This window comes from Phaenicophaeus curvirostris, chromosome 2 (assembly GCF_032191515.1).
Source record: "Phaenicophaeus curvirostris isolate KB17595 chromosome 2, BPBGC_Pcur_1.0, whole genome shotgun sequence".
Classification (NCBI taxonomy): domain Eukaryota; kingdom Metazoa; phylum Chordata; class Aves; order Cuculiformes; family Cuculidae; genus Phaenicophaeus; species Phaenicophaeus curvirostris.
The window spans coordinates 14,385,534-14,529,712 of record NC_091393.1 but is presented as its reverse complement, the minus strand read 5'-3'; the positions used below and the strand labels follow the sequence as shown (position 1 = coordinate 14,529,712).

The 144,179-nt window shown below is 39.4% G+C and overlaps 2 protein-coding genes across 7 annotated transcripts in view; both read right to left on the bottom strand.

The window, feature by feature from the left end:
• Positions 1-23,930: 23,930 nt before the first annotated feature.
• Positions 23,931-124,564, bottom strand: COL12A1 (collagen type XII alpha 1 chain). 6 transcript variants are annotated; one of them, XM_069851335.1, is made up of 66 exons: positions 124,242-124,563; positions 121,075-121,182; positions 112,979-113,095; positions 112,077-112,220; positions 111,129-111,185; positions 110,206-110,469; positions 109,931-110,095; positions 108,483-108,656; positions 107,464-107,754; positions 106,636-107,238; positions 104,983-105,255; positions 102,444-102,716; positions 101,268-101,540; positions 90,352-90,621; positions 87,756-88,022; positions 85,313-85,505; positions 84,477-84,598; positions 81,708-81,857; positions 81,501-81,620; positions 80,824-80,988; positions 80,486-80,632; positions 79,744-79,883; positions 78,418-78,547; positions 77,220-77,365; positions 76,812-76,941; positions 75,869-76,008; positions 74,974-75,103; positions 73,464-73,603; positions 73,039-73,171; positions 72,910-72,936; positions 72,464-72,606; positions 70,952-71,081; positions 69,586-69,725; positions 68,393-68,522; positions 67,558-67,700; positions 66,450-66,579; positions 66,007-66,149; positions 64,687-64,816; positions 64,378-64,497; positions 63,622-63,768; positions 62,688-62,804; positions 62,108-62,254; positions 61,847-61,921; positions 61,162-61,301; positions 60,081-60,204; positions 59,452-59,595; positions 57,137-57,301; positions 56,245-56,283; positions 56,021-56,159; positions 53,798-53,940; positions 52,718-52,827; positions 46,781-46,930; positions 45,526-45,603; positions 44,808-44,894; positions 43,941-43,994; positions 43,323-43,418; positions 42,263-42,316; positions 41,014-41,067; positions 39,679-39,732; positions 38,487-38,558; positions 31,045-31,080; positions 30,869-30,935; positions 29,728-29,916; positions 28,591-28,659; positions 27,357-27,527; positions 23,931-24,994 (listed from the first exon to the last, which is right to left on the bottom strand). In XM_069851335.1, the coding sequence occupies exons 2-66, from the start codon at positions 121,145-121,147 to the stop codon at positions 24,813-24,815; spliced, it is 9,369 nt and encodes a 3,122-aa protein (XP_069707436.1). In that variant the 5' UTR covers positions 121,148-121,182; positions 124,242-124,563; the 3' UTR covers positions 23,931-24,812. The 6 variants fall into 6 exon arrangements, with proteins under 6 accessions (XP_069707436.1, XP_069707437.1, XP_069707440.1 ...); XM_069851336.1 differs by having other exon boundaries at positions 124,353-124,563; XM_069851338.1 differs by having other exon boundaries at positions 24,852-26,987; positions 124,242-124,564.
• A 16,594-nt stretch (positions 124,565-141,158) lies between these two features.
• The window catches only part of COX7A2 (cytochrome c oxidase subunit 7A2), a 4,941-nt gene continuing 1,920 nt past the window's right edge, over positions 141,159-144,179 (bottom strand). Inside the window, exons 2-4 of the mRNA XM_069851334.1 lie at positions 143,755-143,844; positions 142,228-142,312; positions 141,159-141,376 (exon numbers count right to left, since the gene is read on the bottom strand). Coding sequence (XP_069707435.1) covers positions 141,318-141,376; positions 142,228-142,312; positions 143,755-143,844 — 234 coding nt within the window. The 3' untranslated portion in view covers positions 141,159-141,317. The remainder of the gene's footprint in view (positions 141,377-142,227; positions 142,313-143,754; positions 143,845-144,179) is intronic.

Genomic DNA, 144,179 nt, shown 5'->3' with positions numbered 1-144,179 from the left:
ACCATGATGACTTGTAGTGTACAGTTTAGAGCTGACATCCTGGCAATAGGTAGATCATACAACTACCTCTCAGTGCAGTTGGAGAGAAAACAGAAAATAATACATGCAGAAGCATTCTAAATGAGAAGCCAGGATATTTGGAATGCCGTGTTTAGGCCAGGTGTTATAATACTGTAACATGTTAATATGAAGTCAAGCTGAAATCAAAAAGGAGGAAGTCTAACTCTTTTCCATATCCCACCACCTATGATAAGTAATGGTCCTATACATCATAAATTTCTGTTAAGAAAAAGGTTTAGTCAATGGATGCCTTCTTCCAACTTACGTGACTTCACAACTACGTGTACCTCCTCCAAGAGCTGACAGACCACTGCTGATGGCCAATAGAGAGAGACAAGAGGTAGCAGGACCTGAGGAGTGACTGGTGGGTCGTTCTGCTCCCAAGGACACCAGTGCACTGCTTAGTTGCACCCAGGGGTGGCAGTTCTTCAGAAATGTTTGCCCTAGCTGGAGAGTTGGAGGGCTTTTGCAGCAGACAGGACAGTCAAAAAAATACAGTTGAGAAAACTGTGGAGAAGTGCCTGGAGCCAGGCTGAGGTCTGAGTCCTGGCTCACCCCCTTGCAGAGAAGAAGTGTTGTTGCAAGCTAAGGAGGAACCTCTGATGAGGTCTTACAAACCAGTGCAACAAACTTCAAAGTAGATCCATGGAAGTGATAGTCTGCAGCTGTCCGCAGTATTTAAAAAACACTGATGTACAAACTCAAGCAGAATTTTGAAACTAAGCCTCAGGGTCTGTAATTAGTGGCTCTTATTTAAGGCTTATATTAAAAATGGGGAGGAAAAAACTATAAGCCTTCACTATGCTTTGTCTGTATTCTTATATGCTAAAAGTAGCGATAAGGTTGTGTTTGATATGACCCAGATTTGCCAAGAATAGCAGCCCTATCTATTCCTTTATTTTCAGGTAGCAAAAAAGGAGATGCAGGAAACTATCAAATAGTAAGTACCTGCTCTGTGCGCATTAGTGTTTTGGAATGTAAAAAGAAAATCCTGGTGCCAAAACAGAGATACGCTAAACCTTAGAATTGCTGGTTTGTATACACATTCTAAGACTTTATGACTATATGGTCCTGACTACGCTTCCAGTTGCTGGCAGGAGAAAATGGAAATCCTTAAATTGCCTACACAACAGATTAAACAGTCTGATTTCACAGCAGCATTAAGAAACTTTCTTGCAGACCTTGAGATCACAAGGCTGAGCGGGAAAGCAGGACTTTGCTTGCATTATATCATCATTAAATATGTACAGTGGTACTGACAAAAGCCAGACATCCAAAGATTGCCTACATTTCCTTCTGGCAATCCACTCCAGATGCCATCAAGCGACTTCTAGCAGTGTCCTGCTTGGAAAGAGGGATTAGCTGGATGATCTCTGTAAGGATCCTAATTCATTCCAACATTAAAAATGTCACAAGGACAATATATAATAATTATTTCCATTTCAAACATATCTTATACTACGTGGTTCCAGAAATTGAGAAATATAGTTGGGAAAACTCTGTTAGTGATGATGAGATTTGATCAGAAAACTATTGTTGTACAGAAGGAAGGAATTATTGAAAATGCTGCCGTGCATATAAAGATTTGTCTCTACTGACTAAGTGGTTTTTACTTGTTGCTCTGTCTCCAGAGAGCTTCCAAAAAAAAATTAAATTAGGTTTAAAATATATGCTTTTGATTATACTCCTGTAACTAAAGGTTCTGGAGGTGGTATGTCTGGAAAAAGAAATTTAAAATCTGACTATTAAGCATGACAGGTTTTGCAAGGAACTTATAGTCCAAATTGACTTAGTAGTAAATTTAAAAGCCAAATATCCTTAATTTCGAAATATCATTGTAATTTTAGGCAATTCCAGTTGCAAAAAGATAGGCAATTGCATGACTGGGCATAATAAGAGAAAAATCTCCCCATGGTTTGGGGGTAGTTGAAGCTAATGATCCAGACACCTTGTCTTCCTTCTGTTCTGATTTTCCCAAAATTAGGAACCCGGGAGCATCAATGTTTCAAAGAAAGGATAATGCCACATGGAATAAGGAAAAATATGGGTTTTTTTCCCTAAATTGACATCTATTTGTCTACAGCTCCAGCACATGAAGTAGTAGAAGTGTAGGTCACGTGGCAGGAGGTGCTGATACCTGTAGAGAATTCAAAGAGAGTGAGAGAATTACTGGTAGGAGTAAACTAGTGTATGCCTTTTCTCTATTCCATAGCCAGTGTCTCATGAATCAGCTGTGCTGTTCTCTCCTTCCCTCTCCCTACACATGACCCCGGCTGCACTAAACACTTCTTTCACCACAGCTAGACAACAGGAGTGCAGAGATCAGATAATTTAGAAGCTTCCTCCTGTCCCTAAAGCTGAGGATAAATTCAAATTAGATCCACACAGAAAAAAAAAGGATAGGGGGAATTTTGCAGAATGGAGCATGGAGAGAAAGGAGAAATAACCCCAAGAAAATCAGTGGCAGTGAATAGAATCAAGTCAGGAAGTATATCAAGAGATGACCAGTAAAAGTAAAATGAGTGTAGCCTTTTTACGAAGCAGATTTTCTGTGGATCCAATAAAGGCACACAAAGAACAGGAAGAGGAAAGCCAAAGGGAGGATGAAGGCAAGCCTGATTTTCTCTACCAGGAATGCCAATGTGTTTCAGGTCTAGCTGGAGCAACACCATCACCAACATCCTGGCCTATGTAGAAAAAATTTTCACAAGAGCTGTGCTCAAGGAGATCAAAAATTTTAATCTGGTGATTCCGTACAGAAGGAATCATCCTCCAGCAATAAAGAAGCTCTTCTGAGTAAAAACATAAAAGGACTCTGCTGAGGGACTGCAGCATACATCTGAGGACTGTGTTGGGCTGCAGAATGAGAAATGTCACATAGCTGATCTCTGGATAGCTGTTTTGTCCCAACTTGACTACAAGGAAAGAGATTTACTTAAGAGTTTGGAGTTTAGCTTTAGCTCCATTAGTCAGTGTCCCGTTAAACTCTTCTAATTCTGTATGATACATGGGAGGAAAATCATTACTCCAAGGGACTACCTTGACTGGAAGTCAAGATCCAAGGCTAGAACAGTTCAGTTAATAGTTTGTATAGACTCCGTCTACCTGGACCATGCAATTGTGCCTACTAGGAATGGTTGGACTCGATGATCCGGTGGGTCTCTTCCAACCTGGTTATTCTATGATTCTATGATTATATGGGCACAACCTGAGCATGGGTGGCAGCCTTTCTGATGAGAGGAAGACAGCTGTTTCTCTGCTTCTGTTCTCCCAGGACTTATGATGTCCTAAACTGACTCTGAAAAGAGCACAAGCTCCTGTTTCCCACTCTTTCTTCACACTAAAAAGAACTCTTAGACCTCAGTCCAGTACAATTGGGCTCATTTTGAACTATAACTTTAAGGCTTATTTGAAGATTCATGTGGTTAGGGTTTATGCATGGGAAAAAAAGCTGTTTCTCACCCCTGCATTCATTCGATGCTCACATATATTCCAAACCATCCATAAAAGGTCTGCAACATAATCATTACACTGGTCAAATATGAAAGGCAGTCTTGCAAAATGTTATTCACCCACACTGCCTGTGTGAGTCACCTTTTATTTTAACCAGTATGCAAAGCATTTTTTGACGGTTGTCATTGCTGATGGAAGAAGGGATGAATAGATTTTCTGTGACTGTAAGACATATTCTACTTCAGTGCTACTTTTCTCATGGCATTTTCACCAGTCTGAAATCAAAGTGTTTCATTCTCATCTTGTTTGATTGGGCTTTCTCAAAATCTGGATGCTTGCTTGTCATGAAGAACACCCAGTGAAAATACAAAACCTCATAATTTATTTTATCTGCAATTTTACTTTTCAGGACTAGATCAAGTACTGTTGATAGCCACTTCTGGAGAATTCTCCATGAGTTCCCTGAACAATGAATAATTATCAAAGAGATTTGCCCTTTGCGGTGTGTCCAGCTCTTGTTACACAATGTCTAGTGCTCCTCTCAGCAGCAATGGACACACTGGTAAAAACCTGAGCTTAAAACTCTTTGTTGTATTTGGAAAGGTGCAGTAAAGCTGGAAAATGTTTCTCTATTCCTGAAGCTGAGATTGATAAATGAGGTCAGATCATAGGACTTCCTTTGAAGAAAGTACTTGTTTATAGTTTTCAGGACATTTACAGGCAAGGAGCAACATTATTATTATTTTCCTAGCTAACATGAGTAAGAGGTTACAGATGCTTAATGCAGTTTGCATCCTATTTAATTATGCCATTGATTACACTCACCAGGAGTTGTAAATGATTTCTTCTCAGGATTACTCATGGAGAACTAATTTCAAGTATAGCAAACAGCTGTCCCTTAGTTCCTCTAGACTACCATCTCTCAAGAAAAGGTCAACAAATTCTTAATTCTTTTGGTTATTATTTATGCAATGATTCCTGCAAGCCCTTTTGTGCATGAAAGGCTCTCTGCAAACATTTTACCAATAGTTTCATTTACTCCAGTGAACAGAAATCTTCAGGTCCCCCTTTTTTTTCTTTCTTCTTTCTTTTAATGGGGAGATGGAAATTCAAATTCAAAGCACTCAATATCTCTTAAATAGTATGCATAAAATCAACACGAAACATAACCTTTAATTCAAGGCCCACACTAGCTCTTCAGTGCAGTATTACATGTTGCACTTGACTAGATTATTTCAGTAGCTGACGCAGTGCACGTAGAGATCATAGAATCATAGAATCACCAGGTTGGAAGAGACCCATCTAATCATCGAGTCCAACCATTCCTATCAAACACTAAACCATGCCCCTTAGCACCTCGTCCACCCGTGCCTTAAACACCTCCAGGGAAGGTGAATCAACCACCTCCCTGGGCAGCCTGTTCCAGTGCCCAATGACCCTTTCTGTGAAGATTTTTTTCCTAGTGTCCAGCCTAAATCTCCCCTGGCACAACTTGAGGCCATTCCCTCTTGTCCTGTCCCCTGTCACTTGGGAGAAGAGGCCAGCACCCTCCTCTCTACAACCTCCTTTCAGGTAGTTGTAGAGAGCAATGAGGTCTCCCCTCAGCCTCCTCTTCTCCAGGCTGAACAACCCCAGCTCTCTCAGCTGCTCCTCGTAAGACTTGTTCTCCAGCCCCTTCACCAGCTTTGTTTTGCAGCTCACTCACTACCTGCATACTTAGCAATATTCAATGTATTTATCATACTACATATATTCCTTGAGCCTTGTCCCTGAAATGGCAGTCACTGTACCATGTAATCCCTTCCTAAGACACTCCCCAGCTGCTGACTTTGCCAGGATCAGAATGCTCTCATAAGATTCCCCTTCCTACACTTGCCAATCTTCTTCTCAATACTCGGTGTATTTGTGGGTTTACTTACTTTCAGAAAGTCATTGTATTCCTGATTTCCAGCCCAACTATATTTATGACTGTTTTCAGAGTGGTTGTTCCCCTTCTCTGAGTTCCTGTCCAATATACTTCTAGCCAGCAAAGTTCTTGTTACTTTTTTAATAGCTGAAGAGTTGGATCACAGGGAAACTCAGTACTCTGGAGGACTGCAGTATGTTGGTTAATGGCATCTCTCTTTTTGTCTGTGTGACTTGGATTTGAAAAAGCTGAAGCTTTGAACTCTGGCCCATTCCCTGCATTTCCTCATAACTACAAGAGACACGGACCATTTGTGAACAGCTCAGACCTTTGGACGCCACTTATATACATAAGACTTGATCCAAAATCCAATATATTCAATGGAAAGACTTCTGGTTGACTTCCGTTCTCTCTGGATCTGAAATACTTCATGGGTCTAGAACATACATAGTGTCTTTTGCTGTTTTTTTCTCCACGTAGTAGCACATACATATTGCTTCTGCGAATCTTTTCCAATTAATCGTCCAAAATAAAGACACAGTGCTTTAGCACAAAGTTTCCTGCTTCACAGCAAACTTCCACAGCAGCATAGACAGCAACTGTGAGTCACCACACCCAATACGACAAACCAGTAAGCAGCAAACGTTCAGTAAATATAATACAGGATCTATAATGTGCAGCAAAACAAACAAAAGCTTAGAAACCATATTCTCACTATGATGTCAGTTTGTAGAAATGCTGATCCATGTATGGAACTGCAGCAATCAGAATTGCCAGGGAAATTAACTGGAGAATGATGTGAGGCTTTATGCCAGAAGCCACAGATGCGATATTTTTTTTGTATGTAAAAAAAAAAATTTATTTATGCCAATCTGTAGTGGGAGTCATTGATTGTTTTCACTGATAAAATTTCTTGTTAGATTGCCAAAATTGTAAAATAATCTCGGGATGTTTCATTAAACGTAACAATTGAACTGAACTCCTGTAAGAATGAGAGAATTTGGCAGAATGCAAACCTCTGGCTCTTTGCGCAGCCTGTGAGCCAAAGGCGATTTTTCACTGCAAGTTGTTAGGAAAGGATCTCAATATGTTTGAAAGAGAGAAGAGCCTGGTGGAGCTGGACTAGTACCTTTTGGAGAGTGGCAGTCTCGGAGCCTCTGGACACATGGAATAACTTGCACCGCTGCAGTGTTAGTGCTGTAAAGAGCAGCAGTGGTCTGGCTATGTTCACATCCCAAAAAACAACAGAAATTTTACTGAGATGGTATATATCTCAGTATTGTACATCCAGAGCCACTTAAGCAGCACATGGAATAATTAGGGTTTTTTAATAGTAATAAAACAGCCAGCACAGATAGAATCTCCAAACAGCACCCTGGGCATCAGGACCAGAGGATATGAGCCCCCTTCCCTGCATCCCTGGCCATGTGAACACTTAGTAGCCCTGGGAGCTGGGCTCTTGTCATGCAGCCATTAGTACTGCCTCATCCCAGTGCTGCTTCCCACCAAGGAAGACCTGGCTCTTGCTGCAGGAATAGGGTGTGAAAGCCACATCTGCAGTTATTCAGGGCAAGGATGAATGTCTCAGCTAATCAGCTCAGGTAAGATGCAAATTGAATAGATCCTACTGTGAAAGAAAGGGGTGTGGGTGTGTGTGCACATGTGTGTGCACATGTGTATGTGCACATGCATGTGTGGGAGTTCTTTAAGTCTGTGATGTGCTGGCCCCTCTTTGCTTTGGTTATGCATGACCTGGCCAAGCTCTGGCTAACCTTACCGTGCTTCATAAGCAAATTTTCAGCCCAGATTTGTTTCCATGTTACCCTCTCTGGACTGACCCTGAACAGTATTACTGTTGATGTCCTTGAGCAACAGAGGTCATAAAAAAGATGTGACTTAATACAGTGACTTTGTGCGAGTAAGGCCAAGGCACTCTTCAAGCAGACTCAGAAGCACACATCTATCTCACCTAACCAAATTAGGGAAAAGCAACAGTGAGGAATAATAACTGAACTGCAAACTGATATCCACACACACATCAAAATCCTCCCTCGATAAGAATGCCCGAAGTCTTTCTCCAGCTCAAGGTGGTGCCATGAAAACAGCCTGTTTATTGTGTCCTTCCCATTATGAGGCTGCTGCTGGGTTTGAAGGTCAGGCAAAGTCTTTCAGTTCATGAATTTCCAAGCACATGATCTGAAGTAGCATCCCAAAATCACATTTTTTAAACCACCCATATTTGCAATCAAAGACTTCATCATAAATCTGAACACATTCAAAACAAAGTTTCTGAACTCTTTGGGGATGCAAAAATAAGAACAGGACAGGAAAACAAAAGAATCAACCTGCTTTTCCAATTGCAATTACAACGCTGAGCAATCCAGACCATTAACCAACCTAGAGCAATACTGGATTAGTGCCAAGGAGAATTATGATATCACATCAGAAAAGTTAAAATGATAAATAAAAGATCAAAAGAGAAGACGTCTACAGATACAAAAGATAATGTTTGTTTTTCTTTTCAAATGTCTTAGGAACCCAACACTCTGCAAGAACAGATTGTACCAGCATGGGCAAACAAAAAGCAATTGGAAAACACAGTAAGTCCATTTTCAACCACATAAACAAACTTGTCTCTAGGCATGACATCACAGCTCATAAAAGCCTTCAGTCCTAGGGTTGCATTCTGCTTTAAGAACTTCATGAACATTTATTTTAGACTTGGCTTGTTGAATGACCTCAGGGGAAAAAATGAAAACAAGGAATCGGGACTCTGTTGTACTCATCAAAGATCTGAAGGCAGTGTTTCCCACCAGCTAACACAACATATTCAGCCTTTTCCCTGAAAAGCATCATAGCTAGAAAGAGCTATGGGGAATGGATAGTCCTCTGTGCAGTGGTGGAACTGCTGGTTTAACTTCTGAAGTATCAGATGCTTATGTTTGTTGATAGCACATTGAATAAAGCAGAACCAAGGGGGTCCATTCAGATAAAGAGGTATAACTCATCCCTCCCTGGAGATTTGTGGTTGCGTTTATGATAAAATCCTATCAATAAACCAAGATCTGGCTGAAAGTCTTGAATCTACCTCTCCAGAAAGAACAATTTTGAGATAATGTTAAAGTAGTATTTTACATGTAAACAATAATCTGTCAAAGAGTGATAAATAAATGAAATTTGTCACCTGTCAGAGATCCTCCCTGGACCTTTTTCATTGAGAGGATACTCCTCTAGCAAGCACTTCTTTTAGTAGATAAGAAGTTTCCCTCTTGACTCATTCACTGGTGTTGCAGTTAGTGCCGGGTTTCATGCCTCACAGCTTTCACTGGGTGGCAGAAATTATTAATTCAAAAGCAGAGGATTTCAGGGAGGGAGAAACCCTTGGCACGGTCCCCCACAACATCCTTCTCTGTAAGTGGAGAGATATGGATTTGATGGGTGGACTGTTCGGTGGATAAGAAATTGGTTGGATGGTCATATTCAGAGAGTAGTGACCAACAACTCGAAGTCCAGATGGAGATCTGTGACAAGTGGTGTCCCTCAGGGGTCTGTATTGGGACCAGTGCTGTTTAATACCTTCATCAATAATATAGACAATGAGATCAACTGCTCCCTCAGCAAGTTTGCAGATGACACCAAGCTGAGTGATGCAATTACCACAGTGGAAGTACAGGACATCATCCAGAGGGACCTGGACAGGCTGAAGAAGTGGGGCTCTGCGAACATTATGAATTTCAACAAGGCCAAGTGCAAGGTCCCACATCTGAGTCAGGGTAATCCACGATTTCAGTGAAGGATGGGGGATGATGTGATTGGGAGCTGCCCTGCAGAGAAGGACTTGAGGGGGCTGATAGATGAAAAGCTCGACATGACCCAGCAACGTGTGCTCATCGCCCAGTAGGCCAACTGTATCCTGGGCTGCATCAAAAGAAGCATGGCCAGCAGGTCGAGAGAGGTGATTCTGCCCCTCTATTCCTCTCTTGTGAGACCTCATCTGGACTTCTGTGTCCAGTTCTGGAATCCTAAGCATCAGAAGGATATGGAGCTGTTGGAATTGGCCCAGAGGAGGGCTACAAAGATGATCAGAGGACTGAAGCACCTCCCATATGAGGACAGGCTGAGAGAGTTGGGCTTGTTCAGCCTGGAGAAGAGAAGACTCCGAGGAGACCTTATAGCAACCTTCCATTTCCTGAAGGAGGCTACAAGAAAGATGGGGAAGGATTTTTTACAAAGGCTTGTAGTGACAGGACTAGGGGCAATGGGTATAATCTGGAGAGGGGCAGATTTAGACTAAACATAAGAAGGAATTTCTTCACCATGAGAGTGGCGAGGCACTGGCACAGGTTGCCAAGGAAAGTTGTGGCTGCCCCATCGCTGGAGATGTTCAAGGCCAGATTGGATGGGGCCTTGGGCAGCTTGATTTAGTGGGAAGGGCTGGAATTAGATGATCTTTATGGTCCCTTCCAACACAAATCATTCTATGATTCTAAGGCCAGTTCTCCATTGCTTTTTAGTCCCTTATAATAAGGGAGGAGAAAAAAATGGGACAGAAAGAGCTGAATTCATTATTGTCTTGCTTTTTTAGTCTAAAAAAAGGTCTTGCTAATATCTGGCTTACTAAGCTGGCTACAATTATTTATTTTACAGGGTGCTGGGAGAGAATTAACAGCAAGAATCAGATAGATATAGTCAGAAATTGTCTATTTTATGACCTTTCCATTTCATTGCCCTCATGAGTCCCAGGATGTCTAACTTGCAAGTAGAATTTTCCCTCTAAGACAAAGCACATAGTTCTGCTGTATGTGGGATCAGAGCTATGAAGAGCTGGATGACCTGGGGTGGGAAATTATGCTGACCCTGGAACACCACTAAGTCGTGGTCAGAAGCCACCTCTGCACACATCAGGCTCACATTCTCTTCCAAAACTGCAGCCACTATTTAGTGCTCTGTCACTTGTTTACACAAAAATGTCCTCTCTTAGGGTTCACTTCTGAAAATAAGCCTCTGTTTTAAATGCTTTGACAGTGACTGCATAAATTTACATGACTCATGTCACAATACTTGGAAACTTGCTATACTATGATGGATACTCAACATTTCTTTGAGATAAGTTTGCAGTGGGAGCTGCGGGGGAAGGCTTGACTGGCAAGACCTCAAAATCTGAGGAGATCATAAAACACTGCTAATAGCATCTTCCTGCTTTATCTCAAGAACTGTTTTTATGGTATGGGAAATTGTGACAGAAATTCAAATTACATTCATTTTATTACACTTGCCCAAGTGTTTCGCATGCCGGTATGATCCACTTCACATTGAAGGAATTAAGAGCCAATTACTGAATCACAGAATCACAGAATCACAGAATAACTAGGTTGGAAGAGACCCACCGGATCATCGAGTCCAACCGTTCCTATCAAACACTAAACCATATCCCTCAGCACCTCGTCCACCCGTGCCTTAAACACCTCCAGGGAAGGTGACTCAACCACCTCCCTGGGCAGCCTGTTCCAGTGCCCAAGGACCCTTTCTGCGAAAAATTTTTTCCCAACGTCCAGCCTAAACCTCCCCTGGCGGAGCTTGAGGCCATTCCCTATTGTCCTGTCCCCTGTCACTTGGGAGAAGAGGCCAGCACCCTCCTCTCCACAACCTCCTTTCAGGTAGTTATAGAGAGCAATGAGGTCTCCCCTCAGCCTCCTCTTCTCCAGGATAAACAACCCCAGCTCTCTCAGCCGCTCCTCATAAGGCCTGTTCTCCAGCCCCTTCACCAGCTTTGTTGCTCTTCTCTGGACTCGCTCCAGAGCCTCCACATCCTTCTTGTGGTGAGGGGCCCAGAATTGAACACAGTACTCGAGGAGCGGTCTCACCAGGGCTGAGTACAGAGGGAGAATAACCTCCCTGGACCTGCTGGTCACGCCGTTTCTGATACAAGCCAAGATGCCATTGGCCTTCTTGGCCACCTGGGCCACTGCTGGCTCATATTCAGTAGGTTGTCAACCAACACACCCAGGTCCCTCTCCTCCAGGCAGCTTTCTAGACAGACTTCTCCTAGTCTGTAGCACTGCATAGGGTTGTTGTGCCCCAAGTGCAGGACCTGGCATTTGGCCTTGTTAAACCTCATGCCGTTGGACTCAGCCCAGCGGTCCAGCCTGTCCAGATCCCTTTGCAGAGCTTCTCTACCCTCCAGCAGATCGACACTTCCACCCAGCTTTGTGTCATCTGCCAACTTGCTAAGGGTGCACTCGATGCCTTCATCCAGGTCATTGATGAAGACATTGAACAGGGCTGGACCCAGCACTGAGCCCCGGGGAACCCCACTTGTCACTGGCCTCCAGCTGGATTTCACACCATTTACCACCACTCTCTGGGCCCGGCCATCCAACCAATTTTCCACCCAGGAGAGTGTGCGCCTGTCCAGACCAGAGGTGCGCCTGTCCAGGCCATGAAACTCTTGAGGCTGGAAGGGACCTCGAGCTCATCTTTTCCAACCTCCCTGCTCCATTAGGGCCACCTAGACCCAGTTGCCCAGGAGTATGTCCAGACACATTTTGAATATATCTGCAAGACTCTACAGCCTCTCTGGACAACCTGTCCCAGTGCTCAGTCACCGTCCTAGTGAAAAAGCTTTTCCTAATGCTCAGAAGAAGACTTCTATGCTGTAGTTTATTACCATTGTCTCTGGTTCTGTCACTGGTCACCACGGAAAAGACCCCAGCCCATTCTTCTTTACTTCTTCCGTCAGGTATTTATACACATTGATGAGATCCACCCTGAGCCTTCTCTTCTCTTCTCTTCTCTTCTCTTCTCTTCTCTTCTCTTCTCTTCTCTTCTCTTCTCTTCTCTTCTCTTCTCTTCTCTTCTCTTCTCTTCTCTTCTCTTCTCTTCTCTTCTCTTCTCTTCTTTCTCTTCTCTTCTCTTCTCTTCTCTTCTCTAGGCTGAATAGTCCCAACTCTCTCGGATTCTGCTTTCAGAAGAGATGCTTTGGTACATTAATGATTTTAGTGACCCTCTACTGGAATTTCTCCTCTCTCTTGTTCTGGGGAGCTCAGAACAGTACACAATACTCCAGCTGTGGCCACACCTGTACTTAATAAAGGGAAGGGATAACTTTCCTTGATCTGATGGCAACAGTCCTTCTAATGCAACCCAGGATGCCACTAGTCTTCTTTGCTGCAGGACACATTGCTGACTAACGTTCAACTTGATTTTCTCCACGACCTCCAGGACCTTTTCTGCAAAGCTTCTTTCCAGTTGGGTGTCCCTTGGCACATACTGGCACGTGAAGTTGCTCCTCCTCAGGCACACGTCTTGTAACAACATCAGCCTGCTCGCACAGCACTCATTATCCCATCAAGGCTCATGAACTTATGTATGATCAGTTTGTTTAAGTATTCCTGACCTGAGTATCCTACAACAATGGTGTGTCTTTCTTGCTCCAGACTTTCCCTCTGCTCTCTGAGATCTGGGATTTCTGAAGGCCAATCTTGCTAGAAAAGACTGAAGTAAAGAAGGTTTTCAGGACCTCATTCTTTTCCATGTTCTGTGTCATCAGGGTCCCTGTGTCATTCAGCAGCAGGCCCACAATTTCCCTGCAATATTTCTGCTTATTGAAGTCCTTGCTTTCTTTGACATCCCTGGTCAGATTCAAATCCATGTGGGCTTTGGCTTTCCTACTGCATCTCTGCATGTTCAAACAGTGTTTCTATATCCCTCCCAGGTTACCTGTCCCTGCTTGTGCCTTCTGTATATACCCCTTTTTATGCCTGAGTTTTGACAAAAGCCATCTTATGGTCCCTGTGGCTAAAGGTGCATTTGACATTCACATCCCACCTAAACCCTTCCTTAATTGTAACAGTGAGATCCAGCAAAGCATGTCTCCTTGTTGGCTCCTCGATCATTTGGGTCAGGATGTTATCAATACAATTCAGAAATATTTCGTATTGCTTATGTCCTGCTTTGTTGTCCTTCCAGAAGTTATCTCAGTGGTTAAAGTTGCCATGAGGATGAGGGCCTGCAAACATGAGACTACTTCTAGGTGCATGTAGAAGACCTCATAGAATTGTTCTTCCCATTCAGACAGCTTCTAGCAGGCACCCACTACAATGTCAACCACACCGTTCTACCCCAGCAAAATGTGGAGGTGAAGGGTGAGTGAAAAATGTTCAACTTCTAATAAGCTGACTGAGAACACCACTTAGATTTGTCTCATTTTTCAGTACCTATGAAGTCATGACTGGATAGGAGGAAACCTATGAAAATGTAAAGGTTTTTAAAGAGCAAGGAAAAGCAGACAGAAATAGTTCTTTGTGGCTTTTTTAATTTGTCCTTGTACAACTTCCTAAATTTCCTTTAAATATAAGTGATAACAGAGGCTTGCAAAAACTACAGAATTAATTTCATTTGTTTTCATCATTTGTTAAAACAATTAGGCTTTTATATAACCTAGATCGTATGCTTCTGGTCAGTGGCAGATATTTTTAGCAGATGTGGTTTTTGTGTATCCAACCTACTAGAAGAGATGGATGGATGGATTTTTTAATACAGGAAACATAATTATTTTCTCTACTTCGAGCATTTTCTAGTTTCTACACTAAAAATAGCCCACAAGAAAATAATTCTTCATTTTACTTTTATATGATATTAGAAGCATACTTAGTTGAGAGATCCAATTTCATGCACCCAAAGATGTTATTTTCCTAGTCTGGTGAAGTTCAACATACAAGTAAGTCCCATAACCCAAAACAATCAAGGAATGACACCCCTGTCACGGCAAACTTGTCTTGTAGTCTTCTCCTAAATGGCCTGTTCAGCTAACCAGTGAAGAAAATTTTTTAGCAAAATATTTTGAACTTTTAATCTTGACTGTCAACCTTTCTGTAAGCACTTACTGCTTCCTCATGGAAAGTATTGGGTCACTTAGTAATATAAGCCCATAAATGAAAGTGAACAAGTTTATTTTATCTCTGAATGGCAACCTGCAGACCTTCATTGGTTTATTCTATAGGGATTCCCAGGGTGCATTATAGCTGAGTAGTATATGAGAGCAGCATTAAGAGCAACTCTGGTTTTCTTTCTGTTTTCTCCTTCCTCTCCCAGCTCCTGGAAATGCCATCCCATTGCCCCCTTGAGCCACCATCCTAGACTAATTCCATCCCCTCATTTGGCCCTTGGTCTATGCAGTATGGGTGCCAAGGACACTTGCTAACCAATTTTTTTAACACTGTCTTCTATACTCACATTCACTAAAGCCAGACAATGAATTCTTACATACTAGACATTCCTGACAATATGACTATTTCATTTAGATTAAGGCTGTGTGTCACTTCAAGACAGGCACATGTAAAGCCTATCAGCATTTTAAGATGGGTCATTATAAATCGTTTCAGCTCAGGAGCTGTGTAGACGTGATACTTTGGCATTGAACCTCAGCAAAAAGCGTATCCTCTCAGCAGATCTTGCTAGCTTGCGCTCAGCACTTTAGACGTGTGGCTAACCAGCCTCCTATAAAAAGCTGGTTCACGTCTGAATTCAGAGTGTAACTAGACTCAGTGCCTAAACAGAAGCTGAACTTTCTGGAAAAAAAAACCCAACAACCTAGGCTTAATTCAGATTACTCAGACTTATTGAAAATCTGGCCACAACTCACAAAATTCCATACTGATTCCTCTCTAAAGAGCTTATAAAAGGCAAAACAGATTTGGTTTGGAAGGAACTATTTCTTCCTCAGTGGAATTTCCACACAGCAATGCGGCTTTCCCCAGAGTACAATGCACAATGCTACTCATGTTACAGGACAACCATAGTCTAATATGATATGCCAAAAGACTGCAAATTAAGAAAGTGAGAAATGCTGGTTTCAAATTTTGACTGCCAAAGCTGAAGTGATTTATGCAGCTTTCAAAATATGTATAATTTTGCAGCATTTTCTGTAGGTGATGATTCTAGAGAAGGAAACTCAAGAATGAACTCAGATGTAGCAGATAAAGCTGGATTTTAGACTCGAACAAAATGTCATACACTATTGGTATTAAAGCAAGAACTCAGATTTTGTAGCTGGAGCCATTCTTAAAACTGCAGTTAAATAAAGGAAAGCTGTATCACACCAAGACATTCTTATGAATCACAAAACATATATTATCATCATGTACCTCATTCTATTCACTCTATTTACACAGAATGCAAAGCAGGAAAAATAAAATGTCATACTACCTTGGAAACACAAGCTATTTTGATCTATTGGAGTTCTGAAAGAACAGTCAATTGTACTGTGTCAACTGTTCACATAGCACAGTATCTGAGTATCCTAGGAACCTTTTTTCACACTGAAAATATTTTTTATGAAACTTTTGGTGCTCTAAGTTGCCATAAAACTAATGTGCTATGTTCTGACTTACATATATTTGTGAAGCATTACAGTATATTTACAATGTCTAATAAAGACTCTCAGCAGGTAGTAAAAATGAGGGACCTCTGTCTTTACTGAGTTCTGTGGGCTAAGATCCATACATTGATCTGAAATTAAACTGTCCTTCTGTGTTCCCCCCAGATACTTTTTCTTTTCTATGATTTATAACTTAATATTGAATCCTACTACATTTTATGAGGTCATCTTAGAAGTACTTCTAAGAAGGGATAGATAATATATTTTTATTTGAGATATCTTTTACTTTCATATGCAAGATGGATCTGTGAAAAACACACAATATTACTATGCAGAGAACAGGAAAAGTTGCTTTTGTGATATCTAGCCATAGCTGGCTTTAATATTAAGCATTCAGCTTTGAGGACAGAAAATGAAATAGAAATGTTAAGGGAGAATTTTTTCATTTAAGGTAGGAATTTTAAATTGCAACTTGAAAATCTGAGTAATGCAGATAAAGTTGAGACACATCACAGATTAACTGAGTCCGAGTCACACAACTGATTGAATTCTCTCATGCAGAATTTTTCAAGAAATCTTTCTTTCAGGAAATCTGTAATACTGTCTTTGACAAAACCAGTCCTGAGCTGAAAGAATATTGTCTGTGTCTCCTTTTAACATCTTTTGATCTAGAGCTAAATTCTAAAGAGAATTACCTATAATGTCTTTTTTTATAAATAACTGGCTGTAGCTCTTATTCATTCTACATTTCTAGCTAACATTTTCATATTGCAGTGCATAAAGCAGGATACAGCAATGATTACTCATTTTTGAGCATTCTCTATTTTGGAAAAAAAAAGACAACCATCTCCTGCTTCAAACGACTGTGTTCTTAGAATATGCAGGGACCGTACCTGTGCCTCTTCTGCCAGAATCTGCAGAAAGACGCTGTGTTTTAAAGGAATTGGGTAAAGACAAAGCTCAAGTGAGCTGGATATGGCCTTTAGATAGTCTTTTTCTTCAAATTCCTTATTGTCTTTGCTCACTGATAATGCACTTGGGGCATTGATTATAGATCACTGTTTGGGCCCATGCTAATTAATCATTGCATTGAAGAAACTGTTGGGAACCTCATTAGTGCTGCTTTCCCCTTCATGTCTTTTTAATCACCTCTAATATGTCAGATTCAGGAAGAAAGGGGAGCAACCTGTGACCTTGTGGTAGTACATGTTTCTTGTGTAAGACAGTCCCTCTGCCTGACTTTCTTGACCAGTGGATGGGAATTTACATCGGGCCAGCACTGTTCTGAATCATGGAAACACTTTAATTTCATGCCATTCCCTAAAGTGAAGCTTTTAATCTTTACTATACATTTAAAACTTTAATCTTCAAATTTCTGAAAGCTTCAGCTATCTCAGTAGCAAATTTCTTAGCTCTTTTTTTTTTTTTTCTGAGAAGTGCCATAGAGGGCACAACTTTCAGACATATCTTTAAGAAATGGGGCAGATACATTAAATGATTAGTGCTGTTTTGACTTCTCTTGCTCCTGAAAAAAAGATCATCTAAGGAGACTGAGAAATATAACCTCAGGATAGTACCTTGGAGGATGCACTGGCTGGGATTCCACATACAGGCGCATTCTGTCAGATATACTGTACACAAGGGGATTGCCAAATAACAACAGAGAGTATTCATGGTATTCTGAGGAACTGCCAAAGAAAACAAGACTGCAGATTACCCTTTATTTGATGTTGTGCTGACATTTCTCACATCAACAGTGTTTCTAGAACTGAAAACTTAAGGACAAACATCTAAGAATGGATACCAGGCCAGGATACTGGCTTTTTAGGGACATATCCTAAATCAGACAAAATTCAGTCATTAAGAAAAAAAACAACTGGGCTTTGAATTTAAAAAAAAATCCTTTATATGTATATGGGTGTGTATCCACATGACATATTTATATCATTTTTAAGATTGTTTTTCTTTCTGTTTCAAACCTTGGTTATATAGTTTTAGGTATTGACACATAATGTAAGTTAAAGATAAAATTAAAAGCTATTGCAGTTAAAGGGGTATTTTTTCACTGTCTTCCAGAGCACAAAAAAAAGTACTCATTTTATTTCTTGTAGTAATGTAGAAGAAAAAAATCTGGGATAAAAACATTTCTTAGAACATCTCACCTGGTCATTGACTCCTGTAGCTACATATAAGAAGAAAATAATAAAATCTACCCAGGCAATTTCTTGCTTGTTAATCTATTCCAACAGTAGTGTAAAAGCAGGGAAAGGACTAACAGTTCAAAAAGATGCAAGGAGACTTGGAACAGACAATATATATACAAATGTCAACAATAAGGAAGCCTAAAGCTCCTGTCCTAAAACCCTATGCTACATTTTTGGTCGCAAGACAGGCAGTAACAAGTCAGATAGAGTCCACGACCCAGGAATCCTGGGAACTTCATTGGTCTTTCATTTGCATACAGCCATCAAAATAAAAAGAAAACAAGGTTTCAGAATAGCGGGAAGGCAAAGGGATTTGAAGACAGCAGAGGGATCGCTCCTGGTCAGACTTTTCTTTGCCAGGATGAACAAACTCAACACTTGCAAACACCAGCTGCTCCAGCCCCTGGACCACCTTGGTGATCCTCAGCTGGGCTTACTCCAACTTGTCCTTGTCCCTGGGGAGGCTGGAGCTGCGCAGGCAGGAGGGCTGAATGTAAGGGAATAGCATATAAGCTTCAGGAAGAAAAAAGAGGGCATGAAAGAAAGAAAGGAAGGAAGAGTGTGCAGGGCATGACATGTTGTCATAGCTGATAGAAAACTCTTACCATACAGTGTACAGTAATTTTAATTTCTTCTGTTCATTGTCATGAACAGAGCTCAAAGCTGCAAACATTAAATAAAGTGTTGCAACTTTCCAGTGGTGGTTGCTATGAGACATAAACAGCAGGCCATTATAACTGATAAACGTCTCACATTTGCTTCATTTTGGCAGCTCTAAAAGCAGCATTAATCTAGGTGTTAGTCGGTTTTATATATTTAGTCTTACCCAGATAGGAACGCTTTCGTCCTGATCAACATTAGAGTTCTGGTAACTTACTTGCAAATGGCTTCGTTTTGCTCAGAAACCAGTAATTCTGCTGAAGTTTATGGCAGAAGCCTTTGGATAGGCTCTAATGGAAAAAGATACAGCTTTTGTTTTCTCCTTTCTGGTATTTCCTCAGCATCTGAAGCTTTTCTATTTTTGCTATAGCAAAAGAAGAAAATCCATCTCCTTCAGTATTTTTAACTTAGGGACTTTGCTGGGATAACATGCTATGAAACGGAGAGAGGGAAGATATCTTTTTCTTCTCTGGCCTACTTTTATTGTTTTGTTCAATACTTAATATTAGAAAAATAATCATGACAGTAACTTAGAAGATAACTCAAGTCTGGTTAAAGAGATCAAGTTATCAGAGGCACATTGCCTTCCGACATAAAGAGATTGATGAGCATCTCAAAGTGAGCATCCGGAGATGTCATGCACCCAAATCTTTAACAATTCTTGAAAATCCAGTGAGTATCTTGCATCTCTCAGGGGAGGAATAAACATGGGTTGCATAAAGAAAAGGTACAGTGGTAATGAACTAAACCTTCAAGACATCCTGGACTGTTTATACAGGAATGAAAACAGTGGAAACCAAACTGGGCACTATTCTGTAAGAACAGCTCAGAAACAAGCTGCAGTTTTCAAGGATGAAGAAATTCAGAACAACAAAGCTGATCCAGAAATGAAACTGAGAGCAGCATCCAGGTGACAGCTGAAATGGTCTTGCTGCAGTTCCTCATTAAAGAAAAAAAACCCAAACAATAATGTATTACTGTTTTCTACACCTCCAAGCTTATGGAACAGGTTTGTTGAATGAAGGCAAGACTATAAATTCAACATCACTAAATTTAGTGGCAAAATATAGATGATCTTATAGCAGGCAGGAGTTCACTTTGGATCTCAGAATCACTCTCTGAGGTGTAGTTTGTCACAAATAGATAACAATCTCAAGCACAACACAGAAAAATAACCCCCACAAACAATGAAAAGGAAGCATATTAAACAGCACAGGAAAATAAGTCAATGAAAATGCAACTGAGCATTTTCTGGGCACTAAAATCCCTGTTTGGGTCTATTCTTTTTAATGGAATTTCATCTAACGAATGTTTAGATGCAGCAGCGCTTTCAAGAGGTTTTGCTTTCATTCCCATCTCTTTTTCTAAAGCATGAAAGTAACGGCTGCGCACCTTTTAACAAGCTGCTCAAGGGAGGAGTTTAAGGTCTTCTGCAGAATATTGAAGGAAGAAAAGCCTTTATGAGGAACTGGGTTTTCTTGATGGCTACAAGATGGTCTATTTTTTGACTCTGCTATATTCATATCAATGTTCGATGGGACATCTAGCACAAGAGGTACTCATCCTTATATTAAAAAGCTGACATGAAAATAATTTCTGTTTTCACAGTACAACATCTTCCCAAAATGTTTTACCATTTGTTCCTTTGGTCTGAGTTGCAGTTAAAAAATATCAGTGTATTATTTCACAGAATCACAGAATCACAGAATAACCAGGTTGGAAGAGACCCACCGGATCGAGTCCAACCGTTCCCATCAAACACTAAACCATGCCCCTCAGTACCTCATCCACCCGTGCCTTAAACACCTCCAGGGAAGGGGACTCAACCACCTCCCTGGGCAGCCTGTTCCAGTGCCCAATGACCCTTTCTGTAAAGAATTTTTTCCTAACGTCTAGCCTAAACCTCCCCTGGCGGAGCTTGAGGCCATTCCCTCTTGTCGTGTCCCCTGTCACTTGGGAGAAGAGGCCAGAGAACAATCTCAAGGTCTATGTGACTCCTTTAATGTGTTTTCTACAGTGGAATTTATTTTGAAACTTTCTAATATGAATTATAGTCCTTAAGCTCTGTACAGATTGATCAAATTGTCACTAATGTACCTTTATACTTTATACTCTTCTCCCAAGTGACAGGGGACAGGACAAGAGGGAATGGCCACAAGCTCCGCCAGGGGAGGTTTAGGCTGGACACTAGGAAAAAATTCTTCACAGAAAGGGTCCTTGGGCACTGGCACAGGCTGCCCAGGGAGGTGGTTGAGTCACCTTCCCTGGAGGTGTTTAAGGCACGGGTGGATGAGGTACTGAGGGGCATGGTTTAGTGTTTGATAGAAATGGTTGGACTCGATGATCCGGTGGGTCTCTTCCAACCTGGTTATTCTATGATTCTATGATTCTATCTCAAAAGTGTCTTTCATGGTAAAAAATATCAACTGCTTACGTGTTGTTTGAAACTCTTTATGTCTGGCAAAATTAGTCACTGTCCCTTTATCTACTTCTTTTATAAGCATTTCTGTGCAGCTAGTGCTAGGGCATTCAAAAGACTATTGCAAAACCACAACAGAAAGAAAAATGAGGGAAGGAGTCTTTCAAAGAAAGCCCTTTACGTGCTGTCCTTCACTCCATTTCTGCCTGTTATTGCATGGAAGTCTCAGTGGTGACGGGTTACCATAATTTTTAGCCTTCATGAAACAGTAAAACTATGAAGGCATTTGTGTAGTTTTCCTATCCATGCTACCAGGAATGGAAAGAACTTGGTCTCTGAGCAAATGTTTGCAAGATATAGATAATTGTCTTCATTAATGTCCTCTCTAATGCTCAGCCCTAATTTCAAACAAGTAACAGCCCTTTCCTACGTGCTTGTTGATATCCACAACAAAATGAGAGAAAACTTGTATCGTTAAAATTAAGCTTTTAAACAATTTTCTTCTTTAAAACTGCTAGACTATTTAAACTGCTTAGTAGTGCATGAGATATTCAGGAGCTCAGAATTGTTTGTATTTACTTGGCTCAGCTTTGCAACAAATTTCCCAGAAGTATCATCAGTACCTCCCAGCCCCCTAAGAGTCGTTGTCCTGAGAATTCCTAGAAATTAGTTATTTTTCCTTGTCAGCCCCCAGCAGTAAATAATCATTGATATACTGTCCAAACATTTCAAGTATTATCTCCATATTTTGGATGAGCCGGTGAAAGTTCTTTTTACTTCAAAACTCACTGCCAAGGGGACACTTCTGTGAAACATTGCAGCACAGGTGAAAGGAGCATTAACCAGGTTTGGATATTAGGCGGGGAGGGGGGTATGAGATACAAATGCTTATCAGCACTTATCTCAGTTTTAGAGATGGTTGTGACTCATATTTAATAATTCTGTGCCTGTTGGAAAGTACACATCCCAGTGCTGTTATCCATCCTGCAGAGCCGTCAGCAGAATTTTGTTGTTAAGAGTACCGACTGCTAATAAGCTTAGGTTTTATGGAATGTTTAAATATTTCAGGCCCTGGGATAATCGAATAGTAGCACCTCTTTTAACACTGACTGAAAGAACACAAAAAATACAAGGCATGGTTGGCAGGCACTGGGCATATTTTGTAAAGAAATAGAAGAATAATTTAAAATATATGCTTTAAATAGGGTAAAATTTTCTGTTTGGAGGATGGAAGAAAACCTTTTTATGAAGATATGGGCATCTGGCTAAGTTTGTCCTAGGAACACTCTTAATGCCTGAAAAAGACAGATGTAACATCAGTGCAAGATGTAATTCTTTTTAAATACAGTTCATGGAAACATTTTAATCACTTCTCCAAACTTCTACCAGCATCTTTTTTTCTGCCAGACACATGCATTTCTTTTTCGCACGTCAAGCTGCCGGACATATTTTTGATACTTAACTCTCCACAATTAAAAGAAAACATAAAGGATCAATGGCTTTGGTTCTCCTTTCAGTGTTCCTCAGTTCAACCCACAATTATTCTCATGTGTCTAAAAGGCACATGGCTGCAATCAGGATCACTCTTTGAAATGCCGCTTGTTTGGATTTCATTCCACCGATAACCCACCAGGCAGTCTATGGAGTCGTTGTATTACTTCCATTTGTGGACAGTGTCATACAGCTTCCAGTGCAGGGTAAATTTCAGTGATCAGGAAGCCAGCCTGCACATCTAGCTTCCCTTCTGGGGCTGACGTCTTGCATGAAATGGCATTCCAGATTTCCCAACGAAGTCAAAAGGCTTTGCTCCAGGTCCTATGCTGAAAGCTATTTCTGCTTCGAAGGGAGACTTCAGTTAAGATAACATAGTTCCCCTAGATCGACATCAGTCTACGCTCTCTCCTTCTCAGTTAGCAAGTGGTTGTTTTCTTGTTCCTGTAAATTTTGTTGTTCTTTTCCAAATCACTCCTCACCCGTTCTGGGTAAAGCTACTCTCTACAGCCATCACTGTGACCACAGTGTGTGCTGACAGATACGATCTCTAAAAAGACAATAGCCACTCATGTACAGTCCCAGCAGGACGTAGCTTAGCCAACAGCAAACATCAACTTCCTCAAACAAGCTATTTGCAAATACTGAACCCACTGCTACCATCACTACAACATTCACAGCACATGAGGAATTACAAGTTTGTGTGGCTGTAGGGACTCACTGCACTTCAAGCAGTTCCTCAGGTGGAAAGAGACTCTCTCTCTGCAACAGTCACCCATCAGAAAGCCCAAGACAGACTGTGATTGAAGCTCAGAGCCTCTCTTTCATCTTTACCAAATGCCTTGCAGACTGAATTTGTTAGAAGCCCCATTCATACCTCAGCCAGTGGAAGACTGCTGCTTACATCCACCCACCTCTAATTCATAGAATCATAGAGTCATAGAATAGTTTGGGCTGGAAGGGACCTTAAAGATCATCCAGTTCCAACCCCCTCCAACACCTCCCACTAGATCAGGCTGCCCAAAGCCCCATTCAACCTGTCTTTGAACACCTCCAGGGATGGGGAAGCCACAGCTTCCCTGAGAAACCTGTGCCAGGGCCTCACCACCCTCAGCATGAAGAAATTCCTCCTTATGTCTAGTCTAAATCTGCCCCTCTACAGTTTATACCCACTGCCCCTAGTCCTATCACTACTAGCCTATCACCACAGCCAAATACCTATTTTCTGACTGTTCTCATTTCAGACAATTTTTGGTACCTGTCATTTCCAAATGATTGAGTAAATAACTCTGATAGAATTAATGCACATCAGTCTCATCATGTCTTTCAAAAATAAGTAGACACATATGATTTTTCAGTAGTTTTATTGAAAAATGCCTCTTTCATTTCAGAAATAAATAATATAAGGCAGTGAAATTCACAATTTGCAGTTAAAATATAAAAGCAGCAATTCTATATCAATAGTCTTGCAAACAATTTCCAACTGCTTTAGATAACTAAGAAATATTTTATTCTGAAAAAAAATTCCATACTAAATATACAACATAAACATGCAATTCCATCTCTGCAGGATTGTCTGCAATTTGGCATAAATGTTACTGTGTCTACAAACAAGAAGATTTCAGGCATTACTAAACTGTATCCAGTTGATACAATGATTTCAGCTAGTTAATGTTTGTGGTGTTGAAAGGAGATGTATAAGAGCAATACATGCTCTGTGAAGTGTAACTAAGAAGAAAATGTCAATGAGTTTGGAAGGAGAGAGTATTTCTGTTTCTTTTTTAACTAGATAACATAGACCTGTGATCTGACTGAACTGCGAACATGCATTTGAAAAAGAAGAAAAACATAGAGCTAAAGCAGACGGTCCTTAGAAAATTTGCAGCAGCTCTGTGGTTATTTTTGTTTTGGTTTTTTGGTTTTCTTTTTTTATTTATTTGTTTTTACATTATTTTAATGAAAAGGTAGCACTGGTATAACTGAATGCACATATTAACCTGTACGCAGCCATTATATGCAAAAATATTTTACAAGCATTTCCAGAGCAACATGAAGCCTCTAGGTACACACATTGCTATCCCCACATAAGCAAGATACAAAACAGGGGGGCGTCTGATATGAAAAGACCGGAAATTTATATTGCAAAATAAATGATGCACTCTCCCTGTGTGTATTTGCAAATGGAAGTATAGCAAGAACAAAAGCCACCAACCAAAAAAACCAAAACAAGACACAGATCTCTTATGGTTTTGTTTTTGCTTTTCTTGACAGCGATCTTTTCCAGCGCATGTGCTCAGGGTATTCTGGTGAATGCATTTCAACTCCATAGTCCTCATACTCGTCATCTCTCCTTTCTGACTCCATAGGAACTATAAAGGGTTCACCTTCAGGCTGATAGGGTCCATTTTCAGGCACGTATGGTTCTGGTTGAAAATAGTTGTCCAATTGAACATAATAGTTATCACATGTCTTTGAATCCACAAATACAATGAGAGTTAATCTACATAATGTTAGTCCAATCTTATTTTCATATAATAAATATATAAATTAATAGTTCACTGGGGGTATTTTTCAGCTTTGTCCATGAATACTTTTTGACAATAAAATAATAAAAAGTTTAAAATTAATTTTGAACAGCTTTGTATTTATAATACAGAAAATATTGCAGAAAGTCTTAAATTATGCAAGGGACCAATTATTGTAAAAGAAAAAAAGCAAAACAAATAAAGAAAATATTTTATAGCTACTTCAGTAAATCAAATAACTGGACTTGTTTTTAGTCTGTGTAATTAGTAGAAGACATGGAGCCAGTAAAATGAACAGGTGGGTTTGGCATATACTAGTTTTCTCTGAAAATGGGAAAGTAAGTTTACATAACTATCACCAGCAGCAATATACAGTACATGTCATTTTCTCATGCTGTTCCTCGTAACAAACCGAGTTACAGCTGGTGCTTCAGGAACACCAAAAACTACAGCAAAACAGAAGAAAAATAATTATAAGACTTTGGTATTTATAACTGCAGTTACAGAATCCAACAAGATTACATATGAAGAAAGGCACATGCCCTGACTCAGACATGTTGGTAACAAGCAACAGACAGGTAGGTTTCATAAGTTGTCAAAGATGTTATTCTGGCATATAGCAAGCAGCAGCAGGCTTTTATGCAAAAGCATCATGTCGAGTTGTTAACAGATTTTAGTGGATACGGTCCCATACAAATAATTTACAAGCCACAATTAGTTTACTATTTACATAATTAATTTCTCATTTACCAGGTTAAATCTATCTCTTCTAATGGCATTACCTTTGCTGGTTAGTAGTTTTATAAGCCTCCTTCACCACTGAGGCCTTTGATGGTCTGGATCATTTTATAAAAAAAAGAAAGACTGTTTATTTTATTATTGAAATGCAACAGGCTTAAGGAATTCACATCACTGTCCTTTATCTCATTCACAAGTTGTGTTAGTAAAAAGAATCTCCCCATTCTATGAGGTCAACATGGTTCAAAAACCATATCCGTGGTGAAATATCCATACGGACTCATTTTCTAATAAGCACGTGCGCAAACATCTCAGAAACAGGATTTTCATGTATTCAAACTGTAAGCAGCACTGGCGACTTAGAAAATGTGTTAGCCGAAACCTGAAACAGGTCAAAGATGATGTTAGTCTTTTAAAAAGTCCATCTGATGTGCAAAAACATACTTTCATCCAACTAAATACGTAACAGTTAAGTCATAGGCATATATTTATATATGTATACATAGCTGCTTACTAGAAAGGAGAACACTTCTGAATCACAGGTACAGTTTGATTTCTTTTGCATTTAAATAAGAATTTTGTGCGAGATCTGCAAAACAACTTGGCTTTTTAACCAGCAGCACTGAGTCTGCAAGTGTGTACATATATATATATATCTTTTTTTTTCCTTTTCATGGGTACATGCACAACAGACTAACAGCAAACCATATCCAATAGCAGTATCAGATACACTAATTTTGAGATGTTGCAATGCATACATATTAATTTGTTAACAATACTGTGGTCCTGCAGGATCCCCATGTTAAAATATATCAGAATCTTTCCAGTCAGAAATTGATAGTCACTGTAACCCTTTATTTTGATTCCAGAAGCAGTCTAATGCTTCAAGCTACGTCACAGAGTGGAAGATTGATATGACCCAGGGCTACTTAGAGACTCCATGGTGCTTAACTCGATTGAAATTGCAGGACAGTGGTGGTTTTCAGTTGTCTGTACTGTATCACTGAATGGATTTCCTTTGTGGAAAATTTTTATTTCAGACATCAATTTTGTATAAAAAATCCTGACTTTGCTCAAAAAGAGACACACGGAAATTGCCAACCACAGCGTTCTTTTTATTTTTCAAGAGAAATATGGAGAATTCAACCTTGTTCTGAAGACGATTGGAAGGGGTGAGGACGGAGGGGGAAAAAAGAAGAAGAAGAAAATGGTCACTTAAATCCTATGAGAAACATTATCAACTGCTAACCATCTACGTTCAGATAAAAAAAAAGACTAAAATATTTAGCTACTACTTTCTTTTCAAAGCAAATCACACATAACATCAAGAATATGTGAATCAAAGTCCGAGTGACTGCTCATATACCTGCACATTACCACAAGGCAGGCCTGCTCATTGCAACCATTTCCACCTGATTCAGTATTGTCCAAGTTAGCAGCACTGTCTCACGTAAAGCAACTCAATATGAACAGCTATATCTATGAAGGCTATTTGAGGCAAGTTAAGTAGCTCATAACCTACCTGGGAATCCTTGGCCATTGTATGGGATGCTAGCACACTGGGAAGAATCACAATATCCTGGTGGCCCTGGGGGGCCCCGAATACCCGCATTTCCAGGACGACCTGGTGGCCCTGGTGGTCCTCGTGATCCTGTGGAGCCTGGTGGGCCAGTTCTAGATTCTCCTTGTGGACCTAATTTTAGAATTGAAAAGTGGTGGTGAGGGGGGGTGTTTTCTTTAAAAGCCAGCTTGATAAAGCAGTTAACATTACTGATGTCTAGACTACACAAACTAGACTATGTATTTGGTGAGAAAACACTTGCACTTTGTTACTATATGGGGGTCAACAGAAAGAAAAACAAAGGAAAACTAGAAATGTGACTCATCATTAGTTGTTTCCCCGTGTGTGGCTTATTTAAGGATTTATTCACAGAAACTGATTTAGTAAGGTTTAAGCCAAGTAAGAAATATCAATGACTTCTCTGGTTTATTTCCCCTCCATGTAAGTTACAAAGATCTCAAGGGAAACTACTAGATTAGACAAGCACACTGGATTTCAATTAGAATAGAAGAGTACATTAATTCTACTACCCTGTAGCCCCAGGATAGATGAGGTAATGTTTTCTTTGGAAACGGTCTTATTATGGTTAGCAGAAAAGTAAAGCTTCAAGTAACTGGGGCTACAATTTGCTGCAAGCATCTTATGGGTCCTGTAATGGAAAACCATGTTTGGCCTAGTAAACTACAAGCAGAAATGAATGATACAGCTGATTTCTGCCAAGGCGTCAGTGAACAAAATTGCATGATACGAAGAGCAAAACCAATGGTCAAATAATATGACTCTACCATCTGCTAACTTTGTGTGTGGGAGTATTTTGTAGTCCAGAGACAATTTGTAGTTCTGTAAAAACAAGCGAAAAATGGAACTAGATACAGCAGAAGTATTGTCTGATAATGCTTATGAAAATATCTGGCAAATATGTGGACAATGCAGTTCAGGTAATACATTTTCACACAGGCAAGCATGCCAGACAAGCAAATTACAAGATAAAGATAGATACCCATTAGCCACATTCAAAAATCTTTCTAAAGTGCCTTTTTTGCAGGGGTTTCCAGTAAACCCTAATACATGTCAAAAACATGAAGTAGATAAAGTAAAGCTTGTTCATTCACCGTATGTAATCTGGCTCCCTATAAAGAACTTTTTTCTTTTTTCTCCTACTTTTCTGCAATCTGATAAAATAAGAAATATTTACCAGGTGGTCCCGGCAAACCTCGTGGTCCTTGGGTTCCAGTCCCTCTTTCGCCTTTCTCTCCAGGCAATCCTACAGAATAATAATTTTCAAAAAGCAATAAAAAACAAATTAAGGAAACCACATCAATAAATACTTCTTCATCCTCTCTTATTGGTATTAATATCTAGTTCTTATCATTTACTGTAACAAGGCTGGCCAAACCTTATTTTGTACAGGTGTCCAAATGTGCACTTGGGAAAATAATCTGAAAATAAATATGCTAACCTAAAACTGAAGTAGGATGCAGAGTGAGAACAAATAAACTTTCTCAAATATATGAAAGTCTTAGAGATACTTAAAAAACACCACAGAACCTTACTGATGTAAGCCACAAACAGTAAGGCTATAAAGGATGCTTTACACTTTCTTATAAAGAGTTATAATCAAATAAGTTTAAGAAAGAGCAGAATTCAGAATTTCATGCTTCCTTGATTTTCTTCTAAACTTTTCTTAAAAGTTATACTAAAATATATGTTAGAAAACACATTACTGAGTCTATGCTACGGTACAGCAGCTGGAATAAGGAAAGGTAACAACACAGTACAGTACAGACACGCAATGCCATTGCAGTGATCCAAGGTGGCCACAAAGGGTTTACCCATAAACTCAGACTCAGTCCAGAGTTGCTTCCCTCTCTGAGAGTACTGCAAATAACCAAGGATACAGACCTAATTCTTTCAACTCCTACTTTTTATGCTTGGTAATGACTCATTTTCTCTCTTAATCAGAGTTCTGTTCTGCAAAGTTGTGTTACTCCAAACAGCCTTTCAAGACATAGCTGTTTGGTGCCAAAAGAGTTATGAGAACATTCATTTTCCTGGGATATCCTGTGGAAGCCTGAGACAGCAGCAAAAATATTACACCAGTTTGTGTTTCATGAAACACGAGCTAGGGAAAGACGGAAAAAAGCACTGATGTAACTAACCTTGTCCTCCAAAATAACAGTGTCCCTCAGGCAATCCAATTGGCCTAACTGACTGCTGCTAAGTGTGGGCTTCTTAGTCTGACATGGTAAAGGTAAAGTGATCAGACTGTTCCTCTGGTAGCCTCTGCGCTATGTCCACTGTGAAATATACAGCTGCCTTGGAATTTACTCACCTCTTTCACCGGGTGGTCCTTGGACTCCAGGAGGTCCTGGGAATCCTGGTCGTCCTCCAGGTCCAGGCTCTCCTCTTGTCCCAGCAGCTCCTGGGGGACCAGGTGGTCCTGGTGGCCCTGGCTGGTTACGGTTTGAATAATAATCATTCGGGATTTGATTCAGCATTTGATTGAACCGGCTCATTTGACCTTCAAAAGGAAAGAAAAATGGTTCAATAAACCATGTGAAACTATTGAATGCCTTTTTATCAGATTGGGAAGGAATAACAAATTATCCATCTTTTTTAAATCCTATCCTTGTTCCCACTAAATAAATTAGTGAACTGGTACAAATTAATTAGGAAGACTTGATACACTTCAAAAGGTGGAGTATCACATTTCTTCGTACTTTCAGAACTCTAAAGCTACCACAGACACAGTATAAATTATTCACGGATAAAGCTGTACACAAGCACTCTTAATGAACCTCAAGGTAGGTCTGTTTACCTCCATCAGCACTTGCACTTGTTATAAAAATAATATTAAGAACAGTTTATGGGCACGTTTGTCTCTGTCTTCCTCAGCAGGTCCTCTGATAGCAAAAGCACTGCCTCAGGAACAGAAAGAAAGCTCTGTAGCTTATATCGGTTGCAAAGCTGCACTGTGTGGCAGTAGAGGATTGAAATTCACTGTGGAGTCTTTATGCAAGTAAACATAATTTTTACTTTCACAGCACAGCTGATTCTGGGTATAGTATTTCCCCAACACCCAATCTTTTCCTGCTAGCAAAGTACCTGCAGAGAGGTACTTCTTCTCACCAATTCTCTCCTCCTGAGGATGACATGATTAATGAGAAAATGTATACTGATTTATGATTAAGATAAAGTAATTTCAGATCAGACTGGCAAAAGGAAAGTCATCAGAGTATTAGACTTGCACGGGTATTTCCAAAGGTCACAGATTAGTTCATGAGCAAGTAAGCCATTTGGATCTGGCAAAAATTTAGCGCTACATTTTTATTCCAACAAGTCATTGGCATTGGACAGCTATTGGATCACTCAAGCTCTTGTTCTGCTCTGTAGCCAGTACCCATCACCTTAAACTGAAACAAGCAAAGTAATAAATTACTAGTATGATAAACAAAGCAAGCATTTCTGTTTACCATTTATCAGTTGTTCACAAACTTGTCTTGCAACTGCTCGCATCATGTTCTGAGAAGCAATGTCACCCTAAATAATCAAAACCAAAACAAGTGTTTCATTAGCAAGTGTCTGTGCTTTTAAAGACATAGCTTTTAGTTAAAAAATCAAAGGAAACTGGAATTTAAAGGAGACTTACTCTGTCACCTTTTTCTCCCTTCATTCCAGGTGTACCCTGAAACAAATACAGAAAAAATAAAACAACTGAAGGATGTTATTCTACTTCACCTATAGGTCTGAGACATGTAATTTTAGAAAACTGGACTCCTTCAAGAAAAAAGACTTAGTCCTCCTTGAACCCTGCCTTTCAGAGAGGCTAAATCAGCAAAGACTGGACAAGCAATGATTTTTTGTGTATTATCACACACATTGACAGATGCAGAAGAAAAATATCTGAAGGAAAAATTCAAACCAGGGCCAAAGAAACCAACGCATTTTGACACTGGGACCATATCAGCAATTTGAAAATTGAATTTCTAGCATCACATTTCTGTAAATGGTGAACAGTCTTGTATGAGTTATATATGACTTTAAGTCTTAAGCTGATTCATCTTTAAAGAAGGTAAGCTAGGGAGCATATCTAAGGAGGGTAGCTGTCTCCCAGAACCCACAAGAAACAGACCTTGTGTTAAGCGAAAAAGTGATTTGCCAAAGTGGCATGCGAGAGGGAGAGACATGCCACTAAGTTCTATTTATATATATTTATATTTATTCTATTTATAACAACAGCTTCCCTGCCACTTCTCAACCACTTATATTCTTCCAATAGTCTCATAGAAGTCTAAGCCTGAGCTGCTTTATAATTATTGAGATTTGCCAAGAGCTAACTCCTGTCTATCAGCAATTTCCATTTGTCTTTGAACACTTTAGTGGCCACTGCAGGGTTTTTGGTTTTCAAGAATACTGTGTAAGAAGCCAGCCAGAGGACCAGAGGTCTGGATTCTACTTTTTATATATGCATGTGTTTATGGCTGGAAAAACATCAGGTATGCTCTAAAGATGTTTTTAAATGCTGAACTGGAGACAGGCATGCACAATCTACTCTGCAAACATAATTTTGTGTGTGCATCTCTCACACAAAGCTTTGAGATTTCAGCCTTATGTTTGCATCCCACTGCTAGCGAAGAAAAGCATTGAGAGAGTAAACCAGACTTTCCAAAGAAAATGCAATTACAATGCCTGCTATGATCGATTTTTAAAGATTTTCAAAGTAGATAGCAATGATCTCAGAAGGATTGCTTTGGTCTATTTGACACGATTTTTGCCATAGTAAAAATTGCAGATGACCAGTTAAAGTAAGTAGAAAAATAGATTCGAAGCCATTTGGTTTAGCCATTAAGTCGGCCTTTGAAAAATCTAAAAATCTGAAAAATGTTTTAAAACTATTCTTCTAATTTTGACATCAAAATGCAGAAGAAAAAAGAAAATACAACTGCATTTACTGCAAGACAGACCTGCTTAGGAAGGTGTCATGAATAGCCCTCCCAATGCTCTTGAATACTCACTGCCATAAATATCACGTGTGCCAAGTTCCAAGGCAGTACAAACAAAACTTCGCCCTAAACTGTGCCTTCTGAAGTGGTCATTGTGAGTTTTAAAGGCAACTTCAGTGCATGCAGTTAGGCCCCAGCTGAGTCCTTCTAAAAATCAATTGTAAATTCACTTGCCAGAATGTCTGCAAACAGCACTGGAGCTTTGTTAGTCACGCCAAAAGGGGTTGGTATAGACTCAAATAGATTTTCACTTGTAGCCTAAACTACTATTTGAAAGTAAGGCATATTTCAAAGCTGAAAAAACAGTTGGATCAACTGCTGCTCTGCGTGTTCTTCACATTCTTACACATACACCCTAAGTATTACTGCTTTTTACACTGCAGTATTTCTTTAAGGAGCCTGTTTACCACCATTAACAAAGCAAAGGCAAAGTGTGGGCCACAGCTGTTTTTCATAACATTCCTACAGTACCCGCAATTAATTTCAACAACACAAGATGACAAACCATTCCACTGAGGTCACAGCAGATACAATTTAAATGCAGTGGCACTTTTTCATAGACTTCGAACAAGGTTTTGGGCAAACAAATTCCCATGGGAACTTAGTGCACTACCTGAGCTTCTCTGCAGCAGGGTTGATACAGGTACCCCATGACATGTCACAGAAAATATTAGGCAGCTCATCCATCAGTAAAGTAAGTAGTTGGTACATGGTGCACTTGCATCATGCATGACAGATTGTTCATGCAAAATTAATTGTACAGAATCAAATTAAAGATTTAGAATGGCAACACCACAAATGTGCCACTGGAATAAATTATGTGACCAATGAGACAGTTACTAACATGTAAACAATAAATCCATCGAACTGATGAATATTCTTTCCTTTCCGTTCTTCACTCTTTAATCTACAGTTTTCTTACTCTGTGAAGTCCACAGGGAAAAGACCTGTCTTAGTTTTTAGTTTAGAACAGCCACATCCTGAAACAGATTGTGGACTTCTAAACGGCATAACATAAATAACAATTAAAACCATCAAGAAAATATGACACTTCTATCTGTCATTCTGTAATAATTAACGCTGTGGTAAATGCTGATGTATTGAAGCTCTAAAAGAGATGTAAATTGTCTCTGAATTCAACTCATACTAACATCTCAGCCAGAAACTGAAATCACATTTATCTGAAATATCCATTGAATAGAATTGCAGTTTTTCACTTATATTAGTTTATAACATGAAAGGAGGGGGGGATTATTCAAATTATTTGGTGCTTTTCTTTCTGTTTTAAACTTGGTAACTTTTTACATTTTCTGAAAGAGTATTCATTTGAAATTATTTGCTGAGTACATATTTATAATGCCTGCTCATTGTATTCTCATTCTTCTAAAGCCTTTCATGGTATAACATTGTGTTGTTTTGACTGGAAGCAAACAATGCAGTATGTCTTCTTTTTTATTCACTAGATAAGCGCAAGCATTAGAAATCAGACTTCTGGTCTACTATCCCAGTAATAGTCTAATAATTACTTTGAGTGCCTTCTTTCAAAGAATTCACTAAATAGAGCGTTCATATATAAGAACCATACACACAACAGGAAAAATATGAAGCAAACTTGACGTGTTCAAATCCTATATATGATTTCTGGAAATATTTTTGCTGACCAGTCAAGAAAAGTTTTTCAGGCAGTCTTCAACCACAAGCCATGTTGGTAGACAGGAAGGTGCTCTGGTAACAAAAGCACAACATTGCTCCAAAGCACTATCGACAAAGGTTTCGCAGCTAGAAAAATGCTAAGATCATCACTTAATTTTAAGTGATACACAGTCAATTTTACACTTCATTGAAACCAAATGAGCCTAATTCATCAATGTGTGACCTTGCAAAAATAAACTGATTCAGCTGTTCTGTGCTCGCAGCCCAGAAGGCCAACTGTATCCTGGGCTGCATTAAAACAAGCGTGACCAGCAGGTCAAGGGAAGTGATTCTGCTCCTCTATTCCTCTCTTGTGAGATCTCATCTGGAGTGCCATGTCCAGTTCTGGAATCCTCAGCATAAGGAGGATAAGGAGCTGTTGCAATGGGTCCAGAGGAGGGCTGCAAAGATGATCAGAGGGCTGGAGCACCTTCCCTACGAGGACAGGCTGAGAGAGTTGGGGTTGTTCAGCCTGGAGAACAGAAGGCTCAGAGGAGACCTTGCAGCGACCTTCCAGTACTTGAAAGGAGCCTACAAGAAAGCTGGAGAGGAACTATTCATAAAGGCTTGTGGTGATAGGATGAGGGTGAACGGGTATAAACTAGAGACGGGCAGATTTAGACTAGACATTAGGAAGAATTTCTTCACAATGAGAGTGATGAGACAACTGGAACAGGTTGCCCAGGGAAGCTGTGGATGCCCCATCCCTGGAGGTGTTCAAGGCCAGGCTGGATGGGGCCTTGGGCAGCCTGATATAGTGGGATGTCTGGGCCCATGGCAGGGGGGTTGGAACTAGATGATCTTTAAGGTCCTTTCCAACCCAAACTATTCTATGATTCTATATGAGTGGAGACCTATAGGTTATTCCAAACTAATTTTGAAGTTTGAAGGTCAGAGGCAGATTAGCTGTGTTAACAAAAAAGTTCTTTTTCCACCTGGATATTTTAGAAATATTATTTCCAAAAGACAATTACAACTGCAGTTACTGAGTTTGCATCTTCCTCCTGCTTGGTTATATTCTTCTTAAATTTCAGTTCATTTTCTTTTAACAGATAAAAGCATGCAGTTTAGCCAATTGCTTGCCAGCATCTTGAGAAGCAGCAGCTGCTGTTGACATTCTGTTTTGTTGATATCCTGTGATGAGGGAGTTACTTGGGGTCAGTGTGAGGAAAAGCTAGTTTATGCTGCATGTGGGATTTTTCTGAGCTGTGGGATGAAGGCTGGAGCTGCAGCAAAATTCTGCGGCTGAAGGAGGACAAAACAAAGGACGTTTTGCTATTTGTACTTAAAAAGATAATGCTCTCAGTTGTTTTCCCCAAAAAGAATGTTTGGTCCCTACAAGAACCACCAGTAGCATCTTTTTGAGACCTCATTTAGGACTCCAGCATAGATGGACATAAGATCAGTGAACACATGGCAGCAGAGAACAGAAAATACTCAAAGCCTGCTCCTAACACACAACAAACTTCTCTCTTATGTGCTTGGAATTACCTTCTAAAGGTTTCCACAGGCTGCCTTGTCCTGGTGGCATCAGCCTAATAGCACCTTAAAAACAAACATAAATGTCTTGCACTCTTTCCTGGGGACTTTCTAGATCAACAGTCAGACCCTGTTGTCACAGTCTGATTTATAAACAAAATAGCTCAACCTGAAGATGACATAGTCTACCTACCCATGCATTACCATTTTCATTCCCACAGCTATAAAATAACAGTACTGGAATTTCCTTCTCTAACAATCCAAGTTCTTCTATTTCCTGATACATTTATTCCATGAAAACGTATATTCATTTCCTCAAGAGTCAATATCCTCTTCTAGCTGAATTCTTTCTTATTCTTGCTGTTTGCTACCCTAAAATATATGTACAGACTACTACTAAATTCTCACTCTCTGCTTGACCAGACAGAGAACACATAAGTTAATTTCCTTTAGGATAGCCAGTGCTCAGTTCTAAATGGATTTACTGACTCACTTGTGTTCTTACTGCTCCTTTCTTAGTTTTGTTACTACACTGAAAAAAACATAAAAGTTTCTCCAGAAAGTACTTACAAGCAGATTATAAAGTTAAATTTCCTATTTCCATGAAAATTCAGTTAGCACTTCAAGTAACAACTTGTTTTAGCATAAGTACACTTTGAGACAGAGAAATATTTACAACTACGTTTGTGATGTCGTCTGCCTCAGTTTAGCACATTAGTGGTATTTAACACATCAGGGAAGCGCTCCAATTGATTGCATTCACTGGAAATGTCTCTGCGGCACCAAGGATCCTCATAATTTGCATGTAATTCTATCTTTTGCCTGAAATGTAATGCTCCTTGCTTTACAGGGGCCTGTTAACTGATTTGTGCTGCATATTACCAACACTACAGATTGCTCAGGTAGAAATAAAAATATCAGGATCTAGCTGAAAATTATTTACTCTTTCTATTTACCAGAGGCAAGCCTCATTATTTTTCTTCAGGACAGGGAGTTATAGATTCAGAAAGGCCTGAACTATGATTCAGGACACTGGAAGTTGCATTTGGCCATTAGACTGCACCTTTGGCAATTCTAATACTGCTCACAAAAGAAAGCGCTGAAATTCTGTCCACCAGGACTCTGATAAAACATCTGTGCAAGGTGCAAGCCAGAATTCCTGCTGGGATCTGTTCTAGAAACATAAGAAATAGTAAATATAATGCACCGTGTCCCATTACAAGAAAGTGCAATAATTGGAAAAAAATGTATTTCTAACTAAAAGGAACTCTTAAGATTAAAGTGTAGAAGAACTTACATGTGGTGCTTGGACAGGAGTTGACTGCTTTGACTTGCAAAAGCACTGAAACTGGGCTTGTAGTCAAATTTCCTTCTATGCACATTATTTACCTGCAGAAGATCTTTGCTGCTGAACTAGGTCAGTTATCTAGTATTCCAGGCAAAGGAAAACTCAGAATACATCCAGTAGTTTGAATCATAGAATCACCAGGCTGGAAGAGACCCACCGGATCATCGAGTCCAACCATTCCTATCAAACACTAAACCATGCCCCTCAGTACCTCATCCACCCGCACCTTAAACACCTCCAGGGAAGGTGAATCAACCACCTCCCTGGGCAGCCTGTTCCATTGCCCAATGACCCTTTCTGTGAAGAATTTTTTCCTTATGTCGAGCCTGAACCTCCCCTGGTGCAGCTTGAGACCATTCCCCCTTGTCCTGTCCCCTGTCACTTGGGAGAAGAGGCCAGCTCCCTCCTCTCCACAACCTCCTTTCAGGTAGTTGTAGAGAGCAATGAGGTCTCCCCTCAGCCTCCTCTTCTCCAGGCTAAACACCCCCAGCTCTCTCAGTCGCTCCTCGTAAGGCCTATTCTCCAGCCCCTTCACCAGCTTAGTCGCTCTTCTCTCTTGACCCTCACTTGTGAATAAATCACAGCCCCTTGTGCATCAGCTATGTCTATCAAGCATCTGACACAGCGGGAATATCGCATTAGCAATGTATGATTAAAGGCTTTAGTGTTTTCCTAAGCCATTCAGTGTCCTCTACTGCGAGGAGAAATGGGATTTATGGGCTGGCAAATGCAAACTGAATTCAGCCTATGAATAAGAAGATGGCCAAGCTTCCAGGTGCTCCTGGGAACTTCCCCTTCATAACCACCAAGCTGCCCAGCCTACTACATATTCTTCCAAATTATCCAGCTGTCATATACACAATGATACTGAAACAAGATGGAAAATTCTGGCTGATTGCCAGACATTAAGTTATAGGTAATGAATGACTTCCTGTTGCAATTTCTGTCTCCACTCCTGACTCATGCATAATTTCTCAAAGATCCTATGAATTAACCAATTTCTCCTGAAAACAAGATTTCTCCTGAAACTGCTGGTAGGAGGCAGCACCTCCCGCTCTTTCTCCCTATTCAGGATGTACTTTAACTTTAAAGGTTTGAATAGAACCCACAGAAACCATGTCCAAATGATTTCAATATCATGTTGTAAAAACACTAAACATTAGCAAAACAGAAGTGATTATTTAACATCATGAAAGACTGTCCACCTTCAGCAGTGTACCACTTTTTTACTACACACACACACACTAAAATATAAAGACTTTCCAACCATTTTGCTGACCCAATTCTTCATGCTTATGCAGTAAAGGAATATATATCTTGGCATAAAATAGCCTATAATCTTTTTTAGTGGAAACCAGAGACCACAATTTCCAGCCTCAGCTATTAAACTCAGCAAAATGACATACTGTAAAAATAAAATTGTTTGAAAAAAAGGCTTGTGGTCTTAGGTCAGCTCCACTGTATTAACCACTGTCATAAGTGCAAGGCAAGTATTTAAAGCAAGAAGTCTCATATTCATCAACAAATTGTAATTTTAAGTTTGATATTATAAATGTATCATTATCTTACTGGTGTCCCACGATCTCCTGGCTTCCCTGGCTTTCCACTTGGTCCAGCAACTCCTGGAACTCCTGGGGCACCCTACGGCAGAAGACATGTAAAACAAATTGTGGAAATCTACAACAGCCTAAGTGCTAACAAGAAACGTGTTATTACACTAGTGCAAAGCAGAACTGAAAATGGCTCCTATCAGGTTGTTGGGTTTGGATTTTTTTCTGTTAGGTACATATCAGCCTTGAAAACTTTTCTCCAGAAAAAAATTTAGTTTCTTTCTTCATGGAAATGTGTCCTTTTACATAATACCACAGTTTAACAGGAATTTCTGAATCTAAAAATGCAGATAGTGTCTATGTTTTTGGTATCACTCTTAATAACTCCTAAAGGAGTACAAGACAGTTTGGCCTTCTAACTTATCTAGCAAGTTCGTGATCCATGTTAAAGTCCACAACAAAAAGTCCATAAAAGTCATTTGACTGATACTAGATAAACCTGAACAAATAAAAAAATGTATTAAATTATGTGATAAAGCTCATCTGCATCCCCACAAAGGAGCACCAGAAAGACAATTGTGGGGTAGCGGGGACATCTGAAATACTATCCTGCCCTAATAACTCCTCTCTATATAAATATACATGGCATAAATATGTGTTCTGTGTATCTGTGTCTACTGAGAATACATCTTCCACCTCGTTATTGGTTGGACCACATAAGATGGAGTTGCAGAAATCAAGTTGACTCATCCAGTGTGATAGGGTTGTTTTACTCTAACAATCAGCACCTTTTCTAACATGGTCTCACAAAACACAATGCAGTAGCTTTTGTAGCAAAAATTAATCCTCAAATACTGCCATGGAAAACTTTTATTAACAGCACTTGTTTTCACCAGAATACAAGCAATAAGCTGATTTGTTTCAACTGCTTTACTTATGCAATTAAAGATCATGCCTAAAGAATAAGGTAAATTGGTTCTTCCTTTTTTCAAACTGGCAGAAATCTGTTTTGAAACCTCTCTTATAAATGTTTGTGAAGACTTGCTTTATCCTACTTTCTGCTCAACTTTTAACAAGAATTTCCTAGATCCATTTAGGATATTAAACAAAGGATCCATTTCACATTTCACAGAAAATGGATATGTCAACGTGGCACTCTCCTGGCTGAGATCTCTTATTTCAATATATATCAAAGACAAAATTATATTTACCGCTGGTCCTGGTGGGCCTCTGGGACCTGTGGGACCATCTTTTCCTGTGAAACCCTATTTGAAAACAAAAGCATGATTAGAGATCAACCTAAGACTCTAGCCTGATTAGAATGGCCTTTAATATTACAGAATCACAGAATGGTCAGGGTTCAAAGAGACCGCTGAAGATCATCTAGTCCAACCCCTAGTATTATGTAATTGCAATACTGATTACTACTAGCATGTATTTTAAAACCTATCCGCAATGTAAGTTATAAAAATAACTATCATGATTAATGCTGGAGAAGGTTATGGAACAATGAGTTTCATCCAGTTTAGATATTCAGCTGCTGTTGATTAACTGGAGATGGGATGAGTCTCTCTCAACATTTCTAAGAAAATGAATCGTTCTATCCCAAAGATTTCCCTTTTTGCTGTTCTCTCACTACAGATTAGCTGGCAAATCTGAGGCTTATACTTAAATGAAGAACAATCTCCCTCTCAGACCCTTTTCCTCTGAGAAGAGACACTGAGAAATCCTATTTCAATACTCTGCCATAGCATTCACAAATTACCACTGATAGTCCATGGCCCACTAAACACCCATCAATCCCATGGTATGTCCTTTGGCAACTGGTATCACACGGTAACCTGTTTTCATTTCCAGCTATCAGCTCCCACTAAAGAATAACTATAAATGCATATATCAACTGTTAATTGAGGCTGTAAAGGTAAGTCATTGCTTCAGTCATCTCAAGGGTGATATGCCGCTGTGAAGACAAAAGAAATTTGCTTAGCTGACCTCAATCCCCGAAACTGCACAATTAAATACTTGCGCCTTTCGTTCTGAAGACATTTCAGAACCCCCCACCCAAAGAAAAGTTCATGGCTGTACACAGTCAAAGTATAAGAAGCAAGCTTGACCTTCACAGTGAGAATGGCACAGACAGATTCTTTACAGATATGACATCTCCCAGAAATTGAAACAAGGAGAGTTTCAAAGGGATCACCTGCAGCACAACAGTGTGTGGAAAACAGCAGAGTTATGTACCTCAGCAAAGCCCTCCTAAGCGCACATGCTGCTCTGTGGGTGCAGGCATCTGAGAATCTAGTTAGGAGAGCAAGCAGTGCAATTTTTACAGAAACTATCTGGCTATCTAATGACTATCGGCGAGAGTTTCACCCCTAGGTTTTTCCAGTTCTTCCACTTTTATGTCTCCACATCAGATACTGATAAAAGGACTGCTTTTGAAAAAGCATTTGAAAATAGAAAGATTTGAAAAAGAAGAGGGGAGGGGGAGGAGAGAACCTAACTATTACTCCGTCTTTTCAGAAGATAGACTGAGGAAATCTCACCCTTTCTCCTGGAGGTCCTACTGGGCCAGGTGGACCAGGCAAACCTGGGGTTCCCTAGAAGAAACAGAAATAATTAACTGTCTCCTTGACAGAACAAACAACGTAACTATGCTAATCATCCCAGTATACACACATTGACATATTTAACTGCATTCAACATTGCTTTTTGGTATTTACAAAAAAAACCCCAAACCTTTAAAAGAAACCATTTATTTCATATACATGACAAGGAGTCTCCACCTCACTCTACTTTTCACTTCCATTTCCTTACCAGTCCATAATTCAATCTAAAAAATGGTTTTGGTCCATGACTGGCCTTATCTGATATATGAAACTAAACCCGCAACACCATTTAAGTATCTCTCATGCAGCCTTCAAAACCTCAGTAAAATCAAGGACAAAATAGTAACCAAGGCACAGAAGTTCTATCACCATATGTGCAGATCAATGACCTAAGATTATTCAAAAAAAATCCCTTACTTTCTCTCCTTGAAATTTAATCCTAGTTTGCAATATAGATGCCTGCAAGTAAGTGAAATTTCATACTGCTTTCTTCTTTCAGCAAGTATACAATTAATGTCCCAAGACCATGTGACTTGCAAAATTAGAAAGCAATGAGACAATATTGCTGAAGATGGGTTCAGCAAAGGTTCTACAATGTTTATCTTAGGAAGACATTTAACTGCAGGTGGTCAGAAGATGAGGGACCTTCCCGTGAAGTTATCAGTGTACTTTTCCTAATCCAGTGGCCCATCTGTCCCTGTGCATTCACAACTGTCCAGATGGACATTTGGCTTGACTCAGTACAGCTATTCTTTCACTCTTGCTGTTTTGAATGGTTTGCTATTTCCTGTATTTCAAATTCCTAAGTGTAAGATAATTATGCTTCCAAAACTATTGCTTAGGAAAATATGAGAATCATAGAATAACCAGGTTGGAAGAGACTCACCGGATCATCGAGTCCAACCATTCCTATCAAACACTAAACCATGCCCCTTAGCACCTCAAGAAGAATCACAGAATCACAGAATAACCAGGTTGGAAGAGACCCACCGGATCATCGAGTCCAACCGCTCCTATCAAACACTAAACCATATCCCTCAGCACCTTGTCCACCCGTGCCTTAAACACCTAAGAGGTGCTAGAGAAGAACCTATGACTCCTAGTTATGCTAAAGACAGCTGCTCAGCAGCCAACTTGCATCAGGAATAGTGTAAAATGACATTATCTTGTCTAAGCGTTGACTTACCGATCGCCCTGGTAGCCCAGGTTGGCCAGCATCACCTTTCATTCCTTGACGACCCTGTAATTTTCATAAACGAATTTTAGAGATTCTGAATCACAGAGTAGATCAGCTATATCTAAATGGACACAAAAGATTTTCTGCAAGATACATAAATTAAGGAACCCACAAACCAACTGTGTATTACAGAATAAACCAAGATATATATACCTCTTAACTGAAGCAATACTCATACATTTGCAAATGCAGGATGACCAATTCTAATACTTTTTTTCATGAACTTTATGTTCTAATCAGAGAATTCATACAAAAGCTCCTGATTATGCTAAAATTCAAGCCATTGATAAATGGGAAACATTGAAATGACATTCCTATGTTTGGGGTGCTTACCTATTAAAATATTGCAAAAGCAGTCTTAATACATTCAGAATGTAGACAAAGGTTTGCTTATCTGTTCTAAAAGGCTAGATCTGGTGAAAATTCATCAATGCTAATAGAGTTACTCGGGCTCTGAAAACATGTACATGAAATCAGAAGTAGCCCTGTGTAAAATATGCATCTTGTCGTCAAGGAATCCCCCTAAGACAAAGGGCTATTTTGTATGTCTAGATATAGGCTTCCCATTGCCACTCTGAACTTTCAGCTGCTGATTTAGCTCAGCAAATAGAAGTTGGGCATGTAAATCTGTGAGAAAGGCTTCAGAATAATATTGCATGCTTAATTTTTCTGCTCCACAGTTCGACAGTTTTGAGTCCTAGAACTTGAAAGCCTAGCAACTCTACAGAAAAGCATGTAAGAGAAAAAATTGAGTACATTCAAGGCACATTGCAATGCTCAGACGCTGTCCTTTCACAGACATCCCATAAGCACATATAACATTCAGGACAGAATTCAGTTCTATTGGAAGAGACTGGTTTCAGAAAGAGATTTGTTTCATAATACTACTGCATTGCAGGAAAAAAACAAATGTGAGGATAAAGATGCCACCCTCTTCCCAAGGTTACCACCCCCATGGACAGCTCTGACTCCACACACACTGCCACCCACACTCAGAATGGCCACTTACCGGTTCTCCTGGAATTGATAGCCCATTGGGACCCTGTGGGCCTGGGGGACCTTGAGGGCCAGGAGGACCTGTCTCACCACGAGGCCCAGGTGGGCCCTGAAAGCAGAAAATTAAAACAAGACTGTAAATGGCAACCCTTTCTTAGATAAGTAACTGCAAAATCCTTTGGGTTAGACACTTAAGGGAAGTCATGAGCCTAGAGACATATTTAATACTTCAGAATCACGGAAACAGTTATCCAAGTGACATATCCTTTTATCAGCTATTCTGTGATTCATGTTGGCAGTCTCAGGATAATACATGCCTTCTGGCACTGTTAATTAGAAGTATAGATGTCTCCTCTACACAGAAGAAAGGACAATGATGTTGCAGAGTGAGTATTAACACCCTGATACATGTCCTCTAGTTTCCTAATGTGTAGTCAATGCCTTTGAGGCTACATATATATTTAAGCTGTGCATAGCCTCACATAGGTAGACTGAACGTAAATAACATATAGGCATATTTCTAATTAAATTTTATATCTCCATTCTTACTTCAGCATAGAACTAAACTTACAAATTTTCATACAGGTAACCATGCAGCAACACTATAGATGCATTCCAGAAATATACTTACAGCAGATCCAGCCAAACCCCTTTCACCTCTGGGACCTTTTGCGCCTGGGCCACCCTAAATTGGATATTCAGAATAAAAATGTGTTTTCACAAATCAACCTCTCATTTGAAAGCTAGACATTTTGAAGCATATAGATCACACTCTAAAAAGAGTGCTAACATAAGAGATGCACCAGAAACTCAGGTAAACCACAGCAGTTTCAGCCTTGCCAATTTAGCCCATGAAAAATTATTGTCATTATTGTCTCTGCAGATATAAACTTCTTCAATTTATATTCATCAAAATCCCTACATAACTCTCTAGTAGACCGCCAGACAACTTAACTGGGCTTCAGATTCCTCATGAAGCATTTTTGATAGTTTCGAAGTAGGGCTACTGGACTAAGTATAACTCCCTTATATTTAAAGCAGTCGGAATGAGTACATCCATTCCATAGATAACTATCTCTCCACATAAAAAAAAAGAGAGTAACTAATTTATTTCCCTGACAGAGTAAAGAATCTTTCCTTGGAATGAAATCTTGACTCTGTATTTAGGAAAAATATTTGCACAGTCCATTAAAAATATCCTGTACATGAAGTGCAAGATGGTTGACATTGGGCCAGATTCTTTCAGCCTATTATATTAAACAATGAGGAGCTATTCACAGGGATCACACAAGAAATATGAGAAAATGATTGTTATATAAACAAGTAGAGGTGGTAGGAGTTGCCCAGCTGTGGTTTAAACTAACATGAAAGGAGAACAGATTATCATGATGTTATGGACAACTCTCTGACCGACCTTTGTTTCACAAAACCACAGACCAACATAAAACTACTTCCATAAATTTAAAAATCAGAAAATCTACTGCAAATAGTTCCTTACAGCTGGTCCAGGGGGTCCTGGAGGTCCCACGCTGTCCTGGGTACATGTACAAGCATTTGGAAGAGCTGGGCATTTTGCTTCATCTCTCTGAAAATTCAATCACAACTATTATTGTCCTTTTAAAGAAAAGCAGCAGCGTACTTTCTACAATGTAGCAGCAAGACTCTCTATTATCCTGTTTTCAAGTGCACATAGAACTCACTAAACTAATGTTTCAAATGTTTCTACAAGACCTTTCATATTATTAGCAACTTTTGTCTGTGAGCTACACAAGACATTAACAAGAGTCACAGGCAAAATCAAATTCATATGCAATTTCTGTTGTTCTAATATTTATATGCATTAGACAATCAGATTCCATTGACAAAGAATAAACTAGTCACTTCTTGATTGTCAGTCTAAGAACAGATTAAATAAACAATATAGCTATTCCATTCATAATACCCAGGATCTTAAATATCACCGAAATACAAAATATAACTGACTTTTTTTCCACCATTCCTAAGAGACTCAATTCTAGCACATTACAATCTCTCTCAGAGACAAAATCTCTCCTCAGAGACAAAATATCGAAACAGAGTGTTGTTCACTGGTTGTTCTGACAACTGCAGTTTAGATGTGTTGTCAGTAGGAGGTATAATACAAGGCTAATATTGATATTGTTACACTTGCTATTAATAACAATTTTCTGAATAATCTGCAGTTCATTTATACTTACCATAGAAGGAAGATCGCAGCATCTGTCTCTACTGGTCCAAACTGGACTGCATACAATGTCAAAATTCTGTATTTCTAACTATAAAAGAAAGAAGGACTCTTGAAATATATGAGAGATACTATTTATTAAATCTAGTAGCATTATCATTAAAAATTACTCCTCAAAAACTGACCTCTGATGTAGTTATCAACATTCAGACTTTCACTTCTTTTTTTTGATACTGACAAAAAATTATTTAAAAATAATAGGAAATTTTAAACCAAGCCTACATAAGACTACAAGAACTTCAAGCACTGATGTGTGCTCTTGTTCAGGGGCAAAAGGTAACTAAATAAAGTGACTCAAGAAACATTTTGCAATACTTAATGAATATGACAGGTGAATTTCTACATCAGCTGAGTGTCTATGCGCTTCAACACAAAATCTGGCTGAAAAACTTTTGGACCAGCTCTAAGGACTGCAGTCCTTGGCTCGTGTTTTAATTCAGATTAAAGTATCGAACTTTCTACCCACATTAGTGGGGAAAGGTTCTGCAGGAAGGCTGAGTGAGGACCATAGGCAGACTATAAGGTCAAAGCAGTTTCCTCTCATTTTTTCACCCCAAAAGCTACGGTCCTGTAGTTTCATACATATAAACATTTCGTGGTCAGTACCAAGATCTTCTGGAGTTGTTTTGGTTTGCACACGTGGGTCAGATTGCAGACTTATATATTGAATACGAAGCCCAGGTAATAGCACTGATTACATATTAATCCTTCAAGATAATTGATGTGCCCTTCATAGCAGCAGCCACTTTTTCATTACAGGTTTATAGATCATAAAGCCAGTAAGGGTAATTCTGAGTACCCAGTACGAGACAGAACATAGGACTTGCCAGAATTAGAACTTGTTCATTAGACTATGTCTTTTAAAAAAACAAAGCAAACTTCATTTAAAGATTTCCAATGGTAGAGGATCCACAGTAAACGGTTCGAATAACTAACTAGTCTTCCTATTAAAAGAAAACCATTTCTGTTCTTGTTTGAATTTATGTAACTGCAACTTTCAGCTATTAGGCATTTTGTGCTTGCAATTCTGCTAGAATGAGAAGCTATCAAGACCAGACTTCTCAATTAAGTATATTGGGTCTTGCAGTACAGGCACTTGAGAGCTTTGGGTGTTTTACTGATTTCTCAGCAATCCTTAATCTCTAATCTGTTTCCTCAGATAATTTGAAAGGCTTGCATTAATGAATGGTTTAATGTTTATTGCTTACTGTTGCTGATCTCCGATCGCCTTTCAGAAGTTTCCCAAGGATTTCATAGCCATCAGTTGTGATGTTCCCAGCCTCCTTAATTGGTTTTTCCAGTATTTCACTGCAGTCAATGTAAATCTTAACATTTGATGAAGTTACAACAATATGGACCTGAAAAAAGTTCAGCGTAATATTTAGAAAAAGCACATAGGCATATTTACTTTAAACAATATTTCACTGTTTAGGTAACACTGTTTTAAATTTTCTTCCTAGTAATCCTGCTTTATTTTCAACTAGTGGAAAACACAAGGAAAGTCTATTGCATTAGTAGCCTCTTTAAAATCTGTTGAAGGTCAATACGACAAATATTTGAGCACAGCTAAGAAGTACTATTTAGTATAAACGTTGAACTACGATGATCTATTTAAAAAAGCTTGCCTGAAAATCACTTTAAGAAGGCATTAAAAAAAAAAAATTATAGAGAGGAAGTGAATATAAGCTCTCTCGTCCTCTTCTGATGGCTAGGACCACCCAAGAAGTTTATGAGTCTGTGACTTCCCACTGGCTAATAGACTCTGTCTGTAGTTCAGAGAGTAGATTGTTCTAGATCCAAAGATCCAGAGTTCAGTTTCCCCAGATGACTCAACTAGAGGCATTAGTTGCATTGAGATACAGGAAGCGAGCATAGAAGCCTGCCCAGAAAAAAAAGACAAAATAACGGAAGGAGCAAGAGAGAAGTTTCCATGACAGGAATTTCACAACAAAACATATTGTAAAATAAAGGGAAACAGGGAAGAAGAGGAAGAGATTAATTATCGGAAAAAAGGAAACTTAGGATGGAGAAAAGAATGAATGCAACAAAGGGAAAGTAAGTTCACCACGAGAACAGAAATAAGACACAGTAAAACAGATGAACAAACAACATTGAAGCAAAGGTTACCATTCCAAAAGTTTATAGCAAGTATGGTGAATATTAAGAGAGTGAATTTCCTACATGTCTATGAAAACAGACAACATGTAACAGTCTCCAAGAAAGAAATAAGGGTCTGTTCATGGCCAGACTGGATGAGCCTTTGAGAAACTTGATCTAGTGGAAGGTGTCCCTGCCTACAGCAGGGGAGTTGGAACTGGATGATCTTTAAGTTCCCTTCCAACACAAACCATTCTACGATTCCATGATTTTAGTAAATCTAATACGCAGTTGATGGAAGAACACCCTAAGACAACAAAAAGATTTCTGTGGCTTTATATACCTTACATTCTGCATATAATTTATATACAATGCTATAACTTCTATGTAATTGTTTAAGTATCAACATACTAAGCTCAGCAGTAAAGAATCCTTTAAGTATGCATTTACACTTTAAAGCTTCCATTATCACAGTACATAACCCTTCAGAAACATATTGCTGTTTGAAGACTGCTTAAAAAATTGGCATAAAGTTGAAACAGAGATTCCCTTAAATGTCCTGAGTCAACAAGTGCCTGAACAATCTCCTGAGAACTTGATCTTTTTTTCCATATTAAATATTTTCCCATGTGGAGTTCTCTCCAAGGCATCAGCATAGCTTTTCTAAAACTCTTTCAACATTATATGCTTATGCTTTATAAAACTGGAATCAGGATTTTTGAAACTGCCCTTATTTTTGACATCTGAAATTCAGTTGGCATCACAGTTTAATTTTCAGTGGAGTGTATACAAGTAATTTTTTAATTAACACCCACAACATTGTTCACTGATCAAATAAAAAAACAGTGGAAAGATAACTGTGTCCAAAAATATTTTGGCACTACATACTGAGATTTCCACAAAATAAAATAAGCATCATTTCAAAACTTCAAATTCATTAATTTATTCAATATTTGATTATATGACTCAGTCATATAATCAGTCATTTGATTATATGACTAAATATAGTCATTTGATTATATGACAAAATTTCACAGGTTAACTAAAGCATCGAACAGTTTAAAACTCATTACAGGTGTAATTTACTGACTCTGAAATGTACTTAAAGTGAAAGGCCTTCTACTGGAATGTAGTATTTGTCACAAAATAAACTAAATGACATCTGCATAGTGAATGCATATTACTCCACTTTCATTTGCACAGAAAACCTAGAAGAGGTAAATTTATGTCAGAATGCTGAATGGGATCATTAATTTGAAAACATTCAAACAGCAATGACTGTTGAGCATCATTAGTCTATGAAAAGAAGAAGCGAACCCAGCAGTCAGAAATAAGCACGGGTCCCCCAAGCTACTGACTCAGCTCACTGCTGATTTAATGCCAGCTCTGTATTCCAGCCTGAATCTCATGGCCCAAGCAAAAATCCAATAAAAGTATGCATCTAGTGTTTAAAGTAAATAAACCATCTCTGTGTTCAATCCTCCTACATTTTGTTTTCAACAAAAATTTTTCATAGCCATCAGTTACGGTGTTCCCCGACTCCTTAATTGGCTTTTCCAGTATTCCACTTCAGTCAATAGAAATGTTAACATTTAATGAAGTTACAACAATATGGACTTGAAAAAATTTTCAACAAAATGTTAACAAAAACATTCTCTTCTTTTTTGAACACACCAACATAAAGCATCACTTCTGATCATTTCCAGTGCCAGAAGGCACTGAGATTTTAAGAAAGGAAACATACTTTAATTTTTTTCTCTAGACACCTTCTAAGATGAAGTTTGATAGTGTTCTGATCTACTGCCAAATGAACCACACCAATAAGCTAAGCAAACTATTATCCCATATGTACATCAGCAGAGAGACATACATTCATTATCAAACTTCCTCTGGCTAACTACTGCAAAACTGCAATCTAAAAGGAAGTCTAGCATGCTAAGAATAAGAATGTAGAAGTTGTCTGTCTGTCCAAAACATTCAGTTATAAATTTAATGACTGTCTCGGGCAGTCAAGATTTTTCCCTATGGGACTTGCCAGATTCAGCAGCTTTCACCATAACTATGCTACGCAAAGTGTTCAAGTGTGCCAAAGTAAATTTCCCTGCACAGTTAGGTGTGTTAACTGTGCTTCACTGGAAGAGCCAGTAAGTCATTGAATGAAAACCACAAAAATGTTTGATACTTTGGAAAACATCTTCTCGTGTTTTAAACAGCTGTCATTTCTTTGAAACTGGACAGCAGTAAAAATTGCAAAAGTACCTTCTGAAATGTGTTAATCTTACTTTCCTTCCTTCATCCAGTTGAAACTACTGCTACCCTTTATTAGGAGCTAATCAACAGGGCTGATACCTAAGGGGTTTCCAGCACATGAGCTGGGGAATCCCATGATGCTACCAATAAGAACGTGACTCATATAGCAGCAATCTCTCAGCAATCATCCTGGAGAGAATCCAGAGAAACCAGCTTAGTTACATGGTGAAAAATTCCAAAAAAAGCTCTTTAAATCAAAGCTACTCCAGTTACTTTAAATACTATCAAAAACTGAACTTTTATTTCCTTTCTAAGGAAAAAATAAAGGGAATGAGACACGGGACTAAATGACTGACATATGGTTCATTTTTGCTTAAGCAATAGTCTCATAAGCAAGAATTCATAGTGCCAAAGCTTTAACATGATTAGCAACTCACTGTTACTCCTGCGCATTGTTTGGCCTCTTAGAATTGCTTTCTGTTCATACGTAAGAGCGTGTTTTACTATTAAAATAATAAAAAATGTTGTATTTTTATTTCCTCTGGAATTTTTTTTCACCAGCAGGTATAAAAAACAGTTGTATGCAACTGCTATTGTTGCTGGGCTTGTTGGTTGTTCCCCATTTGCTCTGATAAATTAGCAGGGCTTCACTACCGTCAAATAATTCTGCTCAGCTCTACCACATTTAAAGGAACACCAAGGGATAATATGACTCTGAGTGTCAATTAAAGTAGCAGCAGACACTTCAAATAGACTGCTGGCAGTACAGCATGTAAAGAGCCTCAGACCACAGACCTGGAGAGGGGAAGTCTCGATTCTCACACTGATATCTAAAATGAGGCGTGCTACGTGCTGTTTTGATAGTAGTTAGAATCATAGAATCATGGAATAGCTCCGTTTGGAAGGGACCTTAAAGATCATCTAGTTCCAACTCCACTGCCATGGGCAGGGACATCCCACTAGCTCAGGCTGCCAAGGCCCCATCCAACCTGGCTTTGAACACCTCCAGGGATGGGAAAGCCACAGCTTCCCTGGGCAACCTGTGCCAGTGCCTCACCACTCTCATCATGAGGAAATTCATCCTTATGTTTAGTCTAAATCTGCCCCATTCCAGCTTATACCCATTGCCCCTAGGTCTATCACTACAAGCCTTTGTAAACAGTCCCTCATCAACTATTTCATGGTGATGACTCAGTTTTTGCACTAAAACAATATCTACCCTAGCCTTCACTAACAGTTTTTCTCACACCAGTAGATTAATACATTGTCTTAAAATCCAGTTTTCCTCGTAGGCTGTCAAAAAAAAAAGAAAGGCAAAAGGCCAAATGTCAGGGACAAAACAGAGGCTGTCTAATGCAGGTGTGATCCAAAACTACTTGTAAGAAACAGTCACAAAGTTAGTGACATAAAAACTTCTTCATATATGCAAAATTAATTAGCCATTAAATAAATTTTAAACACGATGATTGGATATGACATAGAAGCAGTTTGGGAAACTGTCATCTATCGAATTCAGAGGAAAACAATAGCTTTTGCAGTACTGTGTGATGACCATAGTTATCCAGGTTTTAAACAGATAAAGTCAGAAAACATAATGCTGGCTCCAGCTAGTTTTCCCTGCTTTTAGCATAGCAAAGCCAGGTTGACAATGTGGCCTCCAGTATCAGCAAGCTGACAGAGGCAACCTCTTATCTGTATCCTCAAAGGAATGCTGGTAGTGACTAGTCATGCAGGACAGGGCATCATGAAGAAAACAAATCTTATACTCCAGCCATATATAGTCATTAAGGAAACTAAACTAAACAGAAGGGAGATAAATTAAAACATAAGAATGTGCATTTCAGCTGACCAAAAATGTTGCAAATGCAACTTACCTTCTTGCCCTCAAAATATATGATTAACAGCTGGAAATTATTTTTCAAATTGTATTTTAGACATTTAGTCAAACACCTCCTGATGACTAGAGATAAAGAAGCCGAGCAGGATCATGTTTTCATAATTCAGTGCATAAAATTACGACAGTAGTCACAAAACCATCTCAACTGAAGGCAGATCCAGTAACATATAAGGATTTCACTAGCCATTTTGACAACTCCAAAATCATGAGTTTCATTCTAAATTGCAAATAGTTTATATGATCTCTTATGGGCTCTCTGTCATTATTATTGCTTCCTTACCTACTACTCCTTTTGGATACATTGGAATATTTTAGGCCCATTGAAATTAAGCAAAAAATACACCAACCTACATGCATACACACAAAATATATACATGGACAATGTTTGTTAAACTTACGAATTTTAATTAGTACACTATTTACGTCACAAAATTGATTTCCTGTCTTTTTCTGGAAGACAATAGCTACTTATTTTCTATTGCTACACCTCCTTCTTCTCTGAATGATTCCAAATCACTACACTCCCCCACCAGTCTTTTCTTATCACAACTTTCTTTCCTTTTTTTTTATTCCTGTTTCTCTTTTATTCTTCTTTCATGTGCCAGGAATCAGGCTATGATGTCTTTTTCAGATATTGCCCTCCACTTACATACAAAATCTTGATAAATTTTTTCCAAGATCTTGACAAGTCCCTTAGAGTGGTTCAAAGCATGCCTTTAACTCAAAAAAAAAAAAAAATAGAAGAGCTATAGCTCTTGTTTTATAATGACCTGTAAATCCCTATGTCAACTTATAGAACTATACAAAGACTGGATATAACTGACAGTCACTTCTGCCCACTTGTCTTTTGTTTCGAAGAACAGCACTTCAGAAAGCAACATTCATAATTTCAATCCTTTACCTTGTGGAAGCTTCCATAAAAGATTTTCCTTATTTCTTCATTATCAAAAGTTACAGTTTGCACTTCTCCCCTTGTATCCTTGTTAAAGAATGACAGCACTTTGCTGGCAGCTGCAATAAATGAAAATAATACATTTTATTTTATATGTACTACTGAAACTGTGGGGTTGCAACAGTGTGCCTCCTTCACCTCCCTTGGGAGGTGGGGAATGGCCTTCCCACATTTCTGCTTTCTCATCTAAAGTTTTGGTCCTTCATCTGTACTTTGGACCTTAGATCTATGTTGTTCCCTGCAATCTTGATCAGTTTTGACATGTCTCGGGCCCTAACACAGTACTTGGCTTACTAAGTTTATTGGTGACCTGTCAGACCAGTAGCCAGTGCAGGCAGGACCCTGAGGTCTCCAAGAATAGAAGGTACCAAGACCTTGTAGCAACCTTCCAGTACCTGAAAGGAGCCTACAAGAAAGCTGGGGAGGGACTGTTCACAAAGGTTTGTAGTGATGGGACATGGGCCAATGGGTATAGACTGGAGAGGGGCAGATTTAGACTAGACATAAGACATTTCTTCACCATAACAGTGGTGAGACACTGAAACAGGTTGCCCAGGGAAGTTGTGGCTACCCCATCCCTGGAGGTGTTTAAGGCTGGGTTGGGTGGGGCCTTGGGTAGCCTGATCTAGTGGGAGGTGTCCCTGGCCACGGCAGGGGGGTTAGAACTGGATGATCTTTAAGGTCCCTTCCAACCCAAACTATTCTATGATTCCAAGATACACTTATGGATAAAATGCAGTAAAAAGGGTAAACATAGATTACAGACGGTCTTACTGACCCATAAGTATGTAGATGTATATTCCTTTCTTTTTAGAAGCAATACCAAAGTTGAAATGTAGCTTAGTTGAATTATTCTTAGTTGAAGAAAATAATTTATGTACAAAGTAAAAGAAAAAAATCTTCTAAAACTAAAAATGTATAACCCTTTCACTATATAAGAACGCTTTGGGTTTGGAAATACTTGGGAAGAATGCATGCAAAGTAATGTAATATGTCAATTTTCTACATAATATGCAAAATCATCCTTACGATCAAGCACAACTCCAACTTGTGGTTTGTAATCTCTGTCTGTAATCTGCCAAATTGCAAAAGGCTCACTGGGGGATTCAGGCAGAAGACGGAATAACAGAATGATAGTGTACGCCTGTGGCAATCCCTCTGGGTGAATCTCCCTGTTAAGAAAATATGAGGACATTTTTTCACACAGAAACACATGAAGTAAATAAGATCATCATTTGCTCTTTTTTAAATAAAAGACATGAGAGGAACAGGGAAACCACAGTGTTTAAAAGAACTGGGAATTTTAACTACACTCTCACATAGAAAAAGCTTTGTGATAAAATTCATTGTGTGATTTGTTAAGATGAACTCACAGCCTGTCTCCAACTGATCCAGACACCATGGTTATAGAGGAAGACAGAATATGACCAAGAACTCTTGCAGATGTATTCCTGTGGCAAGATTCTGCATAAACTATACATATTTTAAATTCCTTCATGATAAGTACAGAAATATAGCTTTATTCTGTTTTCATCTGGCCTCGTTTAGACAGGCAGCTGAAAACAGCACTTAACTATTGCTGCCTTCACACACAGACACAATGAAGGATGCATTTAATGTATTCCCTGCAATTGGTGATGTATTTGGGCTCCAGCTCATTCACTCATCAGTGGCTGAGGTTTAGATTTGTGATCTTCAGACTCTTAGATATAAAAAAACCCCAGAAAGCCACAGTAAATAAAAACATTCACTGAATGGCCTCCAGCATTTTCTGAAGGGGGAGGGAGGGAAAGTAGCAAGGGATCTGCAATAAAGGAGGTAGCTTCTGCTACCATTGTAATGGAACTGAGAGGGGATTTGGCCTCATGAACATAAACACAGAAACCTTAAAATGAAGAAAGAAGCTGCTCCGTATTCTAGGCAAACCTTATGTACCCACACAATTATGGACGCTGCAATAACAGAACAATCACTAAGCCAACAACACCACAGAGCACAGTGCCAGACAGAAAAATTAAAGTAGATTAAGCAACACTGTTTATAACCTGGATACCAAGTAATCTCAGCTATGCCACCAGGAAGAGGATGCTTTTACTGCTTTGCTGACTCGGTATAAAATGAGTTCATTTTCTGGCTTCTCATGAAAAATAAGTGCCCAGAATACTCTAGCAAGTCCACTCCACCACTAACAGCAAACAACGGGCTATGTATCACAACGTTCTAAAAAAAAAAAAAGAAATGGAAGTCTGCTTTTTATCATCTTATCCTGCAAGCTTAATATAAGAAAGTTGCAAAACAAGATCCCAGTGCCTGAGTTTGTCTGTACTCCCTTAGATAATAAAAAGCCAGGCTGTCAGATATCAATCCCCCCATAGCTATAACGACAGGTCAATAAAATAAAAAGTTCCTCACGTCCTCCACTTTTAAAGTTGTGAACCGAGAAGGCTGGCAAAAAGAAATTATTTCTTCATTCTCCTCAGCTCCCGGACCTGTGATCTTTACCCAGTCTGGCAGGATTGCAGAAGATTTCAAAAGCTTGTATGAAAAGAAGTCAAATTTCCTTAAATTTAATAGGAACAATGGGCTATCTTTAGGCATCCCTTTTGACTCAGAATGACTGCTTTACAACTTGCTTAAATAGACAGGAGAGGAACAAATGTAAAAACAAAGGGAGGTACTGCTCTCTTAGTAAAACTAACTGCTAAGTTTAAGTGTGAACGTGTGTGTTTGTGTGTGTGTGAAAAAAACGCTGGGAAGGCCACGCAGCATCCCTCCATAACCACGCTCTAAGACCATAGGCTCTTGAAAATTCACTCCATTTGCCAAATATGACAACTTAATTAGAGGAGAAACTACCCTAAGTCAATGACATCAATGTGCTACCTACTGCAGTATGAATTATACCCCTGTAAAAACTGGGGCCGATCCCTCCATAGTGAAACCATTTCCCTCTGGCAACAAGGAGCTCATAGTACTAAGAAAGCCGTTCTTCAACTGCCTAAGGACAAACTGTGGATTTTACGCAACTCAAATAGTTAAGAAGCATAATCTTAAGGAAAAAAAGGAACAATAAGCAACTGGATTAATAGCAAACAGATCACAATTGAATGGATTAGTATTTAAGGAGAATGGATGTTTTCTGGAGTTCAGTAAAGAAAACATCAAATAAATGCATCTTCCATATCTATCTATAAACTTTATCAATCTTCATCACCTTCTTGCCCTGAGTATGAGTCTTCCAGGTTTACTTACCGTATTGGCTGGCTGATGAAAGCATTTTTGTGGAGTCTATATGATACATAGCTTGGGAAAGAGCCTGATTCCAGTGATACGCCTTGTACAGAAGCAAAATGCTTCTCTGTTAGATTATACGACTCCAGCATCTTGAAACCTTTAAATTCAGAAAAAAAATGAAAAAATAAAAACACTGTACAGTGTAAAAGACATGAACCTATGCCAAAATAGTGGTTACTTACCAGGAGAAGTGTATCCCTCCAGGTAAATAAGAGGACAAGCTAAAAGACATGAAACAAATATAGTTCAAAACTCTAAAACTTAACAAGATACGAACATGTATATACTCCAAAGTTTTATTAGCATAAAAAGCTGTATGATTATTAATTATTATCCAACTTTTGTTACATTTGTCATTCTGTGTTCTGTTCTCAGGTATAAGTACTGCAAAAATCCTTACTCGTTACTTTCAGTAGCATATTTCTCTTGCGACAACATGGAATAACAAATGAACCCCCAAAATATTTTAAGAGTCTTATTCATAAGAAGAAAGGAGCACAATGACACAGTCTTTCCATGAATATTTAAGGCATGAGTAAGGCTGCTTAGTAGCTGTCAGATTCACAAGGAAAAACTGCAGATTTATATGGCTCCTCAGGAGCCAGCGGATGAGGCAGTTAGGGAGTACACAGTTGCACATGACAGGCCTGAGAATTTTTCGGTTTTGCCATAGAAGGATTTCACTTGAGTAAACATCTGACTGTAGATAATTTTAAACTAGTATTCCACACTATAGCTGCATCTCGTTAGCATCCCTAGATCGGTTGTGTCCCCCTGTTCACAACAGGCATCATCCTACTCTACTTCCTTTAAAGAGCAGTAGATCTCACTGAGTGTTACTCTCTATTTTTATACCAGTACCTTTGAAATGTGAGACAAGATTATATAAAATGTATTACCTACTTTAAAATTCTAGAAAAGTAACTTGCTCCTTTAAACTCTGTCCAGTCTTTATGAAACCTAACTCTTATGTATGAACACTTCTTTGATGTACTTTAAATGGCATGGAAACTGTAGCAGTATATAAGCAAATGTGTTAATTTGGGAAAAGGGAAAATACTGTTTTCTACTCACTTGAGGTAGCTGTCTCACACACAAAGGTGACGAGGTTATCTTGAATCTTTTCAAAGGCATCAAAGTCATCAACGATAAATACATGACGCTCGCTGGGCTTGCTGGCAATCTTGGCCAGCTCATTGTAATCTACATCAGCTACACCAACCACAAAGACACTGAAGCCTGTAAAAATCACACTTGTTACTTGCAATGTAGTAAACATATGTTAACATTTTTCAAGCAAATCTTTCTCTACCACTGATTTGTCATCCTCTACCTAGACTTTTATTTGGCCTTCTTCACGAGCATACATTCTAGACATCCTTTCACCCCATCAAAGCTCAGGAAGGATTAAACTGATTTTTGCATCTTTCTTTCAAAACTTTCTCCTCCTTCCTTCATTGATTTTTGTGGGGCATTATCCAATCTCACACAACCATGGCTACACAGTCCCCTCACTCTTTCACACAAAATATATGATCCCCTCAATTGTACAGTATCTTCAATCTGTTCTTTCTGCAAAACCACTGTGCACACTACTAGTTATCCAGTTTTCTGTCTGCTGCCATCTCCTGCATTTCACGCTTCTTAGTTCCCATTTTACTTTCTTAGGGTGGTACTCATCTCATCAGTTTTTGCTTTTCAAGATAGCAACAAGACTAAGCTAGTTGTCCAGTCTTTCTCTATAATCAACAGAAAAACATGGACAGATTCAGAATGCAATTTATCTCACCACCCTAGGATGCTACCTGCAAGACAGAAGTGTGGTCTGTGAGTGCCTATCCATTTCTTTCTTCACTAGCCATAAAAGGACCCTACATGATGACCTTAGATTAGGCATTTAGTTGTTAGATGGCTTAAGTCAAATAAGAAGAACCCAGATCCCAGAATTTAATCAAATTACAAGGTGTAAAGACATATTCTTGAACTTTGTCAGGGGGATCTTCCTCTTCAAATCCTTAAACTAGCATCTCCTTCCATCTATGTCGTTTTTGTTTCCTGCTATATTCTAGCCTTTACAGAATTCTGTCTCTGACTCCAACTCCTTTCCCTTCTCCCACCTAAGCCTCCACATAATTTCATCTCTGTTTTTTATACCAAACAAAAAAGGAAAAATAGTCACCGCACAGTTCAGCACTGTATGGTAAAAAAAATCTCCCACATAATGTAATTGACAAGAAACTACATAGAGATTGGAAGTACTAGACGAAGGCTGAAAGCAGAATTAACCTTTCTCTCAAATGCTAATGCTATCTTTATTTAAACTTTTAATTTTTCAGAAAGAAACCAGAGCTAATTATTCCTCTGTGGCCAATTAGGGTTAAGCTGAATTACTCTGTCCAGCTCTGAGCACAACATTTAAGATGCAAAGAAACCAAAGTAAGTAGAGGGAAGAGCAAAAATGATATGGGGTTTGAAACCATGATCTACAGGAAGCTGAAGAAAATGAGTTTGTTTAGCCAAGAAAAAAGATAGCAAGAGGAAATGACAACAGGCTTCAAATAAGAAGGCCCGCTACAGTGGACAGTGATCTATTGCTTTCCTGGTTAACTATGCAAATTAAAAGAAGACAATAGTTTCTTTTGCCTGAAGTAAAACTAAGGTGAAAATGTGAGGCAAAGCTTTCCAGCTATTAAGGTGGTTAAGCACTGAAGCAAATTATGTAGAGAAACCATAGAGATTTTTATGAATAGGTTAGCCAAGCACTGAATACTTCAGATCACAGATACAGAAAAGATGACCACTTGTGGTTTACATGACAGTGATTTCCATCAGGAAGTGCAACACATCCTTAATCAGAGAACATGACTGCAGGTGGTTCCTGCACTGAAATGCAAAACTGATGGTTGCAGGGACATGAATAGATTATTAGATTCACATAGGTGCTTCAGCAATAGCAGTTATTTTAACTAGCAGTTACTTTAACTTCCACTGGTTAATACTGGGTAAAACATAAAGCTCAAAAAGCTACTCCTATTACATCAAAGCACTAGAATAGAGTATACTTCACAATGATGCCTGGGGTCCACACAGCAAGGAGAAAAAGAAGTAAACCAAAAGTCATGCCCGTGAAAGAATATGCATGAGGAATTACTTGAAAGCCTTCGGAAGCCACATTCCTTCTCAGAAAGAAGGCTAGAGAAAGAAAAATTTAGACTGGTCCAGAGAGTCCAAATTCTTTGAATAGTTTTATGTTTTTCCCAGAAGCTCAGAATAGGTTTCTGAGACCATAAATGATGAGTAAAGGATTCGCAGATAACTGAAGCACCACTTATAATCCCATTGCTTAACCCATAAGGAAATGAAATGGCCAGGTACTGTGAATCGCTTACCAGAGTGCTGTATGACTGTTGCTGCTTTCCTCACCTCATCCTGAGATCGACCATCTGTGACAACAACAAGTACCTTGGGAACACCTCGCCTCATGCCACTCTCCCAAGTCAAAACCTTTTCCTTGATAAAAGTTAGGGCTTTGCCTGCAAAGTGGACAATGAACAAGGAGTCAGCCATATTATCCACAAGAGAAGAAATCTCTAAATTTGAAAGAGCAACTGCCATACAACTGAAACAGAAAAACACAAATACTTAGTTCTTCAGCCATGCAATATTAGGGTAATGAGGAAGTTTCTGAAAACGCTTCATTTTAAAGAATCACAGAATCACAGAATAACCAGGTTGGAAGAGACCCACCGGATCATCGAGTCCAACCGTTCCTATCAAACACTAAACCATATCCCTCAGCACCTCGTCCACCCGTGCCTTAAACACCTCCAGGGAAGGTGACTCAACCACCTCCCTGGGCAGCCTATTCCAGTGCCCAATGACCCTTTCTGTAAAGAATTTTTTCCTAACGTCTAGCCTAAACCTCCCCTGGCGGAGCTTGAGGCCATTCCCTCTTGTCCTGTCCCCTGTCACTTGGGAAAAGTGACAAGAAAGAAATATAATTGCTGCTCAGAAGTACCTGTCTTTGTGTTTCCTCCTCTATACTGGATATTTTGAAGAGCACCCAGGGCCTGGGCTTTGTCATCAAATGTATTCAGTTTAAATTCAGATTTTGCCTCATCACTGTACTGCACAAACGAAACCTGAAATGGAATATATCACAGTGTTCAGTCTCATACCTCCAGACCAACTCTCTCCATTGAAATATGTCTTGTGGCATATTAGTAAGGATTAAATAATTGAAAAAATCTTTTCTGTGTGTATATGCATACACATACATATTTACAAAGACAGATGTCATCACAGCAATGTACATGCAACACTTTTTTTTCTCTTTTGTCTATGAAATTTGACGTGACCCTAAATACATATGATGAAATCATTGCTGTCACTATGATGCGGTATATAGGTAGCACCTATTCTCTGCTTCTGAGCAGGTGTACAGTATCTAGAAAACTTGGCAGCAGAACATCAGTCAGTAAATTCTTTTATATACAAAATTAGGTACTCTTTTGCCTTAAATACTGGAATATAGCACTGAATGCCTATCCTGAAATCATCTTTAAATGTAAATATTAGTTATTATTGATTAGTCATTAAAGATGTATTAATTTCAGAGGACTAAATTTTCACCTTTTGATATTTTTCACTGTGCCTGCTGTGGAGTGGACCCATGTTATCTGTCTTTAGCATGGGATGAAAAGACCTCTGGAAAGGCCTCTCTTAGGGGATTCTAACTACTAACTTACTGCAGTGGGATTCTAGGCAAGTCAAACAGACAAGGCTAATGGGAAGACAGCTGGACTCTTTACATGCACTGTCATGCACAGAGTTCCCACACACTACAACTTTTGCCTTTTAGAGCAGTAACCTCTCAGGACAGACTGGATTCCCTTTGTACTTACAAAATGCACGATATATTTCATAATACATTTCATCATAACCATACAAGCACACATATATTCTTGCTTTGTACAATAATCTAATGCATAAAAAAAGACAGCATTCAGAACAAAAGGAAAAATCAGATATAACTTTAGTAATTCAGCTCCATTTTCAGTTTCCCTCCAAAAGGCACACAGTGGAAATAACAAATTTACCTGGATTCCAGCAGGATTGATCAAGTCAAAAGCTCCTACTGTATTAAAAACAAATTTCACTACTTTGTTGAAGTTATCATCACCAATACTCCAGGAAGCATCAGTCAAGAACACTATGTCTGCTTTGGCACCTCTGCATACTGAAAGACCAAGAGAAGGAACACTTAAAACACGTTATTCACAGCACTGTTAAGTAAAGAGCATTACTTCAAAATCTGAAAATTCAAGAATGACAAACATTCATCAAACTTCTATTACCACACAGTCAACTTGGCAGATGGCTTATGCTCAACACAAAATTTATTTATTAAAACTTTCAAGGAAAAGTGCAAGAAATGAGGAAAACCTCCAGAATCAAATCCAAATGTTTTAAATCACATATTTTTTCTGAGCAGCTACTATAAGTCGTCTGCTGAGAGCTGGGCTCACAGACTTGCTGCAGAACTACAGAATATCATGATTTTTTTTCCCCAAATGTATGTATCTTGCTGTCCTAATCCAGGAAATTTTTGAGTCCAGTTAAGCTCAACAGCAAATGGATGGCATTAGGAAATTGGTCTCAAATGATTTCCCTAAAGTGCTGTGCTATTTTTAAATAAATCTAAACTTATGAAAAATAGAATTAAATCCTGAAACCAGGCAGCAACTATGTAAAAATGCTGAATAAATCTACAAATAAACCTACCATCTCGAGCTGGAGGGATTGTAGGAGGTGGAGGAGGTGTAGGTGGTGGAGTTGGAGCTTCTGTAGGTTTAAGAACTAAAATAAAAAAAAAAAGTTACTCCATATAAATTATTTAATTCAAGAAAAAACTCCAGATTACGTATTATATTACCATGCAGAAGATAATTTAAAAGAGATATTGAAAGCCATTTAGGAGCAAGGCAGCTTAAACAAGACAAGTTCTACAGCCAAAACTTAAGGTTCACAGTATCTATCACCTACCTGTATGCTCTCTTATAGAGACTGGAGGCCCCTCAAGGTTAGGAGTCTGAACAAAAACAGTAGCATTGTATTCTGTGTCTGGTGAGAGGCCAGTAAAACAATGGCTTGTTTCTGATCCACGTACTGTGATTTCCTGTCCTCTGGAACCTGTCAAATCAAAGCCCAATGGAAAGAAAGTTAGAGCCCACTATTCCCTTTTAATACACGTGCATATAAGTGTAGAAATTAGAGACCTGTTGCAAGGAGGTTGGAGTAGATAGGACAGCGGTCTCATTCTTTTTTCATAAAAGCTTTTCTAGACCAAGATTATGTGGTGATTATGCATCCTGAAATATACTGGAGAGTACCTACGTTTCAGTTTAAATGTGAAGTCAAGGTAACTAGCAGATTCCCACCAATGAAAGTTAACTTAACAATAAGCAGCAGTCCCCCTTTGCAGCTTTCTCACCACTCTGAAAACAGAATACGTTCAGAGCTTTAAAGCTCAACCAGATGCAACATGGCTTCTGGTGGAAGTTGGCCATCATCCCAAATAGGTGGTGCTGTCACCAGAAAGTGCAAGAAAATAAAATTCACTTGCCATCAGCTGGGTTTAGCTTCAGTCTGTATGAAGTTGCTGACCGGTGAGCCGACCACCGGATACAGAAAGTATCCCAACCCACTTTGTAAGTTGTTAGGTCAGTGACATTCAAGTATACTGTGAATAGAGAAAGAGATAAATTCCTCTCTTGAAAATAACTTATAATGGATGTTAAATTAAACACATCTAAATAAAAATTATACTAGCAGCACTGGTTGAGAGCTCGATTTTTGTAAAATACTCCCAGAAGGAAAGAGCAGTTCTAGTCAGATCTCTTCACTTTCTATTATGCCCTAGAGATCCCAGCTTCACTATTTACAAAGGCCCAAAGCCTGATAGCTCTCCCAAATTGGATAACGGCCCATTTTATGAGTTTTCACATGAAGTAAGGCGAGTTCTTCATAAAATAACAAATTTCCAAAAATAGGAACCTGAATCACATGTGTGGCAGCATGAAAATAATGTACTGAGTCAACAAAACTCAGGATATTTGATTCATCTTAGCTAAGCTTTTAGACGTTATTTAGCTGAGGCCATGAACAAAATAACCTTCTTCCAAAGAGCTGAAGCTTCAAACACTGGACATTCCTGTGAGATAAAGGCAGAGTACCAAAAAGCCTAGATCTGCTCAGTATGGTTAGATTCTGTAGTATTCTCAAGAAAGTCAGAGATTGACTCCAACTATAGCTGGATAAAATTTTAGGAAGCAGACTAGAAATTGTAATATCATTAAATTGTTGCTTACAATTGCATTTTCACTACTGTTCCCAAGCTTAGTGCTTTTAAGATCAACATAACAGACAGATTATAAGGATTATTCCTGACAGGATAGTCACACTTTCAACAACCAGCCTTAAAAATCCTCTCTTAATCAACCTTATCTCAGATCAGCATATGTATCTAGCATGACTACAAGAAAATTAGTTTTACTTACATGTAGTGCCTTGATCTGTCAAGGGTATGCTCATTCCAGAATCATACTGGGCATAAACATTCACATCATAAGTAGTACTGGGAGAGAGATTATGCAAGGTGTAGGAAGTCACTTCTCCAACGAAGACCTCCATAGGCTCATTTGAACCTTGAAATGAAAGGAAGCATCAAGAAAGTACAGAGAGAAAGATTCATGATTAGCTGAGCTACAAAACTATTTGCCATCTTTTACATGCAAGTAATTGTTAACCCCAGTTTTTTGAAAACAAAACACATCAATTTCTTAAATTTTAGTATATTAGACTGTTGCAAACAGAATGTGCACATAGTTTTACAAGTGCTTAACTTAACTTAAAGAAAGGGATGTATATTGTTTCACTGTCATATAAATCAAAGCTTGTGAAGGACATTAGCACCTAAATACTTGTCCAATACTCATCCCACATACACCAGTTTATACCCTTAGAAGAACAAGAGGACCAGGTGTGGTCCCAGACTTTATCTAGTCACTATAGTAAATTTTAACTATAAAATTCAGTCCCCCTAATTGAATGCATGAAACACCATATTTAGTAGCTTGTGCTTCTTATAAAATATTGATAACAAGACTTAAGCTTCTATCAAAATCATTAAACAAAGAAAATAAATTAATCCTCTAACATAAATGCTTTTTAATATCTACGATTTCTACTCTGATCTTCCATTAGCCACTTACTATTCTGAAAGTGCTATACTCAGAATGATAAGGTTTTCTTACCCACAGGTTTGTATACAATTTTATAGCCAAGAACCGGGGATGGTGAAGGATCCCAGGAAACTCTGAATCGTGTATACCATTCATCAGTTATATACATATTTTGAGGAGGAAGCAGGCCAACTAAAAAGAAACAAAAAACATTCTAATTAGACTAGTGACTGTTTTTCAACATCAAATCTTGTGTGTGACTGTCAGGTAACAATCACATCAAAGACTTAATTAAAAAAAAGAAACCCTAACAGTGTTAGAGTGCTCAAGCAATACGTGTCTTAAATTTAAGAAAGAATATACAGTATTAGAACTAATTACCAGTTCTGCCATTTCCAGTCAGTTGTCCACCATCTCCATCTTCATACACAGCCACAACCGTTATCTTATATGGTGTATCTGATTGTAGCGGTTGTAGTATCACATTATTTCTTATCCCAGGAACTGTTGTCTAGGACAGAAAAGAAGAAGATGTTAACAAACTCGCAGTCCTGTACCTGATCGATAATGGCAGTAACTAGAACTAAAAATTTGCTTTGACACTTGGCACTCTTTTTTTATGTCCACTGTAGATAAAGTCACTTGGGATGTTTTAAGACTTCTAGCCTATAAACAATTATTACCATTTGTTACTTTAACTTATAAAACACTGTGGTCAGTGAAAAGGTAGGTATAATCAAAAGAAAAATTACACTGCTCAATTAAATGTCCATAAAGCACTGAAACTACAGAAAATAACTTGAGGTATCTATCTCAGAAGCACATCCCAGGCAACATTTTCCATTATTACATGATAAAAATTTCCAATTACTTGAGACATTTTTGAGATGTCCAATAATTTCTGCAAAGAAGATATGTTGAAAATTATGTGTGCCCTGATTAACAGGTCTGGTAGGGATTTTTTAACCTCTGAACATTTGACATGCCCTGCACAATAATAAATAAGCAGTAATAGCATTCAAATAGCACTCTCTGCATGTTACATTTTGACTGGTGACAGTCAGCATTAATTTTGCTATTGACCTCTACAGGATGTGAGTCTGGTCTTGCTATAAAAACTCAGAGAATTTTATAAGCTTCAGATTAACTTGTGCTATCATTAAGCTGCAGGAAATTAAACACAAACAATTATAATTCACACTGAATCTTACAAAAGAAAGTTAGATGCTGAATCAAAGTTATTATAGCTTTCTTATTAAACTCTGCCAACTCTCTACAATTCATAAAATGCAGACTTATGTTTATTTTGTATCTTGGCACACTGACTTCATAAGGAATAGAACATGAAGTAATAAATGGTTATTCACTACAGCACAATGTTTGAATCAAAGTGTCAGGAAGCAGATTCTGCTCAGTATCTTCTGATTAACATGACTCACATATTTAACATTATTTTACACATAAGTTGGTTCACTAAACTACATATATTCTGCAATTTGGGGAAGAAAAATGCCCCCAAACAATAAAACACCTTAAACACCTTTCATACAAACCGTGGCTTCTTAGCATTGACAACAATGACCAAAGAACCCATAGAGCATGCAAAGCATACTACATGTAGGATAGGTGTCTTTGTTTTTCTGTAGCCTAAAGAATCAACTGAGAACAGCTAAGTGCTTAATAAGGAATTATACAACTTACATATTCATCAATAGGGTCTCCCACAGTGGGTGAATAAATGATTCTGTACTGCTGGACTGGCCCATCAGCATGGTCCCATTGTACAGAAAGGCTGTTTGTGGTCTCATCAAACACCCTCACATTCCTTGGACCACTGCGAGGCACTAAAAAAGAGAAAATACAGAAGTTTGTATGGATCACAAATCTTCCAGTACAGTGTCAGGCTCACTGATTCAAACACTGCCCTGAAGCCAAAGCTAAGAGCCCTCCTTGAAATCATGAGTAAGTATATACAGGTAGACTTAGTCAACGATAATACAGCAGTAACTGAAGGTATTAAACAGAATTGACCTCAGAGTTGCACTGAATAGCTTACACTATTTGTGGTTATAACCAATTTAATAAATCCTTCATGCACAGATTTTGACACATATTTCATAAAGCAAGTACTCATTGCCTCTTACATGTTCTTCCCTGTGCTTGGCTTGGATTTCCTTCTCCATCTGCATACAGAGCTACAACATTTATTGAATAAGCAGTATCAGGAGTCAAGCGCTCCAGCATCACATCGCGAGTGTTGCCTGGTACCACAATCTAAAACACAAACAAAAGGCACTTACGTTAAAAAAAAACCCTTCCATTTATACCATGTCTTGTTACAATGAAAAATTTGGATGAATACAGAAAAATTGGGAACATGACCAAGCTGCACATTTTCAAAAAAAAAAAAAAAGCAAGTTTAAAAGAACCAAAGAATAATGATAAAAATTAAACTCAATTGTTCTCATTCTGCAAATGTAATTGCTAGTTTTTACAATTTAAATGAAAATATTTCAGAAAAAAAAAAAAAGAAACATTCTGGAAGAGTCATGGTTGACTGATAAAGAAAGGACATTTTCTAACAGGTACTAGTAGGCAGGTTCCTCCTTGTGTGAAATAATAAGCAGTTTCATTTTACAGATGGAAATGAGTCATCAAAAATTCTTGCACTTCCTTACATAAAAACATATTCATCTGTATGTGTATTACATGAATGTACAGTTTGAGTAACTACATTCACAGGCTTATCTTTACACCTGCACCTATTTCTAAACAAATCCAGGAACTCTTACTTCACATCTGGCAAATTTTCACCCATATCCAGACTTTAATGATCACCAAGACCTACAAAAACACTAATGATTAGCAGTAAACAGATGGTTTAGTGGTAAAAAAGACAGAAACTTGGCATCTGGTTTCATAATTAAAAATTCCCTAATAAATACTTCTTGTTTCTTTCTCTCTTCTTAGGAAAAAAACCAAAGTTTTATTTTAACTCATCCTTACCTGCAATATGATAAAGGATACTCAGTCCTCAATATTCAGTTTTAAATAAGAGAGTCTTATTTCTTTTATTTCACCAAATTAAGCACTTATTTACAATGAACTAAATTCCAGTAGACACGGTGTTTTCAGTAGGGACATTACTGGGCATACAACGGCCTGTGTTTATTATTATTGCTCTACACGTACTGAAGGAAACAATATCCTCCACACACTTTTAAGAAATAGTACAAAAACTAAATTACTTACAGATTCTGATGGCCTTGGGCCAGACAGTGGAGAGTAAGTAACTCTATATTGCTGTACTGGACCTGGAGCAGGTTCCCATCGGACATTCATGCTGTTTGGTGTGGGATTGTAAACTTGAATGTTCCGTGGTGTTCCTCTCTCCACTAGATCAAGGATAACTTAAATTAAGTTTGCTTACATACGTTCTTGTTCTACTTCAATTTACAACAGTACTCAAAGGAAGCAGAAAGCTGAATCAGTCCAAGATAAGCACAGTAATTTTGTTACCTCAAAATCTAGAAATCTAAGAATCTCAGTGATTAGGTTTTACAAATCTTCCTGCAATGCAGCAAAGTGCACATGTTTATACTGCAAATTGAAGGTATGCTCACAACACTTTGTTATGTTATCATGGATCAGACAGGTATGAAAAGTAGCCACAAACTACAAATTTTAGCACATGCTCACATTAGGAGCTCAAACTCCCTGGAAAATTTTAGGTACATGATACAGACATTATCATGGATTAACACCAGTATTTGCCATCTGTTCACCAGTATTGCTGCTGGCATGACAATTAAAATTTTGTTATCGTGTGGAAGTAAACAGTAAGTTCGCTGCACAATGCAAGAGCTGAGCTTGCCTGAGATAAGTGGACTGACAGCCTCCACCCTAATAAGCAAAGAAAAGTGTTACAGAGCTGCAACCATAACCAAGTAGGTAAACAGTTTCTTACACTTATGTTTTAGTGCTCGGGAAAATAAACTTTCACATTTGATGTAATATCAATTTCTAATGATCTGAGCACTTATACCAAAAATCCTAACATTTTCTTGGAAAGGACTATTTTACTTACAAGTTCTTCCAGTGTCAGAGGTACGTCCACCATCCCCCTCTGGGAAAACTGGAACCACAGTTACTGTGTAAGGTGTGTTGGGTTCGAGACTCCTCAGGATGACGTAGTTTGTGTTTCCTGGTACTGTGGTCTACAAATTTAAGAAGAGAGGTAGAAGCATGTCATTTACACAAATATGAAAAATGTTTGAGCTTTTTTGTACCTCCCTTACTCCTCCTCCATGTCTCATTTCCAGACTGAATGTGATAAGAAATTTTAGTGAAGCTTGAAGTAACAAGGTTCTTGGTATCTTCTGGAATCATCTTTCAAGAAGGTTTTCTCTTGGACTCAACAAAAATGCTTGTTAAATCCTATGTTCTCCTATACAATCCCTTACAGTTATCTTCATCTTTGGATCCAGATCCTGTCCTACTAATAGCAGCAGCAGAAACTGCAGTAACTGCTATTTAACAGCTCAAAAGCATTAACAGGTCACTTTCTAAATAAAAAAATAAACATTGCATAACACTACAGCATGCTATTGACAAAAAAACCAAAGAGCAGCTCTAGTTAGAAAGCAAAATTACACAGCATTCAAGAATATTTATCATCAGTAGCTCTCCAGATGTTATTGAAACAGTGGCAATTCATGCACTCCTCATGTCACAGGCACATCAGATTTAACAGATGTGGAAAAAGAAAGACAAGTGGGTAAAATAATATTTTCCCAGCCTGCAACAAGTGTTTCTATTTTCAAGGTTATTTTAGCTCTTTAGAAATTAAGCCATTTTAGGAGATTAGAATAAGTCACATATGTGGATTTTTCTGCTTTCACAAATATGATCCCATCTGACTGCCCACAGTCACATGATGTCTTAGCAGTAAAAATGGGAAGAAATGAGGTCTGCTGACTTAATAGCCTTTGGTATACCCTGAAGTCAGCTCTATATTCACACACACTGCCCTAAGAATAAACAAACAAAAACTTTGTTTGTGCTTCTGTGCTAAGAACTAATCACTGAAGGTCTGTAATACATATGGGAGCAATTGACTGTCATAGAGGTGCTCTGCATTTTCTCCAGTATAGCTATGAACAGGAAAAAAAAGTCAGTGCATAGGCAAACAAGGCCTACTTAGCTCAGCAATATTCCTCTCACTAGCACCATCAGCTGCAACTTATCTGAGGCAATTCATGCGATCCACAAAGTATTTACCATTTCTTCTGCACCTCCAGCTGTAGGTCTATAAAACACTTTATACTGGCGAGGACTTCCTTCTGCATGATCCCATCGAACATTCAGAGTACTAGTGGTTGGGTCATAAACTAGCAAGTTCTTCACGGTAGTGAGAGGTTCTGAAATAGATCAATGAGCTGTAAGAACTGTGGAACCACGTTCTCTCATCCGTGCTGTCATATCATGCCTATGTAATGTATCATTAGGAAATTTAAAAACCAACAGGTTTAATAGTTCAAGTTAAATTTTATTTGTCTTCATTAATCAGAACACATCAGTCCCATTTAACAGCATAAGCGATGCTAAATAGAGTAAGAAAAAATTCTTTCTGGACACTATTTTAGAATTAAACAATGAGTTAAATAGGATTGTTTTCTTCACTCCTCACCAAATACATTGCTGTATCTAACTTTCCATTGCAGGGTCAAAAGTAAACTAAGTACAAATTAATTAATATATTTATTAATAAATTTATAGTTAATTAATTAATTAAAAATGGTTACTTGGGGTTTATGCCTGAAGTGAATCTGGTAGCAAATTATTCTGCGCTTTTTATCATCAGAAAATGGTAGAGTTTCAAAGTGCACACTGCAAAGGTCAGCCTCTGAACTGAAGATGCTGACAGGACAATAGTAAACTTATACTCAACAGCACATATATGAGAGCCACATGCCTTCAGATGCTTTAAGGTGTTTACTAAATCATGGCATAAGGCAATGAAATAGATTAAAATGAGGAAGAAGTTCCATAGAATCACCAGGTTGGAAGAGACCCACCGGATCATCGAGTCCAACCATTCCTATTAAACACTAAACCATGCCCCTTAGCACCTCATCGACCCGTGCCTTAAACACCTCCAGGGAAGGTGACTCAACCACCTCCCTGGGCAGCCTCTGCCAGTGCCCAATGACCCTTTCTGTGAAAAAATTTTTCCTAATGTTCAGCCTAAATCTCCCCTGGTGGAGCTTGAGGCCATTCCCTCTCCTCCTGTCCCCTGTCACTTGGAGAAGAGCCCAGCTTCCTCCTCTCCACAACCTCCTTTCAGGTAGTTGTGGAGAGCAATGAGGTCTCCCCTCAGCCTCCTCTTCTCTGGGCTCCATAATAGCATTAGGGTTTCTCTCAGCCTTAAAAGCTGTGCGTCCAGTCTAAGCTAATGGCCCAGGGTTTCTCCACAGCCAGTAAATTGACAGACCTTCTTACTTTAGATACCTGAAACCCATCAAAGGACAAATGACAAATACAGATGGGATTAATTTCACTATAACAAACTTTTCTCAGATAATGTGAAAAGCAATACATCAATATTGTTTTGCACATAATATGTAGAGCTCAGGAAGTTACATACTGGTTCTGCCTCGTCCTGTCATTCTTCCCCCTTCACCATCTGCATATATTGATGACACAGTGATAGTATATTGTGTGTCAGGCTGCAGCTTCTGTATCACCACACTGTTCTGTCGCCCTCCAATCGTAGTCTGCAGTAAAACAAAAAAAGAAGATTAAGATCGCTTTCATGCTGCCCCTTTTACGCTTACTGTTATAATGAAGAACATAAGCATTTGATAGAATGGAAAATACTACGATATATTATGTGCTGCAATGTTCTTGTAACTGACACTGAAAAGCAGGCATTGAACAATAATACTATTTAGTACATATTCATCTTAGCAAGTTTAGACAGAGTCCAGTGACACAAAGCCAGTATTCTTTAATATCTCCAAACCTGCATATAACTACAATAAGATATCAACTGCCAGTTCTGTGCCAGCACAGAGCTTCTTCTCTGCACTGCCTCTTCTAGTGATTTCTCACTAAACTTACATTCAACTACTCGATTCATTCAACAGCTCAGTTACCTCAACTCAAATGCATGTTGCTCAGAAGAGAGTAAAAATGGGTGTGTAAGTATCTAACTTAGTCTAAAGTAAACAGAATCACAGAATTACCAGGTTGGAAAAGACCCACAGGATCATCCAGTCCAACCATAAACATTCTTAGATACACTTCTTAACATGTGTGAACTCCAATTACAAAAAAAAGACAAATGAGTGTGGTTCTCATCTGAAACTGTTCCTCTGAGTCATTTAGCAGTAACCACAACAGCTTCCTACTGCAGAACAGGCCATTTTTAAGTAGCATTCATTTCTGATAAACAGGCTGACTGAATTACCGTTCCCAGGCTGTTTTGTGCAGGCTGCCAGGAGTCAACACAACTCTCACTGGTGATGCAGGGAAAGCTGGCTGACCATGAAACATTGGCTCTCTCTATCATTACAGCTGTTCAATCATACAAAAAGTCTCTAATATATCTTAAAGAGTTCCCTAGCATATATTTTGTATAGATTTTTTTTTTTTTTTTGCAACAGCCACTTCTTGGCAGTTATTCTCTCCTCAGCCTAGTAAGAGACAGTCTCAACTGTCCACAATATATTCTGTGGCAAAGACCCTCTGATAGCACAGGATTCACACTATCAAAACAACAGAAAACTCTGAACTACGGACGTAGTTACAGTAATTCATATTATTGACTATTGTGATAATTAGTGACTCGTACTCTCATATGCTGACTTGTTCCTCAAAACATTTTAACTTTAGACCAATTATATTTATAGATTATATGATTTTCAAGAAAACAGGCTGTATCAAAAGTTGGTTTTGCTCCATAATGAGCATTCCCTCTTAGATTTGAAAGAGGAGAAAGAAAAAGTTGGGACCATGTACTTACTCACTATAAATATAAATCTTCAGCTAAAAGTTGATTAATATACATCTGCTTAGAAGATAAATTATTCTAAGGGATTTTTTTGCAGAACTGTTATTTAAGGTTGAATAATTATAGCACTTCAAAATTATTTACCGTCTGTTCAGGGCCATCACCACTAATAGGCTGGTAAATGATCCTGTATCTCTGCACTCGACCACTAGCAGGATCCCACTTCACAGTCAAGCTGTGTGAAGTTGCATTGTACACCTGAAGGTTTCGTGGGCCACTCTTTGGGGCTGACAAATGTAATGAAGAGAAGAATAAATACATAAGTCAAGCAAAAAAAGTGAGGATAAACACTTCATTCATACATCTAAGGCCGCATCAATGCCTGACCTAGACTCGAACATATTAAATACAAGAAAACAAACTGCAGTGTTTGTAAAATAATAAACATGTGGTAATTTAGTGTTTAGTATTCTTCCAAATACACAATAATATTTATCAGATGATCTCAGCTTTTTAAAATCAACGTTCTCCACAGTTTAGAAAAAGATAGCTATTAGTATGGTATCATACCTGGAAATTCAGATTCTTACCTTGTGTGGTGACAGGTACCAAGGGTACTAGAAAAAAAAGTAGAAAGAGTTTTCAGAATTCTTGTATATGTATGCTTTCTGATTTTGTAATTATGAATAATAAAGTGCAGAAACTCTTTATTTACTTACATGTTCGTTCACTGCCAATGAGGTCATCACTTTCCGATTCATCAGGATAGATGGCAGTCACTGAGACATCATATAATGTATCTGGATTCAAATTTTCAAAGACCACACTATTCTCATCCCCATTTAAGATAGTCTTGTGGAGAATGAAAAAAAAGATAATAAGTAAATAAATAAATAGATGAAAAACAAACAAAATTAAAAAAAAAAAACAAAGAAAGAGTGGACTATAACTGTGTAACTTTTTACACAGTAACATCACTACAAGTGACCATAACTATGTGCTCTACAGCTTTTCACTGAGTTTCCATTGAGCACAACAGGAGGGCCTGCAAGGTAGACACTATTTATTAATTACATTTCTGATTTTAAAAATGTACCATCTGAGAGACTACCCACAAAACTGTATTATCACTATCTATTCTTACCTCCTGTTTTTCAGGTCTTCCGTAGGGTCCCCAGGTTATTCTATACAGAGAGACATCTGGAGCTCCATGATCCCAAGTTGCTCTGAAACTATTTGTGGTAACATCTGTGATTCTGAGGTTGACTGGTGTTGGCACAGGCTCTGTTACGAGAAAAGGAAAAGTATTCCACAAAATGCCAACTACAAAATACAGTTAAACCAAGTAATTAATCAGACAATGAATTTGAAGATTATGTGAAAGATTCATCTCTCAGTTACCATGCTTCTAATGACTATAATAAAATGCTGCAGTATAACCCAGCCCACAGACACCAAGCAAATCATCATCCATAAGTTCACATCAACAGGTTATCACCTGATAAAACAGATTAGCTCTACTGACCTCAGTAGAGGTCACAACTCACATACCTACTCACAGCAACTGAAGTCCTAGCTCTTATGCTTTTGAGTTAGAAGTGATTATGAACTTCCACACAGAGGTCAAGCTCCTGCATGAGTTTCTCCCAGATCTTAAGATTTTTTATATAAACCAAATATGTCATGACTGAATTACACCACATATTGAGGAAGAATTCACAGAAGTTAACTGTAGGTTAAGGAGGTTATTACAGCCACTGGGAAGAAATGAGTAAATAAGTAAAACCAGAGAATTAAACTAAAAATTATTTCTTTGGCAGAGCTTTCCTCTTTTTCCTTACACACAATTTCACACTAAACCACTAGCACAAAAGCAAGCAAAAAAAAAAAAAAACAGAACTTTTTAAACACATCAGGCTACAAAATGAAAAATTCCGAAGAGGAAAAAAAAAAGAAAAAAGAGAGAGACAGTATGTGCATGTTTTTTCACTTTTTTTCCACATCAGAGTAAAGGGCAGTGATAAAGTAATATTGTTCATTTCTGTTCTAGCTGATTTCATAAATCATAAGCCTATATCAGGATCAGCACTTCCCTGATACCAGCTTTCTCCATGCAGTCTGTCACCCCTCTTGCATGGCAATGGGCTTTTACCACTTGTGCAACACCATTTCTCTGCCTCTATTTGTTGAGATACTCAAAATCTGCCTTTTTGATTCTCTGAAAGTACAGGCTGGTTTAGCATTCTACGGTACAAAACCTCTTGGATCAGAATCAAGGTCACGTCTCTAATCCTCTAGCGCATGCCCCAGTTTCCTACTCACCTTCCTAGATTCCTGCATAGGCTTGCTAAACCTTTCTTCTGCCCTTGTATTTTCTTACTAATTCTACACCTACACTCCTCCCTCAGCCTCTAAACTGAAATAATTTTACTTCAGATGCTGGTTTGCTGCCTCTCTGCAGACTGCATATTCGCTCCTTACTGCAGCATGACTGAATAGATTTAGGAATCCTAGGAATTATCATATTGCAAATAATGCAAAAAATGCAAGTAAAATATTTCTCAGATATTTCTTCCACCTAAACTCAGTAGTATATTGCAATACACACAACCTAAATAGAACATAAGGCAAAAAAGGTTATTAGGAAAACTTACGAGTGACAGCCTCTGCATTTATCGGTAGAGATTCCCCTTCATCATACACGGCAACAACTTTTACATTATACAGCGTTTGGGAGGAAAGGTCAGAGAGAGTAGTGCTAGTTTTCAGTCTGTCAAGTTCCACCTAAGAATAAAAACAGTGAGTTAAGAACTGTAAATTGCTCTATTTCTGACTTTACATTTGATTGAACGGCAGAAATTCCTGTTTTGAAAACCAGAAAGGTATTTTGCACTAAATTTTGCCACATACTCCTAAATTTATCCCAGAATATTGAGTGCTATCTACTGATTCTGTTGCAAAGGATATTGTCTCAGATACTAGTACTGCTTGTGGATCTTCCACTACTTAATTCCCTTGGGAACGAGGATGATTGGGAACAAGGATGGAGACTGCATCTCCAGAAAATTCTCATTCCCTTACAAAAACACACTTAATCCTCCAAGAGCTGATTCATGCCTAGAAGTACAATTATGGAAAGCTTGCTCATAACTCAAAGATGTTTCTAACAATGCTCATACATGTTTTGACAGTGGGAAAGAGGATAACATACCATTCCACAATCCTCTCCTAACTGTAAGCAATTCTTAGAGCTCGGCAAGATAACACTTGGGCAGGAGTAGAAATGGCTGTTTATCAAAGCACAGGAAAATTCCCCAGTGAGTTTGAGGATATTTCCTCTCTGGAGGAGGAGAGAGTACACAAAGAAATCTATCTTGTGCTTTTTCAGTTTCCAATAAAGCAGTACCCTTTCAAAACTGCAGTCACCATGAACTGATGCTCTTCATTCTCAATGGTGCCTTACAATACTACTTTTACTACTATTTTAGTAACCCAGCTCCTCAAAATAGAACTGTCTTCTAGTACTTTCTGAAATTTCCCATCATTTACCTCCTTTACATCAGCTTCATCAGCTATTTTGTATCTTAGTATGTATTTTCGAACTTTCCCTGGGGCAGGATCCCAAAGGACATTCATGGTGCTGTGAGTAACATCCTGAATTGTTAAGCCTCTGGGTCCAGGCAAAGGTACTGTAAAAATAATGCCAGTAATAAGTGAAAACTCTTTTCACAGCAAAGGTGTAGGTCTCTTGCAGAAGGAAATAAATTATTTTCATGTGGTTCATTAAAAATGAGGTAATAACTTTCTAGGAAGTTAAATGCTCTGGCCACTAAATGAAACAGCTTAGGAATTTTTTGTCCCAGCAATGAGCAAAACAGCTATAAATTGCATTAGCTTCATCTTTGTAAATTATAAGCACAATACTTTTAAAAGTATCAGTGCTTAAGATTATAACTTTCAGTGACAGGAGTCACCTTACATGTATGGTTACCTAATTAACATTTTTTAAGACCACACAAAAAACATACTGCATGCATCTAGCCTAGAAACATGCCTCTGCCAGTACAAAATCTTTAAGGAAAGGTGTTTAAGGAAAGGTATGTTTAAGGAAGCCATGTTTACTTTTTTTCTTTTCTTGATATGGCATGTTTCCTCAGCATTGTCTATATTTAAAAGATTGTCTGAATTTGGAAATAAGGTTTTGAAGTTAATGCATGCAAAATTGAGACCTTTTCAAAACACTATAACCTCAAGATTGTCAAGCCAATTCCTTCATCATCCAAGGAAAAAACTCTTTTGTTCCTCTATTAATAGTTGGTCCTTTTAGATTGAAATTGCCTTTAAGATCTGTTAGAAATGTATAGGTGCTAGAAAACATATAAAACATGTAAAAATTTTCATGTAAACAAAGCAGAATATATAAAAGCTGGTGCATGAAATAAAGTTAAATGCTGCTGAAGCAATAAAAAAGCAAAAGTCAAGATGTCCATACATGTCACTTCCTGGGTGGTGAGTGGGTCACTGGTAATATCACCAAACAAAACGTAAGCTGTTAAAGTATACTCAGTATTGGGGAGGAGGTCTACCAGCTGCACCTCATTCACTGATGGTCCAACACGCATCTGCAAAAGAAAAATACCACACCATGTTTAAAAACTGGAGGAAGCAATGGCAGAAAAGCAAGCAATGATTTAACTTCAAGGGAATTTTGTTTGTGAGATTCACAGTATATTTACAGCTTCCTGACTGATGTCATTGTATAAAATATCCCAGTAAGTTCACTGCACTTCAAGAAGTACATGCCAGTCTCTTTTGAGTATTATGACAGATCAAGAAAATCTAACAGTTTTTCTTCATTTATTTTTGGCAGAGTACAGGAAGTGAAGACAAATTCTCTAACCTCTTTCTCTGTGGTTGGGACTGTGGCATTCACTGCTTCATATATTAACAAATAACCAGTAGCTCCATCAAGAGGTTCCCATCTCACTCGCATGGAAGTTGATCCAATGTCATAAACATTCAAGTTTCTAACAGAAGAGATTGGCACTGTCCAAGTGAAAAAAAAAGTATATTAATTTACTTCCTTCACCTTCTTCAGCTTTCACATTTCACATCACAGGTAGCACCACTGACAATACTGCACATGGGAATTAGGATACATTATGGGTAGTAGAAAGGTGATCTGCAAGTAGTGGTATTTTAAATAGTGCTTAGTTAAAGAATGAGGTAATATTTGTCACATTTTGAACGTGTTACAGATTTGCTATACACACAGACAAAACTATGTTACAAGTCTGCATTAAAACTTGAATATTCTATAAAGAAACATTAACTCACACGAATTCTCTAATGTGAAACAACACAACTGTCTTGGATTCTGTACTTGTAAAAGCACTTTTTTGTACTTTCCGCCTGGTTTTTGTACTTCTCCAATTATTAAATAAACATCAAAAATTACCACAGACTTCATAAAAATCATGTATGTACTTCCAGGATTTATGACAAGACTAGTACAAAGCAATCAAAGAAGTGCAATGAACACTTAACATTCAATAGTCTTAAAGAGACAGAAAAGTCACCCTATGTTGTATTCAGCATAAATATACTTAAAATCAAACATGTAGACAGATAATAGTAGAAATATGGCTAAATTATGCCTCATAAAAGTCATACAATTGTGTTGAGCTGGCTTTTTCTATTCTGACAAAATCAGAATTAATTTCTGTAATATCCTGGCTTCTAGTAGCAGGAATTAATTATCTAGCACAGAAACAAAGGAGTACACATTTGCAATACGATCAGGAATTTATAAGCTCTGTCTTGTAATTCGCATCTGTTGCTCTAGTCTTGTACTGCTGTGCTTTAGGAGCTTGGAAAGAACCCGGGACAAACATTTTTTACCACACTGCAGTTTCACTTTGCTAAAGTTTCCCAGGCAAGATCTGAACTACCAGTGTAATACAACAGAATTTGGTCATCGAAATTAAAAATTTTGTTTCCTCTAAGAAGAAAGCCTGTAGTGCTAAAAGGTTTACTGGACAGTTCCCAGATGTCAAAATGGCTGTTAACAAGTTATTGAAATTGCATTTCTAACTTACATGTTGTTTCCCTGCCGATTAGAGGTTCACTGCTTTCATCTTCTACCACAGAAAACACGTTAACAACGTATTCTGTTTCAGGATTCAGATCTTTCAGAACTGTTGTTGTTTCCATCCTACTCACATAAAACTATATAAAAGAGAAGCAATGTTAGCCACTATACAATAAATGCATTTGTAATCTTATCTCTAAGAAAAGAAATCACTCCTTGTGAAACTCTTCAGAAATCAATGGTATGGAACAAAAAATAAGTACAGGCTCAATCTTCTATTTGTTTTATCTGACAGCACAACATTATTTTTGCATAGCAAGCTGTAGGGAAAGCTCAGACAGATACTTGTTTTAAATGAAGCTGGACGTATCTTACAGCACTCATTATGCATCCTGCTTTAATCTCAGCAACAAAAGAAAGTGCCAGCGGTTTATGTTACCACTTCAGGAAAAAAAATAAAAATTAAACACCCAGGATAATCTAGACGATTACAGCACATCGTACTAGCAAGATCCTGCAGAACAGAAATGCCAGCAAGCATTCAAGCTCTAAAGTCAGAGTGCATTAAAATGACTGCTCCAACCTTAATCAAAGGCCAAATCCTGAGGTCATGATTTACTTAAGGCTAAATTCTCCATAAGTCAAATATGACTTAAGATTTAAAAGCCACATTGAGAGATGGGAAGTTCAGAGTTAGGTACACAGAGGTGCCTAACCTCATTCTCATAAATACTATTCTATCTGGCTGAAGAAAGTAATGAGCCATTCAGATTGCCTAGAGTTAAGGGTCGCCAGCTACCGGCTCTCTGTGCAGAGAAGTAATCACCATAAGATGCGATTGACCCTGTGCATTAAAAAGTTTGGAGGATATGCTTAGGCACAGATTCAAGGTACCATCATACAATGTTAATCTAAGCATTACTTCACAACCCATATCAACCACTGTTTTTTTTGTATTAACAAGAAAATGTACTAAAAGGACAGTGAGCCCCCTCATGAATATGCTCCGAAAATTTCTGCTACACACTTATTTAAACCAATATATGACAGTGGAATATCAATAGAGAGGAATTACTAGAAACAGCAGTCAACTGTTTTTAAGAAATACATTTTACTTATGAATTCATGATTTTAAAACAACTAAAGTCATTTTTATGCTCCTACATTTTGTAATTTTGTGTATCACTTACCAAGGCATGATATTGTTGACCCTAGGAGACTTTTTTCATTGGCTGTTATTCCACACACAACACAAACTTCAGAAAGACATCACTGTGATGTGGAAGTCTACAGTTATTATGGACCATGTCACAGATTAATATACAACACTAACCTGTTGAGGACTACCTCCAGACGTAGGGTAATATTCAACTCTATACCTATCAACACTCTCGGGAGGTGGACTCCATCTCAATCTGAAAGAACGAGGTGTCACTTCTGATATAACTAGATTAGACGGAGGTGGCAAATCACCTACAAGTGGAAGTAAATTAAAAAAGTATTCATTTACCTTACATCATCAGGAATAAAAACATGAGACAAAAAAATGTTCTTGTTTCTGTTACCTCAGGAATTCTCAAAACAACCACATCAAGAGCTGGTTCACCATCACACTCTCAAGACCAAACAAGTTTCCTAACACTCTACCTGCATCACCAGTGTTTCAGTGGAGAAACATCAGCTAATAGTACTGTTTTTCCATGCCAGGCTTTGCTTTTGGGCTGTCAGACATTAATACCTAAGCAGTGTTACTGAAATTTTCCTTATTGGATGAGTATTATCAAAGAACCTGCCACAATAAGCAAAAAAGGTGACACATGGAGCAACATACTTCGTGATTCTGGGAGAAAAAAAGGCACGCCCAGCCACATCATACTGTGTTAGATATAACACAGTCATTGCTGAGAAGAAAGGATAAACCCCTGCAGGGTAGTCCAGGTGGTCTGTACAACTTCCTCACACTAGCAGCTGAAAAAACATCCTAGGGCTACACGGTGTTCCCAGTAAGTAATAAAAGGAATTAGCAGTGCAATCACATAAGTGGAAAAAGGATGAACTAGATTGATGTGAAGTACCTGGACCTTTCACACTGTTACACAGATTGGTGGTTACATCATCAACAATGCTAGCCAGGAAGGAGAAATCTGCAACATTGTAAGCGTGGATGTCATCCGGATCTGTTGCAATCTGCTTCAGTTCATTTTCATCTGCATTTTTAATACCTTACAGAGAAGACATGAAAACAAATCTTGTTAGAAAAGACGGCCATGAAACACAATGCCATGAAGCTAAGTCCCTAAACACATTCTTTGAATACCCTTTAAGATACCTATGTACGTTGCCACTTCCCCAGTGCACTTAGCAGGTGGGCAGGAATGGACTGGTGCAGGACACCTCTTCATATAATACTTACCAATTGCATAGAGTTCCACTCCCTCATCTCTGAGTCTTCTTGAAGGGGTGACTACATCATCTTGTGATTTGCCATCAGTGATGAGAACGCCAATTTTACGAGATCTGGGCCTTAAGCCTGCATCTTGTTTGAAGTTGTTTTTTAAGATGAAATCCAAGGCCATTCCTAGCATGATATAAAGAAGGTAACCATCACTGTAAACTACTTCCAGAGAGAATTCATCCTGGTGATTTTGCTCCATAATTTACTTCCTTCCAGAAGCACTCAGAATCTAGTTGCAGCCCATCATCTAGACTTACCAGCAACTGATATTATTTCAGCCCTTTCAAAGTCTCTAATCTCTTATCTTTTATGCATCACCCTCCTATCTGATCTCCTCTAGCATCCCTTCTGGGTCCTCACCTTGTCTTCATCTCAACTCCAACATGGTACTGCCCTTTCTACTTCTCATATGCTCAACAGCACCCCAAGCTCTTCATCGCCCAAGCTCTCCTGCACGGCTTTCCTCCAGATTTCTACGGAATTTACATGTTTATGTGCTATGCCTGTTCTCTTCCAAACATATTGAATGGAATTGTAAGGCCCTCTCCTCATGGATAAATTTGTGCTCACTGAACTACTAGCTCCTAGAATTATTTTCATTGGAGCTTAAGTAAAAACCTGGAAGTGTGACACACCTGTCAGAGTGTTGCCTCCTTTGTATGGCAAGTTGGCTACAGCCTCTAACAAAGCCTGTTTGGTTCGGTAAGCATTGAGATTCCACTCTGTCCTGGGATCCCCACTATACTGTGCAAGACCTGGAAGAAAAAGCCATTATTACTCAGTTATTACGTGGCTGTGTAGCAGTTATGCCTCATTCTCCTTGCCAATATATGAGGACTCACCAATCTGTACTTTGTCAGGACCAATATCAAAAACTTCAACAATACGGGTAATGAAGCTCCTTACAGTTTTAAAATTTGGCCGCCCAATACTCCATGAGCCGTCCACCAGCAGTACGATATCAGCTTCTGCTCTGGTTCTACATTCTAAACCTGTCATGTCAACCAGAAAAATATAACTTTAGCATGAGAGCTTTCAAACAGAAAAAATATAGCCATAGCATGATAGCTTTCTTTCACTATCCTTTCATATGACATATGTCATGAGTTAGCTTCCAAAATAGCTCTAGTTTTATTCACTGGCACTCTGTCAAGTATGACCTATTTGTGAACATTATTCACACTAGTCAATGGTTCCACGGCAAAAGCTGTAAAAATTTCTTTATGTATGTTTCCTTCTATAAATAAGCTTTCACAAATGTCAAGGCCAGTGCTATTATCTATTTTCATGTCATTATCTAGTTCGGTCTTTAAAGATGGTTGAAAACTTGATTTCAGAGGTTTCTAAAACACTACTAAACTAACCACTGACATGGCAGTAAGTATTACCAGATTATAGAAATTTACAGTATTTCAGTCTATCATGGCCTGCTAAACTACTACTTAATTTTCAACTACGTAATGGTAGAATTAACAGCATAAATTGCAAGCACTTTCAAATAAACAGCATTTCTGAATTTTCAGGGGAAAAAGACATAGTAATACAGATGGTATAGAAGTTTGCGCATCCAGAAAAGAAAGAACACAATTTAAAGAAGATATACAAACATAAACACAGGTCAAGAGATAGAAAAGGCAAAAGAACAAACATTTATATAAAGCCACAATATTCTGAAAAGGTAGGAAATTGTTTTCCGATATCTTCAGTTTACAAATTACACAGTAAAATATGCATCATATTTTTTTCATCACAACGAAAATCACAAAATATTTATACAAAACAAACACACACAATGATTTTATCCACAGCCATTTGAAAAAAAAAAATAAATCCTTGCTCTCTCTCTTTTCCTGTAGATTGTGTTACCAGCTGCAATTTTCTGGCTTCCTGCCATCAGAGCTTCTGGTCTTTATATGGAAGAAATCCCATTGAGAAAAATCAGCCACACTCATCACAGTTGAAAGATATTGTGATTTCATATATGCTCCACATAATTGATCCAACACTGTAGACTCATGAATATAACTATTCCATGTACCTGGGGATTAAAAGCATGATCCTCTTCTGCATAGAAAATATAGATCTAGTCTTTAGTCAGGACAATAACATCAGTTGGGAGTAGGATTTAGGTAAAAGCATGTTAGTTCAAAAAATCGCATGCATAACTTTAATATGGAAGTTAAAGTTAGCTTCATGTACAATATAAAAGTTAAACTACTTCGATTTTTATTTTTCTTCCAGCTACCATAGTTCCCCACGTGGAAAATTCTAGCAAAGGCACCAGACCTTGGGTGATTTTTTTTCCCTATTAATAAATAACGTACCATTACAGTTACAGTCCCAGATATAAAATTTCCTTTTCATATTAACCATGACTCAAGTCCATGCATTAGTAAAACTAATTAGCTTAAAGAATATAACATTGAAGACAGAAATGACAGCTGCTGTAATAAAAAATAACAAACCACTTTTGGTGCAATTATTATTCCGCCAGAGTCATTACAGCTTTACATTAATGTCACTGATGGCCTGTTATGTAGTTTTTCTCAGTTTTACCCTCTTCTGTTAGAGTGGGGCAGCAATTAGTTAAGAAGTTTCTAAAAATGTTGTCAATAAAGTTATCCAAAGTGAATACTTTTCACACAGCCGAGTGGAAATAGGGCATCAGAAAGGTTAAGTGAAAAGAATATACAGTCAACTGTCAGAAACTTTTTTTTTCTTTATTTATTTATTTAACTCTGAAAGGCCTTTGCAGTTAGGTTTTCTCCTCACCAAATTCTCTCTGATGGTTATGCATGCCTTGAAATGGCAGAGAAGAAAAGTCTTTATTTACTAAAGACTTGCTTCTTTAGTACTGAACTCTGAAACTCTGTTCATCCGGTATTAATTGAGAATATGGTGGGCACAACTATTAGCATTGTTAGCCCATTGGCCACGTTAAGGGAGCTCTTATCATAAAATTCATAGAAACTTTGGAATGTTTAGTTACATGGCAGAAGCTTCCAGACAGATACTGGAGAGCACTCAGAAATTGCATTTCTGAACTAAGTTTCCTCCTTTTATGGTAAAAAAAATTACATAATAATATATATGTTGCATATAAAATCAAATAATACACAATAACATTGGGACAGTCCCAGCTATTAGATCTTTGTTCATTATTCCATCTTAGTCTTAAAAGGAGAAGTCACCATATATAGACAAGCAAGGAACTAAAGATCTGGTTAAAATTCTTTGTTCTACTCCTGTGAACAACCCTGTAGATGAGCCATGAACTCTGTTCAAGAATTTGACCTTATGTAATTTAACACAGATGTGGATGGCTTGAAAATGCAATGCAGATGGCTTTGAGTATTCATCAAAACATGAGTTGTCTGAGTTATCATCTTCGTAAGATCATCTAAAGGGTGCAGAGGCCTAGAATTGTGTACTGGGGCATACTTAGTGGTCATTTCAGACCAGAGGTTATGTCATCAGGGTAGGGAGTATACTGAATCCTGTAAATAAATATTTATGTACATTAGAAAAATGATAAGGAAATGCTGGTAAACTTTTGGTCTTTTTTTATCCAAAAGCCGAGGCTGACTTTTCTTCAATTCGATCATGTTTACCTCTAGATAAAAATGGCTCCGAAGTAGTATCTGAAAGGGTGGTCATCTCTTGTCCAACCAGAGGGCTGCTTTCTCCTCCTTCAAACATTCCAAAAACATTTACCTTATAGGTAGTTCCTGCCCTGCAATAGTTAAACAAGCGTGCTATAACCAAAGTCACTTGGCCAGCCAAATACTGACACTTCACTTAGGAAAATCTCACAGCAGAAAATCCCCTATGGAAAAGAAGATGCTAGAATGTGAAGCCCAAAGTCTAGCTCTTCCACAAGACAGTGATGTTCTGAAAATTTAAAAGTTGATTCCAGATTCTATACTTAAATTTATAGACGTCTTCATTCAAGTAATTCAAGACTAACGACTAATATAATGATTAATTAATTACCCTGATTTTAATACATCTAGGATATTTGCATAACAGATTTTGACATTGTCTGATGCCTGTTTTATAAATCCAGACCTCTGGGAAAATAAATCAAGATCTAAACCAGGCATTTTTTAACATGAGGTAAGAAACTCATGGGAGGAAACTTTAGATATTCTTACTTTCTCCAGTCTCGCATTACCTTTTTCATATGTGAAATGTAGAACACAGACTCTGCCCACATCTTTGCTTCCTTCAGTTCTGTGAGAACACCACAAGTGATGTGGATAATGTCAGAAAGGGCCCTGCCAGGTGCCTTTCAGAGACTGCAAAATCCTCATAGCTTATTGACAAAACTACTTTGTTACTTACAGTAGATTTTGCCAGGCATTTCAATCCCAGATCACGATTAAACAGAAGCCTAAACTGCAGTTATTTAAAAAAGAAATAAAAATACATGAATTATTATCCATACCTCAGCTCTTCCAATACCACTGTGCTGTCATACGGCCCCACTATTAATTCTCCAAGACTCCCATCATCTTCAGTAGGGTGGAAAGTTACTTTGTACCCCTTCACTCGCCCTGGAGCTGGCTCCCAGGTTACTCGGAAACTTGACATAGTTGAATCAGAAGTTCTCAGATTTCGAGGTGGCTTAAACGGAGAGGCTATAAGGATGGGGAAAAAAAAGGATTTAAATCAGGTCTGGTTATGGGGAAAAAAATCAACAAGTATGCATTTATGTAAAAATCTATATGCAGATCCAGTATTAGTGGCAGCCCTAAACTCTTTGCACCTTTCCTTTGACACAAAGACAAGTATAAAGAGGTGAAAGACAATATTTACTTTACCTAATTTTAGCTATCTAACCAACAGGTATGTGGGATAAGTTTGCCACCAAGGATCCCTCTACAGTCAACAGACTGAAGGATAGACAGCAATTCATCTCACACGTCTTAAACATCCATCTGATCTTGCATTAAATGTTGACCATAGGTGGACTAACCACAGTCAAGCTTTCTCTCTATTAATTATAGACTAGCCACTCTCTCTTTTAAATGGAAACAAGGAGGTGAGTCACGTAGACCAAAAAAAAAGAAATGGAGGCATCTTCCTTTCAAACGAACACTGCAAAAATCAAAATTTACTGCAGGCAAAAGTCACACGCAGCCAGTACTCAGTCACCAATATCACTGCTCAAGCTGCTTCCTCAGAGCTGTGGGTTCCACAGATCAAAGCATAGAAAAGCTGGAAGCAAGGACCCTTTTGTAGTAAAGGTCCTGCCAACAGTCCTCCCTTGACATGCTCAGGGCTTGCTGCTCAAGCAACCTCACTAGACACAAGTGTGGCAGTATGTCAAAAAATAACTCTTCAGAGAAGCCAAAGACTTTAAGGTTTTTAGGACAAGAGAAGTTTCCTCTGAAGACTAATGGCTACCCAGTGCAGGTCAGTACTCACAGGCAGACAGTGGTTTGCACCGCTTTTGCTTTTGCATAAATCTAAAGTGCAGTCATTGAAAATACTGCAGCAGTTTAATCACAAAGTTGCAAAAATGATAATCAGCATAAACATAAAGTCACCACTGCCGCTTTGAAGTGAAAAGGTGGAGGGAGGAAAAGAAGTTTCTTATCCCTGTGCCTATGCAATTGTCTAATTATAGCTGAATGAACATAAATATCCTCTGAATTCAGCTGAGAAACAGTAGATACGCTCTCATTGACAAGGAAAAATATAGCCTTTCTGTCTCACCTCCCATGATACTCCTCATTGAACTATCATGACAGCTTTAACTAACAAGATCATTCAGGCTCCACTTGCTTCCAAAGAGTGATTACCATCACAACTATCTATACTGAAAGCACAGGCGTACCAAGAACAGGTCAAAAATCAAAAGCAGCTGGATGATCTGAGAATCATCTCGGTATAAATTTCAAGACTGAAAAAACAGGTGTTGCTCCAGAGATGATCAGGTTTTCATAACTCCTCTACATCAATCACATTTTAATTTAAAAAGAAATCTTTCTTCAGTAACTGAGACGCCAATATCTCCCCTGTTGAGAGTCTTGTTTCTTACTTCCTGTCATCATTCTACATAGTGTGTGTTCAGAGAACAGAGAATGGCATTAAGTATTTACAGTGCACCTCAGTGAATGGCACTAGTCTCACAAGGGCACAAACATCTTGAAAAAAATTCTCTTCTCATAATGACCACCTGTACAAGCAGAAAGCTGATTCTAAATCTGGTTGACTTCATTTGGGCAGCAAGAGAGCATTTTCTTACACAATGAAAGACCAGCATCAGATACATACAAAAGGCAGAGTAGAAAATTAGTTTTACTTTTACCACAAAAATCTCCTCACCGGTACTGAATAAATGTTTTAGAGTTTCAGTTTCTGAGACACAAGACATTTTGTCCAAAAGATCGTGGTCTCTGACATCAGGCTTCTACTGATGACTCTTGAAAACCATCTACTCCTCCCTGTTATTACCTGAGGTTTTCCAAAGGAGACTAATCTAAGTAACGGGATGCTCAGTAGCTATTTAATCAATACCCAGTATCAAACGGCAAATTATGAAACAACTGACAACACTTGATTAAATAGTCTGTTGAAATACAATCTTCCTCACAAAACACGTTGTTTTAACTTCTGATAACAGTGTTTCAAAGCAAGTCCAGTACTTTCAACCATATTTTACAGCATATTTAGAACCTCAACATCAACAGGTGTGCTCAGGCTACGCCATAGTGAAGTTTCCAACAAACTAAACTCTCTTCTCAACCTCTAGTATTTTCTTCAGTTTGCCTGTTAATCCGTGATCTTGGCAGACTCCACCATACTCTTCTACATATCATGATTATTAATTGTAAGCACAGAACTTCTAATTATCAAATCCTGTACAAGCTTGTGATACATACCTGTTGTTCCTTCTGCTTTTCTTGATTTTCCTTGTCCAAAATCATAAATTGGAACAACACTGAGGTCATATGTAGTTCGCGGCTTAAGACGCTTTAACACTATGCTTGTAGCAGGAGCATTTACTCTTCCAAACATCTGTCTTCCTCCACTGCGTGGTCGGTAGTACACACGGTAAGACAAGACTTTCCCGGGTGAAGGTTGCCAAGTAACTCTCATTGTATTTTCTGTCTCGTTGTCTACTGTCACAGTCCTGGCATTTGGTGACACTTTTCAGTGTAAAAATATGGATAAATGTCACATAAAGGTATGTTCAAATGCATGCCTACAAAATTAATTCTAGTGTATTACAAAAAAATTGCTCTTCTTAAGATTACAATATTTGATTATGGACAAGCCATAAGGGAATCCCACAGACCACTGTTAAATTATTTTTTAACTGTAATGGAGTAAAAAAACATAAATGTGCTTTCCGCTACAGAGAAAAAAAAGGAGGAAAGTATAAATTACACGATGACACACGGGAGTTTTATTTAGTCACACTTTTCAGTAATCCGTTACTTTTTCAGTAATTCATTAAGTTATGGATTCAGCACTCCTAAATGAAAGTGATAAATTATGAAGCCATTGTTCTTTTATGAACGCAATGTCCTATAGACTTAGAATTTTCTGTGTTTTGAGTTTACAGATCTGACCAATACTGGTAAACACCTAAACTGCTGGGCATTGGGCTCCGTACAAACTATTCTGCAAACAGTGGTGAATGACTTTCCAAATGCTTGGAAAATCACTCACCACTATTTGCAGGACAGTATATGTGCTGAAATAAGCACACGGACTAATAAAGCATTTTCTTTACAAACTGCAGCATTCTCTGATACTAAGAGAGGTTTTCCAGACTGTACAAATGTTACAAATTATCTGAAGTGAACTGAAAGGTATGTAATGTTGGCTGTCAGCTGGAATCAGCCATCTAGGTTTTGGCAAAACAGAACCTTCTTGGCGTGCCAGCATCGGTCAGTCTTTCATCACATGGTAAGCAGGCTTTGCAGGTTATAGTATCTGCTCCCAGTCCTAGGAACTGAGAATTTCTAATTGTGTTTGCAATAGAAAGATGCAATTTTAGTTAGCCTCAGGTCTGGGTCTATAAATAAGTCCCAACAGCAAGTTCCCTCATACAGTACAATGAGAGAAGCAACAAATTATATGACTAAGCTGCCTACTTAACCTGGTAAAGCCTGGACAGCTAATGCTACTGTTCCTGAAGAAAGAAGGAAGATGTAGGACTGCTGTCTGCTTTGACTCTGGGCAGTCAGATCTTAACAATGCCAACAATAACTACTCTTGTGAGACCTTAAGAGCAACTATACTGTGTCAAGAACAAAGGTTAATGCAGCTCAGTAGCCTCAGTAGTCAAAACAGATGCTTAAGAAAGTGTACAAGAATGTGTAAACACATAGGAACTGGCATAGACCCGTTGGAAAGGGTCCAGAGGAGGGCCACAAAAATAATCAGAGCGATAGAACACCTCTCCTATGAAGACAGAGAGTTGGGGTTGTTCGGCCTGGAGAAGAGAAGGCTCTGGGGAGACAATTTCATGGCCTTTCAATAATTAAAGAGGGCCTATAAGAATGACAGGACAGACTTTTTAGCAGGATAGGACAAGGGGTAATGGTTTTAAAGTAAAAGAGGGTAGATATAGAGTAGTTATAAGGAAGACATTTTTTACAATGAGGGTGGTAAAACACTGGAACATGTTGCTCAGAGACGCGGTAGATGCCCCATCCGTGGAAACTTTCAAGGCCAGGTTGGACAAAGCTCTAAGCAACCTGGTGTAGTAGAAGATTACCCTGCTCTCTGCAAGAGGGGTGGAATTAGATGACCTTTAAAGGTCCCTTCCAACACAAACTATTCTATGATTCTATAATGCTTGCCCAGAGCACCCCCTCAGACCTCATCCTTACTTGACCCCTTTAGGTAAACGACAGAAACATCAAGGTTGATCCAGGGCAACCTTTCATTCATTCCATCTCCTCTGCTTGCCAGTTCTCGCTATACAGCAACAATCTATCCCTGGTCTACAATGCGGAAAAGGCTTGAGCCTGCTTTGACTAATAGTGCATAAGTTTATCAAATAAGAAAAAAGAAAAGCCTTGGAAAAGGTAAATAACAAACATTAAAAAAGTTTGAGGACTGTGGACTGGAAAGAGCAACAGCTTAGAAAGGAAATTCATTGATTCTTTGAGAATTTATACCACTTTTCCTCTTTACTTCATCAATAATATTTTTTCCACCCGATTTCCATCAGTCACACCAAACCTATGAAAGGCTGGCTTCAGAGTAATTTGCAGAAAAAATCATATCTTAAGTTGGAAGTAACTCTTGCAGGATTCAAACCCACATGACACAGAAGAGCCTTCCCTTTTTTTTAGTGATCAAGCAAAAAGCCAGAATGGAACGATCTGAGGTAGTATTTTGGTTTGGGGGAACTTTTCAGGAACATAAGGTAAAGAAAAATAAAGTACGTTTTCTTTAAAACACAGTAATTTCATCAAGAACAGAATGTTACAAATGGTGGTGACGATGTACTACACTCACCATCAGTAAAGGCCTCTCCTTCTACCGGGTCTCCCTCTCCGCTGCTGTAGGTTGCATAAACTGAAATCCTGTACTTAGTCTCTGGCTCCAAGCCTTCTAGTACAGCATCCACTGTATTTCCAGGGACTCTCTTCTCTCCTGTCGTATCATCATATAGTGATTTCCATACTATCCTGTAACTATTAACTGCTCCTGGAGCTGGTGTCCATGATAACCCAACTGTGGTGTCAGTTATGTCTGTGGTAACCAAATTACGTGGTGAACCACGTTCTGCAAGAAAGAAAACAGCAAATTTTCTCTAAAAAAACAAATAGCAAAAGTTAGCAAAGTACAAACAGAGAAGTAAAATGATCACAAGTGCAAAATCAATCAATATCAGTTTCAGTAGCATACATTTGTAATTCCAAGAGAAAACTGATGAATTTTTCAACAAAATGCTTAAAGCTAACTTTAGACTATGAATCCTATCCATAAACATGCAAGATACACAGCAGTTATGCCTTAGAATATGCAAAATAAAAACAGCATTAATCAAAGACTTTGAACAAAGCCAGTGCTTAACTGTGTTGCAACCCGTTTATGTAGGTTTTAACAGTCAAGTAAATAATTTTATGTCATTCATTCAACTTCATCCCTACATGCGTAATTTTTTTTTTTTAGAGGGGCTGGGTAAATAAAGGAGACTTTTACCTGAGAGAAACAGCCCCTTCCCTGACAACCTTATCTTATTTAATAGTATTATTCTTATCTTCCAGACTACTTCTTATCACATCTATCAGCTATTTCACTTTATATTTCAACTAATTCAAAGTGTATTTACTTCATGCTGCAGTTACAGCAGAAAACAGTCTCCATCTTTCCACTCATAAGATTTATACCTCCTTCCTCTCTGTATTTCATTCCAGCCAGCTTGGAACAAAGGAAAGTGCTCGTTAGTCTGTGAAACCCGGTTGTCAGCTGAATGCGTGAGTCGCGCCTAACAGACCAGAGTAATTCCACTGCTTAAAACTGGAGCTCATTGGTCTAGAGTGGAGCAGTGAAAAGAGTGCCTCTGTTTAATGTTTAACATACGCTTATAACATATGTTCAATTTTCCTATTGCAGTAGCTGGTCTTTGATCGCAGGAAAGGAGTGCTGAGTGGTGGGTTTGATGCAATCGTATCACTGTAGCAAAGTCTGCAAAAGGGATCTACAAAACTAGATCCACATACATACAGAAGTGCTTACTTCTTTGGTATGTATTCTCTGCAGCCTACAAGATGTCCCTGAGAGATTGCTTAGCAAGAGGACTTAAACACTTGAGGTGGCCTCATGGCATCACAGTTAAGTTTTACTGCACTGATACAAACATATCCCTGTGTTATACCACAGCAACCACAGGACTGGAGTCAAAATTCTTTGAACACAGAGAAATTCAGTACCTATCCAATTTCCACCGCTTAAGACTCATTGCAAGAACAGACCTCACTGTTTTCAGAAGCCTAAAGTAGTTTCAGTCCAAGACTGAGCAAGTTGCTCAAAGTCATATACTGTGTTTTCACTTTTCATATTAATTTATCTTTCACTTCCACACAAATCTGAAACATTTCCAAACACAATTCCAGAGAAGCAAACACAACTACCTGTAGAAACACTTCATTTTGGAAATATCTCATTGCCAGCCCAACTTCATTTTGAGCAATATCGATTGAGCAAATTAATTCCACTTGGCTTAAAGAACTGAAATATCAACATATCTGAAAACAATTTTTACCGTATAATAAAGATTCATCAGCTACATGGATTACAGGATCAGAGTGTACCACTCCAGTCATGAAGCTGACTCTCAAATATAGCTAGTAGAGCATGTAATAAAATTTCTTTGTGTTGTGGGTTTTTTCTGATTTTAATTCATAGTCTTGGGACATCCCACCATGCTCTTGTGGAGGCAATTCTTTTCCCATCCTAACTCTGCATCGGTTCTTACAATTTTACACTTCAAACCAATTTTTAGCCTCACAATATAAATCACCAAAATTTATGGCGTTTTCTCTTCAGAAAAAAAAAGGTTAAGATAGGGAGGTTTTGGTAAAGTTCAGTTGTTTATCATTTCACAACAACAGCAGTTGCATAGAGTGAAAAAGTTATAATGAAAAGGCCTGATTCAGCTCATGCTTCACGCAGTCTCGCTGAATTCAGTGACTGCATTAAATGAAAGCCAGGGCAGAATCTGAACTCCAAAGACCAATTTTCCTGGAAGCCTGAAAAAAAGATTTGCCTTCAAAAGTAAATTACACCAATTTTTCTGTCTGCTCTTAAGCTTCTACTCCCAAATCTTGGCTTTTTCATACAATAAAAAAAAATATTAAGGCAATCCAAATGGAAAAAATATGGAAAACCTAATTTGATAGAATGCACAGATGTCTCACAATAAAAACCTTTCTTTCCATATTTTAATGTAATATAAATATACAAGTCACTTTATTTTGGCTACTTTAAAACATGGCTCTGCCACAACATGATTTCAGTATTGAAATATCTGCTACCACAGCACAATTTTTTGCAAGTCTACTCTTGGACTCTACAGCTAATGATATATGTTGGAAACACTGCAAAAATAACTGCATATTTAAAACCATTATCAATTAAGTCATTATTGAGGTCATTAAATAACAGAGGAAAATAATTTGTTTGGAATGGTCTGTAATGAACACCAGTTACTGTACTATATCGGTTCTGAAAGAAATATCCTTTGGAACTAGATTTCTTTTTTATAAGGCAAGGTAAAAGAGGGAAAAGGGGTTGGGATTCCTACCAAACCACTTGAACTTAATGGAAAACTTTTACTTCAAATAGCTGGAAACTGCTGACAAGACAACTTACCTACTAAAGGAAATTAGACTTTTTATATGTTATACTGCAACAGAGAACACTTCTTTAGCATAACACACTGACTTGATTTGCACCTCATATGTGAGGTGGAAGTTCACTGACAGCTTTTTTCTGCTTCACAGGATCTTCCACAAGCGTTTTTGTACTAGGGGAGCAGCTGTGTTTAAGATGCAATCCAAATGCAAGTCTTAAAGTATCAGGATTCTTTCCATTAAGTATTATCTGAGCGAGTACACTCAAAATCAAGAAACATATTTATGCTGCACAATAACACTTGTCTAATATAGTGTCTAGCAAAAATACGTTTAGACATATGAGATGTTTTTCTTTAAAACAAAATATCTGGTTACCTTGCATACATTTCACACATGCAAAAATCTACAACTTTAATACCTAACCAGTCATTCTGTTCTTTGGTCCACACATTCAGAAATGCTTATTGTACACATGCTTCTTGCCTGCATGTTTAAATGGGATGGATAAGGAGCGTGGAAAGAAAACGCACACTGTAAGAAAGAAAAGTGCTGCCTGGCCGGCCCGCAAGTGCTTAACAGTCAAAAGACTCTGACTTTTTCCTGACTTCAAATGGAAGTTGAAGTATGCCCATCACTTCATACAGCCTCCAAGTCACTAGCAAGTGAGAAAGCAGCTGGGTTTTTTTTACATTATCCTCTAACAGCCACTAGGTCCTGTGATGCTCTGGAGCACCAAACCAGCTGGTGTAAGCACAGCTGTAAGCCATGGGGAATACGTACAAAGGAAAAAAGAAGTGCTTGTACGGAAACATCTAACGTCTACCTTGGAGAATAAGGAGTCACCAGTTTCAGACTATCAGATTATCTTCAGCAGTCTTTAGCTCACAGACGCAGTACGCCTACACTCCTTCATTTATCTCTACCATCACTCGCTGGAGGCATACTCTCAGGAGTAAAAAATTAACTTGGTAACTTTCAGTCAGGTTCTTTAACACCGAGTTTTGGACTTCTGCAAAGTCCAATTTCCATATTAAGCTTTTCCACTATAGTATGCCAGAGACACAATACAATATCAAAGCAGCTCCCTGTGTCCACTTGGCTCACTTCCCATAGCTCTCCAGCAATCACTGTTGCTATTGAATACAAGACTGTGAATCAGCTAAAATTAACAAGCTGACATTCATAAAATTCAAATAGCCTTGTTCACACGGCCTTTCCCCTCAGAAACGTTTACGCAACTCCAGCTGATTTCACTGGGAGTTGTACATGCAGTTTAGGCCCAAACTCTAAATAATTTTCTCTTTATTAAACATTGTATTCTTAAAAGCAGTTTTCAAAATCAACCTGCAACAGTAAATTTCATGCAGAGCCATGTTTCATTTAAGTTAAGCATAGGATTGATCTCAGCCAGCATCCCGCAAGGTCAGAATTAACTAAATAAACGAGTCTTCTCTTGCAGAAGCATTCACCAAAATTTTATCTCGAGTCCTATCTTGTTTACAATGGGATACATCAGGACTATCCCATTAAGTCCACAGGGTAAGTCACTGAAGCTAAGGATCCAAGTGCACATCAGATGAGATGGTAGCAGAATCACTTTAAGGTTTTACTATAATGGTCAGGCTCTCCTCAGCACTGGAGGAGGCACTCGCTTTGGTCAGCTGATATCCCTCCCTCCGAGCCAGAAATTAGATGGATATTCCTGGAGTACCAGCCCTTAGGCACATAGAAAGGGGATGTGGACCTAATGCCAGGGAGAGTCAAGGACTTGTTACACAAAGGGAATGTTCACATGACCCTGCATAGAGTAGGTTTCTTGCTCTTTTGCTACTGGGAACGCAAAAAGGTAAGAAGATGCATACCAGATGAGTTCTGACCCAAAAACAGAGCTAAAGCACTGCTCTAGGATAAAGCCAACAGGAATTCACACTCAGGCCCTTCAATATTTTATCCATCTTTTTCAATAGTTAATCTATAATCTCAACTATCTAGAATCTTTTTTCTTATTCATTGCAGCTTCCCCTTTGTTAATTTTTTTTCTGATATGTTTTTCTTTTCCTTTGTAAAACTAAAATAATGTTCCACAGATTACAAAAAGTCAATTTCAAATGTCAGACTCAAAAATTTTGGAATGTATAACTTTAAAAATGCATGAACTAGCATTAAATCTCCAGTGGACAGTGAGTCCTTGTTTCTGTCAGGATGGAAGCAGCAATACGCAGTCTGAACATTACGTAAAGTCCTTGTGATATGCTAAAAACCTCATTGTAAGAAAATGTCACTTGAATTTGTACTGCTCTGCTTGTAGGAGGCCATTCATTTCTAAAGAATTCTTATGTCACTATAGAAACTGCAAAAATAAATCACTTATTCAGCAAAGAACTACTACCCATTTTCTGACCAAAAAAATCCCCAAACTGAAGCTCTAAGAAATCTATACAACAGAAAAAAACCTGAAAACTGAAAAGTGAGACTCAGTCATGACAACTTTTTTTAATGTACTGCTTTAGTACAGCCCAATTCTCCCGGTACAAATAGCTACCTGACAAATGGGACGGCAGGACTGGGTCCTGTGCCACTGAAACACAGTCTCTTTCTGAAGGGGAAGAGACTATGACATAATTATCTCTCAAATTTATCTCCTGAATATAACACAGTACAACACTTCTTGTTCATTCTAAAAATAAGGTAAGAAATACCTTATAAAGGTAAGGTATGGAATGGGTTGGAATATCTGCTAAAGTAGACTAACAGTCTCATTTATTTCAAAATACCCATGACCGTTTAGATCAACAGTGTTTCTAGCCCTCACTGATGCAAGTGGAAATACTTTGAATTTTCTCAGTGCAAGGAAGATGGGAATCTGACCACTTAATCTTAAAAAAAAAGGCGGGGGGGGGTGTTCTAAATTTCTCTGAAGCTTGTATTTGAAAGTGTACTGACTCCCCTGTTTAGAGTCAGTAACTGAAATATTCTTAAGCTGTTCTATGTAACTGTCAGTAAAAGCACACTCATAAAACATTCCTGCAGCTTTCAAACTTTTCAGACATCCATTAGGATTAAACATTTCTGTGTAGATTGCTTAATCTAGCAATGAATTTGTTTCATCTTGAAACAACTGCAACATATGAAAGTTAATCTATTTACCAGCTAACGTACAGTATGTTCTTTTCATCCAAGAACTTGCCTTTGGGCAGAAAACCAAATTCTTGCCAGACTTGCAACTAACTAAATGGTTTGTTTGGTGTGTTTGGGGATAAGAGGGAGATCCTTTCCTAAGGATTTCCTGTGGATGTTTCTTTCTTATCTTCAGTATGCATTACATATCATCAAATATAACCACCAGTGCTAATTCGTTTACTTCCCCCGTTGTCACAAACCTTGTTCCACCACACGGCAAATGGCAGCCTGCACTGATTTCATTTACTTCAGCAGTTTGAGTGACTGTGTGAGCTGAAGGGAATCACAGCCAGCAAAATGTGTCTGAGGAAAGTTTTTCCATGACACCTTTGTAGAAAGGGCTTCAACCAAAGCCGCCTAGTGATGGATCACCATGCACTTTTGAAAATGAGAGGATAAAAGTGGAGTTTATAACAGCACATATTTTGCATGTGCAGTTCTGCCTAATGCAGTATGAAATATAAAGCTCTAGAACTTTTACCTCTGGATGGTACTTCGCAACTGCAGATGAAATCAGCCAGTGACTAAAAGAGGCTGTATAAGAAATCAGAGCACTATAAATTTCTTAAAACCCATATTACTGAAGAAGGAAAACACATTTCTTCAACAAAGGGACAAAAACACTGTTTCCCTTTGCCCACTCCACAAACACAAAAAAAGAAATAAACCCAGTCCCTCTGAAGAACAAATACCTGTATGGTATGGAACAGCACCTTCAGAAATCAGTAACTTCCTGATTACTCATTTGCTATAATCTCTATACCATGTTGTCTGTGAGCAGTTCATAAAATTCTGATCCTCTGGCATGTGTTTATCTTTGGGCTGGAACAGATAGCTATGCAAACAGTTTATGGAAGAGATTATCTACAGTTACTTGGGGGAATATTTGCCTTCGCTGTTTTACATGGAGACACAACAAAGGTAAGCATATCCTTAGCAAAAAGAAAAACAAAAGGAGAAGCAGAGATTACCCAGCTGGTAAATGACATCGAGTGCACAGAATGATTGCTGTGTTTGTGTGGATTGGTTTTCCTGAGTATCCTGAAAAAAACCAAGCCACTACAAATCACTGAAAAATTGCCAGGGAGAGCAAAGCCGAGGAAGAGGAGGAACATTCAAGAGGAATTTGTAACTGCTTCAAACGACTTTGGTGGTAACACACATACCTGAAGGAACCTCAGTGAGTGCCTAGGCAGACACGTTCGTGTAAATCACATTAGAGCAGTCTAAAAAGTTATCGCTTTTACTACCTCTGCTGAAGGCTACCCTTGCAACTGAGATACAGTAATTGCCCATGTGAGTTCTCCTACTACATGCAGATCAAAATAAATCATTACTGAAGGCAGTAAGAATGCTTGTCTACACCCTTAGTCGCAGGGACCATTTAGTGACTCAGTAAAATTCCATAAACATCTGAGAAGTTGGATTTTTCATTTCCTGCCACTTGACTATACAATAGTTGGAGAAGCTACTGTATTCAGCTCCTCTTTTCTCATTTTCCTATTAGTGCTGAAATGTTGACTACACCCAAATTGATTTCTCTTAGACTATGCATCAGTACCATAAACTAACAACTGTCCCAGCTTGAAAGTCAATCTGAAGTCTAGCTTTTGATATGATGATGAACTGAAGTGGCCAGCAACTATGGCAGCACTGACTGAATAGGTTTGGTGAGAATTCATATGGTGAAGACATCAAGTAAGCCTCACTGGGATTCCTGATACAGGAAAATTCTTAAGTCTTAGTACTTCAGTGCTGTTGGCAATGAAAAATACACACCGCAATCTTTTGTTTCTCAGACGCTATGGCTCATGGAAAAAGTAACTGAAATACTAAACACTTTTTTATGCTTCCTTTCACAGCTTTTTTGTCATTACTGTTGATAAGTTTATTTCTCCAGGAGTTAAGATGTGTGCCATTCCCAGCCTCAGTCAGACAAGTTATTTCAGCTAACGGTTAGTCAAGCATTCACTTCAATGACCTGTGTAACTTTTCAGCCAAGTCCAACTATATTTATTTTAGCTTTATAAGCAGCATGACTTCTTTTTTCAAGTAAACTTCTATACTAAGCTTTGAAAGTTTGAATGTTACCTTTCAGTTCCAAAATCACAACCCTTAACTGTCCGGTCTTCCCCAAAGGTTTTGTCTTTTTATCTTCCAGTGACCTACGACAGTACCATACAGTGAAATAATGTCTTCTCTGTATTTCAACAGATACTCTGAGAATCTTTCATGCAATTAGTCAGAGAGTCTTTTAACATATCTATGGACTATGTCCAAAGAGTTTTGGCCTAACTCAAATATTTTTATTACTCCATGAAACTGCAGATATGCTGATTACTGAAATACAGGGTGGATGTTCCTTGAGGGAACATAATGTTTTAGGCCTCTGCTGTCATGCAAACAGACATCTGTATTCTGTTCTTCACCTTTGATCACTCAGTAATGACTGACAACTGTATATGCTCTTACTAATATTTTATCAAACCAAGAAAAAATTAATAGAGAGCTTTAATGCAAAGAGCAATGCCTTTTGAAGTGCACCCTGATAGGATTTGGTAATCCAGCAGAATCTCCAAAGGATACGCATTTGAGTCACAAAGCTATACTTGCCAAAATTATAAAAGTAATTTTTAATTTGGTTTTCTCCCAGCTGAGGAACTGAATAAAAAGTAATTAAGCGGCAGAATGCTCATTTAGTCATATTCAACACAACACAAAACCTGTCAGAGAATTTTTGACACAAGTTTTTAATTCATCTGCTTAGAGTAAAACCTCCTTCTGGAATGCTGCCCTGTTCATTTTAAGTGGAACATCCATTTTAAACTCCATCTGTTTGCATATAAACCCATTCCTGAGCGACAGGCAAGCATGCATTTAAGTTTTTTTTCACTTTTCTTATTGACTGCAGAAAGTTCAAATCAGTATCTGAGCTCTACTGTGGAGAAGCAAGCACTGAAAGGACAAGACAGTCTCTACCTGAGATTGAATTCTGGTTTTCTGATGACTCTTTATCTTTTCAATTCTGCCATATATAATTCACTGCTCTCTCTATTTAGAATACACTTTAACTGAAGCTCTAGGCAATGCCTTAAAACACTTTTCTGTTGCTCAAGTTTTATGATAGGGTAAAAGTCTAAGCTTAGTTTATGAATTTGAAACACACTTGATCTCTCCAGAGCTCCACGGTAATAAGGGGTCTCTCGTGGCTTTACTACAAATGTATTCAATGAAAACCTCTCCTCCAAATGTAAACAATTAACTTGGTCAGCCCTCCACTAAAATTTGAGGTATGTCCATAAGGAAGGGGACAATTCAGTCAGTTTAACAGAGGGACAGAGGTCTCTAAGGATTTGCAAAGTAAGATTGAGGCAGGACTCTCTCCACTGACAACACAGAGAAAAAAACAGGGATGTCAGGCTCCTCTGTCCACTTGAGTTTACTCTTGTTCCAAGACTGGAATTTGCATTCCTGGCTGTACAGTGGCTCAGGTTCAACAAAAAGAGTAAAGTAGACACTTGCCCGCATACACTACAGCCTCGTGAATCTGCTGGGTGTGGAGATGTGAATTCAAACTCCCTCAGACTGAGTAAAGGCTGCATCTTCACACTCCCTCTTCCCTCAGATAAAGTGTTAGGCATACCAGAATGTCTTACAAAAGCAAGGTGCAGCACCACCAACAACACAAAACTTCATTAAGTTCTGACCACTGCTGGTTTTTGTGGAGGATGCTGGCAGAATCCAGCTACCCGCTTTCCTTTACCTGTATCCCAGCAGTGTTCTGGACAGGAGGATGGTTCTTTTCTTCTACAGAAGGAACATTTTGATTCTTACATGGGTAGTAAATGTGAGGGAGTTAGGGAATTTTCAGGATGAATTGCAAGATGCCTGATTTTCTAGCGGCTGCACCCTGTCTCAGTGTAAGTAGGTGGACTAGGTAGTTGTCCGAGACTTAGGTAGTAGGATGGGCAGGGGGTTGGTGCCTAGCTCCCAGTTGCTCTTTCTATAATCAATGAACAGAAGAACGTTCTTTTGAAGGAAAAATTAGATTTCAGATGGACTACTCGCCTTCTAGAGGTATGTACATTTCTTCATCAATCACAGAATCCTACAGAGTCCATGCTGTAAACTGCAGCATTAAAAGAAGTGCCTAAATTTTAGTGGGATGAATTACTGTAACCATTGTTTTTTTGTTTTTTGGTTTTTTTACAGTTTCCTATTAGAAACAGGTTTTCTGGTCTGTTTCCTAACCTATGTCCTAAGCAAAAAGTTAAACTGATGGAGAACATGAGAGCCAAGTATATCCCTGTTATAACTCCATTAGCGTCAATGGACAACTTTTAATTCCACGTAATTCATCCATCAGATGTTTTCAAGTGCCTTGCCTACACAGCTGCAGTGGTGGACTTTAGCAATACATACCTGGCCAGCACAGAGCACAGTCACACTTCCTTTCATGGCCAGCTTTCCCTATCCTCTGACAATTAACAGATGACACCGAGAATGCTCACAGAGAAGCAGTCTGGGAAATTCTCTGCCCAAAGGCAGAGCAAGAGCAGCCTCCCCTCCTTATAAGAAAGTCTTTGGCTCCAAGTTACGCTTTTGCCAGCATTCTGTTAATGCTCAGCTCTAGGTTCTTAGTCCTATTAGTTAAAAGGATATGATTCATTATTCCTGTGCCTAGACTTGATGTTGCTTCTCTAATGCAAAAAAGGTCCCTGCACATCTTTCAGTCTCTTTTACAATCCCTGTAAAGTATAAGAATGTCTTCATGCCTAGATTTCATTCACATTTTTGCTTCTACGGAATACTCAGGAAGACAGTACACTTTAAGACACCTTAAATATTATCAAACAAATGAATAACTGTACAGAAACAATAAACACTTACCTTCCAGTGTTTCTCCCTCTCCAGAAAGGGCCTCTCCGGCTCCAGAGGCATACAAGGCAGACACAGTCAATGCATACCTAGTGGCTTGATCTAAGCCTTTCAGCACTTCAGAGGTAGTGTCACCTTTCACAGTCACTTCCTTAGTTTCGCCTCCCGCAACTGGAGTGTATGTTATAAAATACTGCTGCACTTTGCCAGGAGCAGCACTCCAAGAGAGCTTCATTGTTGATGTCGTAGCATCAGAAACTCTCAAATTTCTTGGATTTCCTCGGACTGCACATGTCAAAAGAGGTTGAAAACAAGTTGAAGCAAGCTTCATTTCCTGGTCTATTTTTTAGGTTATCACAACATAGGACTTAATTCTGAAAAAAAGTAGTCCTTGAATAGCCTGCACTAACACAACTACAGTATTAGTGTAATCAGGATTGTACAATTCCACCCCCAACTTCCTTAAGGCAAAAACACCCAACAACACTTACACACACTAGCACCTGAACATATGCTCAATGTCAACATGTCAAGATCCATGTTGAAATCACTGCAGAATTAAGTAAAAAATCACCAATGAAATGTGAAATCAACACATTATGGTTACCTACAGAGTTCGTTTTGATTATAGTTTTTCTGCTTTCTAATATTTAAAATCTCAGCAAAGTTTCATCAGTGATCAGGACACCTGTAATGTCTCTGTACTCTTCAGATTTTATTTAATAAGGCATGATACCTGTTAAAGGATCGGGGGAATTTTTCATACAATTTAAAGCTATAGTGATAACTTTAGTAAATTAAATGTTTCATTCATTCCTCGCTAGCCATTCAGAACAAAGCACAAAGAGTCTGAATCTGCTGAAAAGAAATATAATTTATACAACTGACAATATGAAGAATTAGAAGGACAATTAATTAAACATACAGGTATACTCTTCACTTAAGTTACCTTGCCATATTAGGTGTTGCCAGTTCAATATACTATATTTTAAAATAAAATAAAATATTACCATTTTCATAAATTATGTCTTAAAATACCTCTCCACTAGGCCTGAGTAATTTTATAATTCCCTGCTCATCTGGGATAATATATATGGCCAATATGGATTATTTTCTTTTCAGTACGAACATGTCAGCATGCAAGTGGTTCTTCTCAAGCTTACTACATTCACAGCATTGACCATGTACCTTCATCAGTTTTTGCATATCCATTCAGTGAATTCCCAGGCCCAGACTGATACTCAGGAATAACAGACACTTCGTATCTTGTATCTTGAATCAGGTTCCGCAGAGTAGTTGATCTTTCATTTGCTGAGACAGTCACTTGTCTCCTTTCTCCTCCAGTAAGTGGTCTATATACAAGCCTGTACCGTAGGACATTTCCTGGAGCTGGAGTCCAACCAACTACAAAGCTATCAGTAGTTTCATCTGTTATCCTTAAGTTTCGAGGTGCGCCTTTTACTACAAAAAATATATACATGTTATTTGTAAATAGTCGTTTTTAATCAAGTAGCATCTGAAGTGAAACCATTCCAACCATTCTGTTAGCTCATCCAGTTTACCAAACAACAGCTTATATTGCCTTCACCATTGTTTTAAGGTACACAAATCATTAGCCTTTTCTGAAAATTCAGGGCAAGAGTTACAATCAGCCGGGTAACAAAGTTGTCCCCAAAAGTACATTAATCCCAATTTATACACCCAATTCTGAAACTAAAGGCAGTCTGCCCCTGTTCAGCAGTAACAGCAGAATTGAACAGTGTAAGGGACTTTTGGGCATAGTGAGGAAATTTCTTAACACTTTGCCATGGCCATTTGCTTCTGCACCACCTCCATTTAGATAGTTGTTCAGATTACAGACAGGCAGCTCTCCTATTTTAATGCAATGACCAAGGTAAATGCAACAGGGAGAAAAAAAACCCACCAAAACAATTCTATTTTCTTAAGTTAAATTTTTACAACACAAAATATATGTTCATTGCAATGCAAGTTGCATCTAATGTTTTTAAAAGGCTTCTGAATTAAGTCTCAAACTCAAAGACGAGAAACAGCTTGTTATCCCAGAAATTGAGGAAAAACTCTGGTGCATCATTTAACCTACCCTGCTCCTTGACAAAAAGATATAGCACCTCAGGTCGTTTCACATGAAGTCAGTGGGCACATCAAAGAAGGACCTGACTTTTTGAACATAAATTAAGATCTGCTGTACTGCAAGTTTCCTAGCAGTACATAGCATTTTCATTTAAACAAAAAAAAGGGGATGGGGGGGTCTTGTTTATTATCTAAAGTATAATTCAACTGGAACATTATATGCCAAAAACATTGTTCTTTGGGGCTAAATTATAGACCTGTTAAGAGTGAAGCAATTAATAATCATAGTTTTAAAGAAATGAACTTTTCTTCTACTGATCAGGAACATGCTTCCAAATTCTTTAAAAGCCTGAAACCAAAGTTAGTTGCCAAGAAAGCTGTCTAGCCCAAATTGTGCTACATCTGCATGAAGAGGTGCTGATATTTACATTATTGCAGAGGAGCTCTGCCTTCTCAGACATGTTGGGATTTCATCAGATCAAGATGCTGATATTTATTTAAGGCAGTATCAGCTACAACATAGGAATGCTGATTATTTTTATTCAAGCTATTCCTTCTCCTGTCGCTTTTCCTCAGAAGTTACATCTTCTATCAGTTAAGAGTTTGTCTGTTTTCCTAAAGGAACATTATGCGTGCCCACAGCATTCTGACTGGTACAGTCATGGAAATATGCACACCAACAGTGAAACCTGTGTCTTCCAAAATTAACATTCAAACTAAGCTGTTTTATAAATGTGTATTACTATCAATCCTAAGAGGAAAAAGCAATTAACAAATTTCCATGCTGTTTCTTTTGCTCCATTGGAACCATTTACATCATCAAAGGTCATAAATGACAGCATGGAATAATGAAAAAGAGTGGATCAATATTTTAAAAAGCATGATTTGGAGTAGACTGTGTATTCAACTACCAGAATAGAAAACCAAATTTACTGTCATCCTTCTCCTTTAAATCAATGGAAACACATCGTGGCAACTCTATCACAAAAAAGTACAACTACCATGCTTAAATTTACAGCCACTGACCATGTAAATCACACTGACATCAATGGAAGTTTTGAATCAGTAAGAGTTATTGGATCAGACACGTGAAGTTCTGATGAGAAACAGCTGAACAAAAACTCAGCCCACTTTAAGACTAAGGTGTATAAAACAGAAAGTCTATTAATGCAAGTCCGATGTAGACATGGTAAATTTCATAGGTATATGCTTGACTTTAAATGTCTTAAAATCAACAGGCATTCTTGCATCAGTCATGATTATAAATAGTTAGAATAGTCCTGTTGGAAGGGACCTACAGTAACATCTAGTCCAACTGAAGTGTATACTAAGACTCCTGAATGCCAGTGAATTTATTAGTGACAACACACGGTTCAAAAATATGCCACTGCAAAGAAACACATCATTCATCCAACTTTCAGGGAAGAAATCCAATCTTAATAATTTAATGGCCTATTGTTTTAATTGGATATCTTTACTAAATACATTGACAGGCAATAATGTTTATTCTCATCCTGCATACCAGTACAGCTTCTCAGCCTTAGCTGGCTTTTCTGCATACACCCATTCTCTCAAAGCTTGTTTAATTCTTGTTTTAACATATGACTCTTGTGTCTGAGAATATTGGGAAGCCTACCTTCTAAGGTTGTTTCTTCTCCATCCAAGGGAGGACCATCACCATCTTCATATTCAGAAATCACACTGACTGCATAAGTAGTTTCAGGTAGCAAGTTGGTGAGAACTGAGCTAGTACTTGAAGCTGGAACTGAAACAATGAATTCATCTCCACCAACTGCTTCTTTATATTTAATGAGATATGACAAAACCTCAGATCCAGCTGGAGACCAGCTCACTTTAAAACTGTCAGATGTTACATCAGAAAAGGCGATATTCTTTGCAGGTACATAAGCTGTATGGAACAAAATGCACAGATGAGACATACTTGCTAGAATACTTTTTAACACAAAATCTCTAAAATAAATGAAAAATGTCTCAACAATTTGATATTAATTGCACAGATTTATTTTTTTTCTGCACATGCAACAGTACTGGTTTTCTATACTTGCTTATATACCTATCAAATTTCATGAAGATCATATCTGGGTTGTCTCAAATCATATGAGAATGAGTAGAAGCACCAACTCAGTGATTCTAGGTTAAATTACTACAGTCCATCTAAAAAAATGTACTTATGAAAACTTAAGTGAGAATCTGATGAACATATTGGATTCCCTCTTTCATATGTCCCACGAACAGCAATAATGCTATGCCATCAATGGGAACTAAGAATCCTTGGGCTTTTTTCAGATCTAGATTAGAAATAGGACAAAAGAAATCCCAGTATTTTTTCAGGAATGGAGTCAAAGGGGAAAAAAAGAATTTGACATGAGGCACAAACACAAACCTGACATCCTGGGCTTGTTTTGGTTGGCCTAGTCAGCCTAACAGTGGGGATGTTAAGACTGCTTGAGCCCTCTAAAAGAAAGGCTGCTTTGCTGGTTTGTTCCTCAAAGCTATCCTGAAACAAAAGGCTTATTTTTAAAGAGAGTGGCTTTTTCAGTATTGGGGACTATTCAATGTTAGTGTTCTACTAAACATAGGTAGTGACACTGAGGGTGCAACTAATCATAAGTAACCTTAGCTGACCAAAAGTTGGTCATTTAGAAGTCTTTTAAATATTAAACATGACCCACACTTGCCAAATTTGGACGCATGTGAAGACTTTCATGTGCTATTTTTCAGTCTTTACAGTAAGATTGTGATTAATATCACTTAGGAACTGCTGTCTCAAATTGTCTTGTCTAAGCCCATTTCCGAGGACCATTCATTTTACCCTGAAAATTAATAAAATCACCTTCTCCAGGTGTCACCATTGCTCCATTGCCTTTGAAATTCTAAAAGACAGACTTAGACTAGCTACTTCATTTTGGACAGCTAAAGGAGAATAGCCCAGTAAGCAACTGTTTGACTCAAAACATTGAGTACAAAATCAGAGCACATCCACGAAGGTCATTCCAGATAGACACGTGCTTTAGTAGCTTTTCAGCTACCTAGGAGGGGAGAGAAAAAAGTATTTCTCCCGTATGTTTTTTCATTTCCGTTTCTCCATTAATTTCCCCCGTTGCTTTTAATGAGTTTGAAAATAAGAACCAAATCCCCAGTTATTTAAATCACCATTTGTATACAGAAAATTTCTTTAATATTAATTCCTTAGGTAACTTACAAGTACAAAACATTGGTTCAGATCACAGCATCTTCTACATTTCCCAAATTAATAGTAGTTACTTACATTTTTTCCTTATAGCAGCCAGTTCCTGCTCAATTCGTAGGCAGACAGACTGTGTAAGTTCAAATGATATTCTTTGAAAAGCATCAAAATCTTCCACTGTGTAAACGTGGGTTTCCGCAGGAGGTGATGCAATTGCTTCTAACTCTGTACGCACTGCATCTTTCACACCAACTGCAAATATTTCTACATCTGCTTCTCTCAGCTTTATTGCAGGTTCTTTAAAAGCATCTGACGATTTTCCATCAGTTATAAGAATCATGACTCTTGGCACATTTGGTCTTGATCCTTTGCTAGTAACAAATACTTTCTCCCTCACATACGTCATTGCTTTGCCTGTGTTGGTAGATCCACCTCTATAGGGGAAGGTGTTAATAGCGTGAATTATATCTTCCACTCTGTTGTATCTGTTCAAAGAAAACTCCATATGGGGATCTCTGCTGTACTGGACAAGACTTATCTGTACTTTTCGAGGCGATATCTCAAAGCTTTTAACTAGAACTTCCAAAAAGGCTCTTACTTTAACAAAATTGGCAATACCAATGCTGTAGGAACCATCCACTAAAAACACAACATCAGCTTTTACATCCACACCACGTGAGCATTCTGTGAAGAAAAAGAATTACTACTATAAACAGATTATTCAGTAGCCAAAACATTACAATTGTACCTGCACTTCATGTATCATACCCAGTTGATTATAAAGGAAATAAACCATTCTAAGTAAAGGTGTTTCTCATAAATAATGAAGGTGTGATATTAAAACAAGCATCAGAGGTTTAAACAACAAAAAGGTACCACGTGAAAATAACATAATAGCTCCTAACTCACCCACTTGAACTTTTACTTGTTGTGTTTTTTCCATTATTGTTACTGGCTCACTGGCGGTCAGTCCTTTCATTGCATAAACATTAATTTGATACTCTGTGTCTGGAGAGAGATCTTTAACATTCAGAGCAGTAGTCTGAGGACCCACACTCAGTACATGTTGTTTTCCACCAGCTATCATTGGAATGAACTGCAGCCGATAGCCAGTTATTTGGCTTGCAGATGGATCCCAAGTGATCCTAACAGATTTTGAGGAGATCTGAGTGGCCACTAGATTTGAAGGAGGCTCCACCACTGAGAGAAATCAAAAGCAAAACCAAAATATTAATTACAACTATACACATATTTTCTTGCACATTTTTATTTCTGGAATACATTTAGTCATCTTTGCTTCATCCTTACTAAAGATCACGTATTTTTTTTAGCGTAAACAAACACAAGTGAATTACAGCATGGTCCAAATGGGGCATCAGAGAGAGGGCAGAAATATGAACAATGCATCTGTGGTCCCCTGAGTGTAGTAAAAGTTCCAGAAGAAATGCTGCCTTGCCGTAATAATATTTCAACCAGAAGTGAAAGCTACACCCACAGAACCACAGTACTGAGTATGAATAAATGCAGATCTGAGCAAAGCACTATGACACTGGAGTCATCTCCGCTGCCATTTTGGCTGAAGAATAACCAGTTACTCAGAATCTTTTCATTTCTTGGGTCTTAACCTATTACACATTGAGCCCTTTCATCAAGCAGGTTCTTTCCCTTTAGTACATTTTTCCATAGAAGTGATGCTCGTGCCCAAACTGACTGTATGAGACTCTGATAACTACACATCATTCAGTTAACCTTGAAACTACGGAATAATGGAACTATTCCAAATCTACATGCTTCACATGTTCCATTCTCCTGCATTTAAAAGCAGAAAGCTGAGACCTGTTTTCCACAGTTTGTCAATGAGGCCATGAAAGTAGGGATAGCATAAGAATAAACTGAAGTCAATAAATATATCATATCAAGTATCTCACCTTCTTCTCCACTAACCAGTTCTCCTAATTGTTCATCAACACCAGAGCACACTTGCAAGATAATTTCATTCTGTACATCCACAATTCCATCAAAATTGGCCACATTGAACACATGCTTCATTGAAGGCTGAGACGCAATTAGCTTGAGTTCCTTTGCATCTGCTGCTTTGATTCCTAGAAGTTGTAACAGACATGACTGTTAAGTGGCCATAAAATACAGACATCCATGAAGGTACCATAAAGTATTAGAACATACTAGGATAAAGCTGAGTTTAATTGAGTCCTGCCATCTGTCATTATTGATAATTAACCTACAAAATAATGATTAATGCAATAAGGTAACAGATACCATTTTGGACCTGAATAATGTGGTATCTGCACTAAGGTCAAGGCCAACTGACTGTGCTTGTAAGTCATCTCAATCTCAATGTAGGAGCTACAGAATTCCTATTAAATGAACATAACTGGTACATTCCATTCTGGAGGCTGGAAATGACCCATTTCAAGGCCTACACATAGTGGCATAGCCACTCTTCTTCTTGAAACACAGAATCTGTAAAATACATAACTTACTTCTTTATGAATGTTAAACTCTCAGCGATGGAATCAAAGAATCATAGAATGGTTTGGGTTGGAAGGGAACTTAAAGATCATCTTGTTCCAAGCCCCCTGCCATGGGCAGAGACACCTCCCACCAGACCAGGCTGCTCATGGTCCTATTCAACCTAGACTTGAACACTTCTGGGGATGGGGCATCCACTTCTCTGGGCAACCTGTGCCAGTGTCTCACCACCCTCACAGTAAAAAAATGTCTTCCTAATATCTAATCAGAATCTACCCTTTTTCAGTTTAAAACCACTACCCTTCATCCTATCTCTACACTAACTGACACAGGGCCCCTCCCAATCTCACTACTGGAAGGCTACTATAAGGTCCCCCCAAAACCTTCTCTTCTCTAGGCTAAACAAACCCAACTCTCTCAACCTGTCCTCATACAGGAGGTGCTCCAGCCCTCTGATCATCTCTCAGCCCTCCTCTAGACTCACTCTAACAAATCCATGTCCTTCCTGTGCTGAGGACTCCAGAATTTAATGCAGTATTCCAAGTGTGGTCTCACGAGAGCAGAGTTGAGAAGTAGAATCACCTCCTTTGACCTGCTGGTTATACTTCTTTTGATGCAGCCCAGGATATGGTCAGCCTTCCCAGCTGCAAGCGCACGTTGTCTGGTCACGCTGAGCTTCTCATCTACCAGCACCCCCAAGTCCTTTCTTCAGGGCTGCTCTCATTCCATTCTCCACCCAGCCCATATTGGTGCATGTGATTTCCCCAACCCAGGAGCAGAACCTTGCAGGTGGCCTTGCTGAACTTCATAAGGTTCACACAGTCTCACCTCTCAAGCCTGCGAAAGTCCCTCTGGAAGGCAGAATCGTTAGAAAAGCTCAACGTACCCAAAGAAAAAACTTCAACTCCTATGTTGCGAAGCTCTCTTGCAGGAATTTCTACGTCATCTTGAGCTTTTCCATCCGTAATGACAATTGCTACTTTGGGAAAGCCTTTTCTTGCTCCAGCAGACTCAGTGAAGGTGTTTTGAACCAGGTAATCAATAGCCTCACCTAAAAACAACACAAGTTGTTTTTTATTAGGCTTGAAAGAACTAGGATTTAAAGCCAATTTGAATTATACAAGGAAATACTGAATAAACACGTATGTGGGAAATCTGTACCTGTCATTGTGTTGCCACCTTTGTAAGGTATTCTTTTAATCGCATCAATAAGATCACTTCTTCTGAAATACTGATTTAAATTGAATTCTGTTCTTGTATCTGAACTGTACTGAACAACTCCAACTCTTGTCTTTTCTTCCCCAACGTCAAAAGCTGATACAAGGGCAACCATGAAGTCCAGAATATATTTGAAGTTATTTCTCCCAACACTCCATGAACCATCTACCAAGAAGACTAAATCTGTCATTGCACTTATGGAGCATCCTGGAACACACACACACAAAACAAAAATCTGTTAGCAAATGAGCAGTTGCATTCTTACAAATCAGTGAGAAATGTCTGACAGAAACCTAGTAGGTCAAAGCCAAAACAAACAGATATTAAATAGACCAATAGTCTTATCTGGAATATCTTAATTGGGGAAGTGTTACTCATACAAGTGAAAATGTGTACAGGCTTTCTAAAAGCCTTTATCACATGGGACTTGTCACCTAGATACTCAGTTTTGAGGCACTTCTCATGTTGCTCTACAGTATCTGTTGTGCCATAGCAGATGCAAACTCACATATAAAACTTTTTGCAACAGTTTGATGCTATGGGAACATTTCATTTTGTTACCACTTCTGCTTTGCATATTTGTCTTCTTATAACAGCTGCACAGGTTCTTCTGCCATCCCTTTTATCTACAGCACAATATCTTTCATTAATAGGACTAAGATATTCATGGACTTTCTCAGATTACTTACATGAAATTCCTAGTTTTGGTACCAACTTTTCACCTTATTCTTTCAATGTGGCTATAAATAAATTCCCAAGTTTTCTTAACTCTGGACAATTCTACAACTTTATTACTAAGAAACACGGTCTAGCTTTATGGGGCCCTAGAGCTAGAGTCAGAGAAGTTGAAAGACAAAACACCTTACTTTGTAATTGAGCCTCAACCTTCTTCTCTTCTGGTATTCCTTGACCACCTGTCTGAACTGCACAAAGTGCAACATACAGAGAATTAATGGAGGAAATCAGGTTAAATCTGTTAACATCAAAGAAAAGCATGGAATGAGTTCAAAACACATATCTGACTAGTCTCAGAACATGAAAACATAAATATAAGTTACAAATACATCATCTGTACTTACAGATTTGACAACATAGAATTCAGGGCAACACAAGATACAGAAAATCCAAATAATTAAGAATCCTCTGTATCTTTGTGTCTCCTGCAGTAACTTCCTGAAAATGAACTGCAATATCTCTGGATGAAATACCAATATTACCCCTCTCTAACATTCAGGGGAACACATCATAAGTAATTTTCCTGTGGTTCTTTTGGAAGCTTGAGACATGCAACAAAATGTATCATAGAAGTCAGCCTGCTGTACTTAACATCTTTATTAAATCAAATTTATTTTATGCTTTATTTATTAAATATACATTATAAAAATTATAGTCCATATTTTATAATGTATATAGATATATTATGTCAGACTTCACTGTTTGACGAAGGCAGTTAGCTTCCTCCCCACCCACCCAAGAAGCCAACCGGATTAATTTGTTACTGAGGTCAGTGCCAGTCTTCCCCTTGAATTTAGCAGATGCAATTTATAGGAAGAAAGCTTGGCTCAACAGCACCAGTGGCCTTCAGCGAAGAATTCTACAGTGGTTGTCAGACACAATATATCCATCTTAGCTTCCTCTTGTCTCTTGAAAATTATCTCTGCTTCTACTAGGAACTGTACTTAATGGAAGAAGGCTGCTCAGACAGCTAGATCTGATCAGAGTTTAGGTATGTGCAATTTTTTTGAGGAATTGGAACAAAGCTAAGTTCTGTGAATGACCACTCAGTTGTCCTACTTGGTTTTACAGGTACTTACTTGTCAGTTGGCCAAAAACAGGAAGACTCTCCTCTCTTGCATTATATGAAGCTATTGATACCATATACTCTCTATCAGGTATAAGATCTGATAAGACAGTCCGGGTTGTGCTAGGTGAAAGAGTAAATTCTTTAGTAGGCCCATCTGCAATAAATATATAAAAATGTCAGTGCAGCCTTTAAATTCAGCTATATCAGTGACAAGCTGATCATTAAAAAAAGCAACAAAGAACAATCTATCTAAAATACAATTATACTTTTAGAATTATACGCTGTCCTTTTTCCTGAAATATGAATTTTGAACCACGAAACTTCAAATTAACCTGTTTCCAATAGAGAACAAAATTACTGAAGTGCTTAATAAGCTCTGGGAAATTTGAAACTTAGAATGTACATGCAATATGTACTATCACCTAAGAAATCATGGTCCAATTCTGATTTGATATCACTTGTACACTGATTATTTCTTGAAGTGAAAGAAAATATTAGGTAACTTACATAGCCCTTATGAGGAAGTTATATAACATAAATCATTATTTTACATATGCGATATTTCCCCTGGGAAAAGTACGTGAATGAAGTACAATATAATTCTCAAACTTTAGGGTAAAAGCAGGGAAGAGAGACAGAGTGATTACTCCACTTTCCTTTTTGCTCCTTGCAAAGGAAAGGCATCCATAACTAATTATTTGCAGCCCCCATAGGGTAAATGCTAAGGTAAGAAAAACTCTTAACATGAAACAACCAGTGCTCCTTTCTGCATGCCCTTTGCTGCTACCCAGTCCTGATCACAAACTCCAGAAAGATATTAATAGCTACTCTCATACCTCAGTTAGATAAAAGTGAAAATAGACCCAAGCTTTCAAAAAATTTAATGACAAAATAACATTTTACAGAACTCACCATTTGTTGGAACCACAGTTATCCTGTAACCAACTATTTCATCTGGTGGCCTTTTCCATGACATTTGAACATTACGTTCATCTATAATTGTAAAATTCAAGTCTGACGGTGGATTAACTGCAAAAGATTTATACCAGGTGGATGTTTAAAAGTTTGAACAAGCTCTGGGAAATGTAGAAATAAAATAATGTTGAGCAAAGCTTACTAAAATTGTCTTTGCATAAATTTGTTTCCAACAAATATAAGGATATGTTGTTGGAAAAAGAGTAAAATAAAAGCTGATGAAATATGACAAAACATCGAAAAGTATACGCATTATAGAGGACAGCACAGAACATATGTTTCTTGAGTTGCCAAGACATTCAAGAATGGCCAGAAAAATCAAGCACAATAGAAAACACATTTGGATACATGTACAATGAGTTCACAGATAATCACCACATATGCAAACATTTCACATAACAATTAAAGGAAATTTTTTTACATGCTGGGTGCAATCCGTACAAGCATGCCAAATCACAACCTGCTTACAATATCATGAGATCATTTAGGACATTGAGAACACGATAGTCTTCTTAATTAGACATCAAAGAATTGATCAGCTTTTTAATAGAATCTCTGCATGGTCATATTTCTTATCAATTTCACTGAATCTAGAAACTTGGCAGAGAAAAAATATTTTAAGGAATACAGGAAAATATTGGCTATTTAATGTTCAGTAAAACAATTTATGTTAATGTCTAGATATAAATATACATGTAAAATGTATATCAGTAATAACGATATACCGATGTATCATTTTATTTCAAAATATGGAGAGCTCCATCCCTTTGTTCCTAGAAGCCACTGAAGTGGCATACTTTGCAGATTGCTGCAAAGGGTTCAGGAACTAAGGGGATAATAAATAGGGTTAGTAATGGTTGCAATTTGCTGAAATATTTGAGCTGATGCAAAAACTCATAAAAATAAAATTCTACCTGTTTACACCAGATTGCTGTACAATTTCGAAGGTGTAAACTGTTGTTTTCATTTTCCCTTTGCAGCAGGTGTACCCATACTAGTAGCGGCATTTTAACATAAAATGCCAGTATGGTTCCAAACAACACAATGGTTAATTGTGAAAAGACAACATCGAAGTATATTTATGGACATTTATTTTACAGAATTTATAGAAAACAGCAAAGAAGGCACCAGTGACCTGAACAAATGACTGCAAATAAAACTTGCAGGAGCTGATGACAGAAGTAACTGAACAGTACAGAAAGAAACAGTTTATGTACGCTAACTTGCAGCATCATGCATATGTAAATGAAATGTTGATTATTATTTTTTAGCTTCCCATGATGGACAAAAGCCTCCATGTACAAGGTTCATTACACAAAGACGTTTCATGAATATTTTATAATGATATTCTCTCTGTAGAATTGTCATGCTTATTCATGCAGTATTTTACTGACTCACTGTCAGTGCATGGCAGGTGTATTATATATTATTGTTTAAATAGGTCTACAAAGTAAGAGTAGATTCAGCCATACTTTCCTTAACTACTTGTGAGACCATTTTGCAGATATTTTTAATAGACAAGTCTTCTCTGCTTCATGGAAGACCTGCATTGTTTGTCAGATTTTGTTTCAATTTTGAACTTAATTTAAAGAGCAGATAAAGAAATAAATGCTAGAATGTATACTTATGAAAAGACACTGTCAATTGAAACAAGTAATATTGAACTCAAGAAATCTGGCAACCAATTGTGTATGCATTTTTTTCCTTCTACTTTACTGTCATTTCCAACCATAGGATAATATGGCTTTGTAATACTGATACAACATATAAGCTAGTACTAAAGTAAATGTTATTTTTCCTATTGTCCATACACAGGCAGTGAGATTAGACCATTAACCTGCGTGCAGAGTTTATTCATCATTCAGTTTATGAGTATCACCATGCTAGAGATGGCAGGGTAGTTACTTAGTATCAAAGTCATGCAATATGTGTTAATAGTAAAATACATTTAGGTGATAAGAATATCATTATAAAATATTGTTTCAGTAGCAATGGCTCAGGACAAATTTAATGCAAAGGCAGAGACAAATGACCTGAGCATGCTTTAAAAAAAAAATTCAGTACATGGAAAAAATAGCGCCACCAACCTTGCAAGTAAATTGGCATGTTGCAGCAGAGACTTTAGGCTTTAACTGCTGAAGAACAGCAGCAGCCCAACTTGTTGATATCCAAATGACCGGATTCCAGATAAACTGAAAAAACTGACTGTGAGGAAAAGTCTTTAGCATTTTAAAGGATTTTAGCCATTTTGTGGAAATTCAGATGTGGATCTTGGCAGATTGCAAGAATAAGTGCATCGGCACATAAGTGATGTATCCATTCATCCAGGTGTTCACAGCCTGATAGAATAACAGCATTGCAGGGGAGCTCAGAAAGCCCCCTCATCCATCCCCACGGCCAAGACATGATCGGCTACCACACGTCAATTCTGACATTTGCTTAGATTATGCTTAAAGACCTCCACTGTTGGCAAGACTGCCAGCTTTCCACAGAAATTCCACCACCTGACTCCCTTTATCATGATAAAGTTATTCCCAACACCTAATCCCAGTCTTCATTGCTGTATTTTGAATACATTCATTTGCAATCTGTGTCTGGCTTGTCAAACTCCAGCACTGAGTGCTTCTCCTGTTGAAATCCAAGAAGGAGCCTTGTCAGAGTGAAAAAAATGCCTGTTTGGATCCCATGTCATCAAAATGTCTTCTGGATGGCCTGTGAGCTTTTGATACCCAACTAGAACCTCCAAAATATTTGTGGACCTTCACATGGGTCCAAATTTCACCCACGTGAAAGCAGCTGTGGAGTGAGAACCAAACCTTGGTCACGACTAAGAACAGTAAATTGATCTGAAGAACAACAAAGTGTTTGATTATAACAATAAGATTTTTATCATCTAAACAGGTTAACTGTTACTCTACCTTATTAAAATTCTTCTTCCAGAAAGGAATTTGCCACTGGAAAAATAATACAGTTTCAATATGGAGTCAGATCAGACTAGGAACAAAATTCCCCTGATTGTGGTGGGACTTTGTCCCGTTACAGGGACAAATCTTAAAAACTCCAAAGGCCCGCATCTGAGTGCAGCTTTATTCAAGCAAGTAGTCTTGATAATAGGCTACTCACATTAAGTGAAATTGCACACGTGTTTTCATTGCAGTGACACTTCTGAATCAGTGTCCATCAAATTCCATGCCAAAACCTCTCACTGACTTTTCAAGGTACAGGATCATGACAGTAACATGTAATAGTATTATAGTATTTCCTTAATACAGTGATTCCACTGTTGATGCACTGAAATGTATGGCTCTCCTACAAGTTTCCAGTCCAGTAAAAAAATAACTTGCTGTACGACAATAATCTTCACACAGTCTTAAGCTCCACTATTCTTAGAAGCATGATATAACTCCCTTGATCAGTTATCCTGCCCTATGCACCTCAAAATAAAAAAGAAAAGACATAATATACTTAATTTATTTACACTCCTTGTGTAACATAGATGTATAACAACAAAATATTTTCTGAAAGAAAAAATACAGAGCAAAGCACCTTCCTCATGCTATATATGTCTCATAGTATCTTGTATTCCTTAACAGGTGATGCAACAGCTTTTTACAGATAACACAATGTGACTGCTAGAGGACCACAATGAATATCTTAACAAGGCCAAAGTAAAATATAATCAGAAGATCAAGCAAGCTGAAACTAGAATCAGACTTAAAAGTTATATAACTTGGAAGTAGCTGCCATCCACAATCCCTATATGAAACAAAATCCGTAATTTAATCACTGGAAAAGACTCATGATAATCAGCATGTGAAACAAGGTGTTAGCCCATTTTAAAATAACACACATGCCACAGAAGCTGAAGAGTAAGCCCAGCCTTGCTGTCGTTGAGATTAGCCCTGCTGTGGCTGGAAGAGGCCCAAACTCCTCATTTACTATTATTTACATATATGGCAAGGATTTGACACAACTAACTAGACCACAACCTCGGTCAAGCTCCATTGAAGTCAGTGTTGCCAAAGGGAATAGGAGAAAGAACGAACTACAGCCTACAAATGCAGCAAAGACCAGCTTCTCAGCCTTGTTAGATATTCACTGGCAATCACAACACAGAAACATTGCCACCTGTATGTTTGCATTTTTTTTACTTTATCCTTGAATATGAAATTTCTTCAAAATATAAGAAATATTGCTCAAAGTGTACTTTGAAAAAAGTTCATTTAAATATATATATTTATACATATATACACCTTTACATATAAATATGTATGTAATTAAACATAATTGCATGTATATACACACACAGCATGCATGAATATTTACCAAATTTTACGCGTGTTTGTGCATACATAAGCATGTGAGAGTGTGTGTGTGTATACATACACACATGTACAGTATGCTTCTAATTAGCAGTAGGAAAAACAAGGATTATAGTAACTTTCATGTATATACGACACAAGCTTTATCACACGAGACTTTTTCAATCCTCCGTAATCGCTGTGCTGCAATTATTTGTGACTTACTGTAGTGCATGTCCTGGAGAAAATTTTCACCTGATAAATCCTTTAAACCCTTTCCTGAACTACACAAAGATCCCATGCTTGGCTCTGTGATGCCCTCTTTCCCTAACTCCAGCCTAGAAAAACAGATTTTTCTAGGTCTGAACCAGGTCCTGATACACTGAAAAGTCAGCATCTTCATGCTGAGGTCACACAGAACCAATGATTTCCTCATTCCTTTCCATTGCCTTTGAAACTGGGAAACACAAAATACTACACAAGCCATGACATCACCACAGCATTACCTTGAGATTATGACTAACAGGTTATTTGCATACCAATCTACTTGGCTTAACTACAACTAAAATAATGAAAAAAAATCTTATCTAGAAAAAGGATATACTGTGACAGAAAGAAATCTTGGCACAAAGACACGCAGGGAATGCAATGGAATACTACAGTGCTGGACTAAAAAGGCAAGATATGACTTAAACAGAGCATAAAATACAACATCATGCGTAAGAAGTTTAAGATAAGAGAGAGACATCAGAAGGATTACAAAATAAAACAAGAATAATTTCACTGTAAAAGAAAAGAGAAAAAATGCCGGGCATTAAAATAGATTTGCTTCCTTGTCCAGGGTAAAGAAACAACATCCCCAGTGAAATGTCATGAATGCCTTAGCCCATATGTTGGTTTTACCCACACTACTGCTACAGTGGAAGTCCAGCTAGAAACTCCTGTGTTGCTGGATCTCTGCAGAAAAGCTCTAACACCATTACTGCAGCCCACTGCCTTGCCAACAGCAACAGAGCGCAGCTCTCACAAAGGACTCAAAGAGCAGCTGTGATGCTGATGAATAACCAGTTTCACCCTGAAAGATTTAGGAACCTATGTACAGCAGTATCAGATAAACACCAGATCTGCTCCCAGGGGAGACTGAAAAATGAAAGCTGAAGGAAGGCAGAAAATAGAATTAAGCTTTTCCTTCCCTCTGCTTTCACTCCACCTTCCCACCCCAACATCATCAATCTTTCCCAAATGAACTGGCCCTCCCCCTTGCCCTCCTCTCACTTTTTCAGCCCACCAAGTGTCTACCCACAGCTTAAGGAAAGAAAATGTAAAGCTGCATCTCTTCTTAACACCACAGGAAGAGCCAAAGGAACAGTGAGTAAAAAAAAATAGAAGAAAAAAGAAAAAAAGAGACAGCCACAATGCGATCTGAAAGCTGGAAAAACAGACTAAAGGAAGAATGTCAACAGGAGAAGGTCAGTTCAACAGACAAGATTTAAGTTGTAAAGATACCATAACTAAAGTGAGAGAGATCCAACGTGCAATTTACAAGATGATGCTAAACTGAAGCACGAAATAAGAACAGTGCAGAATGATGATGAGTACAGTACAAACAAAAAACACATTTCAAAAAAGCTCTATGAAAGCAGTTCCCACCAGAGCAAGTCCCAAGGCACTCCTAGCTTTGAACTCCCATTTTCACCACCACTATTTCTCACCGCACTTCCTACTCCAGACACTTCTCTGCTCCTGTTCCAAAACTCTAGAAATCTGATCACTGTAAACAAGGTTATTTTATTTGATACACATTTTTGAATGCAGAGTAACATAAGTTCTGTCCAGGAGCACTCTACAACTCATAAGATCAGGCTTCATCCACTCTTTTGCTTAGTTACGGTGCATCCTTCAGCATGAGATCTAAACAAGCTTGGCCAGCTTGTCTGGCAATGTGTTACTAGTTTTCCTGTTGCAACTGTGTGCTTCTCCAAATACATTTTTGTAGCTTTCATTAACAGTACTCAAGCAATGACTAGTTTAGTCCACACTATAGCTAAATAAGACACTTCCACTTACTTTTCAAAATAGCCTACTCCATACATGCAACCAGCAGTGCAAGACAACAGCAATATTACTCCAGCTCCAACTGAATCCCCTTCTGAGATGGGGTGGAATGCACAAACATATTCACTGCCTTCCTCCATCAAAACCGTACAGTTTCTCTGCTTTCTCTGGCACAGCAGTCCCGCATTTCAAATGCAACTCTGAAATGACTTTAAATGACCTCTTTTGGTTCCTCAGCCAACAACAATGCAGCACAAGAGGGAGGCAGCAGGCTGATTCTCTCCTGGGGTGACCAGATGTTGCACTTTGTGCAGAAATGTCCTTTATTTCCAGCAGCGTACTTTACATTTTTATACCCCAAGCAAACTCACTGCTGGGGACACAAATGCCCCAGAGGCACCTCTCCCACACCATGGTTTCTATAGCAGCCATCGGCCAAGATGACCAGGTCCAGACACAGGAGCTTGTGGCAGGCCACAACTGGAGAAATTGTTTCAGTTCTGAAGAAGGAAGGGGGGAAAAAATTGAATTATCACATGCTGGCTTCTGTATTTTTCCAATAAATCCGAGGGAGTTCACACCCAGCGGTTTGGTTCACTCTGTGATGGAGTTGAGTCCCAGAGGTCAGATCAAGTCATTTCAGTGCAGGACGCTCAGCATCTCTGTTTCTCCTGGCAGCCACTGCTGGCAGAAATGCTGCCATTACAACCAAAGCCGTACAGCTCACATAGAGGATGACAGGGGAGCTTGTCCCCACACCATTTAGGGCCACACTGTGGCAAGTGTGGCAGATGCAAAGGGTTTCCCCAGGTCTTCGACCCCGCAGCTGGAGGCTGGGCACTGTCATGGGCTGACAGGGACCTCAGTCTCCAGCAAGACTGGGCCAGGACCTCATGAGGAGGAGAAAGGCCTCTTTAGGGGTGATGGGACTATATGCATGCCAGAGCCATGGGTCCCCAGCTGCCACAACACGTCCTGACCCTCAGCAGTGCCCAGGATGCATGTCATGGAGGTGGCAGCATCTCCCCAGGAGCATCTCCTGGATCAGACCTGCCGCGGAGGCAGATGAATTCCCGAGGGAGGGTTTGGCCACCCCAGGGCTCGGCCGGGGGTCGCCCCGCCGAGCAGGGGAGGCCAGCGTGCCAGCAAGCTGGCCAGACGGAGGCGAGGGGTCCAGCCTGGACAAAACACACAGGCGCAGAGAGCCAGACTGTGTTGGAGCATTTTATTTCAAAGCTGTGGGTTGTTGGGTGATGGGTTTTTTCATTTCCTCTCTCAACATCACTAAACGAGACTCTACAGCCGTTCTCGGTCAGTCAGCGGGGCAGTGCCGCAAGCCCCAGCCATGCCGGGCTGCCCGCGGTGGCAGCGGGCTCCTCGGGGCGCGGAGCCCAGGCGGCCACGCTGGCTGTCCTGCATCCCATCTGCAGGGTGGTGTGGACAGCACACCAGAGAGACAGAGAGAGGGAGCTACGGTCCGGCTGACTAGCCGGGAGAAACAGAGCACAGAAGGAGCTGGGCAAGGAAGGAGAGGCGTTTCTCTGAAGGAGAGAAAGAGAGAAGGTGAAGTAGTTACACTCAAAAATGGAGAGGGAGAGAGACGGTAGCCCAAGGCTGGTTGGGAGGTTTGCTGTTCAGTGGAGCATGAGGGCAAGGGAGCAGGGAGGGGAAGGTTACCTTCAGCCTCGATGGAGGAGAGGAGGGCGGCTGCACACAGAGCAGCGACTGCCGAGCACAGCGCTGTCTTCATTTCTGCCCTTTCAGATCACAACAACATGAATGAATCTGCAGTGATGGGGGGAAAGGGAGAAAGGAGAAGGAAATGATACGCGTGGATTAGAGGATTGTGTGGGTGTATTCATGAAACATAAAAAAGATGAACCACGGATTTCCCTTTGTTCCCTTATCCCCAGCCCCCGCCCACGGGACCAGGTTGAAACCTCTAGACTTGAAAGCCGTCCAAGACGATGACAGATCTGCATGACTAACTGGGGAGTCTCGTCTCGCAATAATGTCTCTTTTGTTGCTGAACCCTTTCCAATCACAGTAAGCACACGCGGCTTTAACCTAGTTTGGGTTAATTTGATCAGGGAATGTGGTGAAGATCGTGCCTCCGCACGGGCAGGAGCCAGGAGGGAGCTCCATGACTTCATCGCTGAATGTGATGATAGCTAATTCAGAGGTCATTCCTGCCTTGGATCCGCTAAATGTCTCTTTCAGCTGGGGATTTTATTCAGCTCCTTTTTCATAACTGTTGAAGTACTTAGTTAGCTGTGTTTTAGTGGTCTCAAGGCAGTTTGGAAACGGTAATAAAACTTTTTTTGAAGGGTCCTGCCTACGAATGTGCTATTCTTCATTTCTTAAAGGTCTGAAATAGATTATACAGAAGTGTGTGTAACACACAGCTGAAACCTGACACATCTGTCTAGCCACAATGTTTCAACATCTGATAATTCATTTACACATCCTGAGAGAAAATAGATTTAAAATACGCTGTAAAATGTAGGCAGGTAAGGGAGTCTCACAATGACTTCAGGTTGTCTAGCAAAATAGGTGGGAATAGGCCAAGTTAATGCTTCCTAATTCCAAGCAGCTATACCTTCATAACTATATGCTCTAGGTCATGACAAATTGCTCCAAATTACTCCAGCAAAACTTCCAAATTATTTCCTTGTCTAAGTAAAGACTAATATGAATAGTCCTTATCGCATATAAATATGAGTGTTTCTGATGACTGAGGTTCTCTACCACAGGAAGTAGGGGAGGGGTAATTTGCTTGAATAAAGTCACAAATACATTATATATCATACTTAGGCTGGAGGGAAAAGAATTCCAAAAGCAATTAGGCAACAGATTTTGTCGGGAAGGTGCCAAAAGCAAAATACAAGAAAAATGCATAAATCATTGGTCCGCGGAAAAAGCTAAAGCAGAAAATATTCTTCTGCCTTCTGGAGAACAAACCAGCAAGGCACGTTTAGTGGGTAGATGCTATGGAGACCCAGTAATTTCCCAGTTACTGACACTAAACTTAACAGGCTTCAGCCAGGCAGCTGCATAGACTTGCTTTAGCCAAATGCCTCTACTGCACATAAAAATACCAAGAGTTTAAAGGAAAACTGAGCAATGGTTTCAGTCCAATGATAACTCCAGGGGGTAAACAGAAGAGTAATGCTGCCCATAGTGACTCCCTGACAGTAATATGACAAAACCCAAAGTTAGCATTAAATTGTTCTCAAAGCCTCGAAACCATATCACTGCTCTGCGTGGGAAACGGCTGTCCCTGAGCACATCTACTGCATTCTGCAGCAAGTTTAAGGATTGCCTAAACACAACATAAATGGACTTTTGCCCTGGAAATCTTGTGTGGGCTTGGACTGCCATCTTTTGATCCTTTCGAAGAGAAACAGAAATTAATCATCCCACAAAGGCATCTAGGAGTTCACTACTGCTGAAGGTCTACCATTCCTTATACACGTTTTGATTTCATGAAATAAAACATCTTACCCAAAGCATTCATTTGCCCACCTAGAAACACTTTGTCTCCATCTCGCAAACTTAGCTGTGTGAAAGGTGATGGAGGAAAGGTCCTTCTGCTGGCTCAGCAGGGACACAGGCGGTCTTTGTGTCAGGACTAAAGGTTTTTTCACCCATCTTTAGAGACCACTTTAAAAAAAAAATGGGCTTTCACCGGTGCCAGTCCAATCTCATAACAATTCAACCAGAGAAAGCCTAGTCAAAGCATTTCCAGACTGCACAGTGCATGACATTTACCACTTTCAAGAAGAAAAAACAAACTAATCGAGAAAAAAAAACCACAGGAAACACACAATACCCATCAAAGTTATTAAAACCACTGGAAACGGGAGAAAGCATCCCCAGCAGCTGCACACGCAAGGGAGGGAAGCGAGAGCTCCTGCCAAGCCATAGCAGTAGCGTGCCTGCGGGTGCTGGGCACTGACACCAGCCTCCACCAGGAGCCTCCAGCTGGGAAGAGCCATCACAGCTGGGACACCCCTACCCTGCACTGCTGCCCGGCAGCCCCCCAGGGCACCCTGCTCTGCGCCTCTCCTCCACCCTCTCTCTTCACACCTGCAAGCCAGCTCGGACATGCCCTACATGAGCACACACATTCCCCCTTCCCCTCCTCAGCCTTCAGCCCAACACTGCTGAAAGCCAAAGGTGCCTCCGAAGGGCTGTGTGGACGGTGTGTACGGACACAGGCAACTGGGCTCAGCCGAGGGGAGGGCAGGGGATCATAGAACCATTAGGCTGGAAAAGTCCTTTGAGCTCATCAAGCCCAACCGTACCTGTCCACTACTAAATCACATTCCTGAGCACCTCACCTACCCGTCTTTTAAATACCTCCAGGGATGGTGACTCAACCACCTCCCTGGGTAGCCTGTTCCAGCGCCTGAAAACCCTTTCAGCGAAGAAATTTTTCCTAATGTCCAATCTGAACTTCCCCTGGCACAACTTGAGGCCATTCCTTCTCGTCCTGTCTCCTGTCACCTGAGAGAAAAGACCAGCACCCTCCTCTCCACAACCTCCTTTCAGGTAGTTGTAGAGAGCAATGAGGTCTCCCCTCAGCCTCTTCTTCTCCAGGCTAAACACCCCCAGCTCCCTCAGCCGCTCCTCAGAAGATTTGTTCTCCAGCCCCTTCACCGGCTTCTCCGGACGCGCTCCAGCACCTCGATGTCACAGAATCACGGGTTGGAAAAGACCTTGGAGACGCTCAAGCCCCACCGTTCCTATCAATCGCTACCCCACGTCCCTCAGCACCTCATCCACCCGTCCTTCAAACACCTCCAAGGGCTGGTGGCTCCACCGCCCCGGGCACCACCGACCTTCAGCGGCGGCTGCGGGGTGACCGGGCAGCTCCTCCGGCGGCGACTCCCGCAGCAGCCGTCGGACCTGGAGAGAAGGGAGGAGGAGAAAAGATGAAGCTCCGGGGGCACCTTGTGGAGGGAGCGGCGAGTAGCAGCGGAGGAGGAGCAGAAGCGGCGGCGCAGGGGGAAGAGGCGCCTCGGTCACGGGTAGCTCCCGACGCGAGGGGTCCGCCCGGGAAGACTCGCCTTCTCCAAGTGGGAAGAGCCTCTTCTCAATCTGCTACTTAATAGAGGGCTGTTCCCAGCTCTCAATTTACCCTCGTAAGCGGTTACGAAACGGCAGGGAAGGTGGACGGCTGCCACCGGGTGATCTATGCGCGCCGCTCGGCTCCAGCAGGGAAGGGGACCCGCGGCTGGAAACTGGCGCGGGGCTGCGCGCATTCCTGCGGCGTGAGCCGCCCCTGCCCCGCGGCTCCCCGGGCGGGGGGGGGCGCTGGAAAAAATGACTCTCCGGGCAGGGCTGCCAGCGACGGCCGAGACAGGGTTTCCAGGCGGTCCCCGTGTTCCCGACCCCGGGTTCAGGGCTCTGTCCTCCTGGGACCCGGACCGGTCCCCAGGACAAGTTTGCAGAGAATCATAGACTCACAGGGGTGTAGAACCGATAGAATGGTTTGAGGAAATGGCCTCAAGCTCCGCCAGGGGAGGTTCAGGCTGGACATTAGGAAAAAAATCTTCACAGAAAGGGTCACTGGGCACTGGCAGAGGCTGCCCAGGGAGGTGGTTGAGTCACCTTCCCTGGAGGTGTTTAAGGCACGGGTGGTCAAGGTGCTAAGGGGAATGATTTAGTGTTTGATAGGAATGGTTGGACTCGATGATCCAGTGGGTCTCTTCCAACCTGGTTATTTTACGATTCTATGATTCTATGAGTTGGAAGGGACCTTAAAAGGTCATCCGGCTCCAAACACCAGCCCAGGCTGCCCAAGGCCCCATCCAACCTGGCCTTGGACACTTCCAGGGCTGGGGCAGCCACAGCTTCCCTGGGCAACCTGTGCCAGTGCCTCAGCACCCTCAGCGTGAAGAATTTCGTCCTAATGTCTAGTCTGAATCTGCCCCTCGCCAGTTTATCCCCATTTCCCCTTGTCCTATCACCACAAGCCTTTGTGAACAGTCCCTCCTGAGCTTTCCTGTAGCCCCTTCAAGCACTGGAAGGTCGCTATAAGGTCTCCCCAGAGCCTTCTCTTCTCCAGGCTGAACAACCCCAACTCTCAGCCTGTCCTGGTATGAGAGGGGCTCCAGCCCTTGGATCATCACTGTAGCCCTCCTCTGGACCCTTTCCAACAGCTCCACATCCTTCCTATGTTGGGGATTCCAGAATTAAACACAACACTCCAGGTGGACTCTCACAGGAGTGGAGCAGCGGGGCAGCATCGCCTCCCTCGCCCTGCTGGCCACACTGCATTGGATGCAGCCCAGGACACGGTTGGCCCCTGGGCTGTGAGGACACATTGCTGGGTCACATCAAGCTTCTCATTGACCAGCACCCCAAGTCCTTCTCTGCAGGGCAGCTCCCAATCCCGCCAACCCCCGCTGTGTACTCGGATTTCCCCAACCCAGGCGCAGGGCCTTGCACTTGGCCCTGTTGAAACTCATGACTCCCACAGCCCCACTTCTCCAGCCTGTCCAGGTCCCGCAGGATGACATCCCGTCCTTCCACTGCGGCACCTGCACCGCTCAGCTTGGTGTCACCTGCAAACCCGCAGCGGGTGCCCTCCCTCTCGCCGTCTGTGCCCCCCAGGAGGACCCCGAGCGGCGCGGGAGGGCGGGCAGCCCCGGGGCTGCAGCCCGGCGCCTCGGGGGCGAGGGGGACGCGCCCCGCGGGCGGAGCCCCGGCCCGGCTCCCCAACCGGGCGCCTTGGAACGACCCCGCACGTCCCTTCCCGGCGCCGGGAGCGGCTCCCGGGCGTCACCGTTCCCGCAACCTCGGGAGGAGGGGAGGGCGAGCGGAGCGGCGGGGCCGTCTGGCTGTCCCATCGGCGGTGTGGGGGCGCCCCCTGGCGGAGAGAACGGGGAAGGATGGGGAGGCGGAGGGGGTTCTCCCGGCCGGGAATCCTCGGCGTGAGGAGGATGCGGAGCTGCTGGAGAGGGGTCCAGAGGAGGAGCACAAAGGGCTGGAGCCCCTCTGCCATGAGGGCAGGCTGGGGTTGTTCAGCCTGGAGAAGAGAAGGCTCGGGGAAGACCTTCTAGCGACCTTCCAGTACCTGAAGGGGCGACAGGAAAGCTGGGAAGGGACTGTTTACAAAGGCTTGTAGAGACAGGATGAGGGGGAATGGCTTTAAATTGGAAAGGGGAAGATTTAAATTAGACTTTAGGAAGAATTTCTTCACGCTGAGGGTGGTCACGCTTCCCAGGTTGCCCAGGGAAGCTGTGGCTGCCCCATCCCTGGAGGTGTTCAAGGCCAGGTTGGATGGGCCTTGGGCAGCCTGGGCTGGTGGGAGGTGTCCCTGCCCACGGCAGGGGGGTTGGAACTGGATGGGCTTTAAGGTCCCTTCCAACCCAAACCATTCTATGATTCTATGATTCCATGATTCTGTGTTGACCCCATGTCAGCTCTTTGCACCAACATGAATTTCAGAGCAATCGGGAGGAATTCCAGTCAGAGTGGAAGTGCTTGGTAATGAAGATTAATTGTTTACTGAGTAACAGCTCCAGGATGGTTTTCTGCAGGGTTGGAAGATCAAGGACTCGTCTCCCCTGAGCTGAACCTTCATTTCTGCAATAGACCAATTATCAGCATGAGAACCCAAATGCTGAAAAGAAAGTGATAACCAGAAGACATGTGCTGATATTTCCTGGCACTCTGGAAGTGAGTCAGCTACTCCTGGGGACAGACGACAGCTTCAGCTGTCTGGTATTGATAAAACACATTTTCCAAAAGCAACATCTCCTATTCTGATAAACTGTCAAATACTTTTGACCTATTAACCCCCTTGCCCAGCTGCCGGGTTGAATTTCCTCTTTAGGCATTTTGGCATAAGGAATTTAATTCATCCTATCCTATCTAATAAGTAAAAGCAATAATACTTTTTAAAAATTTAGTTTAATTTCCTGAAGGAACACACCAAGAGCAGTGGTATAAATGTGGTGTGAACAATAGTTTCAGAAGAATAGACATCATGTATTACAATTAAATATCCTTCCTTAGGAAGTGAATTAATGCAAAAGAAGTATTTTTATCATTTGCGTGCTGCAACGGTACCTATTTGCGACATACTGTGGACTTTATCATAGAATAACTCAGATTTTATGTCAATAGTTAAATTAATGAAAATAATGAGGATGGAAGAAAATATGCGTTATTCTGGGAAAGTATTGTAAAAATATTTAAATACTTCAGTAGTAATTCTACAACTGGATTTACAGGAGTTGACACTTTGAAATCAATAAATCTCTCAGAGATGCAAGTTCGGGATGTTCAGCCTAGAGGAGAAAAGGCTCAAAGGAGACCTTCTAGTGACCTTCTAATACCTGAAAGGGGCTAGTAGTGATAGGACGAGGGGGAGCGGGTATAAACTGGAGAGAAGCAGACTTAGACTAGACGTAAGGAAGAATTTCTTCACCATGAGAGTAGTGAGGCACTGGCACAGGTTGCCCAGGGAAGCAATCCTGGAGGTGTTCAAGGACAGGTTGGATGGGGCCTTGGGCAGCCTGAGCTAGTGGGATGTCCCTGCCCATGGCAGGGGGGTTGGAACTGGATGGGCTTTAAGTTCCCTTCCAACCCAAACTATTCTATGATCCTATGCTCCCTCACAGACTTCAGTGCTGCTGAGGGGGTCTAGCTCCCATTCTTCTCAGCTGACCAGCTTTGCTTAATTTCTTGCCATGACATAAGACTCAGAGCTGGCAAGAGCAAATAGTTCATTGACTCCAAGGGCAGCAGGATTTCTTTCTTATCTTTGCTCTAACCATTCCAACCATATTCCTCCCAAGATCTTTCACATGTAAAATATACCAAGGAATTGTATTTAGAGTGCATGTTTCCACACATCCCAGTAATTAAATGGGTTGGTTTTAATCAACTCTGTTGCTATGTACATTCATAGTCTGAGTACTTAATATGTGATGCAGAAGGCATTTCTGTAATGCATAAACATTTACTAACACTCTCCTGTCTACTTGTTTCTTAGACAAGTGTTAAACACATTAAGACCATGCACTCCAGCTCTCCAATTTTCTTTGCTATCTAAGCTGAGTAAATTAAGCTACAAATTTAGACACAAAAATCAAGATTTTAATTCATGTTTAGACTTTTAATGATGTCAACTGTATCTGGTGTAGTTATGTGATAGTAATATTGCAGGTAACCAGGAATTTCTTAGAAAGTTTGAACTGGTTTTTTTGGTCTGAGTAGTGTAAAATATTTCGTGCTTTTGGCAGTTGTTTTTTTGAGCTTTTGTTTGTTTGTTTGTTTCCTCAGGCTGAATTGCCAGGGCAGAATATAACAGGATGTTCTGCATTTCAGCACTGTAAACCTTGAATATAATTTTCTGTGTGTATGTCACACTAGATTTGGCCTCTGTGGCTTCCTGACAGTTGCATCTGTTTTACATATGAATATGGTAAATGCTTTATTCAAAAGTATAAATATGTATTTGTGTATATGCTTTACATGGAGAAAGAATCAAAGAAAGTGTCAGCTCTTTTAACGTTAAACAATGAGTAGATCCAGTATTAAATGTTGTCATACAGGCAGAACTGTTAGTGACTGACCTAAATCTACCTAGGAATTGCTTTGCTGGTCGATCTATCACTGCAGTATATCTAAATTAGACATTGTCTTAGTACAGTCATTTAGGAGACCCATTCATTCCTTACAGCACAAAGGACAACCACCTTTCCAGTGTATTGTTTATTCCCTATTATATCAGTCATGAAGCTAATATTGTACAGTATTATATCTGCATCCACAAAATGCAGAAGGACAAAACACAGCAAACCTCTTCCTCCAGGCCCTGCCTTCTCTGAGAGATTTCCAGTCAATGGCATGAGAGGAACTCAGTCTGGTGTTTATTTATTCAGATACTTTTGTTTCAGAGCTGGTATTCAGAGAGCAGTACTAGTCTGACCTCTCATAATGAGGAATGGTTTCTTATATTAGCAGCATTCAGAGAGGACTGCTTCTATCTGAAATCTGTTCATTTAGTGGAACAACTATGGAAGCAGCGTCCCTGGAGAGCATTACAGCCATAAAATAATTATCTCCCTCACCAGGTATGTTTTCCTTAGCAAGTATTTATTTCTTTAATTTCTCTGACTGTTTTTTCCCATCATGTAATGCTCTGGAAGTAAGAAATTATTGTGGTCCCAAATAAGTAGAACTGGAAAAGTAAATAAATTGTTCAAAAGCAGAGGTATAAATAGAAAGGAACTGGCTTCCTAATGTGATTTGGGAGTCTTGTAAAAGCCAGATAATTTGTAAGCAGTCATTTTCTAAAAAATATCGTATCTTTAATACTAAAACTAGAAAAATTAGATGCAACAATCTTATAGTCTCTTCCATATATAGAGACGCAAATGTGCTTTATATTAAAACATTCCTAAATTAAGTTGTTTTGTTTCAAAGAAGCTGGTTTGTTATTTCTCAATAGAATGCTGATCTATTCAGGAAGCATTTCCCAATGAAGCAAGTACAAATCCTACTTGATTAAAGAAGGTAAGAAAAGAAATATGCTGAGGACAATGACCTATTTGTCAGGTATCACATTTTGGCTTTCTGACACAGCATTGGACTAGCCACAAAGACTTACGAATGCAGGTCTAAGCATTCCTTTTCTCCACGTGGCTAAGGAACTCCCAGCAAAAGAGTGATGTTCCACTGAGGAAACACATCATTTTAAGAAATAAAAACACTTCTAAACATCACTAGATATTAGCTGTTACTTGCAGAACATTATAATACAGTGCTCTCTTAGTACCAAATTTAATTCAGCGTAAGAGGAAAGGTTAGTAGATAGGGATTCCCCTACATCTGGTAACCCTTCAACCCTTTCAATGTAATCATTCCCAACAAAGAAGCACAAAATCATAGAATCATGGAATGATTTAAGTTGGAAGGGACAGTAAAGATCATTCCGTTCCAGCCCCCCTGCCATGGGCAGGGACACCTCCCACCAGACCAGGCTGCTCAAGGCCCCATCCAAGCTGCCCTTGAACACTTCCAGGGATGGGGCAGCCACAGCTTCCCTGGGCAACCTGTGCCAATTCTTCACCACCCTCATTGTGAAGAATTTCCTCATTATGTCTAATCTAAATCTTCCCCTTTCCAATTCATAGCAATCTCCCCTGCTCCTTTCACTACAAGTCTTTGAAAACAGTCCCTCCCCAGCTTTCCTGTAGCTGCTTCAGGTACTGAAAGGTCGCTAGAAGGTCTCCTTGGAGCCTTCTCCAGGCTGAACAAACTCCAACTTTCTCAGCCTATCCTCGTAATATTAATCTGCAACAAAGTCTGAAATGGCACAATGTCAAGCATTCAGTAGGAACATTTTGCTAATTCTTCTTAGTATTTCTATATATAAAAAAAATCAATATATATTGTGACAGCAGGGTCTGTGTAGGTGGTAAGTAGGCTTACGGAGAAGATAAGCTTGTGCCTGAGTGGGCAAGGTATTCAAAAGTACTGAAAGTTCAAGTTGTCTGAGCTAATGAGTGACTAGATCATGCTGTTGTAGACAGTGGAGTAATTGATTATATAGGGGAAATTTTAAGAACTAATACCTTGTCATTGGGCCAACTACTGATGTTGTTCTTATGACCCCAACAGGCACAAAAGGCATTGAGCGTGAAGGGATGCTGAGGTTCCCCTGCCCGAGGAACAGGTTGGAGGGAAGCTGTCAAGGGGGGATGCTCAGCTACTGCTGCGCTCTCTCCCAATATGTGTCTTTCCTAAAAGGTTTAGAGGATGCAAAGATCAGCCCCAAACTTCCTATCAGTTTGGCAGCACAAACATTTAAAAGCTTAAACATTTTAACAAGCAGAACCATAGTAAATGAGGCTGGAAAGGATCCTGAGAAGCCATTTAGTTCATCCCTCGTTATTCAGAGCACATTAGGACTTCAAAGAGAAATCCTCCGTATTTAGTACTAACAGCACGCTTTGGGGAGGTGTTACCTAGTGGCTGACAATAGATAATAACTTGGTTTAAGTGGGTTGCATGTTGACCATAGTTGGGCTATGAGCAGAGCAGTCAGAAATAAGTTGGATCAACAGAGTACTCTGCGGTGAAAGGGAAAAATATTTAGGAGGGGGAAAACCCCTATACCAGAGAAGCCTGTGTTTTTGGATGATTTCACAAAAATAGTCTCAGTTTAATATGAAAAATTAATTGTTTGCTTCACTGGCATCTCTGCAAACTCTCAGCCTGAGAGCAAAGAACTAGCACTGGAAGATTCCTTCACGCATATGACTGCCAGAGGTAGAGACCTCACCAATTCTGCTAAAGAAACCTTTTGCTGTCACAGTACATCTGTACTTTAAAGTCATGTGATTGTTGACCATTTCTAGACTTTAGGGCTGACGGGCTCCATGATCATCACCTCCCCTACTTCCAACTTTCCAGTCTCAGTGCTTTGGTATCCCTACTGGCAGGCTGGGGCATTCTCTACAGCTCTTTCCTCTCCAAAAGGAAAAGAGTGTACATGACAGGCAGAGCTTGAGCTAGGACATGGCTGGGGAATACACCAGGCCCAAGGAGATGGATAGCCCAGTTTATATATATTTCCATTAGACCTATGGGGTTCTCCTCTGCATGTCACCTATCACAGGTGTTGATGGACATGTGGGATCTTGTGGAAAAAAAAGTCAAGTAAGAACTTAACTCTCAGATATTAAAGGCTCCACCTAAATATAAACTACCAGGACATTTGTGAACTCCATGTTAGCTTTTAAAAAAGAAATTTGTTTATTTTGCACGTCATAATTAGCTAGTGACTAAAGGGGAAAATACAAGAAGCAAAAAAAGGCAGATTTAAATTGGCGTTTCTTCATGCAGCCTTGTGGCTCCTGCTTTCCAATATGTTGAATGCTGACAGTTCCAAATACCAGAACATAAGATTTATTTGGATTATAAATAGATGTTGCCCTGTGCTTCAGTATCAGAAGCACTCTGTTGTGTAAACAGAAACCTATTGTGTTTTTTTCCTGCTTTTAAAGGTTGCTTGAAAGCTTCTACCCACCCTTTGCTGGCAGCCTTTTTTCACCTGTTGGGAGTTCAATGCCTCTCTCACATATCAACACCTCTGCAGCCTGCAGAGAGGCTTCACAGGAAGCTGTTAGAATGTCTCCTCTCATGCCCTTTCCTCTGCTCTCTCGGATGCTTTCCAGCTGGCCTCTCTACTCTGTTAGCTTTTAGCCACCCCAGTTTATTGAACATGTCTTGGTTTTGGCATTGTCCTGATTACTGTTATAACATATTCACATATTCTTCTCTGGAAAACTCTATTTGCTGCTAGCTCCAGTGTCTGTTATTTGTTTTACTCCCTCAAAAAAAAAAAAAGTTTTTTAAAAAAGAATAATCTTCTTAGCATTTTTAAACAAATAGGGGTTTTTATGTACGGATTATGCACTAAAACACCACCTAGTGTCTTTGCTGTTACATTTGCTAGAGTGTAAACGTTCAGCTGGTAAAACTGACCTGTTGCTCCTTTACCCTCTGCCCACTGCTCTTTGAAACATCTTTAGGTGATGCACTCCTCAAGGCACTCCACAACATGGGGCTTTACCACATCATGATCTTCTTCCCCAGTTAAGAACAGAACAGCTGCAGAAGAAGATGAGGTCCCTTTCTTGATGCTAGGAGTAGCTCTTGGCACTTTATTTTCTAACAAAAACTACAGAATCTGCTTCTCTAACCTCTAGAGAAGGCAGACAGGGTCTGTGCTCTCTGACACATGCCCCACCAACACAGCTTATCTGTTTGAGAACCTTGCTTCTGCCCATTGCTCCATCCTGCATGATCACCTCGGGTAGCACTTGGCTGTGACATATGGATACATCTACGTGCCTGCATGTGAGGCCAATATCTAAACTTCTGCAATGGCTCAGGAAGATCTAGTCAATAAACTCAGTGTTGCCTGAGGAGTTTGGCTATGCACCATCCCCAGGGCTTGGCTCAGCTGCTGACATTGGGCTCTAGAGCCATCCGAGTGCCTTGCAGTGCTTCAGCCCTCTCGTGGAGCTGCCAGCTACAGCCCAAGACCCATGTAGGCTGACACAGAATCACAGAATCACTAGGTTGGAAAAGACCCACAGGATCATCGAGTCCAACCATGACGCACCCGAGACACACCTCAGACCGTACCAGCTCTCTTAGGAGGCAGTGGGGAGCCCCCTGTTTGAGTGCCACAGGGATCCTGCTATGCCCCCCAGCTGCTGTAACACGAGCGTATGAGTCTCCTGCAGGCCTTCTGTTGCATTTGCCAGCCCCAAGAAAATGGTTCAAACGTAGCTGGGCAACCAGCTGGACTGAGTACTTATTCCCATCATCTCCAGTACTTTCGGCACCCAAGTCTTCTGCTTGTGTCAAGCTCTGTAGTCTGCTCATGTATGTACCTATTTACTGGGGACCAGAATGAGACCAGTAAATGTGCCTGATGTTAATCAAAAGATGATTAGGTGGTAGTGATTTCCAGCTATCACCCGTCTGCTTTTGGATCTTAGGCCTGAACAGAGGTAAAGGTTGTGACAGAGGTTCCTGCCTAACTCTGTGGAATACATTATATGCAGCTTTTACTGCCTAACCATGCAGTTTATGCCTCTCCCGCACCACTACCAAGTTTTGTTAATTCATAGAATCATAGAATAGTTTGGGTTGGAAAGGACCTTAAAGATCATCCAGTTCCAACCCCCCTGCCATGGGCAGGGACACCTCCCACCAGCCCAGGCTGCGCAAAGCATTGTCCAACCTGGCCTTGAACACCTCCAGGGATGGGGCAGCCACAGCTTCCCTGGGCAACCTGTGCCAGTGCCTCACCACTCTCACAGTGAAGAAATTCCTCATTATGTCTAGTTCCTTTCACAAACTGTGTTTACAGGCCATAATTAATTAAACTGGAGTAACCAAAAGTGGTGATTCCCCTCTTCTTTTCCCAGAAATCTGGCCATATGTTTGAGTACTATTTCCAGAAATAATAAAACCCTTTCTTGTTGTTGTTATTGTAAGATTTTTTTTCCTATTTTATGATTTTAATAGAAGATAATTTCTTGGTATTGCTAGTCTTAAAAAAATCAGGCTATTTATGTAAAGGCCTGAGTATGGATTCAGGAGTCTAATTCAGGCACTCATTTCTGAAAACCTCAGCCAAAGGGACAAGGTGTACTGACCACCCAGCTCCGGCTCTGTGGCACAGTGGTCCCACTGCAAAGCTCCACACAGAGCACGTATTAGCACACCGCACTATATTTAGCAAAATGTGCCCTACTGCTCCTAAAGATGACTGAATAAACCTTGATAACAAAGTTGGCCTGGCTCCTTTGGGACTTGTAACTTCCCACTGAGCAATAGAGATCATTAAAATGTTTTAATTATGTAATTCCCTTTTGCATAGTGTAACAGTAGATAAGATTGCATGTGTGTGTCAGCCTTTCTATTATAAACTTCAGGTCCCAGGGCATTAGTCATCCAGAGCAAGTGCTAATGTTGAAACGAAACAATGTGGAACCATTTTGATAATGAATAGACGTATATAACTCAATTAGTTTAAGAACACATTTGTAGCTTAAAGGGCTTGAAAGGGTCATTGGGCACTGGCAGAGGCTGCCCAGGGAGGTGGTTGATTCACCTTCCCTGGAGGTGTTTAAGGCACGGGTGGACGAGGTGCTGAGGGACATGGTTTAGTGATTGATAGGAATGGTTGGACTTGATGATCCAGTGGGTCTCTTCCAACCTGGTTATTCTATGATTCTATGATTCTATGAATGACAAGTTACTCTTTGCACCCCTGCAAGAACCAAAGCTGCTCACAGTTACTGGGAATAAATTGATTCAACAGATGAGAGCAGCACTGAATCTCTCCCTCTCCCTTATATTCCAAAAAGCATCTCTGAATATCTATCCATAACATTATGGTCACATTGATGAGAATGATATCAGGAAATTTGCATACAAAAGACAAAGTACCGACAGTTTCACCGATGAAAATGCCAAAGCTGCATAAACCAATAAAATACTGGAGAAAGAGAAGAAAGAAAATTACATGCTGAAATCAGAGAGATGAAAGCAAAGATTCTTACCTTTCAAGAAGTTCAGACTGCTAGATTGCGAACTATAAAAAAGAAACATATCCAAAAAAGTACACATTCATCCCTGTTTAGTAGTTTTCTCTAGATGTAGCAGGCAATATTCAATGGGAGTAAATATTTTGTGAGCTGAACAGACTGTATACAGATACTGGTGTTCCCTGTGGACATAAAACCAGGTCTGCCTGAGGACTCAGTGGGTAACACCCTTCTTTCACATACCTCCCCAGCCCCTGAGAGTGAATTTTGCTTGCCACACCATTTTTAAACAAGAATCCAGGGTAAATAGCTTTCTTTAGCAGGACGTATCTTTTTGAGGAAGTAGATAAAAGTGTGCTTTATGTGTGCATGTGTTTTGGGGAGGCCTGTGATTGGTCAGTCTAATAGAAAACCTGTGAATAATAAGAGCATATCTTGGGAAATATTGAGACAAGACCAAAGCATATGTCGGAGACTGTATGCACTGCCTACCAAGTTTGAAGGCTTGAATGCTCACGTTCAGAAAAAGAGTTCAGTACAGGCAAGAGATTCTTCTCAGACCATGTTTCTGGACAAGCCATCTTTTTTACAGCAGAATTGACTGAGTACTGAGAAAAATAAGTGGAAAAGCTCAGGCAAGTTAGACTAGAAAAGGCGGTGTTATTATTAAAAGGAACTTCTTCTAAAAAATAATCGCACAAGCATGCACATGAAAAGATATGTTGGCTCTGACTTACTCATCACCTAAATACCTTATTTAGGGTCAAGTCAGGTTGATCAGATTAATTTTGTCTTTGAAAGTCTGATTCAGTCTAGCAACTATGAAGGTCACCCTCCAGCTCTTTGATATGTAACAGAATTGGGAAAGAACAGGAGAGTAAGGCAGGACAGCTTAATATGAAAGATGCCAAAAAAAAACATGCTTTCTCACAGTTCAAAGCAGCAGTAGCCAAGGTGAGCAATGTTAGGAAACTTGTATTTTTACTCTGCTCCTTGGGAAAATTAAAATAAGTACAGATAAGATGACACAGTTAAGAGATCTCTCTGGCGCTGCGTTTTTACTTCTGAGTGTTTCTGGACTTTTTTTCATGTTCTCTTTGTGATATTGTACATTATTAGTCCCAACCTTTACTTGGGAAATGTTTGTGTGTGTCAAGCTAATCGGATCTACAAGTATGTTCAGCAGCCAAGAAAATGTAGCCCAGGGCACAGTTCTAAAAGTAGGTAGTTCTGAGCTACCTTCCCAGCAAAGAAAGTAAAACATGGTCCGTACACCTGGGGCCTCAGAAAGGATTGCATAACCTAGAACTGCAATCATTATGTTTTAGTTCTCATCTGTTTCATCTGTCTGACTATTATTCAACTGGTCACTTCTCTTGCAGTGACAAGAACAATATTTTTCATTCTGCCAAAGGTGGCACAGTAAGCTTTCTTTGTTAACCTTGAAAGCTTATAAGTTTAAAAAGTTAAATAATGAAAAATAAGAGTGGCAAGGGAAGCGGAAGAGATGGAATACTCATTGTCCATATAGCAGAAAATGTCTTCTGTATTTTTGGGATGACATTTTGAGCAATCCAGTTCAGTGGAAGCCAGGACAGCATTTCCATGTCCTCAGCACCAAGAGGCTTTCCCATCCTTTAAGGTAAAATATTAAAAAATCATAGTGAACATTTCTAACGACGATAACTGGAAAAATAGTGTATATGAACCTGAAACAGAAAATGAAGGTTACATGAACATGAACTCTCTTTTCAGAAGAGTTATCATGTCTATTGCCTAAATACAAATAAAAAATAGGAATGCAGTAAAGTAGTTTATGTACATCAATGTAACACTTAACTCCAAAAAATACTGATTCAAGGGTAGTAATTAAGCACTACAGTAATAGAATCAGGGGAAAAAAAGCACATAATTGGAGTACATCAACTGCTAGGAATCTAAGATTTCATATTACTGATAACTTTTTTTAAAATTTATTACTTCTCACATTTACAAGGACTAATGGAAGTTACTTATTTTAAATTTCTTTTACTCATAAAATACCCATAGGGACATTGAAGGCAAAATCTTTAGATATTTCAAAAAACTTCCCATTAATTTTAGCCATAGTTTGTATCTCTCTCTTGCATTTTCCTAGGGAAAGGCAGTATAGGCACCAGCTTGTGATGTGGACACGCCTGCAACAAATAACATTTCTAGACTGAACAGGGGGTGGGAGTTTCCCTGTTGGTTGTATAATGCAGTCTCAGAAAACGGTGCTGAGCAGCCGACCTTGGGTCTTGTTTGGTCAGCTGCTCGGCAGCAGGAAAAAAAAGATCCCAGTAGTGCAGGCAGCCCCATGGCTTGTGCACGCCACCGCGTGAGCGCTCAGCAGCAGAACAGTGCAGCTCTGGCAGGAGAACCACGCTCCTGCCTGCCTCCCACTGCAGGCTCCAGCGACACGTCTTGGAGTTACTAAACCTATTCTGCCAGAACAAATTTTTGTCATCAGAAGCTACACTTGAATCACATGTCAAGGCTCTGTCTGTAAATACCGATCACTTTACAGGATGATCTTTTTCCTAGCTTGCATTAACCCCAGGGCTGCTGCTGTTTCTGAGACAGAAGACTCCGAGATGCACTTGACTTCAACAAGAACAGTGGCACGTTCTGCTTCAGTTGCAGAGAAATGCATATTTTCTGCCTAGCTCATGATAGGATTTTAATTCAGACTATTTAAACAATTGTCCTTCTTTCAATATTCTTCATCATTCCTGTGGGTGGGGAAGGATATGGGCTTTTTAAATATTTTGGTCCTTCCTTATGCTGCTTTCTAGATGCCCACCACTTGGTAATAACCTGAAGCACGTGGTAGCATCAGAAGCCTTACCAGTGTCGCAGACTGATGCCCTCACATCCAGTGAACATTGATGCCTTCAAGGAAGAGAAACCTTGCGGCACAGAACTGTGCCGCAAGGTTTCTCTTCCTTGAAGGCATCAATGTTCATTTCAAGATAAGCTCTACCCCATTTCCCAAACTTTCTTCTGAGACATCCAGCCAGGTGGTTTTCACTTTTCTAGTCATGCAGTTGGTCAAACCCACCTACACAGAGTTCATCCAGGGGCATTTCCCTACTCCCCTGTTTTTAAAGATATTTGGTTTTACTAGAAAGTTCCAAGTATACTGGCCCTTCCCTTCCAGTTTGCCTCAAGTTTAACAATCATACTCTGGTTCTCCAGGACAGCAATGAAAAATTCTAAACAATGTTAATCCACAAGACACTTAAAATAGTACTGCAGCGGGAAGCTAGATTTTTGTGCTTGTTTGCACATTTTGGAAAACCCACTGTTTCCTTGAGAAAAGAAACAAAAGGATTATTTTGATGGATTTTTTTTTCTTTTTTTAGAAACTCTGTTACAGAGTCAACACCAGACTTTCAGCATAATAACCCACAACTGACAACTTGTCAGGAAGGCTACAAAAGTACAAATTGTGTTAGAAACACAAAACCTAACTTGGGACACACTGGTTCCCAGAGATGTTCTTCCCCAGTAACTGCAATAGTCAAGTTAGTAAGAGGCATCAGCATGGTTTACAAGTGATTCTTATATTCGTAAACTTAAAGATGCTTCCTGGAAGCAGTTTTCATAGTGCAGGCATTTCAACTGACACCAGTAGCTATTTCAGATATAAAGCTGTTCCTAAACACACAAAAGCAACTAACAGTTATTACTGGGTGTCTCTGCCCAAATCTAAACCACAATCAAATTTTTCTCTCCTCCAAGACAATGACGGATCTGCAGCTGCTTTTATGACTGTGTCATAGCAAGCTGATAAACACCACCTCAACCACTGAAAAAGGAGGACTTTGGAAAGAATCATAATCAAACCATTAGCTTTATCAGCCATTTGTTGTGTCTCTGCATATGCAGAGAACTGTCATACAGCTCTGCAAGTATGAGGTGAGCACTCCTCAACAATGTTATTGCTGAAAGACATAACCTAATGCACACAGTTCAAATTGCTGCCAGAAAGTTTGTAGTGATCCAGTAAAAATTACATTGGAGTGGAGTTGACAGCTCTCCCAGAAACCCTAGCATTGACTGAGCTTTAGAAACAGCAGCTACTTGTCAGTCCCTGACACAAAGGAGCAGCAGCAACTTAAAATTCAGCTGTGCCTACAGCTGTGAGAGATCTTAACAAAAGACATTGAAAGAAACCTGCCTTCCCCTTTAAGTTTCTAAAATTCATGGTCAGCTGGGTGGAATTAGTCAAAAACAACTGTGGCTTTCTTTAGAGCTGCTAACAACCACGCTTTAAACATGTGTATTCCTGTATCCCAGAAAAAGAAAGCCACTCTGTTCAGAAAAAGGACAGGGAAACCTTGGAGCAGGTTGCACAGAGGCTGTAGAACCTTTATCCTTGGAGATACTCCTCTGGTTAAGGCTCTGGGCAGCCCAATTCAAATTATGCTACAACTGTTTGAAACGTGATCCGCTGGACTTGGTGTGTACTTATGAAATAGATCTGATCCTACCCTATAGATATAGGTCAGTTCCTATTCTCAAACTACAGAAGAGTAAACTTCATAGAGGCAGGAGGCAGGCTCTGTAAGCATTTAGTTTCTCCTCGAAGTTAGAGTGGTCTGGAGAAATTCTTCCAAAAGAGCATTAAAAACTCACAAAAACTATTAATAGGGATTGGAAGCTTTTATAAGCACTGCCTTCAATATCTTCAGTATTTCTGGCTTAATAGGGCCCAGTTCAGACTAGACCAAATTAGCAGTCAACAGCTGGAGTATCCATCTAGTCAAGTCACTGTAAACCTTTCTTCAGTCAGGAGAGAAATTCTAGCACTGCACTAGTACAGTCAGTATTAACACTTTATGTGGCCCCTCTTCCACTATACTGTTTGCTCTAGGACACCTTCAAATTCTAAAAAAACCCTCTTTTTTCTTATTTTAAGCTAAAGAACTGATTGTTTTATTTACCCTAACAACTGAGAATGCACTGGCTTTTGCCACCTGAAACATGAGGCAATGTTGGAGGATTACCAAGTCTTAATCATGATTGACATATACATGTTGATTTCATGGGCAGCAAGATAAATATACGCTCACTTGCTAATTGTATTTGCATGCTTAGAAATCTTCAGTCTTTTCAGGAAATACAATGTTCCATTCAGCTGTAACAGAGAAAAGTCATTAAAATAAAAAATTTATTAAAGTGCCAAGTTCAACTGAGATTGCTAAGCTGCAAAGGTCAGTGTTATCACCTCCACGTATTATAGTAAAAGCTGTTACCTTTGAACAGTGATCAGGAATTGAATTCCTCTATTTCTAGATGTATTACAGTCAACTTCCAGCAGTTGACAGCAAAGATACAGCATAATCATCAAGTCCTCAACATTCATTTCCACACAGGTTTAATCTAATCCTAAGAATTTATTGTAAATTAATTTGCTCCACTAAATCAAGGAGAGGAAATTCCTCTAACAATGACAAGATGTCACTATCTCATGGGATTCAGGGCATTTAACTCACCTTCAAAACACTAACATAAACCAATCAGATACAAAGAAGAGAGATTCACAGTTCAAAGATCTGCATATTGACCAACTCGGTGTATAATTACTGGAAGTAAAAAGCACTCTAAACGTAGCACAACATGATACAGTCCAGACCAGAACACAATGTAAGAACTGCTTTATTGATTGCAGTTAACACATTACGTTTAAATTACCATTTCAAACATTAAGCCAACTGCTTATAGCAAGTATAAGCTGCCATCGTAGCCACACGGAATTGGACGAAGAGATGGTAGTCACTGAGGTATCCTGAATTGGAATCAATTCTGCTTCTTGGGCAGTGAAGCACCAACCAGATAATAAACAGCATAGGCTGTTCCTGAATTAAGAGAGAGAAAAGATACTTTCAGAATGATAAACACAATTTCTCTCAAGTCAGCTTTCCCTTCCCAGTTTGTTCCAGAAGGAATACTGATGATAAGCAATTGCATTTCAGACACAGCACATTTCCACAGCCACATCTCAAAGATTTTTTTTTGACAATTCATGCTTTAGCAGAAAAAAATCCTTAAATAGCTCTCCAAAGAGAGTATAAAAATAAAGAAAAGCGGGGAGGGGAAACATGAGAGGCATATTTCTGGAGCCTACACGGATGACCATAAAGTAATGGCTACTCATTCTTACAAAGTAACTGAACCGAAAACCCATTAGGTCAATATAGTTAAGTTAAAGGCTATTACAAAACCATGCAACAAGCAACATAAAGGTTAAATATAGGCAGCACAATAAAAGTTTGGATATATTCTGCTATTTTGCACAGCATATGAAGATACCAAGTACCACGTAGCGCTAAAAACAGTAATGCCACTGAGAAAACTGATATACACATCTGCTACAAATACATTTACTCCTTTTCAGAATAAGCTTTCTAAGTAGTTAGAGAAAGCTAGAACATCATACAGGAATTCTGAAGGAGTATTCAACCTAAAGTACTACTAGTTAGGAAAAAAAGTATTTGAAAAGCTAAACTCAAGAAAACACAAATACATATATAGTAAGTTAGATTCTTTCCCCTCTCTACCTGCATTTTGCATGTTCTAAAGAACAGACTGCATAACTAATTTACAGAGGAAATGCCAGTCATGTTTAGATTGTATCAAAGAAAAAGTACCTGAATATTAACATGTTGCAAACTGTACCAAAGCATAAACGGTTTAGTATTAGCCTTACCAAAAACTGAAAGACCCACGGTGACTCTATACAACAAAGCATCCATTACACCACCTTTAAGATACACTGGGAGGCCATTATCTTCCTAATGGAAACAAGTGACAAAAAGAAATTATTTAAATACAGTTCTTGCAATACTGTGTTAATATAACCAGAATTACACAAGACAAGAAGGACTTCCTCAAATTATCTTTCCATCTTCTAAAAGACACTGAACTTTATTGAGATTCGCCTTTGCCTTTCAAGCTTTTATTCCAGTATCAGGTGATCCCTCACTAGGGAACTATCATAAATGATATGCACATTCATTTCTAAAGCAGTGATGCCAGATGCCTAAACATTTCTGACACCACCTACCAGCCCCCTCAGGCGCACAGGATGTGATCACCAGCCCTAGAAACCTCCCATCGGTCTCCAGCACAGTCACTCTCTGCTACAGGGAATGGCAAGAGGAGAAGCCTCTACTCTTACCTGGTGTCATACAGGAGACTGTTCTGCTCCACCTGGAGTAAAACTCATAGACACCAGATCTTTACCCTTCTCAGCAAGTTCACGCTGCTCTGGAATTCAAGCTAACCTCCAGTGCTGGTGACCCGCGACTCAGCCCGGCGTAACTTACTGTCCCACAAGTAAGGAACAGGAGGAGGAAGAAATGCACCTAGAAATCTCTGCCAGCAGAAACAGGACCTCTGACCTCACCCACTACCAACATCCTGCTTCCCCCTGGCTTGCAATGAACACTGTGCTCCCTTGGGCAGTGTTCCAAATAGACTGGCTTTCTCTTTCAGGCTAAAGGAAAGCAATAAGACACAAAAAGTATTAAACTGGGGGCTTCCAATGCACTTTTTCCTTCCCATGCCGCTGAAGCCCAGACTATTCGATCCTCGATATGAAGCTACTGCTCCTGGTTATAGCTCACAGTGGGAGTATGCTCTTGAGTATCCACTGGCTTGGCATTTGAAGAACCACTAGTTCTCACTCGGTGGCCCTATTAACCAGGAAGAGATTAATTCAGAAACGATTATTTTTAAAGATTCAATAGTTATTTAGGTGTGAACCTAATCTCTTAAGACCTTTACTGTTTTCATAACTGAGAAGTACAATAATACCACAACTGTCATTAAGAATTCTGCAGCTCATCTATGAGTTCTAAGTATAGCTGTAAGACTGCAAATTTAAGTTTTCACTGTGATTCTGTCCTCTCTCTTGCTTTCTTCACCTCTACTTGTTCTTAGGACATATTCCCCCACCTCATCCCATTTCACAGTACTTTATCTTTGCATAGTGCCTACAACTAATAAGAAACTCAGGTACGAATCATTTCACAGGGTAAAAAACCCTAAAGAGTCAGCAAGTCAAGTATACAAATACTCTTAATCTCTGTAGAAAGTAACTGCTGATTTCAAACACTGCAGTCATGCAACTGTTTTGAAGAGGTCACCTCAGATGTAAAGTGTATGCAGTTATTATCTACTCAAACCTTGTTATTCCACTAACATTGTTCTACTATAAGAGCTCACTCAATACCTGAAAAAGCTTCTGCTTCTCAGGAACTCTATTTTGCATCTGCCTGCGTGAAGCAGTGCTTATGGTCCTCTGGGAAATCTGGCGAAGACTCTGAAATGAAAGATAAACAGCTTTTTAAAAAACAGTGAAAGTTTTCAGCTACATCCACAATGTGCAGAAATAGTTTATTTTTAAAAAGACAGAAGCGGAAGGGACAGGAAGACAAGACAGTCTTTAAAACAAACAAACAAAACTTCCCTAAAATCAGTTTTGAATTCAATCTTTCAACAGACTACATAAAGGACTGATTGACTGGTTACCTAAAAAGGAAAGACTTAGGAAAATTACATCCAGTAAGATACAAGAGATTTATGGATCCATACCACAACCTTGTAGAATCACAGAATCGTTTAGGTTGGAAAAGACCTTTAAGATCAGCAAGTCCA

What these genes read in the sequence shown, in the direction of transcription:
- COL12A1 (XM_069851335.1), bottom strand. Translation starts at nt 121,147, where the DNA reads ATGAAGACAGCGCTGTGCTCGGCAGTCGCTGCTCTGTGTGCAGCCGCC. An exon ending in CCAAGCACAGGGAAGAACAT is followed by an intron (nt 66,150 to 66,449) that starts GTAAGAGGCAAT and finishes TCTCTTTTTTAG; the next exon opens with TGCCTCGCAGTGGTCCAAGG. An exon ending in GGAGGGATACACTTCTCCTG is followed by an intron (nt 56,160 to 56,244) that starts GTAAGTAACCAC and finishes CTGAATTTAAAG; the next exon opens with GTTTCAAGATGCTGGAGTCG.